This window comes from Catharus ustulatus, chromosome 14 (genome assembly GCF_009819885.2).
Source record: "Catharus ustulatus isolate bCatUst1 chromosome 14, bCatUst1.pri.v2, whole genome shotgun sequence".
In the NCBI taxonomy this organism is placed as follows: domain Eukaryota; kingdom Metazoa; phylum Chordata; class Aves; order Passeriformes; family Turdidae; genus Catharus; species Catharus ustulatus.
Window position 1 is genome coordinate 6,175,291 of NC_046234.1, and position 144,179 is coordinate 6,319,469.

The 144,179-nt window shown below is 46.3% G+C and overlaps 1 protein-coding gene across 2 annotated transcripts; it reads right to left on the bottom strand.

Moving 5' to 3' along the window:
- Positions 1 to 2,811: 2,811 nt before the first annotated feature.
- TRPC5 (transient receptor potential cation channel subfamily C member 5) lies at positions 2,812 to 95,186 on the bottom strand. 2 transcript variants are annotated; one of them, XM_033072306.1, is made up of 11 exons: positions 95,103 to 95,186; positions 67,645 to 68,043; positions 51,944 to 52,465; positions 38,112 to 38,448; positions 34,635 to 34,774; positions 30,072 to 30,394; positions 25,445 to 25,640; positions 9,619 to 9,825; positions 9,430 to 9,471; positions 7,658 to 7,747; positions 2,812 to 7,063 (listed from the first exon to the last, which is right to left on the bottom strand). In XM_033072306.1, the coding sequence occupies exons 2-11, from the start codon at positions 68,020 to 68,022 to the stop codon at positions 6,329 to 6,331; spliced, it is 2,970 nt and encodes a 989-aa protein (XP_032928197.1). In that variant the 5' UTR covers positions 68,023 to 68,043; positions 95,103 to 95,186; the 3' UTR covers positions 2,812 to 6,328. The 2 variants fall into 2 exon arrangements, with proteins under 2 accessions (XP_032928197.1, XP_032928198.1); XM_033072307.2 differs by lacking the exon at positions 95,103 to 95,186 and adding an exon at positions 93,454 to 93,595.
- Positions 95,187 to 144,179: the final 48,993 nt, after the last annotated feature.

Genomic DNA, 144,179 nt, shown 5'->3' on the forward strand with positions numbered 1-144,179 from the left:
AGCCAGAAAAATAGCTAAAGACCCAAAAGTGCCCCCTTGCTGAAAAACAACTATTTATAATCAAAAGGCCTCTTGCTCTGTCAGTAAAGGTATCACAGTGTTCTGAAACTCCTGCATGGGGCACTCTGAGCCCTGGGCACAGCATCTGCTGCCTCAGGAGCTGCTGCTGATGTGGGAATGCTTTCAATGGGAGAGAAGAAGGAAAAAGAAATCCCCCCAAAACTCCCCCAAATGGGCCATGCTGAGCAGGGATGGGGACAGGCTGCACTGGTGTGTGTGGTGGGTGGGGATTGATGGAGAGGGGTCTGGAGGGTTGGGCTGGATCTCCAGAGGGCTCTTCCAACCCAAAGCACGATTCTGAATGGAAGGAATGAACTAAATCTAAAATTCTCTGTGGTTTGAGCTCTTCTGCTGATCTGGTTGGGGATTTCATTTTGCTTTGCACACCTTAAAAAAAAAACCAGAGCAGGTCAAAGAGTTTCCCTGAAGCACAAAATGCTATCAAAGGTTTGGAAGATAAGGATGAAATGCTTTTGCTTTTTAAGTGTACTTCAGATGGAACAGGTTTTCTTTTTAGAACAATGGATCTTCGTTGTGAATTGCCTCCAGAGCAGTTGTTGGTCTGGGTGGAGGCAGTTACATGAATAGTATAGAAATTACTGTTTTGTTAAAAGGGCCTGAAATGGGGGAAGACGTGTGAAAATTAAATTTAATCAAATTATAAATGGTTAGGAAATAAGCTGATCTGAGTATTCTCGATCTCCTCCCAAAAAATCCAGTGAGTGAGTGACTTTATAGCTGTTTAAAGTCACATATTTGCTGAAAACTGCAGATTCTGTTGGGGGACAGATTATTTTAGATGCTTCTCCAGAGAGTGGATTTATTACCCACCACAGTCTCACTGATTCAAATTAATTTTACCATGACATTTAATTAGAGTGCCTGATGTGTCCAGCACACCTGGGAAGGTGTGAGCAGCCCTGGCCCCTCCCTCAGCTGAGAGTGCCAGAGACCTGGAAGTCCCTCTTGGGAGGAAGAGATCCCAAAAACACCTCCAGGAGCTCTCAGTTAAAAAATAACTTTTATTAACTCTAGGCCGTCCTGGTGGTCGGGAAGTGTTTTATTATTTTTTGCGATTCTGTGTGTGGAATTGCAGCAGAGGAGGGAGGGGGATCCTGATGCATTGGGAATCATCCTCTGAGGCTGCACAAGCTTTCTCTGTCTGTGGGACAGGACTGGACACTGAGCCAGGAGTTCCCCCACCACTGAACCTCCTCCAGGTTAACAGAAATGTGCTTTCCTTTGGGATCTGGTCATTCAAAAAGGAAAGTGGTGACACCAAAGTGAAGGTGGGAAGGGAAGTGGGACAAACACATAATAATGTGAGAGCAGTGAGTGCTTGGGTGGTTTCCAGCTGCTGGAAAACCCAGAGGTGCCCCTGATCCTTGCCTGCACTGTTGCAAACTGTGAATCCAGAAATCCCTGACTATAACACCCAGGCCCCCAGTGCAGTTCCTGTCCTGGCTGGGAGCTCAGAGTGCCCTTACCCTGCCATCCCCTCTCAGAGCTCCTCTTGCTCAACCCAGACCTCCATCCAGAGCAAGCACTAGAGAATCCTGTACAGAGGAATCTGGGTGAGGAGCCCCTCCCAGGGGTGCAGGGCACAGTCCCCAGCTGTCCAGGCTCCTCCAGCAGCCACAGTGCTGGCCCCACTCTGCTGCCTGAGCTGCCTTTCCCTCTCCTGGGGCAGAGCAGGCTCCAGTCACAGGCTCCCTCTGCTCTCCTGTGACACCCAGCTGAGCTGTCCTTGCCAGTGATGGGGTGAAAAGTGATTATTGCCGAGGTGATGATGTGGAATTTTCCTATAGCCCTACCCCAGTACCTCGGTGTGCACCAGTGCTGAGCCCCCCATGCTCAGAACCCTGCTGGACCAACCAATTTTAACCTCTTTAAAAGGTAAGGGTTCACATTCAAACGTTAATATGTTTATTTAAATACTCTTAATATTTACAGTGGCTGTTTCTGCTAAAAATCATGTTAACATGGGCTGTCAGGAAAGGGATGGAACACAAATACAGGAAGGTGACATTTTGGGTGAGGCATAAATCACAAAAGCAAAGGTGTCAGAATTTAGGCTTCCAGGGTATGCTGCTCCTGCTTTCTGTCTACTGCAGAAGTCCCCTAAATTCCCTTCATGGGGAAACCATGCATGTTTCCTACATGGAAAATTATCATAACAGGCATACAGTTAAATCCTAACCTGAATTAGTTGTAAGAAAATAAAAGTACATACTACTGCTACCAATATCAACTACGTCCTGTATATAGCGCCTTTAAATTTGAAAGTGCTTATAAATAATGAACTAACCCCCCCTGCGAGGTAGGTAAGTATTATTATCCCTATTTTACAGATGGGGAAACTGAGGCATTCCAGAGGCTGAGTGACTTGCCCAAGGTCACAGGGGAGGCAGAGGCAGAGCAGGGAGTGGAGCTGAGCTCCCTCCTGGCTCTGACACTGCCCATGCTTCCTCTGAGGGGACACAGGTACAAACACAACAATATTTACATATTTACCAGCAAGTGAGCCATGTACAAATGCAGTTATCCAAATAACCTGCACAGATAATTCAGCTAATTTCTTGTTTCTGAAGCAATTTAGGTAATCTCTGACCTGAGTACAAACACCTCCCAGCTCTACTGAATTCTTAACCCTGGGTGTTATTTGTTAACTTTTTAATTGGCGATGATGCCCCATCCCTGGAAGTGTCCAAGGACAAAGCTTGGAGTAACCTGGCCAAGTGGAAAGTGTCCCTGCCCATGGCAGGAGGGTTGAAACAAGAACTTTAAGATCCCTTCCAACCCAAACCATTCCATAATTCCATCACCGTTTGCAGGTGTGCTGCTTTAAAAAGCCAGGTGAAAATGGCATTGGGATGGGAGGTGAGAAAAAAACCGCAACTTCAAGAGCAAGAAATCTAAGAAAGGGGAAATGGTTGAGAATTCTGTCCTTCCTAACTCCAAACTCCATGTACATATACAAGGATCCTTCTTGAAGCCCACAGAATAAAGGCCAGGTGTGAGCCAGCTGAGCCAAGGAAAAGTTTAACTCCTCACAGGAGAAACTCAGGTGTTCCATCAGCTCCTACCCTGGCCCTTGCAGAGACAGCACAGGGGTCATCACTGATTTCTCTGACAGAAAGAAGAACTTTCACTAAAACATGTTTTCTTTTTTGAGCAATTTAAAGCAGAAAAATACTGGTGAAGTCCCAAATACTGTGCTGCAAATGAATTATCAAAACCTGGGTTGGTTTGTTTTTCTTTTTTTTTAATCAAATGTATTTTTCAGAAGCTACTCCAATTTCACTCCCCTGAAGCTCCTGTTTCAGCATAATAATAATTCACCAGCTGCTCCAAAGTCTATTGCTATCAACAGGGATGCATAGATGCAATCAAAGAGAATTTTGCCTTTTGGGGGACCAATTTGAGTTCTGCAAACTCCCGGACACATGTATTAATCACAGCCAAATCAAATATTTGTGTTGAACTCCAAAGTCAGCTCGTAGCTGGGAGCAAGGAAGGATCTCAGTCATGAAACAAAGCCCAGGGGAGCCCCAGCCACGGAGCCACGTGAAGCATCTCCCCCCTCAGCACAGCACTGGGGATGTGCTAAATTTGCAGATCTGGATGTGGCAGCTCCTGGGACACAGCAGGAGAACGTAACTCATGGTGTCTGCAGGGAAGGGATTTTTGCAATTTTGGGGGCAGCACTGCAGAGTTAATTCAGTTTCTTTGTGTTGTTCATACCTGGTGACGCGTTGGAGTGACACCATGTGAGCGTCACCAGCGGCTGTGTGCTTGTTCTCACTGAACACTTCAGAGCCTTTTTGTTGTCCAAGGACATAAATACCAATTTCTGGCCCGGTTTCAAGCCCAGTTGATGTAATCTGCATAACTGTACTCAAATTGTTTTCATTCTTCCTCCTTACCCAGGAAATGCCACAAAGATTTGCTGGCCCCACGTCAAGTGGAGTTCACAGGCTGCAGTGTGGGTTAGGTGAGACATCCAAGGATTCAAATTCTCCCCCCTGTAGCAGCTCCTGCTGATGTTTATCCTTGCAGAAATGGGCAAGGTTTGGTTTGTTGACCTGTGGGGGTTTTATTGTGAGCACTGCCTCGGCGGGTTCTGGCTGTGGCTCTCCCCTCTCCATGGGTTTGCTCCTCCAGCCAGGGGTGCCTGATTTCCTCACGGAATGATCAGCAAGCTGCTCCCCACCCTCGGGTTTTGCCAGTCTCCTTGTGTACCACCAATGTCAGTTTGCTCAGCCTTCCACCAGGGAAGAGGAAATGCAGTTTTCAAAGACAACTCTAACCCTGCAATTAGCGTGAAAGCCTGAAATCTGTTGATACAAAAATGCCTTTCACTCTGCCCTAACACACACATCCAGAGGCTTAAATATTTGGGGTTTGACACTGCCTGCTGGTAACAAGACTGCTGTCATTACAAGCAAGGAATACAGAAGTGGTTTTGAGTCTCGGCTCCTTGCTGCTGATTTATCTCAACACCAGGGCTGCCCTGGGGCCACAGAGGTCTGCACTGAACATTTCCACGAGTTCAGGGTGTTGGCTGCTGCAGCACTCACATTCCTCTCTGTGCTCCACTTCCTGGGTGAATCTGCCCCAAGGAAAAGCCCCACAAGGGGAGTTTTCCCTCTCAAGAGGAGGGAGCCAGGTTTGAAACTGGGGCAGAGCATCCAGCTGCAGGTGTTCCAGCATCTCTCATCCCTCTGCTCCTGACCCTCCGTGCTGCCAGCAGAGCTGCTCGTGCCCCTCGCTGCTGAAACCTGGCCTGCTCCAGTAGCAGGAGTGGATTTTCCAGCATTACCTTTCTCCAGAGGCAATTCCCAGCCCAGTTCCCAGGTGAGGTGACTGCCGGCAGCCACCCTGGGGAAGCTGGAGCTCACAGAACCCCTCCTGGGAGCAGATCCCTGCGGGAATGAAACCATTCCCGCGCTCCTGGGCAGGACCTGCTCCCTCCAGAACAGCTCTGAGGTGCTGCTGAGTGCCAATCATTTGTGTTTCTTAGCATCACTGCTAAAAAATTACAATAAACTCCCCCTAAAAATCCCTGTTAAGAATTCAGCCACCTTGCCCTTGACAGGGTTTTCTTTTTTTCCCCCTCTGATGCTCCTTGGGTCAGCAGTGACAGTGCTAAACCCTGTCCAGACACTCCCACAGCTGGGGAAATAAAAGATAATAAAAGATGCCCCCTCCTGCCACACTCCTTTTTGCTGCAGCTCAGAGAAGGACCTGCAGAGCTGCTCCAGTAGCTGGCAGCTCTTGCTTAGGCTGCTTTTCAGACCTGCAGCTCAGGGGCCCAGGGAAGATGTTCTCCCCAGGAGATGGATTTCCTCCTGAAGCCTGACACCCATCAGAGAGGCAGCAAAAAGTGAGTGCAGCACTGGAAGTAAAATCAGGGACTGCAAAATAAGGGCAAGGCTTAGAGCTGGGTTTTGGTTCAGCCTATTAGAAACTAATCTGAGGTTTGTATTTCAAGCAGCCAGGGTTGGTTTGGGGTTGTTCTCTTTTCAGTTCATCTACACAGGAGTTGGAGGCAAGGCCAGGTGCTGGCTCCCACTGTCAGCCTAATTGGAAGGTCCTTCTGCTCCCCAAAAGGGAAATTAGGTAAATAAGCAAGTATGTTAGCAACAAAATCATGTTCCAGGTGGATGATCAAAGGGGTCTCATATTCAGTAATAATTTACAATATTAATATAATGACCTGAAAAAACAAGCACAACCAAAACAACCAGAAGTCATATTGCTTAAAGGAAACGAAAAAACCCCCAAACAACTCAGTTACAGGTCGAAACCCTTTTAAAAAATATTTTCAGTGTGGTTCTCAGCCTCCTGCTCAACAGCTGTTTGTGTTGATGAGGAAAACTGAGCAGGATCAGAGCCAATGGTGTTGGACAGCAGCACTGAAACCCAGCTGGGGTGGGATGATGATGGGAGACTGGAGAAATCCTCTCCTCAGCCACCTGCATGCCTGGAGTCTGTGGGGTTTGGAGACTAAGACTGCATCCAAAGGGATTCCTGTGGTTTATGGCAACCTTATAAATGGTGAAACCATTAGCTTAGTATTAGCGAGTGTAAAAAAAATGTAAATTAAAAAAGGTGCAGAAGGCTATAAAATAGGCTGTAACATAAGGAGGTTTACACTTTTTTTTCACCTGTGGACAGAAAAGGAAACAGTGATGCTGAACCAGATGAGAACAAACAATTACCCATACTTGGCTGAGTTTTCCAGTGAGAGTTAAGGGAGCTTTGCTCAGAGCCGAGTGGTAACGTGATCCTCCTGCCCCTCTTTCCACTGGTTTATAAACAAGTCACAGGCCTCTCCCCATGAATCAAACACATCCTCTGACGAGTCTATAAGTTTGGAGTTAGAGGAACAAATACTGGAAGCACAGTGAAGGGAGCTGGTACAAACCACAGGGCACTCCTTGCTCTGTCCCGTAAGTCTCGTGTTCCCACTGTAGGCCACCTCATTGAGGTTAATTTCACTTTTGGAACAATTCTCTTCTCTCTCTCTGTCCATGGGAGAATATTTAATGTCTTTCCACATGTAGTGGGGCTGGATGATGCCATCTGAGATGGTGTACATGGGCTCTGAGCTGGGCTCGGGGACGTGGCCGTTCATCTTGGAGAAGAGCAGCCCCAGCCTCTTGAAGGATTCCTTCTTGGAGCTGGACAGTCTCTGCACTCTGTTCCCGTTCCTCACAAAGGAGCGCTTGCTGATCCCGTTGCTTTTTGGCTTCTCTTCCACCATGTTGATCCCAGACATGGTTTTAATCAGAGCAGACACGTTGAAGTCCTTTTTTTTGTTGGCTACATTGAAAGACACGCTCTTGGCTCTGGATTTTTCTCCAGCACCGTCCTCATTTGTTTCATCCTTTTGGGACACCTCTGTGCTGCTGGTGGAGTAACTTCTCCTCTGGGGCTTCCTGTTGCCTAAGAGGTCAAGCACTTCATAGCGGAAGCTCGAGATGTCCTGTTTTAATTCCTGGGGCAAGAGGAGACAGGAGTTACTCCCAGCAGCCTTATCTGACATGAAGGAAGGACAACGTTCAGAGACTGATACCAAACCACGCAGGAACGTCACATCCGTGGCCAGTGTCACTCAGAAATGATGTGTTGGTGTGCTGAGAACTGGCAAATGTGGGCACTGGCCTTGTTGATCCACCCCCTCTGCCCACCCCCAAAAAGTCAGATAAAAAGAGTTACAGAGAGGGGAAACTGCTGCAATACAGCAAGAATCCTGTCTAGCTGACAGGCCCACCCTTAAATTTGTTGGTGAGTGTTCTTAATAGCCATCAACCCCAACTCATTCTTTGTCTCTGTCTGCATTAGGATTGGGAATGTTAATCACATATTTCATTCCTACTCCTTTCCAATGCTTTTGTCTGCATTTGTATATTAAAAAATGGGAGGTGGTCATATAGGAAGACACTCAGTAATAACTCACTCTGCCCACAAAACCCCATTCCCAGCATCCTATTTCCACACATCACAAAATAACCTTAACAAGTTAGTGCAAACTCTGCAAGTGGCTGTTTGAATTAATAAAACAAAATATTATTGAGGAATAATAAATTACCTTGAAGTTTTCTTCAGTTAAACCTTCGTTGGTTTTGGAAGTTCTTATCATTGCAGCAACGTATCTTTTCACAAGATTTCTTATCACTTCCTGGAATAGGAAACAATCCAAGTGATTCAATTGCTAGCTCAGCCCAAACTCTGTTCTTGCTGTGTTTCCCTGAGCTCTTGCCAACAGCAGCTGTCCTGACTCTGCTGGTTAAAAACCACTCACCACTAGAAACAAAATGCTTCCTTTTAAGCACAGCAAACCTTGGGAAGGGGTGATACAGCTTCCATCTTATGGATACACAGTTTTCAACTAAAGGCAAAGCAGTTATTTTGTACTGGGGTTTGTAGATGTACAAGCCATGGAGAAAAAAAAATTCTTGGAGTGCAGTTCTCCAAGCAGTTCTTAGATGTGCTCTTCAGTCTCAGCTGCTGAAAGGTTTTACAATTACCAATCTCTGTGTGCACACTGCGTATCCTGATGGGCTAAATTTGGCAGTTGAAGATGGTTTATCAAGTATTTGAAGCCAGGGAGGCTATCTTAGCAATAAATAATGTGAAGAACAGCCAGGACCCCCATGGGTCAATGGGCACTCACCTCAAACCACATCTGCAGCTGCCTGGGTGTTCCCTAAGGGCAGACACTCCTTTAAGGGTGGCTGCACCATCCATGGGCAGCACTGGAGGGTCCAAATCACACTCTCAGTGACCTCTCCAGGGACTCTCACTGCTCTGGGTTACCTGTCTGCCACACTCCACGTCTTTGGTTGGATGAGCTCCATTTTGCTCTGCTCAGGTCCCTCCCTGATGGCTTCACAGAAGCAAACTGGTGCCTCCAGCTTGCACATTTATCTGTGCCAGCCAAAACACACCCAGGCTGTTTGTGCCTGTTGTGAGCAGGGCAGAGACTGCTCCAAACCTGCCCTGCATTCCCCCCCTCCATAATCAAGTCTGAGCAACACCAGGCTGAAGATGGTGACTGCACTGAGGCTTTGCTGGGGGGTTTTAAAGAGATCCCAGTGTTGTGGCCATAAGCTGTGCTGTGAAGTCAGAAAGCACCATATGTCACTTGTCAAAGGTGACTAATTGTGTTATCCACCAACTTCTGATAAAAGTGCTCTTCAGAAAGCAGGAGATGTCTTAAGTAAGACAAATTAGTAATGGCTTTTGGCAGTGGAGCCTAACGTACCACCTAACATTCTGGAGAATTTTTTTCCTTCCAGCATGCTGGCATAATACATCCCACTGAATTCAAGGGCTGAAGCTGGTGTTTTTAATGAAGTTTCATCCTTTTGTAGGTTGAGTTTAATGAGTGCTTGATGACAGGCAGGCTGAGAATAAACAAACCAGCAAGATTCAACAAAGGAATCATTCCTCCTTCCTGAGCTGTCCCAAACAAAAGAATATCCCAACCACGGTCTGAGTTGGGGTGCTTCACAAAAAAGAGGAAGAGAGGAACAATTCAGAAATGCAAAAATGCTGCAGAAATAGTTTCAATCAGGATGTCCTGACAGCCTGATGGCAATGGGGATATGACCTTGACTTCAGCAGTCACACTGATGCCTGCAAGTTTTCCACTATTCCAGAGGGGCTGAAAGGCAAGGACAGATTTGCTGAACCATCCACCTCAAATGAGGAAATGCTTTAATCCATGATAAGCAAAATCCTCTTAGAGGCCCTACACTTATCAACCTATACTGTGGAAGCAAGCAGATATGGAAGTATTGGGAAATGAGGAGGAGAAAGAAACAGCAAGTAAAAAACTTTGTGTGCCCAAGAGCATACCTGGTAATGTTGATTCTGAATCAGGTTGTCAGCATGTCGTTCCTGGAAAGAGAAAAGCACAGGGGTGTCACCTGTCTGGTCCTGTCTTTAGGGTGGCTCTGAGCAAGTTATGACCCAGCTGATCCCTCAGGACCCTGAATATCCCCCAACACCCTCCAGAAATGAAGCACAAGCCTGTGAGCGCCTTACCGTGAACGTTTTGAGGTTTTCGTGCCTCTTCTGTTCATCATCAGAGTCATCACCTGGGCACAGCTGGTTGTGGATCCACTTGCAGAGGTACCACACCGACTTGGGGCTGGGGACAATGTTAAAAGGAGGGGGCAGAGTGGCTCCTTCATCAAAGTAACTCATCCAGAGCTTAGTCCGTGCGAATTTCCACTCGATGTCTGCGTGGTCCTGTGAGAGGAGGGCAGAGAGCATCAGCAGCTGCAGCAGGGACCCCAGAGCCAGGCTGAGGAGGGGAGGGCTGAGCAGCCAGGGGTCTCTCCAGCTGCAGCAGGGACCCCAGAGCCAGGCTGAGGAGGGGAGGGGTGAGCAGTCAGGGGTCTCTCCAGCTGCAGCAGGGACCCCAGAGCCAGGCTGAGGAGGGGAGGGGTGAGCAGCCAGGGGTCTCTCCAGCTGCAGGCAGGGCAGTGTCACTCCTGACATCTCCCTCGCTGGGGGTGGGCGTAAAAATATCGGTGTGAAATGCAGCTGGAATGAAAAAATACCAAATACTGAGAAATGAGAGGAGAGCAATACCCAGCCAGGAGAATTCCATGTGCTGGAGGCCAGCTTTGTCCATAAGAGGTTGTGCTTATTAGTTCATCAATGCAAGAAGCAAGAAAACACATTTCTTATTTTGCTTTTTGCTAGCCCTTTTATTATCACAAACCACTGTTCCTCATGTCTAAATCCAATGAATTCTCATATTCTTCCCTGGAAAAAAGGTCTTCCACGGTGGTTTTTGATTTGTTTTTTATAGCCTCCATTAATTCTGCTCTTATAAGGAAATGACACATTTTATGTGTGCCATATTTTACATCTTGCCTCTGCATTATCCTTACAGAAGCCAAGAGATTTTTTACTCTTAGGTTGGTGGGGTTTTTTTGCATTTATATTATCACCATGATGAAGCTGTGCCCTATTGTTTTTCATCCCAACAAAGTGGAGGTGGGAAGTTGACACCATCATTTTACAGCTGCACAGGCAGACACAGGGTCCACACAGGATAGGAATGCTGAGTTATGGAAGAGTCTGACCTCCCAGACTTCAGAATAGCTGGGTTTGGGGAGCTCCCTCTGCAATTCAGTCCATTTTTAATGATGATGGAGCCAGCCCAGTAACACAGTGCACATTCCCTCCAACATCAGGACAGAGATGCTGCAGAGATCCAGAACAGATCTCGTGCTGCTTTGTGCTAGTTTTAAAGTTGAAAAAAATGCCACTGTTCTGTACGTTCTGCAGAAATTCTGACATCAAGAAAAGAGAGGGAAAGAATTTGTGCTGAACACAGCTCAGAGCAGTACACTGAGCTGAACTGGTGTATCTGTGTGTTGTCACCACTGCAGAGGACAGTGCTGGGCTGATGCTTGTGACATTTCAGCCACTCAGCGTTTGCATGAACAATGCCTGACACAAGATTAAACCAAAGCCACGATGATTCAGGCTAAGGAACAGCACAAGGAGGGAGAAAAGGACAACGCAGGACTTTAATTTTCCAAGGAGATTTCGGCGAGGTTGGAACAAGCAGCTTATTGAGCAAGGGCTGCAGGCACTGAAGTGTAGGACAGGGAGTTTAATAAAATATGGCTGAACATCATGCCCAAAAAATTACTACACTGGCTCTCTGGCCATGCTCCAGTGCCCTGACATGGGTAAAATATGCTCACATTTTGACAGTGAGGTGCAGCTGAACTCCATTTTGGTAATGTATTCAAATTATGTGCAGGCCTGGATTTAGAACGACTGCCTCAGTGGCCCAGGAGCACATTAATCTCTGCAGATGGTCTGAATCAGCCCAGAACATCATTGTCCCCTGCCAGTTTACCACAGGGGCTCTTTGCAAGCCACAGAGAAACTCAGAGGTACAGCCTGTCATGCCCCTTTTTCCTCATACACCACCAGACCCCATAAACAGGTGAACTGCAGCATTGCTGTGAAGTATCTCAAGTTGATGATGCTGGAAATGAAGACCTGGGTAGTAAAAAAAAAAGCAGTTTGTAGCAGTAGGAATAACTGCCACCATAAATAAAAAAAAAAATAAAAACAAACAAACAAAACCTCAAACAAACAAAGAAAAAATAACAACTCCTGCTCGTTTTTGGTTCATTTGTCCCTACCTGCCAGCCCACAGGACAGCTCCTGTGTGTCAGCTGCTCTCAGTCAGAGGCAGAGCTGCCTCAGCCCCTTCCAGAAGCAGGGCTGGCTGAAAGCTCCCCATGCCCATCTTTCCACCTGAGCCTCTCCAGATCTGGGCAGCTTGAGCAGAAACAATGGAATGATGGGCTCAGGTGAGCCTGGAGAGACCAGGGAGAGGGGAGAGCAAATCCCTCCCCAGAAAAGGAGCCTGAGCTGCACTTTCTGTGCTTCACTTGGATATAGAATGATTCATCATGGAAAAGCCCTTTAGGATCATCAACTCCAACCATTCCCCAAGGTTACCCCTGTCCCCAAGTGCCACATCCACCCACCCTTCAAATCCCTCCAGGGATGGGGGCTGCACCACTGCCCTGGGCAGCCTGTGCTGTGCCAGTGCTTGACAACTCTTCAGGAAAAGGAAGAGGTAAACCTCCCCTGCTCACTGCCAGGAAAAGCCCAGTGGCAGCTGCATGTTGCTGGTTTGAGCATCCACAGCATTGTGCAGAGGAAGAGCTGCATGGGGCCAGGGCTGAATCCTCAGCCCTGCTGGGGCTGAGCAGGAGCTACAAACACCGGACAGCACTGCCTGGGGCAGCTGGGGCATGGCAGGAACCCAGGCAGAGTGCAGAGACTTATTTTGGATAAAGACATATCTTTTAAGTTCTTTGTCAACACAGGAGTAGGTGTGAACGTGCCACCTTCCAACTCTGTGATATTCTGAGATGAATCCACCCCTCCCCTCTCCAAAAGCCCACCAAAAACCCAGTGTCAGTGTGGGGTCAGGAGTGGTGACCTGGCAGCAGTTTCCTTCAGCACACCATAGAAAGGCACGTCCTGGGAAGGTGCAGTTTGGCAGGGGATGCTGGATGCTGTTTGAAGAGGGAGGTAAGGCAAATCTCCACCTTGGGGACTGCAAATTTGTTTCTGCGAGAGGAAGGAAAGGGCTTAAAGAGCTTTTCTGTATAAAGCAGGGTTGGTTTTGTTTTTGTTTTTTTTTCACTTTTTGTTCTTTCATTTTACAACAGCTGGGTAGGACATTTCACCCCTGGAAGTGTCCCAGGCCAGGCTGGGCAGGGCTTGGAGCAACCTGGGCTCACGGAAGGTGTCCCTGCCCATGGCAGAGGGCTGGAAAAGGTGATCTCAACCCAAGCCATTCTGGATTCTGTGACTACAAGGGCTTTGCTAGGAGCTGAGTGCTGTGAAGCTTAGCAATACTTTTCCTCAGAAAGTTTTGAGGCTGGTCTGAACAAATCCCTGTTGGTCTGGGAGTGTCTGTGGGTGAGGCTGGGGATGCTGGCTTCAACCCACCTGTATTTCTTCAGTCAACAAGTGCACTACAACCTCTCTTAAAAGACAGACTGGACCCTCTGTATAAAGCTCTAAGTGTCTTTTCTTCCCTTCTCTGTTCTGCTGCTGCAAATTCCCCTGGGTTTACATTCTCAGCCTGTCTCAATTACTCACCTTGATGTTTTGCGAACCTGAGCAAATCAGATGAGAGCTCCTGGCAGCAGTTATGTTGGAAATATATAGCAAAGAGACACTTCAGTTTTACTGACAATGTCTTTGTGTGCCAGGAAACCACCATTTTCTTGCTCAGAGCTCTCCTTAGTGCTGTAAGCAATAAAATCCCCACACAAAGCTATGGCTCCCCGAACTCTCCTCCCTGTGCTGAGTACCAAAAAACCACTTCAGCATCTGTTCTGTGCCCAGCTCAGACCTGCAGCACCTGGGACTTACAGCCAGGACATCAGACTTTGCACTGGCTGGGAATATGGTCCCACCAGGTGTGCTCCAGGTTTGGGGTCTCCCCAGTGGCTGCTGGCCCCTGGGCAGGAAACACATTTTTGGGAGCTGCCTGAGTCTGAGCAGTGAGTAGAGGATGCTCCCAGACCTGTGCTGTCTCCTGCAGTGTTCTTAGATGACAGCTCTTGGTAACATTTATAATAAGCTAAAAACCCAACATTCACTAGCTTTGCCAGCATGACCTCGGTGCTTTAGGAATTTTAATTTAAGTTGGAATTTCAATGTCCTCTCTTTGAGAGCTTGTCTCACTCGCCCTTGTTCTTGTCACCATTTTCTTTCAAGCACTGTTCAGCGTTTCAGCTATCAAATACTCCACACTTAAGAGGGCCGAGCCCTCAAGCTCAAAGAATACATGAACTCAAAGAAACCAGCACTCAGCTTTGCTGTGAGGAAAAAAACCTGTCTCACTTCCTATCACAATGTGAATGTGTCATCCTGGCCACATAATCCTCTTGCAAATCTCTGCCATTTGAAGTGAGAATTAATCTCCCACAAAGATTTCCCTGTGGGATGGCTGAAGCCATTTCACTGCAGCAGTAGCAAATATTTTCTAGTTCAGTCAAAGTGATGTATTCACAGATGTGCCAGATTTTAAATGATTACCTGCTACACTAATTATCCAGGATAATTCAGGCGTTAATCTCTGTCCTTATCTCTGTGTAGAAAATGTGTTGTTTACAGTTTCTGAGATGTTTTCTATAAAGATTTCCATCACCCTCTCCTTGTCGGGCCATACAGGTTGGATCACACTTTGCCAAATGACAGCAGGGAGTCCTGACCCAGCCAGCACAGACCCAGCAGGGGAAGATGCTGTCAGCTTTGTGCATGAGGTGGTCACCACTGCACAGCCTCCAGGTTCCCCAACCCCTCCAGGAGCTCAGTATTCCAGCTCCCTCGTGGCTGGGAAGGGAATCACTCTGAACTTCCCTTGGCACACAGAGGGTGAGGCTCATCCCATGGACAGCCTGTGGGACAGGAGTCCCATCTCCTGCCTCTGAAGCTCTCAACACCCCTGGAAGCCCTGGGGGGTTCTGGCTGGCTCAGGGCTGAGGTGGATTCTGGCCATCCTGTGGATTTTGAGGTGTCCCTGCACTTGGAGGTTTGCTCTGATCAGGCTGGTGCAGAGCTGTGGTTCAAACTCTCAGCTCCCAGGGCAGGGTTGGATATCAGCACAGAGCCCTTTATTGTGGGGGGGGGCAGGCCCTGGCACAGGGTGCTCATAGAGAAACTGTGCCTGCCCCTGGATTCCTGGAAGTGTCCAAGCCCAGGCTGGATGGGATTTGGAGCCCCTGGGATAGGGGAAGGTGACCCTGCCCATGGCAGAGGGTGGAATAAGACAATCTTGAATGTCCCTTCCAACCCAAACCATTCTGTGATTCTATAAAACTGAATGCTGGGGTGATGGTGATGCTCAGCAGCCAGGCATGCTGAGACCCTCAAACTTCTCCACTCTCAAAAAATCCCAGGATAATCAGCTGTTCCAGCTTCTCTGTGCCTCACAGAGTGCCCAAGGGCTCCTGCCCCTTCCTCTGAGAAGTTCCTGGGATGCAAATCCTCCCACTTGGAAAGGAATGACCTGTAAAGATTTCCAGCATCACTCTGGCTGGCACGAAAAGGGCTGCGTGTGCCTTTCCTGTGTTTTATTACACAACAGGCACTGGGCTAAGCTGGAAATCAGGCTGCTGCCTGTCAGATGCAGATACAGATGGCTGTGACAATGCCCTGGGGACCAGGCTGGCTGGCTGGGGCTCAGTGCCTCTGAAGGAGGGATGGGAAGCTTTCTAGTTGTGCCAGGAGTGCTGGCAGGAGCTGGAGGGATCTCTGCAGCAGGAGCAGCTCTCCCACCCCAGAAAGAGCCACCAGCAGCCCCGCAGGATTAGGATGTGCCCAAGCTGTATTTTTCTCTAGGAAGGAAGGAGGAGATGTAACATTTACCTCGGAGGCTACTGACTAAGGGAGGCTGGTTGCCCGAGAGGCACAGGAACTTCAAAGGTGCCTTTTTGCTGTGTAATTAGCAGTGCTGCAAAGCCTAGGAGATGTCATTAGACTCTGTTTAATATATTTCTCTCTCCACGTGCCTCTTTATTGCTCTGTGCTAAACCCAGAGCAGGAAACAGCACAGAAAATACATCAGGGCTGGCTTTCAAGCACAAGAAAGATGCCCTTGTGTGTCCTGAACAGAAAGCACTGCAGAAAGAGGGTCAGGAGAAACTTAATCTTTACAGAACTCCACACAGGCAACTCTTGTGCTGTTTCAAAGGTGTTAATTTTGTAATATGTGTCAGGCAAACTGGAAATAAGATCAGCAGAGCTCGGGGGTTTGGTGACAAGCTCAGAGAAGCAAGCAGCAAAAATCCAAGCAGGCTATTTGACGTAAATGGTGCTTAACATTTTTCAAAGAAAAAGATGTCATAGAAAGAAAAAGTCTGTGAGAAAATCAGGAAGCTACAAAGTCAATTAATGCATAGGTAATTCAGCTGCAGCTGGCAACAAATGACTCTGCTTTCAAAGCTGGGGATGACATACTGAAGGGTAAGAACTTAATAGGATCAATCTCAAAAATAATACAAGGAAAATTACTAAAGGAGGACAATCTAGCATTAGGTAAAGCAATTAGAACAGTTAAGGGATGAGACAGCCAGAGAAGAGATGAAAGCACTGACTAGCACAAGGCAGCCCTGGGCAGCTGCAGTGGCTCTGAGGAGGAGCTGTGGCAGTGCCCTGGGACAGAGAAAAACGAGGAAAAGCAAACCTGGAGCATCCCCTGCAGCAGCAGGCAGGGCAGGGGTGGAAAGGGAGAGCAGCTCCCCAGGATGCAGCTCCAACAGGGACACAAGGGAATTTGGCTCCAGCACAGGAAAGGAGCATAGGCAGGTCCTAGGAAACGCTCATAAGTGAATACTCTAGCACTGGGAAACAAGGAAAGTGAGTTCTTGGACCTGGATGCAGGTAGGTGACTTCAGGCAAGAGCTATCCTTGTCTGGCAAAAGGCAGCAAGGCTCTTAGGTGAGGAAAGCAAATGGAGCACAAGGGAGAAAAAAATCTCAAATCAAAAGTTTTATATAGCAGGCAAGCCATCATTGGGACTGTGAGCACTAAAAACCTGACAGCTGGGGGAAGATCCCACAAGGCAGAGCTCGTGAAAGAACACACTGTGGTGGAGGAAATCTGGAAAAATTTCCTTCATTTTGCAGTGTCCAAGGCCCCCCACTTGGGAATGGCCAGTGCAATGCCAACAAGACACAGCACAGGACCTGCATTTTGTGATAAGTTGGATAAAGGACTCCATCTTTGGAGCACAGCCAAAGAGGCTCAGGAATTATGGAAATGGGGTTGGAAAAGAAAACCACAAGTGGGTTCTGAACATGCCAGAGCAGGGACATTCCCTCTTGGGTGACAGCACAGCAGAGCTGTCACAGGAGCTGTGGCACTGCCCAGAACCTTGGCTGCTTCTCCCAGCCCTGGGGGATCAGTTTGTTTGTACTTGGAAAATGCATGCTTTAGCATCTCTGCTATTTATAACTTCCATGTGCAGAAGATATTCATAATTAAAATTTTTATTATGGCCTGCAATGTGCTGCATTCCACAAGGTATTTAGGTTATATATACATATATAGATATATATCAAATACTTTTCATCTCCCACCAGCATCTTGGATGGAAATAACAGTACCTAATGAGAAGGCCAGGGAATATTATATTGGAGAAAACACAGAGAACTGGGGATTGTGCTGGTTTTAGTGCAGTTAAATTATGGGAACTGACACCTTTTTGTTTCTGCAGTCATATTGCAGTTAAGTTCAGTTTTTATTTTAATAGTCTAATAAATCGGAGCAGTGGGAAGGTCATGCAGAGAAACAGCTCTCTAAAAGCCTCAGCAGGAAGAAACAACGAGGAAGATATCACCAAGGCTTTGTTCTTCCTGCCATCCATTCTCTCTCCACCACCACTGACTGATAAGAGCCTCTTTTCATGCTGAAGGTCAGAGAGATAAGGGGCATCTGTGCTGATAATGTTAACTACCTCCAGCCAGGTCAAAATCAAGTAACTCACACGTGCCCTGGAGACCTGGAGGGCTCAGCAGGCACAGCCAACCCAAAGTGTTGGAGTGCTAATGGCTCTGTTAGAACTAAGGCAAAAAATAATCAAACTTAGCCTCATTTCTACTTGCCCTATTTCCAGAATACTGCCTTTGATTTTTTTTCTGCATAGCAAGTCAGGCTGGGATTTGATCTTCAAAACCAACCCAAGCCACTCTAAGAGTCCATAAAGTTATCACTGCTGAAGGTATCATATCTGCATTACACTTGGAATACTGCTGGGCTCAAGAAAGTGCCTGTTCCCCTCTGAATAACCACTCCTAATGCTTAGGAATCCAACTCAGTTCTCTCTCCTGCCTTTAGGGTGCTCCATCTGTCAGTCCAGGCCACCTACTGCATGGATTGGAAGCCTGGATTCTCTGCTGGACACAGCCAGGATGATCCCCTGGCACAAACTTGCCCTGGAAGGAAGGAGCACTGCAGAATTCATCACTTTCCACTCCATGTGCAAAGCACTTGGTTTGTCCTTGCCTCCTCAGGCTGAGTTGCTGCAGATGTATTTCAAAGGGAAGGACAAACCATGACACTCCCCCACCACGGGGAGAGCCCAAAAAGCAGCCTGTGAGTCACAGTGTCCTGCTGAGGAGAGGAGCAGAACACTGTGAAACTGGGCTGGAACAGCCTGTGGGGTTTGCAGGGGGTTCTGGACCCCCCCAGATCTCAGAATTCCCTTCTCTCCTCCGGTTCAAAGTTAGCTGGGAGCAAGGCTGCTGCTCCTCACAGGAACACGACTCTGTGCATGTATTCAGGCACCAAATGCTCCAGTGTTCTGCTCTTTTATGACTGGCCATAAATTGCTTTTCCTCAGCAGAGCAGTGGAGCAGGATTATGTGTTTTACTGAGCCTGTAAAGGTCACAGCACCAGAGGGAGCAGCAGGTGCCCCAACACCTCTGGAAGGCAGCCTGCTTGCACAGCCACTTACATGCAGTGCCTGAGCTTAGCTGCCAGAAATTGAGTAATTGCTCAAAAATCAAAAAATCCTGTGTGCTGACCATTTAAATACATCCTTGAGCTGAAGGGAAGGGACAGATTATAAATGTAGGAGATTGCTCAAATCTGTAAGTGAACCTTGAGCTGTGCAGATAGCACTGACTCAGTCCCTGCTTTCTCCCCCAAAAAACAGAGGTTGTAGCTGAGAGGCTACAGGGAACAGGATCAGCAAACAGACGAGGAGCTAAAGCATCCAGGTTGTTAATCACATCCCCATTTAATTAGGAGTGCTTGTGTGTATCCTTTTTTCACCTCTGTGATCAGCATCAACTTATTTGCAAGACTGCAGTGTGTTGAAAAGGAAATCTCTGAAGCACTGGTGTCTAAAAAGTCGTATTTCAGAGAATTCTTAGTAATATAGCTGTTTCCATTGTTCAGCACCAGGGGAAAGCTCTTCCCAGATAAATCCCTTTTAGTATTTCACTGCTTTTTCCTCAGTAATATTCTTCCTTTATCTTTCACTTTTCCTCTTTTCTCCTGCCTTTCTAACAAGAGTCCCCTCGATGCAGAGGCACAAGATAATGCTAATTGAGCTTGTCAGGCCTAAATAAAAGATGGGATAATGCAGGGGGCTGCAACCTATGTGGCTCCATCTGGATACTTCAACTTGCATCATGCAGCAAGAGCAAACCTTGCTGTGCTGCTCACACGTAATGGGCAGAGAGTTATTGACCTGTCAGGCAGGGCACTGGGGTGTTAACTACACCAAAAAAACCCCAGAGCCCAGCCCTGAACATTCCAGAAATAAATGCCAGGAAACTCTCTGGAATATTTTAATCAGCCAGGGCTCATCTAGAGATTGCAAGCTCATCTTTTTTTATTTAAGTGTAACGTTTCTGTCCTGAATAAACCCCAAAATGGCTTGGCCATGGTGGTTCCCAGGGACACATAAACACCCATGGTTTCAAAGATTAAAAGCACCAGAAAGGCTGAAGCTCTTGATAGTGCTAACAGGAGTGGCAGGACTGGATCCTAGGATGGAGAAGGAGCTTTGTCTGCTCTAAGAACAGAAGATGCAGCCTGTGAAGCTGGAGCACATCGAGTGCCTCTATTTAGAGGCTCTGCAAACAGCAGATGAATATTAACAATGTGATTCAAGTCCATGGGTTATATGTAATTAGGCCAAAGCCAGCAAAAAGACAAACAGTTCTACACCTTCAAATGAATCCTTTAGCTTGCTAACAAAAAGCAATTAAGCTGCTGCCAGTCTGGAGCGAGGCTCCAGGGCTAATTTCGCACACAGGCCTCTGGCTGGATGGAAGCATCCCAACACACCACTGCTGCAACAAATTTCTCTTCACTTTCCAATAAAAACCTGCTGGGAGTGCCCCCACATCCAGTCATAAGGTGCAGAGAGGGCACTGAGCCTTGGGAGTCAATCTCACTGCTCTAGGGGTGGGCTACAGCTCCTCAGGAGGGAGCAGGAGTGGGGATGGATTGCATTCCGTGGGGAAGTGGAACAGAAATCATGGAATCATGGCAGGGCTTGGTTGGGAGGGACCTTAAAGCTCATTCCATTGCACCCCCTGCCATGGCAGGGACACCTTCCACCACCCCAGGCTGCTCCAAGCCCCATCCAGCCTGGCCTTGGACACTCCCAGGGATCCAGGGGCAGCCACAGCTGCTCTGGGCACCCTGTGCCAGGGCCTCACCACCCTCCCAGGGAAGGATTTGTTCCTTATCTCTGATCGAAATCCACCCTCCTTTAGCTCAAGCCAGTCCCCCTTGTCCTCTCTGCCTGTTCCATTGCCACTGAAGGCACTGATTAAGTGCAGGAGAATTTCCCTTCTCAATTAATTATTGCTGATACCATGGATGAGTTTTGGGAGTGCAGTAATTGAGATCTGGCTAATTACAGTTGTGCTGTAGAATAAAGAAAAGGTGTGAGTGTGTCACCTGGGCAGTGACCAGCAGATGTGTGTGCTGGTCAGCAGGAGGCTCTGAGGGCCACAAAACTCAGGGACAAACAGGGGAATTTCACCCAGCTGGCAAATCAAGGAAGAGTCATTTCATCCTCTTTCCAGAACCTCCTTGTTTCACTGCACCACAAAAAGCTTCAAGAAATATTAATCCCAGCTTGTATTGGCAGCACAACAAGAGCATAATTTCATTTCCTGCTGTATTATAGAGTTAAAAACCACCAATGGCTTAATTTCTGAGAAATTCAAATTAATGGTACTGAAATGGGCCTGGTGAGATGAACATTTCCTGAGGCTTTACAAGAGCTTAGTTCTGAGTCCCGATTTAGGAGCTGGCCTTACCTCTGTAGGGGAATACCCACCACCCCAAAATCTGCCACAGGCAGGGACTGGGCAGCTGCTGTATTTCAAACTAAGTTTATTGATTCATAAAATCCCTCCTTAGTAAAACCTCCAGGTAATAACTGTGCAGGTCGTGCAAGCAGAGGAACATTTTCTGACAGTCCTAAGGGTCACAAATCACAGTGGGGAAGAGAATTTCTGCTGGTGTTGTGAATTAAACTGGGTAGCAATTACTGCCACAGTGCTGAGGGAGTTCAGCTGCTGCAGAAAAGTGGAGGAATCCTTGAGCTTTGCAGATGAAGAAAAGTTTGAAACTGCTACCTGGGGGAAATCCAAAGTTATGTTGGAAACAGCGTAATAGAGAGCTGAAAAATCTTTGTTTCTCTGCACCTTAATTTTTAAGCTCTCCAGTTTGCAAAAATTGAGGACATTACATGTTTAATATCCCTATACTTACAGTCTAAGTTTTATTTCTTTATTAGCTGCACATGCCATTTCTGTTTAGAGTACAGCTTTTGTTTTGCTATGCAAAATATTTCTTTTCTTCATTCTTGTGCTTAACTACTTGTGTTGTTCATCCACTCCATTTAATTTCATCATATAAAACTGCATCCCACGTTCGATGCCCAGTGCCCTGATTGCTCCAACCCAAACACTGGCAGCTAAGTTCCAATTTAGACATACACTTCTCTCAGAGACACACTTTAATTTTTTTTTTTTAATTTTAAAGACTGCAATCTTTTGCAGGAACAGCTGAGATGAGCTAGCTTGAAATAACAGATATCCCTACCAACAGGAGGACACAAAATACAATATGCAGAACAATTTTGTAACTTTATACTTGCTGCTGAGTCATAATTCCAGCATCACACACGGACACGCTCGAGGCTGCAACACCTTCACACATGGGAGAGTTACAGAGAATTTTTTTGTACTTTGGTGTTAGTAATCCCCGAGGTATTAAGCATCTTGGTACTTTTATCCTAGAACATCTGCAAGCTGCGAGGGCTCACATCTCTCGTTAATGTGCTGGTGGAGGGTGCTGCAGAGCTATTGTGCACCGTTTATCACCCTGGCTCACCTGCAGCTCTGACACCAGCTCACAGCCCTTGGCTGCTGTTCTTTCACTGGTATTGCTCTTGCTGCTGCAAAGGCAGAGCTGCTGGTGCAGTTCCAGTGACGAATTCTTGCCTGACTCCCCAGAACATCACGGGTGTGGCCACAAGGACAGGCTTTCAGAAAATAGACATTAATTCCCTGCAAGGTGTACCTGCACCCCAGGGCACCCCCAGGGCCAAAATGCACCTGCACCCAAGGGAACACCAACTAGCCCACTTACTTTGGAAAAATTAGCAACTGGCAGGAGGATTGAATGACTTCAGGTGCAGTGAGTGGCTCTGATGACAAACAGCCCATCACATAAAGTGTCCTCATCACCCACTCAGTTACTTTCTGTCACTTACAAATGATGGAGCCACCTGGCCACTCTCACATCAGTCCCTCGTCCTTCCTCTAGTGACTGTGACAAATTCCTGCTCCCATCCTCTGGTGATGGTATTTCTGTCACATCTGGGAAGGTATTGAGATGAGGGAGCTGGCAGTGCATAATATCCCACTGTATCCTGTTGTTTAAAACATTCTGATCATCCCAAATTGAAACAGCATGGAAGGTATGGAAATCTGGGGGATTGCATTTGGATTTTGTTTGCTTTCTTGGTGAAAGATAGTGTCTGCCATAACCAAACTATGGTTTGGCAAAAGAGAAAAATGGGCTGTCTGAAAATAATCGATATTGAAACTGCTTCAGGGCACTCCTGGAAGTATGTATTTATTGAAGTCTGTACTTACTGATGTCTGAAATAGCTGAGGAAAAAAACAATAAAGTTATGGCAGGAAAGTTCTTCCTTCTTTGAGTCAAGAAGCGCTTGAGGTTTAACTCTTTGCTTGCCTTGCTCTGCCTTCCACAGACACGGTGCTTTGGTGCTGTGTGCCTGCAGTGCCCAATTAAGCACCAAGCTCTAATTCCCAGACTGGGCAGACACAAGGAATGGCCAAGGAAGAGCAGCTCAGATTCTCCTTTCTCAAACCTCACAGCAGAAACTCAGTGTGAGCACAGGAGAAAAGCTGGCCTGAAGAATAACTGCTACAAATGCATATTTGTCCCTGCAAGAGAGGAGGGGAGAAATGCTGTTTGCACTGCAGCAGTGCCTGGGGCTCATTAACAAACGGGATTAATGACGATGTCCTCACCACTCCACTGCAGGGAGTCAGCAGGCAGAGATGCTCTCTCATCTCATCCCCACATCTGTTTTATTGCTGGTGGCAATATTTCCTGATGCACTGGAGAAGAAGACCCCCAGCCCACCCCAAGGACTCCTCTCCCCCTGGAATTCTGTAATTCCACGTGCATCCCATGCCATATAAACCCCAGGAGGAAGAAATGCCCAGTCTAGCACCCAGCGTGCCGTGATTCAGCAGGGGGTGAGCCTGATTACTGGAGGTTAATTAACGACCCACATCTGCAACTCAACGTTTATTAACGACTTGTTTCCTTCGGGGGAGAGATTAATTGATGTCTGCCCTTAGAAGACACATGAAGGAAATTTGTCCCTGTAAGAAAGCATTGCAGGAATGAAGCTGCATGCACGGGAAGGGATTGGAAGTGACTGCCAGGAAATGTCACTGCTCTCGGTATCACTGCAGTGACACAGTTTAAGTGACAACAAAATCTCCTGCAGCATTTCCAGTGTCATTTTCCCAAGCAGGGGCTCGTGCTGCTGGCTGGACTCTGTGCTTTGCCTCGTTTATCTGGAGAGTTCAGTTCCCTACCCCTGGGCAGCCTTTCTGATGGGGCCAGTCCAGCTCCCAGCTGCTCCAGACACAAAACCATGAACACAACAGCCCTCTCTGGACCCTTCACTTCAGTTAATTGTTATGATGGGTCCCTCTAATTCATGTGGGATTGTGTGTAATGTGTCATTGCATCACTGGAATTATTCAGGGGAAAGAATGATGAGTGGTTTGTGGCCCAGTGAATAGCAAATACTGCTATTCTTATCCCAGTCTTAGGCTTGGGCTTTGTCTTAGTGACAAGCCTGTTCGATGACAACAAAGGAAAGGGAATTGGAGAAAATGGCCAAGGAGAGAATCTTTGTTTTCTGTCCCTCATTCCAGTCTCCCTGGAATGTGAGGAGTACCAGTGAACAAAGAGAAGGCATTGAAACAGACTGATAAAGCAGCAATGCCTTTGTGATAAACTGCTTTTCTGCTCATCTGGAAGGTCAGTGGTCCAGCTTTTCTCATACTTTTTACCACGATAAAGATCAGATGTCCAAAACAATCAGCAATTTGAGGGTCTGCACTCAGTTTGACCAAGTGAATTTAGGAGCCACTTATATCAGCAGATAATCAACAAGAGTTGTGGAACCTGTTCAAGAAAACAACTCAATACTCCCCTCTGTGCTTTAGCCAGGAAAGGAGCTCACCCACACATTTCCCTGGAGGCTTGTCCAGGAATTTGGAAATGGAAATAGCAGAATTGCTGCTGGTTCTGTTTTTGCTCTGGTTTATCTTCTAGAATAAACCAGGAGTCACCCCAAGCAGAGGAAGAAGCCTCTACTCTGTACCAAGTGACCTGCCAAGGACACAAACAACTCCCCCCTCTCCTGTTTTGTCCCCAAATGATGCAACAGCTCCTCACCTCACTGTCTCCAAACCTATCATGTTAATGGTCAGAACTGCACAGTAAGTGCCCACTGGTTTATCTGAAGTACTGTGCACACAAGATTTTGCTTCCTTCCATACTGTTCCTAACCTTAAGAGCTTTAAAATGCAGAGCCATGCTGCTTTAGCTTTCAGTCTGTTGACAAATTTAATCATCAAGGTACAGATTGGCTTTTGGGTACACAGAATGAGATTACAGTGGAGAAACCAGTTTTGAACATTCAAATGAAAGTTCAGTTTGATAAGGGCTCTGCAGCCCCGAGCTGCCTCAGCTCAGATCCATCCTGCACTGGGATTACTCAGGAATCTCAGATTATGGTTTTACAGCCAAGGAGACTGTGGTATTACAGACGGACATGATCTAACTTCAAGTGGGAAGACTGTGGAAAAAGAAATTGCAGGACTGGGTTCCTGACACACACAGTTCCACATGAGAATACAGAAATAGGATAAAAAAAATATCCCACAACATCCACCCCCCCAAGTTAAAACCAAACATCAGGAAGCAGTGGGAAGGTTTCCCTTTTTACACCCAAGGTGGTCAGCAAGGTTACTCCACAGAGCAGACAGGGGCAGATCACAGCCTGTGAGCCTTTTCCAGCTAAGCAACATTTACAAACAGAGCAAAAACTCCTCTGCAGGCATGATTCAGGCTGGTGAGCAGAAATCCCAACTACCTGCTGGCAGAAACTGGGGGCAGCAGTCTCCAGCATCCCAGAAGGGACTCATTGCTGCAAGTCAGACACATGAGGCACATGGGGAGAAATAACAGCAAAAAGAGCATGGGGTCACTCACAGCAATGAGCTGGTAGGAGTTGTTCATCATGGCTATGAGCATGTTCAGCAGCACAACCAGGGAGATCACGTTGTAGGTCCCAAACATCGTGGCCCCAACAAATTCTGTGAACTCGTGTCTGGCTTTCACGTTGGTGACGTAGAGATTCAGCAGCCCAAACACTGACCAGAAGAGTGACTGGAGGGTCTCGAAAAGTCTGCAAAGAAAGACAGATTTTTAGCTGGGGAGCTGGAAAATTATCTTCAGGTAGAGAACACACAGATATTGGGAGAGCAGCCAGTCAGCACAGCCACTTATCCCTCCCTGGGGACAGCCTTGTTCAGCCACAGTGACCCAGTGCATGTGAGAGCTGTCCCATCAACAGCATTCACTGGCTGTCCAAGAGCCCAGTCCACATCCTTGTGAGATGCAGTGAGCATAACTGCCCTGAGGAACCCAAGGCTCTCTTTCCCACTCTGCACACATGCAAAGAACAGCCACAATATATTCCATTTAATTAAAATTGCCATGCTGTGATGCTGCTGCTATCTATAAACTCTCCTGTTTAATCAGTGCCTGCATCATTAACGTGTCTGCAGGATAAATGCTCAGGGAGCCCATGCCCCAGTACAGAATGTCAGTGCACAACAACAAAGCACCACGAGGTGGGAGATGGCAGAAATCACAGCCAGCTGCACCTTTTGCTCTAATACAGGCTGAGAGCTTGCAATTGCTTCAGCTGCTGTGACCCTTTGCAGTGCACCAGCCCAAAATGCTGTTCTGTTTGCCATGCACCTGCCCAAAACTGCTGTGTGTAGAATACACCTGTCCAAAATGCTGCTCTCTTTGGAATACATCTGCCCAAAACTCTGCTCTGTTTGGAATACACCTGCCCCAAACTCTGCTGTGTGTGCAGTGCCCCTGCCCAAACCCCTGGTGGCTCTGAATGTTGGTGCAGCAGCTCCCACCCACCACGGGCAGAGTCCCTGGAAGAGCCCTGCAACCACTGCTCAGTAATGACTCAGATGAAAGAGTCATCACATTAATTCAGCTCAAGAGTCTCTCTTCTTCTGCAGGCTTCCTTCCATAGATGAACTGGACCTGACCCCACTGAGCTGATGAGATCATCCCAGGTCTCTCTTTGCTTCAGCCACAGACAAGTGACCTTTCACAGTCACGTCAGATGCGTAATCAGCAATCTAAATAATTGCTCTATTTGGGCATCTTTGTTTTGGCTTTCCAAAATATGGCATTTATATCATCCAAAAATGACATTTATATGCCTGTTTAAGACTTTCCATTTTGGCCTGAGGTCAGCAGATGTTTTCAAATGCAACTACTAGACAAATCAATATGAATAATTCAGATGCTTTACTTGACACACCAGAAGTCTGTTCCTCCATCATCTCCAGGCATTTGTTCACATGTATCTCCATGCCTTATATGAGGATTTAGTTTATACTTTGTGTATGTATCTTATGTTTTTCACTGGCCAAAATCATAAAGATGTTTTTAAAACAAAACAAAAAAAAACCTTTCTCCCAAAGCTCAGGCTGTTAGGCTTATTAAACAACCAAAGTAGTAAAATGAGAATTAACCAAAGAATGCCAATCATTTCTTTACTAGAAGTGGTGGAGTGCTATCTGTCTTTAAAAGTATTTATAATATTTTTCCTATTAACAGTAGAAATACTGCTTGGGCTGAGACAGAGGTTCTCATCACTAAACTGAAATCAGTTCTAGATTCTGTTCTGGATGCACAGTATTACCCAGATGTGCAATTTGGGCCCAGCCTAAGGCCAACACATTGACATGTGGGCATGTGGTGCCCTTGACAAAGACTCTGAGTGGTTGCTGCAGCTCTGCACAGCAGTGAGGCTCAGTGCTGTGTCCTCAGTGTTTAATGACAGGACAGGTCCAGCCTCTTCTCACAGCCCACGTTGCAGGGGGAGCTCACACTACTTTGGAGAAGCAGCTATAAAGAAATAGAATTTTGGAGATTGTGATTGAGAGGCTCTCATGTCCTGCTGGGTGTATTTTGAATCCTAATCAAACAGAGGAATTCTCAAAGCTGCACCACTCTCCATGGTGGCTTAGAGAGAGCAAGTGTGCCACAGGAACCTGTACCCAGGGGAATGGCAGAGCAGGCAGGGAGGTGTGACTTCCTCCACCCCTTCCTCCTCTTCCTCACTGTCACCTCCCTCCTTCAGTTGCCAGCATCACAGCTACAAACATATTTTCCAATCATCTGCCTAAGCAGCAGGCACTCTGCTTTCTGAGGGATGGCAAGGCCAAAGCAGAAAACCCTAAATTATTCATGACTTCCCCTCGCTGCTGTCACAAAGGAATATTACTTTCCATGATCTGTGTGTGCAATGCAGAAAGTTTCCTCGCCATGAAAATGTTAAAGCCACCCTTTGAGAGTAATAGGGAATAATGTGCCAGTAAATAGGTGTCACACTTGACACAAGCTGCACACACACGAGGAGCGTCCTCTCTGCTCCCCTTGCAGAATCAGAGCTCATTGTGTGAGCCCAGGAATGCTGGTGGGAATCAAAGTGCACTATTCAAAGCTTTGCAGATGTATTCCTTCAGAAGGAATGAACCATGAGCAGAGTCAGGGTATCCAGCTCTGGCTGGGCTGGCTCCAGGTTGCTCACCCCCAAACCAATATTTGGATCTGCAGCTGCTCCTTCCCCAGCCACTGCCCCATGCTGTGCATCTGCTCCCCAGCCAAATGTCAGCTTGTGCTGGGGGTGTTAATAACGACCATTTAAACTTTTAAGAACACGTTAAATAAATTTCTTATGCGAGCCTCAAACAAAAAGTACCTGCAGAGTGTTCTGTCCCCTGCCAGGAGACCTCACTCCTAATGGATCCCCTCCAACTGTGATTTTGTTTCATACAAACCTCTTCCACAAAGGCTGAGCCCCCTCAATTTCCTTTCTGTGCTACATTCCCTTGGCAGGGGGTTTAAATGAATGGTAGGGTGGCAGAAATTGTGGTTTGTATTTAAGCTGATCTACACACTCTCTGCTAAGTGTTCCTTGTATAATTTTTAGCTCCCAAGACATTACATCTTCTTACAGACTTCAGCATGGTCGGTTTGTTGCTTTGGTTTTTTTTTCCTGCTGGCCCAATACTTGTTTCCTTTAGTCAAATCTTGCTATTGCTTTCTCCACTTACCTGACACAATGAAATCTGTAAAAAAAACCATTTTGCAAGGTGGCAGACCCAACCCAGAATGCAGAACTGAACACATCTGTTCACCACAGCTCCAGAGGAAGGCAGGATTTGGGACTAGATTTTTTTAGGTTTGTCCCTTCCTGAGGTAGAATTTACCTCTTAAATACTGTGCTTGCCAAACTTTCCTCCCTCTGGCTGCTGCATCAACATGGACACAGATCAAGGAATAGTGTTTGTTATTGAATTCCTTTGCAAGGGCAGCATGACACATTTCTGGGGCATGTGAGGCAACTGAAACAGAAAAAGTCTGAAATCTCTTAATTCTGTTTCTCATTTGCACAGTGCAGGTCCATCCACTTCCCCCAGACAGAGATGGGTTTCAGGAGAAAATTCATCAAGCCTGCGGTGTTCCTGCTCTGCAGTGGGGAATGGCACATGTCTGGTCTACCAGGTCATGCTGCTCTTGAAGGATGGGCTCTATCCCATGAAAATTCTGCATTTCTTTTAGGGGAGAGCCCACAGTACAATGCTGGAACCTCTCCTCTCCCAACCAAGCCACGTGGCCTCAGCCATCATCTGGTTTTGATAATGGTGCAAACACGTCCCAAATCCTTTCTTAACCCCGAGCCTTCAGCTGACAGAGGGTGGAGAATTATTGGGCATCATGACAAGTTTTATTTAATTTAGCATAAAGTGGTGGACAACAGTTTTGTTTTGCTTGTTTGCAGGGCGTGGGCCTTTTTCTAGACCGTGCTTTATTTATTTCTCCTGCCATTGTGAGTTAAGTACTGTGCAAGCAGCAAGAACAATCGGGTGGGGGCTGATTATTATAATTACTTCTACTATTAGTAATTAAAACAAATACATCAGCAGGACAATTCATGTCATTTTTCAGCATGTGCTCTCTCTTTCAGCTCTGCCAGCTGTCCTCACAGCGATTTCCATGCCAGCATCTCAGTAAAGTAACAGCATTCCCAGCAAAAAAAGGTTCTGCTGGGATTTTATTCTGCAAGGAAGTCAATCAGAGAAGCCTGCAGCATCATGTATCTATTAAAATGATCTAGGTGAGATTGTTGTTGTTGCTGTGTCACATTATTTAATAAAACCTGGTTTTAATAGGTTTATCCCTTATTTTCTTCATTTTATTCAGGTTCCCCCCTTTCTTCAGTAATTAGGCAAAACAATTATTGTGGCAAAAGGACACTTCCTTTCTCAGCTATACTGAGATTGTGCACAGACATTATCATAAGATTTAAGTTGCAGGAGCATGTAGGGAAAATCCTTGGTCCAGAACTAAAAGGTCTCCCTAAGTAAGAGTTTGTGACAGCAGGATGAGCAGTTTGAGCTCAGCAGAATGTCTGCCCCACTTAACTCCCACCTTAACCACCTCACCTGGTATTTGAATAAACAAAGCAGGGGAGACAGGGGAACAGCTCAGGAGCAGAAAGGAGAGGGTGTCTTACGTGGAGAAGGCATTGTTCTGTTTCTCACATCGGATCCCCTTGCAGTTGTTGGGTTCCTCCGAGGCACTGGTCTCATAATAAAAATAAAGCTGGTTCAGTCCATTGGCAAAAGCCAGAAGCACCAGGCAGTAGATAAAAAGGAACTTGAGGATGTCTAGCAGCATGCGTCCCAGAGAAATCTGCAGGGGTCCCAGGTGTGAGTTGGCTGTAAACAGGGAGATGAGGCGCAGGGAGCTCAGGATGTTGGATATTGCAAAAAGGGCTTCTGCAATCAGGGTCGGGTGCCACATCTCCCACTCCTCCCTCGGCCGAGATCCATTGTACTGCAAGGGACAGAGAGCAAGGGTGTAAGAGTGAGCTTGTTCCAGCGGCCCGGAGGGAACTCAGCCTGGAGAAAAGAGGCTCAGGGGTGAGCTTATCACTCTCTAAATTCCCTGAAAGGTGGCTGTGCTCAGCTGGGGTTGGCCTCTCTCTCCAGGCAGCACTGACACAACCAGAGGACACAGGCTGTGCCAAGGGAAATTTAGATGGGTATTAGGAAAAAGTGAAAGAGTGATGAAGTACTGGAATGGTCTGCCTGGGAGGTGATGGAGTCACCATCCCTGGGTGTGTTTAAAAAAGACTGGATGTGGCTCTGAATGCCATGGTTTAGTTGAGGTGTTAGGCCTGGGTTGGACTTGATGATCTTGGAGGTCTCTTCCAACCCAGTGATTCTGTGAATTTTGTTAACTCTGAAGGTCACACCCACTGATTCCAGCCCTTCACAGGTAAATCCTAACCAGGCACAAAAAGGACTTTTAACCCCTTACACCTCAGCTGCTGTCACAGCTGGCATTCAGGACTGAAGCTGATTAGGGCAGAGATGAAGGTTTAATGATGCTTTTTTATGAATTCTGCCCACTACATTATGACCCCCTGATGGTGAGAGATGTTGGACCAGGTTTTCTTTAGAGGCTTTGGGTATGTTTGAGGCTGTTCTTAGCCTAAACTGAAAAACTAGAATTTTTAAAAATCTGTTTTACTTTTGAGTTCACAGTCTGTGGGTTCCTCATGTCCATGAGTTCATACACAACCTCCTTCTCTTTCAGCATTTAAAGGGGTTCAGATTTTTCAGATTTTAGCAGGTTCCAGATGTAAATTTCAAATTACTTTTATTCTTTTTTCCTCCTAAATATGACTGCACATTATAAACACTGCACATTCCAGGAACAGTGAGAGGGAGGGAAAAGGAAGGAAAGAAGAAAAGCAGTGAACTATTGGATGCTTCCCTTCCCATGTAATCTCAAAAAAAAAAACCAAGAGCCAGCAGCCCAGAACCAAAAGTCTTTCTTCATATTAATTTTCCTATTAGTTAATTTGTCATGGCAATTTGAGGAGAGTTGCTAAAGCAGAGGTCTTAATTACAGCTGAAACACTGGGTACATTTGAGTGCATCAATTACAACATTAACTGGGTTTGTAATGTAACTGTAAAAGCAGAAGCATTTTCTGAGCAAAGTGCAGCCAGATGCAAGCAGGTAACACAAAAGAGCTGGTTCTGTAAAATGCTCTGGTTCTGTAAAATGTAACTGCTCTGGCTTAACAACAGTGGCACAGAGAATGGAGTCAAAGACATTTAACATCAAGGAATAATTGTCCTTTTAACATTCGTCTCTGCTCATTTAGCATGCATAAAAAGGCAAAACTGCACTCAGAATAACACAGCTAACACTGTTTAGGGCTCCTAAAATAATTCTGGTACCTTTGAAAAGGAAATGGCACCAATATCACACTGACAGACAAGACTGCAGAGCCTTTCTATTTAAATCAGAAGGCCCAGCACACAAGCTCCTCATTTTTTCAAGGGCTCAGCAAAATGCAGGTTGATATTTCAAACTATCCCTCTGCATGAAGGAGATGAGACATGATACAAAGGCATTTCAGCATGACCTCAGATTGCTTCTGACATTTTCAAACTGTTCTTTATTACATGAACATCATGGCCTGAGCCTGTTAGCTTGATTTGAAGATGGATCTTAAAATGCCTACAGACACACAGAGAGGTTAACTTATTTTGGATTTCCAGCAGTGGGGGAGTGTGGGTGGGATTGGGAAGCTTGGGCAGCAGATTTGCACAGCTATTCCCAATTTTCTTCTGCAGGCTGGCTGGACACAGCAGCCCAGGGCTCTCTGCTAAGGTTTAGCACAGATTGCACATAAAGGTATGGGAAAAGGTCTTCTGTGTCCCACACCTCTTTTTAAAACAATATTTAGGTCGTTAAGGTCATACTTTGGTCCTTTATGAACTGATGGTATCTCCTTGCTTGGCAAATAGAATCTTCAGAGCAGGTAACAGAAACAGCAGAGTTATCTGATGAAGCTGGGTGTCCGGGAAGGCTGGAGTAGTTTGGTTTGGTGTCTCTTCAAATGATGAAACACAGCAGAGATGTACACAGAATAGTACAAATAAATTACACCATGCTGTCGCATTTACCCTTCCTCATTACATGATAATTCAATGCAGCAAATGAAAACTGATTAAGAAAGTATTTCTACCCTATAATTAGCCTGAAGATTCCATTGGTGTCAGACAATATTAGAGCCAGGTCTTGGAACCAGTCAAATCAAGGAGGGAAAAAAAAAGTCTTCACGTAAAAACAAGGATGGAAAACATTTAGTGTCAGCATGCAACTTATTTGTTCTGATATTTGGCAGAAACTTAAATGTCCATGTAATCCTTTGAAGTTCTAAGAAGTGTTAGAATATGGTATATTGGCATATATCCCAGCCTCTTCCAGCTCAGGGCTGTTCTATAAATAACAATTCATGGTTGCAAAATGTTTTGAAGCCATTATCAACCTTACAAACCCTCAGATTTCAGAGCACCCTGCACCCCCTGACTGACACAGGGCAGAAGGAACTGCTGTGGCCCCGTGCTTCAGAACTGCTCCCACAGAAGATTTCCTGCACCTCTAGAATGTCTGACACTGGCCCAGATCAGGAGTTGAACTCAGATCTATTCCTGCAAACCCTCCTCTGTGTGCTGGCCCATGGGGTTTTGTGGTTAACCTGCACTTTTCTGTGGCTCTTGCAGGCAACACAAACAGAGCTGCACCTCCTTTGGACCTGTGCTTTGGCTGGGAGTTTAAATCCCAGTGTGTGACTGCACAAACCCATGGATGCACAGCTCCTCTAGCAATTTGTGTGTGAGAAAGAACCAGATTGTTAACATTTTAAGATTTGTCCATGCATTTTACCATCTCTAGCTTTTTTTTTTTTTTTTTTTTTTGTTTTGTATTGCTTGTGGTTTAAAGACCAACCTTTCAAGTCTGTAATTTCCTCCCTGGTTGTGAATGTTGGGAGAATAAAAGACATAATCTGTTCCTGCTTTGATGCTGTTACAGAGCTGCCTCTTCAGGGAGCAGCAACCAGCTTAAAAGCCTTTCCCTTTGAAAATCTGACTCACCAGGACTGCAGCCTTCAGGATTTAACAAAGGCCCCATAGCAGGGCTGTTTGCATTTTGGAGTCAATGGGTTTGGTGAAATTTTCTCCTGTTTCCCCCTCTGCCTGCTGGGCAGGACTGAGCAGGGTTGCTCTGGGGAAGTGTTTGTCCTGGGTATTGGGAGCTGGGCTGCCAGAAGCAGAGACCTTGCAAAAGGGGGAAGAGCAGGAGTGGCCAAGGAGCAGATCCCAGTGCCTTGATTTACACCTGAGTAATTGCACTGACTGCAGGGAAGCTGCTGCTGATTCATACCACGGGGAGAAATAGGCCAAGCACGAAGCTCCAGCTGAAGCCAGAGCTGTTGCATAAGGAATTTTACAGGATGCCTTTTGTGTCTTGTCTTTGAAAAAGGGAGACAGAAGGAAAGTGCTTCAGGCCATCCCCTGGCTTCAAACCCAGTGCATATGCTAATTTGGAGCATCAGAAGTTTATAAATGTGAAGGTGCTTTTGAGGATGAGCTCTGATAGCTCTCACCACAAATGGAACATGACAGGCAAGAGCCTACAGGGTGTTAAAGCCCCAGCTTGCTCCTTTGTCATTTCCCTGCCCACAGGTTGCATATTGAAGAGTAAACTGACCCCTTTATATCACATTATCAGGTAAAACCCTCCTAATAACTGTCTTGCTCTCCTCAGTAGACCTGTCACAAACTTCTGATCACTAATCTCCAGATCTGTAGGACTACAGATTATAAAGCTTGGCTCTAGAAGTTTTCAGGTTAGCTATTCTTGTTTACCATTTCATTTAAAAGCCATGTCTTCCCTGTGCACTGTTGAAGGAGGTCCAGTGCCAGCACAGAAAACAAAGTGCTTTGGCAACTGAGTACCTACAAAAGTAAAAAGTGGAGAAATTTCTCCCCAGTGCCCAAACAATCTACTTAACTTTTAATCAAAGAGTCAGAATGAGCAGGATGTTCATTCTCCAAACAAAATAATAAGCTTTCCAGGTGAATTTTCAAAATTGGACTGCTTGAAAAAGCTGCTATTTTCTTTGCTCTGTGATTTTCATTTGAACAGTTTGTACCCTGTGTACTACAGCTCTCACCAGCACATTACAAATTCCCCCTCCCAAGTTACTGTACCTTGACATAGGCAACAATTTTAAGGGAGATAGTTGCAAGATAGAGGGAGTTCATTGCAAAATCCATCAGATTCCACCAGTCATGTACATACTCATTGAATCCACCATCCCACATTTCCTTGATTTCTCCCCAGATGAAACCTGTGGAAAGAAAGGGAGTTCATTGCCATGACAAGGCATTATTTACCATTAAAGCTCTGTGTTGTATATATATATGATGTAATACCAGACAAATGGAAATTAACAGCTAAGAAAAAATGCCTCTTCCCTCTTGCCTTCTAAAAGTACAATGCTGCTGATTATGAGACATTTTACAAGTCTGTGGGGAATGCAGTCTGGAGAGAGCTGAAAAAGACCTTGGTTTCCTACCCAGGGCTCCAGATCTGCACATGAGGAGACTGCCTGAAACACATGTTATTTATAACCAGTATGAGTGAATTGGCTCCGCTGAAATTTGCTCTACGTGAACAAACTCTTCAAGCAGCTGTATTTGGTATGGTTTCTAACAGACTGTCTGCTCTCACAGACAACTCTGAGCAATTCATTGCTCTGCTGGACACCCCTGATTTTCCCTGACTTTTCTCTAGCAGCACCAGACCCAGCTCCTGCATGCCAGCACAGCTCCTCCGTGACCTGGAAATATCACACCAAAGCAGGAAGAAGAGGATCCATTCTCTGTCTCAGCCATTGTATTGATGCATCTTGCTGTACAAAAAGCCCACAGGGATTGTCTGTGAGGAAAGGTGAGCTCAGCATGCAGCAGGGCACTGCAGCCTGGCACTGACTCACCTGTGTCAGATATGGCTGCGGGGTTGGTGAGGTGTGTGTTCCCAAGGATATGGCCAGAGCCCATCGTGTCAGCTCTGAAATGCCTTCTGGTGACCATTCTGGGCACTTGCTAATGCTCACTCTACCTCCTTGCAGCTCAAAGGGTGAAGGGCAGCTTCTGAAATTCATCACCAGACTGCTAAACCTGCCTGACACAGCTCTGGTTGTAACTTCTGTGTCCTTTCTTGTAGAACTGTTTAAGGATTTTTGAAAGCCTAAGTCCCCGGCAGCTCCCTCATGCCCTAGACGCTTCTGAAAATGTCTTTAGAGCCCCAGGTATTTTGAATTACCCACTTGACATTATCCTCGAATGAAAACTGGAAACGTGTGAAGAGGAGACAAAACCAAACAAAGACCAAATCAAAATACACCTCCAGATGCATTACCAATGCAATTCCCAAACTGCTGCCCCTGCCTAACCACAGGATTTTGCAGTGGTCACTGATGTGCTGCTTGCATCTCAGCTTTAAGGACCTGCAGGTTCAGTCTGAAGAGCAGACAAAGTTGCAATGAACTCCTGCACGTCCCCAAGTATCAATCTGAGCTGCTCAGCTGCCAGCCAGCAGGTCAGTGGCCACACAAACAAAATGTCAGGGCCAGCCAGGTAATCTTATTACAGCTGCCTCCACGTCTTTGCATGCACGCAGACCCATAAAATAAAATAAATCAATGGAGAGGAGCCTGCTGAAGAACTCATGCACTGTATTTATAGTGAGTTATCGTTGCTGGTTACTATAGCTACAGCAATGCTGTGTGTGCCTGCTCCCTCTCCTTCTATAGTGGAAAATATTTCGTAAGTAATAACCTTTAATCTGGTGAAACTGTTCTAATTTCTCTATTTAATAAACAGTCATACAATATCTCTATTTATCTGAAACAAAGGAACTTGAGAACAGACAGCTGCAAGAGGTGTTTTTGAAAGGTTTTTTTAAATGGATTATCCTTCTTTCATCTGCAAATCAATTTTACTGAAATGCCTACCATTTCCCTCAATTTTAACATGAATTTAAAGATGAAGTGAAGACATCACCTAAGCTTAGAAAAGATATTTAACCTCCCGAGCTTACTCTGAAGTTTCTACCAACACCTGCATTTCAGTGCATAAATTTCAGCTTCATCAGACATTGAGGCTGGTGGTGGAGCTGTGCAAGGAGCACAGTGCCCTGGATCACCATCCAAAGTGAATTGTGAGCATGTTTGCAACTCTTACTTTCCTTCCTCATTTTTCCATCAGCAGTTTTGGAACAGCTGGGTTGGTTCAGCACAGAGCCAGCAAGGAGCAGTGTCCTGGTGTCACCAGGACAGGGGAGCCAGCAGTGTGGGAAAGCAGGAGAGCCAGGGAGGTGTGGCAGCCACTGCCCATGAGCAAAGTGCCTGGGGACATCCCCAGCTCCCAGGGGTGCCACATGCTGGTGGCACAGCAAGGGATGAGGGAGCTGGACCACAGGAGGGGTCAGCATCCTGGTGGAGCTCACAGGTTTGCAGTGCTGCTGTGCTGGAGCTCAGTTTGGAAGGGTAAATAGCCCTCTCTCATTAAAAATACATCCAGCTGGCTTCTCTGTTCTTCTCCCACCTCCTCCCATGTCACTGCTCACCTGAGCATCCTGCCCTCAGCACACACACACCTCCTTCTCTCCCCAGCTCTGGCTGCCCAAGCCAGACTGGAATAAGAGCCTCACATTGAACTTCCAGACAATCAACACTCCTGCTGATACCAGAGCACTTGCTGCTGATGTGGTCAGTGATTATCAGCAGAGTGAGGCTTATCTTCCCTCTGCTGCATTCCTGCAGCTTATCTGGGAGGAATAAGCCAGGCTGGTTTTGCTGCCTGCAGGGAGCAGGGAGAGCAGAGCCAGGCTCTGGGCACTGCCTGTCCTTGTGCCAGCCAGCAGGACAGAGCCAGCAGCAGCAGTGACACCGTGGGTGACCCAGGAGCTCATCCCAACCTGCTGCTCTCACCCAGCCTGGGGGAAGCAGGGAGGGAGCCACGTCTGCCAGGGGCTGCTGGGGTCATGTCTGAAGGCACATCAGATGGCACAGAACAGCAGAGCAGCCCTGGGCCAGCAGGAGCTGCTGTTCCAGAAGGAGCCCAGCTGTTCTGTGCAGTTTCTGGAGCTGGCTGCCAAATCTCTTCACATGCTGGGCTCGGGGAGGAGTCCCCACACAGCTGCCATGGGTGCGAGTCAGGGCCTGCAGCTCAGTGTTCCTGGGTGTGGGATTTGTGGGATTTACCTAGAACCCAGGGCAGGAGGGGTGTGGGATTTACCTAGAACCCAGGGCAGGATGGGGTGTGGGATTTACCTAGAACCCAGGGCAGTATGGGGTGTGGGATTTACCTAGAACCCAGGGCAGGATTGCAGCATTGGAGTGTGGGATTTACCTAGAACCCAGGGCAGGATGGGGTGGGGGATGTACCTAGAACCCATGGTAGGATTGCAGGATTGGGGTGTGGGATTTACCTAGAACCCAGGGCAGAATTGTGTGTAGTATTTACCTAGAACCCAGGGCAGGATGGGGTGTGGGATTTACCTAGAACCCAGAGCAGGATTGGGTGTGGGATGTACCTAGAACCCAGGGCAGGATTGCAGGATTGTGTGTAGGATTTACCTAGAACCCAGGGCAGGATTGCAGGATTGTGTGTAGGATTTACCTAGAACCCAGGGCAGGATCATCCACTCCACGATGGTGGGAGGTGGCCCCTGCATGTGGAGGTCAGTCCTGACGATGTGCTGCGACGCCAGCAGGAGCATGAACAGGAAGGTCAGGTAAGAGCCAGTGTGGCAGATAAACTTGATAAATGGCTTTTTAATGAACAGTCCCAGCCTGCTCTTGGGTGCAATCAGGTATGCCACGGATAGCACAGGGAAAAGCAGTCCAATGGTGACACAGGTCAGGAGTTTCACTGCCCAGTGTTTCCTCCTCCAGCCTGGGAAGCCGTCGTACCAAAGCGTTGCTAGTAGCTGCTGGCAGTTTGGCTGAGCAACAAACTGGGGGGGAAAAACAGAAAGAAAGATTATTCCTGACTGTACTCCACGTGCACGCCCCCTCACTTATGTGTTACAGCCCACACAGACCCTCAGATTACATTGGGGGCTGGCAATGGGCTGGAAAAGCGTATTTTGGAGATAAAGGGGGAAAAGGAGGGAAGTTCCACCCTTTCTATGTAGGATTTAAGGTTCCTTCTCGTGGAAGAAATTTTCTTCTACTTGCAGCATCCTTGTGCAGATCAGCCACTCACCACACACGCAGCCTCGTGCAAAAACAACACCAATTACTACGAGCTGCCTCTCCCCCCATGTGCTGGAGCACATTCCTTTCCAGAATGTCTCAGGTTCCGACCGCCCCGAACGAGTCACTGCCAGCATCTTAAAAAAAAAGTGACTAAAAGATGAGGCAGGAGGGAAAAGGTGCAAAGCTCTGAGAGTGTGTGTGAGAGGGAGAACGTCTCCCAGTGTGTGTGTGGGGAGCTGCAGTGTGAGTGTGTGGGCTGGGCTGGCATGAGACAGCAAACAGAGCGAGGTGTGGCCAGGTGACATCTGCTGGGAAGCAGGACAGCACATGGGGAACCTGCCTGGCTGCTCAGCTGGGAAACCAAGGGGTTAAGCAGAGTTCAGAAGGAATCTTTGAAGCAACAATTGACAGTGCACTTTCACTCTGTAAAAAATACCATTTTGGTGGGGATTTGGTGTATCTCAGCCAGGCCACACCACTCATGCTCAGGGTGCAGCTCCTTCAGGCTGCTCCCATACCAGTACTTGGGATTTCCAGCCAAGCCATGATCTTTCTGCTCAGTTCCAGAAAACTTCACATTCCTGATCACACCTGCACAGCCCCATGGCTTTCATGGCTTTCCAGACCCAGAACTAACCAGAGATGGCTGCAAGACCAAGACAACTCTGTTTTTCTCCAAAAATCTTTAGCCCACACCCAAATCTTTTAAATGTTCATTCACCACAAAACCTGCCTGGTACTGGGAGGACTTTTAAGCACAATTCTCTAAACCAGCCAAACACTGTCATTGCCATGTTCAAAATGACTAAACCTAGGTCCAACAAAAGGACAAATTAGTTGCTCATTCTGATGAAGTCATTCACTTTTCCAAGTATTTTTAGATTTTTGGTAATATATTTTATATGTCTTAACAGGCTGTTTATATCAGAATCAGACCATTTTTGGACTGGGTAGTTCAAATGTATGGAATGACCCAAAGTAGCACTGAAAATAAGCTCTCCAAGGGAATTATGTGGCATTTATGAAGCTGGATTTTGATGTGTTATTACAACAATAAGCTTCTGATGACTTCTGCATTGGCACATAACTGATGACACTGCTCCAGAGGGAAATAATATCAGAAGAGTGTGTGATTTGGAATCAACCAGCACATGCAGGCAGCTGAAAATGGACAGCAGCTCATGGGGTGATCCTCTCCAGAAAGAGCCAAGACCTGTTGCTTGTAGTGATGAGAAAATATTATTGTAAAATTCCATATATGGAGAGAGTGATCATAAAATCACAGGATCCCAGAATGGTTTGGGTTGGGAGGGACCTTAAAGCTCATCTTATTTCCACCCCCTGCCATGGGCAGGGACACCTTCCACCATTCCAGGCTGCTCCAAGCTCCATCCAACCTGGCCTTGGACACTTCCAGGGATCCAGGGGCAGCCACAGCTGCTCTGGGCAGGTAAGAGAAACAATTCCACAGAAACTGGAGAACCCCCAAGCATCAACTGTTGTTTGGCTGTGTTTTAACTCTGATTTCAGAAGGGTCAGCTCTGTTCTCTCAAGATCCACATCAGGAGCTGTTACTGGATATGATCTGCACTGACTCACAGGGCAAGATGCTGCTGCTTCTCTGAGATGAGGCACAACTTCTTTTTTTTTTTTTTTGAGAGAGAAAATGTTATAAACACATTTTCTCTTTATCACATATGATAGAAAGCTCTGAGGGGAGAATAAAACTGTTTTTCCCCTGAGTCAAAGTCAAAGTCATTTGAAAAATCAAATGACTATATGTTCCTCTGGTTGCTGTGCAACTTGCAAGCATCTTAAAAGTGCCTCTTCTCTGCCTAATAGCTCATTTCTAAAATCTGCTTTCTCAGTTGTATCTGATGTTAGTTCTTCAAATGGAGACAAATTCACACATCATGAAAGAGCAGCTTTAAAGAGCAGATTGGCAAAAGGGAATGGAAATGGAAAAAGCCATTAAATTTTCCAATCAAGCTGGTCCCAACCTCAATGAAAATTGCCCAAGGGAAATTTAAGCACACCACACAAAGAGACTCCCTAATGTCATAAACCACCAAATGCTGTGTTTATTAAAGGTAAGGCCAAGCACTTACCAAAGCAGACTTTTACTAACTTGTATCAGTCCAACTTATTAATCACAGATTTAAAATCAGTAAACACTGATGCTTTTATCTCCAGTAGTGCAGTTGGCTGAAAAACAAAATTTCCAGAAACACTGGAATTCTGAATTATAATGAAAAAGCAAACCAAGCCACTGGTGTGCTGCCTAAAGAATTTATTGTTTTTTGGTGAGTTTGCTTCTAGGAGCTGTTAACTAAACTAAACCCCCAAATTCATTGACCAGACTAAACCATGGAATGCTCAACTTATGAAAGATTGCTAGGAGTCATAGTGCTAAATAAATGCACACTAAATACAAAAATATATTCTTTTAGGTGTGAAATACCCTGAAACTCTGATAATATTGTAGAACTTTTGTTATCCTCCATATTTTCAAATTTCTCCATGAGTTGAGGGAATTTTTACTTTGCAAATAGCAGAGCAGAGAACTGGAAAAGCAACTTGACATCTTCAACACAACTTACACCAAGGCTTTTCCTGAGTGAAGGTTAATTTTCCATGTAAGTAACCCCAAATGATTTTTTCACATTTTTGCAAAGCCTTTCATATGCCACAGACTGAAATAGTGCCTGTGTATATCAGAGCCTTTTATCATTTCACATGAATGTACCGTGTGTGACAGGAGTTGGCATCAGTGAAAGTTCCTGCACAACAAAAAGCAGGAAAAAACCTGCATTTTGTCCCAGTTTTGTGGATGGGCCAGAGGCAGAGGCAGATGCAGTGCACCAGAAGCTGTGCTAAGAGAACATACGACCATCAAACACTATTTCTCCAACACTTGACAAGTATTTTACCCAAGGGCTGCTGCATTACAGGAGCCTCCAGTCTCTACCACAAACAGCAGCACAAGACATCACCCCACAGACAGGGTGGAGAATGTCCTGACAGCTGCATTAGTGAAAAGAAATGTCACCAAGAAGTGCCATTTGTGCTCAGCTCAGTGAGTGCAGGAACTAAACATCTGATCCTGTGCAGGGCTTGGCTGGGGTAGAGTTAATTTTCTTCACAGCAGCTGGGGTTTGGCTCTGTGCTGGAACAGGGTTGATAACACAGAAATGTCTGAGCTGTCACTGAGCAGGGATTGCACACAGCCACGGCTTTGGGTGTAGGATGTGAGGAGGCACAAGGATTTGGGGGGCACAGCCAGGATCCCAGCTGGCCCCAGGGTGTCCCAGAGCTGTGGCATCACCCTCAGCACATAAAGCTGGGGGAGGAGGAGGAAATGGGGCATGTTTGTGTTCCCAAGGCACTGTGACACCTGATGGAGCCCTGGGCATCCTGAGCTCCTGCCTGCCCATGGGAAGCAGTGAATGAATTCCTTGTTTTGCTTTGCTTGCCCACATGGCTTTTGCTGCACCTGTTCAAACTGTCTTTATCTCAGCCCACGGGTTTTCTCACTTTCCTCTTGCAGTTCTCTCCCTCATCCCACGGGCAGGAGTGGGCTGAGCTGCTGGCTGGGGTTAAATCACCACAGAAGCACTGAAGCCTGTGGTTGTACAAAACATTGTCCAGGCTGCTCCCCACCTGCAGAAGCATTCCTGGAGGAGCTAATCCCAAAAACAATCTCCTGTTGAGCAGAGCCTGTCCCTAGCTGAAGATACAGTTCACAGGGAGAAAAGATGCAGCTCAGAGCCCCTCCTTGTGAGCACAACACCCCTGTGATCCCTGTGAGCAAGGTGCTGTCCCCCCCTCAGAAAATGGGGATAAACATCTTTGCCTTTCCAAGAAATGAGATCAGCAACTCCAGTCATAGTTGGGAAGCACTCTAGAGATTACTGCAGTACAAAGTCTTTTATGTTCTCTTTTTCTTCTCTCAGCCTTGCCAGGATCTTTGTGTAACATTTGGCTTGCAGGTGGATTGTGCTATTAGAGAATTTCATTTTCAATGTTCATCATGCTCATTGCCACCTAATCCTATACCAAGGGGGATATTTTTAAGGGGAAAAAAAGCAGCTGCTGGATGGAGTGTCTTTTCCTTAATAACTAATCTTTACTGATATTTTTAAGTCACCTAAATTCCATTTCTCGGGAATTAAACGCTTTCTGCATGCTGTCAAACACAGAAATGATGTTCCACGCCCCTCCCCTCATCTATGGGGAAATCCCTGATCTCCCACAGTCATAAGTAATTTAGGATCAGACACAGATGGGTTGAGATGTGAATGCCTCAGGGAGCAACTGAAATAGCTCCCTGATAGACATCACAGGGGCTGAGCACAGCATCCCTCTGCCTTTATTCTGATTATCGTGACTGCTGCCAGCAGCCTCTTGTTTGGAGTTTGTTGCAGTTCTTGTCTCTACTCTTGCTGTGGATGGTGAGGGAGAATGCTCTTCATAGATGAATAACCACTAATTTGGAACTGCAGAGCTCTGTCTTAATAAGCAGGACCGAGTTCCTCTATCAGTCAGCTCCCAGGGAGGTCACCAGTGAGAGCCAAGCACGGCATGGGAGCCAGGAATCACCTTCAGCTCCTGCCTGGCACTGCCTTCAGTGGGTCAGACCTCACCAGCATCACTGCAGCCCAGAGCACCTCAAACCTGCAGGGCTGCTGGATAATGCTGTTTGTGCTGCCCTCTGCAATTAGAGTGAATTAGGCTTTGGAGAGGCAGATTTTCTGGGAACAGAGCTGGGTTTTGCAGCCTGTGTGCCGTGTCTGATGCAGCAGTGTACCTGAGAGGTCTGTGAGGAATGCAGATTTCCTGTGAATCTCCATGAAAAGCAGAAATGCCATTGCTGTTCTCCACTCAAGCAGCACCACAACACTTCCAGGGCCACACCAACCCCTCTGCCTCTTTTTACCAAGAACAAGATCTTCTGAGCAAGAATGGAAATGTGGTGCTTGCATCAGGCTGATTGCTCTTAAGGGAAATTCCAGTGTGCAGCAAAGAGCCTCATTTCTAAATTAGCCCAGGACAGGAGAGAAAACTCTGTGTGTCCTAATTTGATGCCTGCAGCAGAGAGCCAGTGAGCCCTGAGAGACCACATATTCTAGAGAAGAAATGCCAGCCTCCCCAAGTTTGCAGTGTTGCAAACAGTGAGGTGAATAAGAAAACCCTCTTTTGTGGCACATTTCTTTTTAAAGTTCAACCTTGTTAATGACTGCAAAGTTATTTACATTCTGCTGCCGAAGTGTGAGCTGCAGAGGGTAAACACCTAATGGCTGTTCATCCTGTTAATTAAGTACTTTCTGCAAGAGGAATGGGAAAAAACGAGAAATGAGACAAAGTAGTTGGAGGGGGGGTTGTATAATGTGGGGGAAAGGGATTACACAACTCAACATTCCTCATCAGACACTTCCAAGACATAATAGCTTTTTTTGCAGGAAGAATAGCCTATCAAAAACAGGATATCAAAAATCAAAAAAAGAATCAAAACTATCTGTGAGTAGCAGCAGTGAAGCACTGATGAAAATCCAGGTGGCAGAATTCCTGCCACGAAGGAGAGCACATGGCTGAGCTGGACCAGCCCTTCAGGAAAACCAGGTGCTGCCCAAACTGCTCAAACCCTCAGCTGGCGAATAAAACAAACTCCAGATCCTCCACAGATGAACATATGGCCTCAAATTAGGCAGGAATTCAGTTTAATCTGTTCTTAAAATATTTTAAATTATGATGACACATGAATCTTAACTAAAGGTCTCCTATCCATAACAGATCTCTCTGGTGGTAGCATGAACTCAGTTTAAGTGGCAGCAGTTGGAAATTCAGCAGTGAGGTGAACACTGACAAAGGGAAAGAGTGAATAACCTCTAAAATCCTGCCACTGTTCCATCAAAATCCATGGGTTTAACACCTTCAAGTTGGATTGGCTTAAATATTTAAATTTATAGGTCCCACATATCCTAAGACAAAGACAGATGCTTGTAAATCCTGGACACCTACCCATGGAAGAAGCAATTATAAAGTCTTTAAGCTTAAAATTAAATCCTTCTCTACCCAGAGTGCTTAAATGTGTGTTTAGCTGTAGGTTTGTATTTATGGCTTGTGTCAGCAGGATTTAGGTGCATTAAATTCTGCACTGAACCAAGGGCAAGGTGCTGAGTGCTGCTCCTGGAGCAGAACAGGTTCCTCTGGGCCAGACCCTGAGCAAGAGCCCAACAGGGGCACAACTTTTCAGGATTTATTTAAGCAGACTACATTTGAATTTTGATTCAAATTGATTTTGAATTTGATAAATAAATTCCTGAGGGATGTATCCCAGCAAACATCCCAGGATACAGTTCTCTTACAAAGATGCAGGAGGTCTGGGCTGGGTTTTCCAAAGGCAGAGTGCTGAAGTGCTGAATATTTGCAATACACCCCACAGGGAGTTAATTCCCAACATACCTGGGTCCCAAGAGCTGAACAGGGGATATTGGACACAGAAGCACTGGAAAAACACTGAAAACTGTTTAGAGACAAATCTATCAGCATTTCCTGAGTGCCCTTTCAGGCAGCACTTCAGGAGTTACAGATTTTGGAAGTTAATACTGGGAGCTCTCAGGGGCGTTAGCAGAAGTGGTATTGACTTTTAAGTAAAAGGCTGGGCTCATTCCCTCTAGTGAATTACTAACATTTACATTAAATAAGTGCTAAGAAAAGCAAACATGAAAATTTGAAAAGCCATTTACGAGTATTTTTAAATACATACCTACTTTACCGATAAGTGTTAAAAAAAAGTCCCAAAATGAGTTTTCCTTTGCTTCCTTTCTGACCTGAGACATATTTACACTGAAACTGTAATTCTGGATTCCTGTGCCTTTCTGCCTTCTCCTGAATGAGTAAATTTACTCCAATATCCACAAAAGAGCAGACTAGCACACTACAAACACTTCTCACCTCCTCGGGAACCTCCAAAGGCTGCCCCTGCTCCTGGGTTTGTATCACCCTGGCAGAACATAGCATTGCTGAGGGAAGTTTGCTCTGCCAGCTGGGCTTTGGAGAGAACAAAAACTGAAGTGACAGCTTTGAAATGTCAGTCTGCACCAGAGCTCAGTTTGGGGGGTGTCATGACAAACCCATGCATTCATCTCACTTCTCCTGGAGCCACCTGTGAGCTGGTGACTGCTCTCTTGGAGATGGTGAGGGACCTGATTTACACATGAGCTGAGGGGAGTGTGCAACCTCAGCTCTTTTCTGAATGGAGCTTCATAACTCACTTCTCTAGGCCACAGGAGTGAAGCTGAAATTCCCAGAAATCAGGTAAGTAACAATGACCACTTCTACATCCAAACAAGAGGATCCATGCCCGCAGTTTTCCTTAGAGTTTATTTCTTCACAGTGTCATTCGAAGTATGAAATAACATGATTTACCCTTCTCCACTGACATAAAGCTGACTCTAAGTACACTTCAGCCCTTCAGATGTGGGAACACTGAACACTTGGCTGTTACAACACACAAGGCATCACTTCTCTCCAGTCCCTGCTGTCTGTAGAGAGCCCATCAATCACATCCTGTACTTTGGTTTTGGCTTCCCAAGCCTCTTCTGTGGCTGGCTGATGGGAAATATGAAGTTAAGGGAACTGTCAAACTCACTAAATCACTCCTGAACACTGTTAAAACAGTGGCACCCTCTTCAGCTTTCAACATATTTCCCATCTTTGTCAGGAGATCATTAAGAAAGCGGCACAAGACACCAAAAACGACTTAAAGAATGATCCTGGCATTTTCTGCCCACTACACATCACCATAACTCAATGCAAGCCCTTGTCCTTGACCTACATACCAGTCTTAGGGTGCTTTTTCAAATTGGTGCATGACAAGATTAGTCAGAGATGATTTTGCTGTCAAAAGACAGTGTTCTGCAGTTCTGTTCCGTGACAGCTGCAATATGTGGCTAACCTTCATCAAGTGAGAACATTTCGGCGCTACGTGAACGATGTACCAAATAATGCTGCTCCCTCAAATAAACATTCCAGTCCACTTTGTCAAACCAGTGAGCCATCAGCCTTCTGAATATTATTTCTTCTTCCAAGTTCGGAGAGGAGTTAAGATTTAAGTGCCACTTGTCCTACTTTTTGTAACACGATGCTGCAGCTGTACAGGTTGAATTTCTGTGACAATTTCCCAAACTGAACAAAGAGATCTGGCAACTGCACAAGCCCGTAGAGGAGGGGCTCTGAGTCATGCACCACCAGTGATCAGCAGGGATGGCTCTTTTAAGGCTGCAAATAGAGACAAATCTCCCCACCTGCCACCCCAAATTCTGCCTCTGAGGCTGCTGATAACAGCTCAGTCCGTGCCACGTTCACAGAAGATTTTCTAAGGTGGTCAAGTGCTGCTGGGATGGAGTTTGAGAAAACAGCTTCATTTAGCACAGGCCACTGCTCACACACCAGATGGGAACACTGCTGCAGACAGCAATGAACAAGTGAAAGGATGGCTGTTGGGAAAGGGAAGGTCACATTTGGACACTCAGTGCTTTTGAAATCCCTAAATTTACGTTCAGGTTTGTGGCACAGGACAGACCACGCCATTCTCACCATGGAACACACTCAGAAATACAAGAAAAGAAACCAAGAAAAGCTTCCACATGCATCAGCTCTGCCTCCCTCACCTAGTCCTAATAAAGATCTTTCCACGACCTGATTTCCTTCTAGAAATCTGGAAGTAAAAGCTTCTTTATAACTCTTCTGAGCTGTGCAGGCTCAAGCAAGACTTTTCATTGTGCCTTTAAAGAGCACAATACAAATATTCAGCCCTGTATCATTATTCCTCCAGGCAGTATGGCAAGAAAACAGACAAACCCACAGGAGAATAACTGAGCTTTGCCTGTGAGCAAAGAAAGATCTGTGGCCATCCATCAAGATACCTGAATGGCTTTCAAAACGGGTAAACAAGGTGCAGGCGAAGAGCTTTGATTTTCACAGACCTCACACTTCATTTTTCATGCATCTCTGATATTTTTATAAGCTCTTTTTAGACACTAAGTGGAGTGCCCTCAGAAATTTCCCAGGTTTATGCATGCTCCCTGGAGAGGGATGCTGTGCTTCTGACTGCAGCCACACAGTTGACACGAGTCAAGACACAGCGGAAAAATATGAGGCATGGCAGGAATGATTATTCATTTGCTTCAGAACTGCATCTCAGGAGGTGCTTGTCTATGTAAATGTCCTGGAAAAAAAAAGTAAAAAAAAAAAAGGACTGAAGCTGTTGAAGCCTCATCCTGAAGAGAAAAACAGCAAAGAGCACTGTTTTTAAATTAGAAAAGCAAACAATTCTGCTTCTGTCCTTTCCTGCCATTTGATTAGAGCCCAGTGAGGAAGAGAGATGGAGGTTAAGGGTTCTGACCAGGAATTTCTCTGTGCACTCCTTTGATCTAATTCTGAGGAAGTGCTAAGCAATAGAGCCATAGATAAAATAATGTTTTTTTCCTGAGTACCTTGCATTATGTAGACTTCTTACAGACACATAAACTAAACCTGCCCAGCTATTTGCCAGCACCAGAAACATCACCACTACTGTGATGTTTCACTTCATTTTGGAGATGTGAATGACCTGTGATGGAGAGCAGGAAAGCAGGAATAAGCTGAATGTGTATTGCTGCTCTTGTGGCTCAGCAGAATGTTAAATGCCAGCAGAAATCTGCCCTCTTAGACCTGACTCACTGCTACACTGTGGTTGTTTTACATTATTGGCTAAGTAAAAAAACAACTTAAAGGACATCAAAATTCTCTTTGCATGCTGCTTCTGTTCTGATTCCCTGACCCAGCCACACACCCTGCACACACAACTGTGCTTTACTAGATTGGCAAGACCCTAACAGATGACTTTTCCCTATCTTTTCTTACAAATGCAAACAAATTAACAAATGCAGAGCTAATTTGGTGCCAGGGGAGCACAGTGAAGGCTGATCCTCAACAGCTGAGCTGTGCCTTTTCCTATTAGGCCCTCAGAACCCTTTCTCCTTCCAAAATTAGTCATGAATAAAAGAACTAGAAAAGTAATAATATGAAGACATGCCCCACACTACAGAGTGTTTATGAAAATGTCTCTTAGACCTTAATTACTGTGATCCTTGGAAAATAATTTCTTTAACAGTGAACTGAGAGAACTGATGTGGTGTTCCCCCATGTTTAAAGCTGTCCTCATTTTTTCCTCAGATTTTGTGACTATCACAACCATGAAATCCTTCCCATCTTCTAGAGAAATGACCACAGTAAGGTGAAACTGAGGACACAACCATTCTACACTTCACATGAGAAGGGAGAGGCAGCTTGAGAACATTGCACAGCATGTTTTACCATTTACTGCCATAAAATATACTACAAAGCTACCTTGGGGCACATTTTAATCTTTCCTGTGTAATTGATTTTTTTTTTCCCCTTCTATGTAAGCAGTAATTTACCTTCTAGGATTTACAGGCTTATAAAAAACAAACAGGAAAAGCAACAAATGTATTCTCCATTGTTTTGGCCCTCCTCCAAAGAGGAATGGTCTTCTTCCTCATGAGCAACACGTTTCTCAGTTTATAAAATATTTAGCATGGGTCATGTTTGGGAGTAATCAAAACTTGTACCTCCCAAGGGGATTTTATGGGGAAAAAAAACCAAGAAAACCACCAAAACATAATGGGAGATCTTTCTAGCCTTCATAAAGACAAACCCCAAAATCTCTTCACCCATCTCCCCTTAACAGGGAAAGAATCTTGAAGTTCACCTTATCTTCCTGATTAAGCTGAAATGGAATTGTTTCATATTTTGGGGAGAAATTTTCAGGTTTATTTCACTGAAAAAGAAAAAAGCTGCAGGAAATTTGTCTGAAATCAATATGAAATTACACATCCTTTGTGCTGAATATAAAGAACTAACAACTGCAGTAACAATTGACACACCAGAAAATAACCAAAGTCCATGCTGAATTCTTCTCTTAGGCTACCAGAGATTTGACTTTTTTATCTTTGTCAATGTTAAGGTGTAAAAAGCTTCTCCATCCAATCCAATCCTATTTAATGTTAAGACATAAAAAGCTTCAGCAGAACAAGATGATCTACTTTTATAAGTCTGCTGTTTTTCTCTGCAGAAGTGTCTTTCATGAGAACCAAACTCTCTTCTATTTTCCTTCCTGTCCCCACAAAAATCCTCTCAGTCTGATACTCTTCAGTCAGGATTAAAAAACATTTCTCAGTGTCTCCCTGGCAAAGGTTCCTACTCATATTTTTTCAGAAGCTGGCAAGGATGTTTGTATCTTGCTTGATGTTTTGTGTTGTGCTAATTGCCATGATAAGATGGCCTAATTATTATGATAAGAAAACCCCAGCCACCCTGCAGGATGCTTCAGGGTTTTTGTGAATAAGCAGGTGGGATGCTGGGGCTCAGGAGCTGCTTTCCCAGCCTCATTCATCCTGCCCCTGCCCACCAGTATTCCACCTGAAAACAGCACTGACTTTAGCTGGCAACACAAAGCGTATTTTGCTATCATTTTTAGGCTGCAACTGTCATGAATATGTCAGAAAACATGGAATTTGTCCATATGCTTGGAATTCAGTCAAATACGCCTAAAAAAAATATAAAAACTGTCAAGAAAGCAGGCAACGATTAAAAAATTTAAAATTAAAAAAGCTTTGGGACTGTTCAGCACCACAGTGAGCTGCTTCAGATTTGCAGTTTTTGAGTGTGAACACAAGAGCAGCCACAGATTTCCACCTGGATGTCACCAGTGGGACCAGCAGTGACCTGCACACAGCAGTGCTGGGGTAACCTGGACCTTGTGGCTGCACAGCCTGGGCTTGCCAAGCCAGAAAAACAGAATTACAACCTCTGCTCCTCCTCAGAGTCAATAAACATTGACCTGATTACCTGGCTTGCCCTTCTCTAGAGTAGCTCTTCACTACTTGCCTGTGTCCCTGAAGCACTTGTGGTGTTACCCAACCCTGCCACAGAGCAAAAACCACAGCCTGACACGACACCAGCCAGCTGACATCCCCCTCCAGGAGCCTGCCAAGTGCTGGATCCCAGGAATTCTGAGGCATGGAGGGGCTGGCACAACAGCCCAAAGGGATGAAAGGAAATCTGCATCTTTCCTTGGCATCCTGCATCCTCCCAAATCCTTGGCTGTTTGTACCTCAGATGACACCTGCAGCCCTTCAGGGAGGTAAAATGGATCATACCATGATGGGATGTGGGCAAAACAGTGGAAAGAGGAATGGGACAGGATCTTCTGCCACTCAGGTGACCCTCCAGACACAGAGGAATGTAATACACATTGAAATTCAGCTCCTCAACCAAGCACAACTGAATTCCTCCTTCAGATAACCTGGAACATCACCGGCCAGCAGCAATAAATCATCTCCTAAATTCTGCCTGGATTTGGAAAGAGAAAGGAAATCCAGAGCCAACTAATGAAACTGTTGTCAGCATTCTCCTGGGGTTCATGGCCTTTATTGAATCAACTTATAAATCTGTGGATTTGCAGGGCTTCTGAAAGGCTCTGTGCCCTTTAACTGAAGTATGGCTTCCCTCTCTGGAACTATGGGCAGGAGATTGAATTTCTGGGAATTGCTTCTCAGTTCCTAAAACAGAGATGGGTCAAGAACTGAGGATCAAGAGGTGTCACAGGTGTGAAGAAATATTTGCACCACATGAGTGTTTTCACAAGACTGCTGGCAACTTGGAGACCTGGGACTCTGGGAGTGCTCCCAAGCTCTCCTGCTCTCTTTAGCTGCTGCCACATCTCTGAGTTAGTGCTGAGTGGGTGCTTGGAAGTGCTTGGTGGCTGCAGGAAGGGAACTGTGTGCTCTGTTATTTCCTGCACTCCATGAGGGAGCTGGTCCTCAGGAGCCAGGCAACCCCTTCTAGCTTTGGGTTCCTGTACAAAAGCAGCCACTGGGAAAAGCTTTCAGAGCAAGCAGACCTGGAAATGTCTGAAATGTTCTTTGCAGGGGTATGGGTTACCATGAGCTTTGAGACAGAAATTATTGGTGCTGTAGAAGGCACAGCCCACTGCAGCAAGTCCCAGTCCTGCTGCCCTCCACTGTCATCAGATCCACACTGTCACCAGGCACCCTGAGCCTCAGGGCTTGTGACTAATCCATGAGCACATCCAAAATTCCCACCTGAGAGCCAGCCCTGCACAAACCCACAGCAACTCCAGAAATGAATTGTTTTACCCAACACCTTCCAGTTCAGGTGACTTACCTCCTTCTGGTGATACTTTATTGCTACCTTCAGCTTTGCCAAATCATGACATTTTTGGGGATCCAGCTCCTCGCTTTGATCATCCCTGTGATTGAGAATGATCTCCAGCTCCCGGGAACTCCGTGCTTGATCCAACAGGTCCTTAGCAAAACGCTTGCACTGCTGGGAGAGCTCTTCATATTCAGCCTTGAACTCATTTTCCACCTTGCTCAGCTCCTTCAGCTCCCAGCCCAGCCGGAAGGCGGTCAGGATGGGATCCTCGCTCGATAAGGCAATCAAAGAAGGGCTGGCTAAGGCTTTGTAGATGTTCAGCCTTGACCTGGAATGCCTCAGGCTGTCCACCTCGGAGCTGGAGACACATTCCACACAGTTGCACCTGATCTGGTGTGGCCGTGGGATTGTCACCCTCCTCTGGACCAGCAGTTTGATGATCTCGTAGTTGTTGGTGTGAGCGGCCAGCATGATCGGGGTGATGTCCGGAGTGAACTCCGAGAACTGGGTGTCCATCATCAACGTTGGAACCTGCATAGAGGGATACACCACAAGGGGAAAATGTCAAATCTCACCTGGAGAAGCAGAATTCAGAAGTCCCTCCTTTGTAATGGGTTAGCTTCACCACTTAATTAATGGCTTGTCTTTATTTTCTTCTGCCCTTACTTAGAGTCAGGATTAAAAACATGAAGGAGATGAATTTCTTGTGTTCAGGCTTGGTTGTTTGTTAAATCTTATCTAAAGTACAGAGAGTTCTGCAACACTTTTAGCTACCAGCTAGAACTGAGCAAAATGGAGGTGAATTTAGCTACTTACAAGGTCTCTTAAAGTTAAACAGTCCAACAGAGAATTAACACCTATATTATTTGTAGTTCTGACCCAATAACCAAACTCCTGTGACCCTCAGTGCAGCACTAACTGTCCAACCAGAAACTACCTGAAAACATGAAGAAAGAAGAAGATGAACACTGAAAGAGACACCACCTAAAATCCTCCATCTTGTCCCATACCTATTACAACATTCTCCAAAACTCCACATTCAAAACCCTTCACCATGTGAAAGCATACACTTCTATTTAACTACACACCTATTTAACTCCATCACTCAAACGTCCCAGGCCTCAAGTCAAAAGCACTGTTCTCCAGGATGTCAGTGCCAAAAAGCACAGAAAGTTCAAAACTCCCAGGCTTCTGGGTTCCAACACTTCCTTCATACTTTGGGAGTGATTTTTATGACACCATCAGTGCTTTAAATGCTGTTATAGGCAGGCTTATCCACACACTGCTATTGTGGATAAATCCTGCAAATCTGCCTCCTGACCACTCATGCCCAGTCTGGTGTAAAAGTCAGTCCCATGCCCATCCAAATGCTTTATGTGTGAATCTGGTCTGAAATGGGCATTGGCTCACACACCAGATGAAAAAAAAAAAGGAATCAAAAAGGCTCAGGTAATTACACAAAAAGAAAGAAAAGTCTAGAAAAGAGTGAGCACTGAGTAGATTTCCACAAGTACCATTAATTGCAGTATATATCTGCATCAGCAGGCCCAGAACCTGCTCTTAGCACACACCAACCCTGGTCTGCAGCAGGGCAAAACTCCTCTTCACTTTTGCCTACTGTTTTTATTTGAAAATATTTTTCAGTGTAAGGATACATTACATAACTGCCCTCAGAATAGACTTGTGGGTTTTTTCAAAAAACGGATTTGAAAAAAATTAAATGTGAAATTAATGAGCCATAGTCCACTACAAATAAGCCACTCCAGGGTGTGCATTATCCAGCTACTGCTGCACTTCTCAAAAGATGAGCTTAATGCACACCCTGTTGTGTCTTATTACTATATGCAGAGTGTAAAATTAGATGGGAATGCTGCTCCATCGCAAGCACCCGGTGGTTTCCATTGGCAGGCAGGCAGCTCTCTTTGTTGTGTTAATCACCACTCAAACACTCTGTTCTGCCCTGCCCACCGCTCCTGCCCTGCACATCCTGCGGCTGGGGGAACAGAGGCTCTGCTTCCCTTTGCAAATATCAAAAATGTCTTGGAGAAACTGCTGCCAAAGGGTCCTGATGGCAGGAAACTGCCTCAGTCTGCCCAAAGCCAAAAGCACAGCAGTGATGGAGGAGCACAAGGTAAGAAATGCTTGTGCAGGATACACCTAGGGCTGGTGGTGAGACCTCCAGTCTTGGAATCTCAAGTTTCCTGGGACTTCAGAGCACTGAGGAGGCAAAGCTGATCAAAAAATCCTTACACAGCATGACAGGGACTGTCCATGAACACAGCACCCAAAGGTGCTCCCCACGCTGAGGTGCAGCACTCACTGGGTGGCATTTGGGGAATGAATGTGCACCCCTGGATGTGGCACATGAGGATTAAATCCCTGGCAACCTGCAGACACTCAGGGGTGGAGAGGCTTTGCTCAGGTCCCCAGGGAGGAGGGAGGGAAAGAAAACAGTCCTGAGGATTTGCTGTGGGTCATGGAGGGCTCGGTGGCTCTGAGCAAGGTTGGATAAATGTATTGTAACATATCCAGGAACAAATGGCTGAAAGCAGCTCTCTGTGTAAGGTCTTGCACTCTCTTTCTTTCCCTTTGCTTACCTTGTTTAGGTAGTTTGTTAAATGTCAAGAGAAAAGTGTGGGTTTTTCTTTTTTCTCTTTCTTAGAAGCTTTTTTTTTTTTTTTTTTTTAAGACCTGATGCTTGAATATAACTGCATTTGTCTTTCTTCCTGCCCTTTTTCAGGCACTGACTGGCTGCTGTATTCAGAGCCTGTGCCTCAAAGGAAGAACGCTTTTCCTCCTCTATCACTTCTATTACTGTCAAGTTTAATCTTGTTTTTCTACATGGTAGTTGCTGTACCCAGGGCTGCAAAAAGGATTTTCAGCTTTACACAGATGAGAAACTCATGTTGCTTGGCATATGAAATGGGAACTGGAGGAGAAGGTAGTGATGTTACAGGTGGGGATAGTGCTAATCCTGTCTGCTCCAGAGGCTGTCTAAATATGGATCTGGGGCACTCAAAATGCCTCTCCCAAGGTTTGGGATCCAATGAAGTGATCTCTCATCCTTATTCTGGCTCGTATCACAAACCCCAGCACAGAGCTGTGCCTCCTGAGGACTCCAGCAGTGCTGGGGAAGCTGTGTATTCCTGGGCAGCTCACTCACACTACTTTTAATTAAGGAATAAAGAGGAAGACGGTGGTGCAGAGACACAGAGGCTCTTGAGGAGCAGATCAGTGCAAGCCCTCCAGTCTCAGGAGCTGGAGTTGTTATTTCTGAGCAGCAGAGCAAACCAGCACATCACAGAACAGGGACAGTGTGACCAGGGGCTGCTGCAGCCTCTTTTCTGTGTCTGCCCGACCCAAGGGCCATGAATTGGCCCAAAATTGCCTGTCTTGTGGTAAATATTTTTGTCATCTCACACAGTGTTTTTTGATAACCTGCAGCCTGAACTGTCTGTTTTAAAGCTGTGGCTCTGCAAAGCCTTTGGTCAAGGGCTGTGTTCTCCCACTGGAGGGGCAGCAGAGATTACAGCAGCACTGATGTTCCTCCTGTGATGCTCTGCCCAGCTGAGTTCATGTTTAGATCAGCTTCTCCTGTGTCTTGGGTTAACTTGCAGTGATGGAAGCAGAAGAGGGATAATTTATTACACCCCAAGGGCTCTGCTGAGCTCTTCCAAGGTTACTTTTATTAAGTGACCTGAAAAACAAAATTCTTTTCCATTAACCTCATCACCTGACTCCAGCTGTTAACCAGAGTCCTTCAGAACCTTACTGCCACTACCTACAGGAGCAAACACCTTGTCTGCATTTCATCTTGGTGCTTTTCATTTGAGAAATTAATGCTACCATTAACAACAAGTGACTGAATGCTTGCTATCATCTGCCTGGATTTAAGCCTCATAAGGTGGCCTGCTTACCCCTGTACCAGTGCTGCTCTGAAAGATGCTGCAGTGAGAGAAAAATCCCCTTTATTTGAAAAGCAGGGTGAAGAAACAAGCTTAATTCATTAAAGGAGAAAGATTAACTCACATAAAAGCGCTGTTCAGTACAGCTAAGCTCTCCTCTGAATGGAAAAACAAGTTTTCCAGCAAAATAGTGCACTGCTGGAAAGGAGCTCTGGATAGAAAGAGAGCAGGAATCTCTGCTGGAGTAAGAGGAATTAAACTACAGAAGGGGAAAAATAAGGAAAAAAGCTGGCACTGAAGATCTGGGGGCCTGGTTGTAGGTCTTTCAGGAGTTTTACTTTGAATTTAATCTAGTTTGGGATCTGTCCCTGGAGCACCTCCTCTGGTTTAGTGCTGTGTAAAAGCAACCCAGCCCAAGTGCTCCAAGACTGCTCAGCAATGTGAACCAAGCTGCAATAAATGGGAAAAGGAAGGAGATTCAGCTCAAAAACATTCACCTCAGCCAAACTAACAGATGAATGGAAAAGCACCTTTTGCTTTTATGGATAATAACATTTTGCCTGTAAATAGCTCATAATGCTTTTACCTGTAACATTTGGAATTGCTCTGTTTTCAAGCCATCTGCATTTCATAAACTATCATCTCCCCTGGATCAGTGCAATAAACTATAACCATGATAAACTGTAAATACATTAATCTGCCTTATTTTCAGCTTGTGTAACTTTTTGACTCAGCTGTGTGCTACAGAAGATTTTCTGATTGCCAACACAAACTTGTGCATGCCTCACTGGAAGGCTACAAATATAATACAGCTTTCTTGTAAGCTCCCTTTAGCAACCTGGGAAAATGGTACATGGCTTTATAAAATTTCAGCATTTATTTTAGGTGATACAGTGGTGTAGGCTTCACTAACTCAGCACCTTAACCAGAGATGTCTGCTATCAGTGATGCCAGTATTTATATCAACAGGAAGTTTGTGGTTTTTCTCTCAAGAGCAATTCATTGACTGAAATGATGTAATTTGGTTAATGAAATATAATGAACAACACAAACTGCTATCTCAAAAAGTCAGGTAGTTTAAGGGCTTTTGTACAGGTTATTCACAATCTTTGTAACTTTGGCATGAGGCACACACTGTTGTAGATGTATTTATGGGCAAACTGCTGTTATTGAAGTGTTCCTCTGATTCCAATACAGCTGTCCCAGAATACCCAGCTGAAGAAAAGGCTCTTTCTGGTCTAAAATCTCCTCAGTGATTTACAAATGTGCCTGTAAAGTTTAATAAAATCTCTGTTCCTTAGACTGATACTGCAAAACAGTGAAAATTAGAACCTTTTAGTTCCTTGTAGCAAGCCAAATGCTGATAGGAGGTTACCAGATGGTGCACATTAACACTAAAATAGGTACATTTGAATTTTTAAAAAAGCATGCTAAAGAATCACAGAACTACTAATAATTGTTAATTAATGTAATGCATTGCTACTGAAAGAACGTGAAAAAGTACATCTGTGACATCTGTATAACCAAATATCCTGCCCTACAGGCAGTAAACAAAAGTAAAACACGGATAGACCTGCTCTGGATTATTCCAGTTTTAATTTGGCTTCATATCCATGTGTTTAGAATTGGAGGCCCAAGGGATTCGTTCTCAGAGCTGAACTGAAACCCAGTGCACTTGACAGTGCAGAGCTGCATCAGAGCTTGTGCTCAGCCATGTGTTTAGGAGATGCAGCACAGCCAGAGAGATTGTCAAAAGATGTCACCATTTGTGGCTGATGCTAGATAACAACTGCTGGGGATTAAAAATAAAATAATAAAAAAAAAGGGATAAAGGGATTCAGAGAAGAGGAAAGGAGTTTGCAAATATGCATTTTAGTGGCCTGTGGCAAGTTCCTGCAGTCAGAGCTCTCTGTGTGTGTCTGTGCCTCTCTCTCCTGAGCCCTCTGCCTCCCCTGTGTGTGGAGGAGATGAGATGAGGCACTTGATGATGAAATGAAGAAGGAGTGCAGTCCCTGTGGCTGATTCTGCGAGTCACAGAGGGAGGCTGCCAGAGTTACCTCGTGTTTGAACCTCTTGGGCTGAGCTGCAGAGCAACCTGAGCTCACTCTGCCCTGAATTCCTGTGCCCTGATGCACTTCAGAGCCCCTGAATCCAGCAGGGACATGGGCTGCTGAGTCCCACCCCTCTCCAGAGCTGCAGCCTCTCCTGGCTCTGCCTTCTCCTCTCTGCAGGAGAGTTTTGCAAGCCTGTTGTAGCCTAATTTATCACATATTAAGTGATGTTATCTCCAGGGAACCTTGGCTCCATCACCTGCACAGTCTGGGGCTCGCTGAACACTGCACTTTTCCAGGCAGAACAAACACAGCACAAAAGTTCAGGACTGTCACAAATGCAGACGCTGATCAAGTTGCTGAAGTGGCCTAAGTGACATGGGGACCTGGCTCACAGCCTCCTATGGGTCCACCAATATTCTGGATCTTCCCAAAACGCAGAGATTCCCTGGCTGCCTCCTGGAGCTTTTCCTGAGACTGTGACACCAGCACAAGTGTAAGTCCAGAATTACTGACATGGGAGTGAGCTGAATTATCTCCTCAAGACTGGAGAGGCAGACTAGTTGACATATTCCTGGTGGTTGGGTTTTTTTGCCCTCCTTTGGAAACACAAAATGCTGTTTGTTTGGGTTTTTTCACCTTTCTTCATTGCCATTTTAAGAGTTACTCTGTGATAGGAGCAGCTGTTCTGAGTAAAAGTTATTAGGGTTTATTCCTTATTTTAATGCTGTTTTTAAGCTTTGAAATAAATTTTATTAAAGAGCTTGCTTAATACAGTCCTATAAAATTCTTAACTACTTCAAGGACCTTGGAATGTTGCTGCATCTGAGATAATTTTTCATTTAATGGATAAGTTTTCCCCTGACCCCAAACACAACTGAAACAAAGACAGCCCCTGGTTATCTGGAAATTTTCAGGCCCTGTCTTCAAGGTAATATTTATTTGATTATGGCTGCTATTCTTCTAGTATTTTTCAGGCTTTATTCTGGGAGGGAGAACTGTCCAGCATTTTGATTCATTTTTCTTGGTCTCTGTATTATCTATTCTTAGTGGTAACAAGGACAAGGTGTGCTAATATAAGTTAATAATCATGCTATCTCCAGCCTTTTATATCATCTTTGTACATAAAACATCCCTTTTTCCTGTAATTCATCACCTTGTGCAGATGAGAGATGTTTCATTAAGTTTAGGTGAGGTAATGTGTTGCTAACAGGGCTTGAAGAGGGAGGGCTTTTTCCTTGGGTTGAGTTCATATTCAATCACATTCCTTTAGAAAAAAAATTAAATCAGATTGGATCCTGAGACACTGTCAGGGAGAGGAGTGAGTTACTGCATCTGGCACCAGTCCAAAACAAAACACATCCTGATGCTCACAAACCAGGAGCTTCATTATTCCCCATTTTGACTACTAAGCTGTGCTTTTGGCACTGTTGTTTTACCAACCAAGAAGAAGCTGTGCCTTCTGAAAAGAGCCCAGTGTTTGCAACAGCAAAGAAATGATAACTAGACAGGTGGCAGGGGTTTGCATGAGAAAAAAAAAATCTGTGTGGTTGTGATCTCCCTTTATTCCCACTCAGGCAGTGACTCTGATGTTCTCAGTGCTAGGAAAGCCTCTGGGCAATGCTGTGCCCCTGCTGCTGCAGAGCCTGCCACTGCCTCATCATCCCCTGCCTGAGGAGGGCTTGGAGCTCACCAGCCCTCTCTCACTGCCATCAACTGAGCACCAACAATTCTCAAGGCCCTGAGCCTCTCCAGCAGTTTTCCAGCATCCTCCCGAGGCAATGACAGAGCAAAGACCTTGGATCACAGCATTTCCTCACTGCAGCAATTCAGAGACAATAAACACTGCTGTTTTCTGATATTCCACCACCACTGGCACCAAAGTGCTGCCCCACCAGACAGTATTTGCCATGGGATGGCAAAACAGTGCTCACAAAGGGATAAACAAGCCATAAATGTGACTCTGCCAAGCCAGCACAGCTCCATTAAACAGCCAGGTAAGGGCTGAGGGACTCCTGCTAAGCTGCCCTGCAGTTCCTCACAGATCTTTACAGATCCCAGAGCTTTGTTTTGGAGAAGCTTGTAATTTGTTACATTCACTTTTCCCACAGAGAGAAGCTTCCCTTGGAAAAAATGTGTTGTAACTATTGTACCAGAAGAATCTCCCACAAATCTGTAAGAGGGAATCTGAACAGCCATGACAAACTTCTGGGTTTGGGGTTTCAGGCAGCCAAGAGGCAAACACGTGTTGGGTGGTGTCAGGGGATGCTGTAACTGGGGCTTAGCAGCAAAGGGAGGTGGGCACATTCATAGATACTAAACTAAACTAAACTAAACTCCTTAATCAACAGATCTACAAAGAGCCCAGGAGTTTACTTGTGCAGCAGCACAAACAGGACTTTTTTCCCCCTACAATAATTCATCCACCCAGCTGAATCCTGAGAACCCATCACATCTGGCAGAAAATTCACTGTACAGTGTGCCCAGAGCAGGCAAGGGCTAAGAACACTCCTACAGATCAATAAAGACAATTCTCTTGGAAAATTCCTGTCTTCTCACCTGTCTGCATGTTCAATTACAAGCATGGCATGTTTGTGCATGCTGTGATGCAGTTCTTGGCTTGACCCCCACCAGCACCCTAGGAAATTATAACAGACTTTATGTTGACCCAGGAGAAGGAGCCAGTGCCTTATTGCCACTGTCAGAAATCTGGAATCTGTCACTGCCTTAATCTTGATGCTACTTACTGAGTCCAGGAGATGTTTCCCCCCTGTTTTTTTAAATCTAGATTTAAGTTTCTTTGGGGACCAAGGCAATGGGGAGGGAGGAAAGAATTTCACAGTTAAATGTAATCATTAGCTGAAGTGATCTTTGATTTCTCTGTTGTTTAGTTTAATTAGATGGAATTCATTTTGAAGGCAGCCACCAGTGTCAAAAGCATGTTAACTATAACTGTGAATTATTACTGCATCAATAAAAATAATGAAAAGCTTGGGTGCTAATGGAGCCATTAGGCTTTGAAGCTGCTTCTCTGTTTTCAGACATGATCCTTCTTCCTTATTGTGCCTTTCAAATATTTCCACACTGAGAACTTGTGGCCATGTTTTTCTTAACTGGTTCTGTTCTTCAGAACCTCCTTTTGCTCAGGAGTGTTTCTAACCAGGTTCAGCCTTTCCTTTTCACTCTGGACCCCTCCTATTAATGTGGAAATGACTGCTTGAGTCCCACCCAGCAGCCTGTTCCCCTCTGTGTTACAGAGCTCCACAGCCACAATTCAGAGCTGCCACAGAATTCCTTGATACAGGTGCCTACTCCTAAACCTCTCCTCTTTCCAATTGCCTGCATAATCTAGATTTTATATTGTGAGATTTTTTACAACTGAACTGTTTCTTTTGACTTAACCAGTCCCACCAGTGGTAGCACAGGGCTGGCAATGAGCTTGTACCAGCAAATCCAGAATGAAGGGTTGTCAGTGCTAAGGGCTAAACTTTACACTGACTTCTGCACATAGGACAAAGACCCTGTGTGAGCAGGGAAATTAAGCTAAATCACATTGTCTCAAGAAAGTGACTGGATTTGGGCAAGAATAAAATGGTTTAATGCAATCTTTCTTTTCTGTTTCACAAAAGGCTGTCTCTCTACGCTGCTGATCCGTGGGATCTGAACAGAGATTAAGGTGGATTTTCACTCATCAGCTCACCTAAAAGAGGATTTTTGAGGTCAAATTTTAGGATCACTAACACTATCCACTGCAGCAATCTTCTACCAATCTGATAATTAGCAACTAAGACTGAAAACTTGCCTTTTATTCTCTTTAGCTGCCTCTTCACAACCATACTCTTCCAGAGGCTGTACCTGCAAACTCCTTTTGGAACACATAGGGATCACACAGATTCAGCTTTGGACCACCAGAACAAATCAAATCACAGGCATAAACCCTAAGATCCCTTTCCTTTTTTATTCTCATTATTGAGGAATTGCATTTGTAGTCCCATCTGTGAACCAGCTTAATTTGGAGCCATCTGCCACGAGAGAGAGAATTGCTAAGTTTGCCAGATACCAGAGAGATGCTCGTACCCTCCTTATGTAAACAGCTGATGTCAGCTCTGATTGTTGTGAAGAAAACAGCCACGGTGGAGGTGCTGGAGTAATTCAGATGACTGATTACAGCTCCTCAACGAAGGAAGGAGGGCTCAGCAGGCAGCACAGACCGTGGCTGGTGTGCTGGAAGCACAGCCCAGGCAGGAGGGCAGGGAAGCAGGAGAGATCTGAGAGCTGTGACACAGCTTCAGGGGGCTGCTGCCACCACTCCAGCACAATTCACCCAGGAAGATCAGAAAAATGGGCCCCTGAATGCCTCCTCTGGAAAATCTGTACTGATTTCAACAGGTTTCAGAGTGTCAGGAAATACAGCTATTGCTGGTAAATTAAGGGTGAATCAAATACAGGGGAAATAGAGTTTTCAGACATGAATTTCCTGCTCTTTGCTGGTGAATGTTAGGTGCAGTCTCCAGCTTGGCTGAAAACATAACCCACTGTATTGATGTTTGTATAGAAAAAAAAGCATGTGATAGCACTTTTAGGAAAAAAAAAAACCCAACAAAAACAGCAAAACTGAAAGATCAAATAGATTGAGAGACAAGATTTTACAGGGAAGAAGAATTCATTCAACAGGCTTCATATATACATTCCCTTGCTCATACAGTAGCTCTGAATTAAGATAAAAACAATAGTTTGAAGCTCCCTATTAATTTCAACCCCATAAAACCCCAGCCAGATCTCTGTTTTTGCTGCATGCCCACTGCCTTGTTTTGCCATTGCATGTACTGGGCAAAGACAACTTTGCATTTTAACATTTCTACCCCCAAAGAGAAAAGCCTGGGCCAAAGCTCATACTGCAGGTGCTAATTTTTGCTATTTCAAACCTATCCCTGCTCCTTCTGATGGTTATTCAGTGGTTTGTTACTTAAATTTCAGTGGTTTTCTTATTTAAATGGCATGACACTCATCACTTAGGATGGATTGCCATGTACACCTACATTACTCCTCTGCCACTATGCAGTAACATCAGCCCCTGCACTGCCCAGAAAATCAAACAATAACTATCACAGCACCAGATTAGACTCACTTTTATTTCCTGGAAAATGCACATTTGCTGACTACAGACCTCTGCAGGGAATGTGACACTTGCACACCCTCCAGGTTCCACGAATATTAGTTTGTTTTGTTGTTCCTCTTAATATTCATGAATAGGTTGTTTGATTTCCAAACACCTGGCGTGAGTTTGGGAAAAAACAAGCTGGTTTAAGGGACCAGCAGTATGAGTGTCAAAGACAGCCATGGTTTATAAAAAGCTTCGAGGAGTAATTGGAGTTAATTATGTAACACTTGGAAATTACAAGTTAACCTATAAAAATCACAAAATTAGGAAAGCTCTTGGGTTACTGAAGAGGAGGATGGGTCATCCAAGCCTGGGCTTTACTCCCTGAAGAACATCTCTATGCTGAACATCTCTATGCTCTTCCCACGCTTGCACCATGATGAGTTTCTCACTGACCCCAAAATCTCCCATAGCCAGCAGCATCTTTCAAAGCAGCTGTAAGTTTATCAGCATTATCCTGCCTGCAAGTGGTGCAGCCTCCTCCCCAGCTTCACCAGCAGCCTCACAGCTCAGCACCCAAAACCACAGCTCTAAGGTGCCCAGACTGGGCAGCACAGATGTGGGGAGAAATGCTAAGACCTTAAAATAGCCCACAAACCTCCCCTGGAGATTGTCATGAATACATATTGTATTATTGGCTTGTTGCAGATATTAAAATGAATGCTATATGAGTAATGTTGGAAAACTTTGCTGTATGAATATAGCTTCTTTTAGTTCTGTTATTAACAAAACTTAGAAATAGTAGCATGATAAATATATTCTTCCTGGACTACAACGTGGTGATGTAAAAAACTTTTGTTGATGTAACTAACTCAAAGAATGGTAAAAAGATAATCAGGAAATTCTTCACATTCTTGGATTATCCTATGTGGATGAAGATAACCAGAACTCCAGGGAAGGAATTTATTGATCAGGGAGTAGGATGGCACCACAAAAAAGTTGATTTACAGGTTGGGGGGCATAAAGATCTGTGAATAACCAACAGGTTGATGTATTTAAAGAAGTGTTTTCTGAGTCAGTGTGTGCTCTTGGCTGGAGGCCAAGCACCTGGCTGCATATACTTTTTGCTTTATTATTTGTCTCTTACTGTCTTTTATTTAACCTTTTAAAACTGACCAGGGAAGTGAACCTCGTTTTTCACAGAGCTAAACCCAACAAGAAGCACATCTAGTGGAGCACATCCCTGCTGCTCTCTGCTGTGCTGTGCAGTGAGGTGGTTCCTGCTCCTGGCTCTCCACATGCCATCAGCACAGTTTGCTCCTGTGCCAGCCCTGGCTGCAGTGAGGGTTGTTATAGTTACTGCTGTCACCTACCCCTGCCATTGTCACTGCATTCGCTGTAAATGCTGCTTAAACAGCAGTCTAGCACAGGTTTGCAGGATAATGACTCATAAAAATTCACTTAATAACAGGATCTGAGGCTCTGAGCCGCCCCAGCCCCAACCCACCTCCCCCTTACATCATCACTGAGACCCTGCTGCTCTCACAGCAAAGGTCACTCCGTGTGCTTGGAAGGGTTTGAACTCCTGCTCCCTGGAAAGGTCATGGGGCAGGTGGGGAAGCAGAGCTCTTCCCCTGGGGCAGCTCTCAGAGCTCTCTGCAGCTCTGAGAACCTTTGCAGGTCCAGTCTGAGAAGGACCACAGGTGTCTGCCTTGTTTTGGGTGTCTCTTCTAAACCCACAAGAGGCTGGAATGAGGCACCATGTTAGAGCTGCTGCCAGGATTGTGGCACGGTGATAAGGCTGAAGATGCACACCCATGAAATGGATTATGCTGCATGATGCTGCTCAGCTGCTTTTGAGATGCAAAGACAACAATTAACCGAGCTGACGTGAGCAGACACAAATAGGAACAGCTCTCCAGGCCCAGCAGCCAGAGAGACACACCAGGCTTGGGCAGAGGCACAAAACCTGCTCAGAGCAGGAAATTGGAACCAACAGGTTCTCCCAGAGCCCAGGGTCAGGTGAATGAACATTTAATCTGGAGCAGGCAGAGGATGCTGCTCTGCACCTCTGCCCTGAGTGCAGCCAGTCCCTGATGGCAGCCAGGCTGCCACACACGAGCCAAGGAGCTGTCCCCACACAGGCTTGTGCAGGCAAACCCTCTGTACATTTAATTAATAGATTATACTCAACCTAATATATAAGAAATGCAGTGACACCATCTCATAAATTTCACAGCCAGACAGAAACCTGCCTATGAGGTGCGATTTTTTTGTTACTACCAGTACAAAAAGCAGGGTTTCTACATGTTTTAGAACATCTAAGTAGCTGATGAGGACAAAGCTGTGCTAATCTGCTTTATCAGGTGCTTTTTGTGAAAGCAATTAGGTGTGGGGTTCCCAAAGGACCTTCTGTGAAAGGGTGCAGCAAGGACAATTAATGAATGTATATTGATACTGTTGTGGAATTAGCATCAGGAGCTCGTGTTCAGAAACCCCTCCTGTAACAGCTTTGTGATTTGACAAAATAACCAACTTTGAGCCAGCTTGTCCTATCATTACATATGAAACAAATGTTCATCACCATCACTGCATGGCAGGCAGTGGGACAGCTGAAAGGGAAGTCCAGTCCTGCAGCCCTCTACCAGCAAACACCTCCTGCAGCCTCCAGAAGAGCCTGAACCCAGCCAGAAAAGTTAATCTGAGCTTGTTCATAGAACCTTGCACCAAGCCAGTGCTACTTTAAAATACACTGACGAAATCTGGTCTTGCAACAAACCTTGTACATAAAGCTGAAACTGGCAGTGCATCTTTTCTCCCCCACACACGCTCTCCTCCAACCTGTAAACCCTGCAGCAGATACAATTCTAGCTACAGAAGAAGAGCTGGCACAGAGATAACAAAAAATGGAACAGGCCACTATGAAATGGATCACTGAACTGGAGACACTGGAGCTGAATTTCAGCTGCAAAATATCAGCTTCATTTCACAGACCTCTGTCTCTGTCCAGTTAAGCCAGCAGGGCTATGGATTTGAGTGGACACAAGTTTTGGTATTCAAGGGATGCTACAGAAATCCACATGAATCCCATCACTTGCTTTCCATGACATTTCAGGAGAAGCTTGTCATTAGCCTGCTGTAATAAGTGGCAATTCCTCATGCTACTGAGAAGAACTTTTCTATTCTGCTTTCTGTCCTGTTGACCTGCAGGATGCTCAGATTCCTAGAAGACCAATTTTAAAATGGCTCATTCTTAATGGATGGTCTGTATTTTGCTACTTATATTTTGTCAGACTAAAAATCAGTACTAACATTTCCATTTTTAGGTCAGATAGAGGAGTTTCATTATCTCTCTAGTTTTTAAACCACACATTAAAATCACATTGCTACAGCATGCACAGTGCTGCCATTTCTAAATAATAAGCTGAGCACTCTGGAATTCTGTCAGGGTTGATCCTTATTGTTTGCTTTGGCTACATAAAATCACTATTGAAAAACTATGTGCTAAGGGACCTATGCTTTGAAAACATTTTCTTCTGTGATCGACTGGTATTAATTTTTCACACACAGGGGGATGTGTTCCCTTCAAAAGGAGGTTCAATATATAAGGATTATCCAAGTTTTGGATGTTCCTTTCTAAGCAGTGAATATGCAAAAATTATCAGTGGTCAGCAAGGGATATAAATTATTCTAGTTATTGGCAGTAGTGCTTAAAAATGAGAAGAAGAAAACCAGAAAAAACAGTTGGGGTAGTGCAATAGGTGACAAAGTGATGGGATTCAGACTGGGTGGTTTTTCCACAAGGATCCTTATGTAACTTAGCTTTGCAGCTAAAGATCCTTCCTGCAAGTCAGAGCTGTGAGTTATGTCCTGCCTCAGCATTTCTGCCCTGGAGCTCTCTGGAGAGGGAGACCAAGATGATCTGTCTGCACTACAGCAAAGGACTGAAACCCAGCAGACTGTTTGCTTGCTTGCAGTTGTAAATAAGCTTGTGTGCTTTCAGGATTTACTTATGAAAAGCAATTCCACTTAATATCAGCACAACAGCGTGGCAATAGTTCATATTTACAGATTGTAATATAATTTCAGAGAGCCACAAATTCCTTTAGAAAGTGCTTGTCTATAAATCAACCTATAAATCAGTGTGTCCACAAATACTGTGGGCATGGAAAAAACACTGAGTGAAAGAGAAAAAACTGAGTGTTTAAGTCAGGCAGAACATGTTTGCTCAGGCTGGAGAATTACCATCCAAACAGGTCTGCTCTGGGCATTTAAAGCATCAAGGGCTTTGCTCTGAGCAGCAGCACTTTGCTAAGGCAGGGTAACATCTCAGAACTGTTGGTCTCTCTCTCCAGGCAGCACTGACAGAACCAGAGGACACAGTCTCAAGCTGCAGCAAGGGAAAATCAGGTTGGGTATTACAAAAAAGTGTTTCACAGAAAGAGTGATAAAGTACTGGAATTACTGCCCAGGGAGGTGGTGGAGTCACCATCGCTGGATGTGTTTAAAAAAGACTGGATGTGGCACTTGGTGCCATGGTCTAGTTGAGGTGTTAGGGCTGGGTTGGACTCGATGATCTTGAAGGTCTCTTCCAACCCAGTGATTCAGTGAATTCTGTGAATTCTGTGAACTGAACAGGAACACTCAACCAACCTGTTTTTCACCACTGGGCTTCCTGTAATTGAGCAGCAGCTCCACAGCTCCCACCACCTCCTTCCGGATGGCGTAGAGCAGAGCATCCCCCACGTAGACGCTGTGGCTCAGCAGCAGCTCCATGATCTCCAGATTCTCATTCTCTATGGCTATGAGGAGGGCACTGCGACCCAGAGGATCCATGCAGTTGATGTTGATGTTGTAGTAGATCTCTGCCTCCTGCAGGGCATGTTTCACACTGGCATAGTCTCCTTTCTCCACGGCACTGAGGTAAGCTTTCTCCTCCGACGAGAGCTCTGCCTCCGCCCGCACGATCTGCAGTGGGATCCGGTCTCGGTACGGGGAGAAGTTGACTTTTTTGTAGTATAGCTGGGCCATGGTTCATAGTGACCAGGCAAGCTGTGAGGGAGGAGAACCAGGCATCAGTGACAGCACAGCCTCACAGGAAAATTCCCAAAGGGCCATCACAGCAGAAGCTCCCCATCCCTTTTAAAGATGTTGTATTCTTAACCACCCCTGAGCAAACCCACCTTAGAGCATAAAGGTGGCACCACTACTCACAAGGACAGAAACTCAGTATAATTTTTTGTCTTGTTTAAACACTACACCATTGATGTCTTTTGTCTGGTCAGAAGTGTGATCTTGATGTTTATGGGTAATCTATCACATGCAAATAGGTGGATTTCTCATCTTTGCTTTATTTCCCACTCATAGTTCTTTTTATTTCCTCTTTTTCCACTGCTAAGCCAGCATCTCTGAACTGTCAGTGATGGAAGCTGCTGATTTACACCTTCCTCTTTACGGTAATAGATTAACTTTGAACATTTTTGCTGCTGCTTCTCTGCTTCCGTCTCCTAAAACAGTCTTTTATTTTTCTCTAGTGTTTACTCTTTGACTAGGTCACGGTTTTATTTTTAAAGCTTGCATGTTTTTAAACATTTTTTCTCACTCTCCTCATTTATAAATAGGAGCTAAAGACAGGCGGATGTAGAAAGCTCCCACCCTTGCTCTCCAAAGGCAGTGATGTTGTTTTGTGGTCTAGGAAAATGAGAAGTAAATCCTGCCCTGGAACAAATGCAGCAAACTGAGTGAATTGAGGTTCCTTCCCACGCCTCAAAGATGCCAGCAGGTGACTGGAATCACAGGAAACATGGGCTGGATATTCACAGGTAAGGAAAAAAGGAATCCAGCTTGTCTACCTCTGCTCAGCTTTCACAAATGACACCAGGTCAGCACCAGGGGCCACCAGCAGCTCTAACTAATTGGGTGACTTATCCCATCTTCTTGCCCAAAACTTAGCAGCTTCCTGCAGCAAATTAGCCAGAGTTTTGGTCCATTGTAGTGCCCTGTCCTGGGGAAAAGGAGGTGCTGGTAATGAGGAGGAGGCTGTGCTGGCTGCAGAGCAGACCTGGGGCTCTGCAGGCACCAGCCCTGGTGCTCACAGAGCCCGGCTGCATTTCTGCCTTCCCAGAGTGGGTGGATCTGAGCTCCAGCCCAGCTGACACTGCAGAGCAGTGGGTGGCTGTAGCAGACAGCAAAGCTGCATCTGTGAACTTCCTGGGGAGCCAGGGAGCTGCACCAGCCCGTTTGGCACCTCGGGGAATGTGCTCGCCCAGGATCCCGCTCTCCTCCAAGAGAGGAGAAGTCTGTGGTTGGTACCTAGCCAGAGATGCTGTCACACTGCTCACACGTGCCTCTCTGCACAGGCAGAACCACAGTGATTCAACCTCAGCACACACACAGAGGCACTGGAGGCAAAAGGACCCATAATCTGAATAGAAACCATAAATACATTGGCTTATTTTCTACAGGAACATTATGCTACTAAAGCTTTTAGAACTAAGGAAGAATCTCAGTGACTCAGAAGCTTCAAGTGTCAATAAACTGCATGTAGAACCAAATACTCTGATTTTCCAAAGCACCAAGAATCACAGGTGAACCTCAAATTTTGGTTTTGCAAACAGCATTCCTCTGGGATCCAGCTAATTCCCACTGAAACACTGACAGGAGACAGAAGGATGCAGCACAGGTCTGGTAACAACTAAGAAGACCAAAGAGATCTTTGGGAAAGTGAGGACAAACCCAAATGGGAAGGGAAATGTTGTCCTTGTGTGACAGTCTGGCTGATGGGAGCAGGGAACACCAACCAGTGGGACTGGTGCCAGAGGACAGCAGTCACTGTGCAGAGGTCTCCTGGGGGAATCTGCTGGCTCCAAAAAAACCTGAGGGATTCTGGCAACAAGTGCAGCTGCTAAAGTGGAATTGGATATTTTTCACTGCTCTTTAGTTTAATTGGACGTTTTGTAGATGGTGAGTAACATTTGCAATGAGTTATAACAAATGTCACCTTATGAAACATCACGCCAGTGTTGGATCCCTTTCCTTCCCAACAGTTTAGTAGAAAGAAAAGAAAGCTTCAAGTATCTTAACTCCTCAGTGAGATCTCATCTCCCACTACAACCCCAGTCCAAAGAAAGCTAATAATGTTAATACCTCAAGCATATAGGAAGCTGCAATAAAACCAAACAGGAAAGACTCACAAAATTATTGATCTTCCTGAATTCCTCTCATGCCAACACCTGCACAACCTTACAAACACGTGCTGCTGACTGGGTTTGGAAATAATAGCAGGCAGGATTTAAAGAAAATAATAAAAACATCTGCCTGCAGTTCATGGAGGATTTCAGCAGAACCTTTATTTGTGGAGCTGCCCCTCAGCCAGGGATCCAGCACAATTTACAGACAGACCCTCCAAACCTGATGTCTTTGTCAGACAAAATTATTTAACAAAGCATCAGTCAAAGCTGTGGATGGAATGAATGAGCACAAGATCCCTGCTCCAGCTGTCACCACTCAGCACCACCAGTCTCCCAGGGACAGCACCTCTTGGTGAAGCAGACAATCCTGATGTGCCCTAAACACCTGTGTTTACCAGACTGGTCCTGTCTCCTGCTTAACAATTAAAAATTACAAAAACATTGATGAAATCCAGGTAAGAGAAAGGGAAGGTGATGCACAGATGCTGCCTAGAGAGAAACAGCAGAACATTCCTGGAAGGTAGCAAAAATAGAAACACAGCCACACTAAAATCTTGGAATTGGTGCAGAGAGCCTGAAAACACGTGTTTTCCATATGAATTCCCTTCACAGAGAGGCATTTTCTGCTACTTGGGTTACTATTTGGGGCAAGGAAAATTCTTCCCAGCCTATGCCTGACTGCAGATGCCTCAGACAATATCCAGTGGCTGGCTAATGCAGTGGTGACACCTGCACCACAAACAGGTGGAGAAAACAAGAGAACCACAACAAGAGAAATAGAGCAACTACTCAAGATACAGGCAGGAGGACTTAGCACTCAGTTTGGGCTCTATCACCTCTCTCTCCCTGAATTATCAGTCCCAATCTCCAAGCCTTTTCTTTCCTGCCACAAGAAATCAGAGTTTTTAGCCCCTGAAAAGCAGCCCTACCTGGCAGGAACAGCTAGCCTGGATTGGGGAAGGAAAGTTTCTGCCTTTTTTGCCATGAGTTGTCGCTACAAGGAGTTTTTAGGGTCTGTTAGGAGCTGAGCCATCCCTCAGCTCCCACTTCACACACTCCCACACTCCCCTGTCTCAGTGGGGAGTCAGAGTGACCTGGATGAAATGAGATGAGCAGAACTGAAGGGGAGGCAGCCACAGCCAGTTTACAGCCATGTATCACCCATTATAAAACAGGACCTTCCTGCATTTTATTTGCTTTCATCACCCTCATAAGCTGATTGAGAGGTGGAAAAGCTCAGCTCCTGGTGGCTGAGCTCCCTCTGTAACAGATGCAGGAGACTCTGGGGTATTGAATTTAGCTCCAGCTGACTTGAGCATCTGACAGCCTGAGGAGCTAATCCATCAGGGATCTTGGACACAGGACCAGCAGCAGAGTTACCTTTCCCCCTTGCTGGGACTCTGTCACACCTGAGAGCAGCCAACAAAGCCCCTCCAGCTGCCAGAGCAGAGCTGGGTGTTCCCTCACACCAGCAGAACTCAGCAAAACTCCCTGGGTGGCTTTAAATGCCACTACACCTTCTCTCTCACACTGGGAAGGGTTTATGTGCTGGAAAAGCCACCTGAATTTTCCAGTTGTATCAGCTCCATCAAAGAACTGATCCCTTGCAACACACCTTGCTTCATTGCTTCCCCCCATCCCTCTTGCCAAGGCTGTTTCTTCTTTTTAGTGTTTCAGGGAGAGCATTTTCCTCCTTCTGCAATTCTAATCTGGACTCCAGGTCTGGAAATCATGGCCCATAACTGCAAAAATGGCCTGACTTTCAACGTGCTCACACTGCCTGCTCAGGACTATTGATCTTTTAAAAAAAGGTTATAAACCTGAGCTATGAAATAGTCCAGAAGGGCCACTTAGGTAAATAATATTACATGTAGTTAATGGACCAGTTGGATTTGTGATTGGATCCCTCTTTTAAGTGCTCTAGATCTTATTTACTAACAATGCCTGGCTGAGCACAGTATGAGGAAATAAAACTGACTTTGTAACGTTCTGCAGTTCCCTTCCTTCTGCAAAGATACCCTCTTGTTCCAGAAAATTGCTTTTTCCATGGACTTCAGTGGGAACCAGATTACAACCCTAAGTCTCACTGCCTCTCATGATGCCTCTCATCACCAGAAGCAGAAGATTTTCCTGATGCCTTTAAATGCAAAGAGAGCCATGACTGAGACTGAATAAATGTATGACCTCAGACGTGTTTTAAAATTATAAAATTGCAGCGACCTTCTGGTTCTATGGCTGTGTAAATTCCTTTTAGCTAAAGCCCCACAATCTCAGAAAGTTTATATCCACCTCATAAGTTATATAAAAAATATCACTGACTGGAATAAGTGCTGTCCAAAATTTGCAGGGCAGCAGTACAACACAAAAATGAGAAACCGACAGCTAATAAAATTGGGGATGAGTAATCCATTTTCACTGCCCAACATGAGAGAAAGGAAGAGCACTAATAGCATATGTGATAAAAATGCAAGGCTGCAGTTGTCCGTGATTCACAGTGGGGATGTCCTTAGAAGACGCAGAGAAAAATTCCCTATAAATTGTTTTTTCGCTCATCATCACTCCAGGCCTAGTGAAGAACCCATAAATTCCCTGGGGTACAGAACAGAACCTTCCAACCCAGAAGTGTTCGTCAAGGAAGACAACCTCAAACTTCAGATTACAAAGTTTACAGACGCCAGAAGAAAATTCTTCGCCAGCAACGCAAAATGTCACAATTTGAGTCAAGTCCCAACTGCAAATCTTAACTTCCTGGGGAGGGTGACAATTATCAAAGATGTATATGTTTGATTTGGAAAGGACAGCTCTTTGGTAGAAGTCTCTTCCGCTGCATATCGATTGATGAGTCATGGCCAACTGCATATGGGGATATATATACGTGGTTTTATACGTCTCTATGTGCTTTATATATATTTTTAATATTTTTATATATTTTTTTATATATATATATATACGCTCCTTGCTGGAAGCTTCAGCTTGTGTCCTCTTGCAAAGCACGGAGCATTCACCTGGCTCGTTCTGTTCAAAGATAAGCAAGCTCCCTTTGCAACAGGATGTTCTCTACATCTCCTTTCCAGGCAGAGCATAACTCATGGGTGGAGAATTTGGGCTGCAGACAGCCAGGCCTGAGCAGAAGTCTCAAATGCTTCGGGCTCCCTCAAGCCTCCTGCATGTTCAGGGATGGGTTCTTGTGCTTTGATGCACCCCAGGGATGGGCTGCAGGTGGACATTTGCCCAGGAGACTTTCACATGGCATGAATGGGGTGATAACAATGCTAAAATTTCAGCCCAGCTCCTCAGCCTGGGCTGGGAATGTGGAGAGCAGCTCTGCAATAAAAAAACAACCAGAGGAGTTATCCCTGCACCTGCAAGAAGGAAGCAGAGGTGCAGGAGCTGCAAAGCAAGACACAACTTTGGGAAGGATGGCAGAAAAAGCCTCTGGTGAAGAGCCAAACACAAAGCTCCCCTTTGGGAGGCAGCAGGAGGGGGAAGTACTGACCCAGCCATGGAATATTTCATATTACCTCAACAGAAATCAGTCTGGGCTACTAAAATGATTAAAATGAGTTCCTAGTGATGGAATGGCTGCAGAACATGCTTTTAGCTACTATTATAATAAAGTATTTACAGTCTGCATTTCTCCCACTTCTTGCCACACAGCCATCATGCAGGTGGTAATAAATAAAAATGTACCATTGTGAGAAGATTAAAAAAAAATGCCCTAGAATATATTCACAGTACATATCTTTACAAATGCAGGCAGAACAGAAAGCTCATTTTGCCTGTCTGACGTCATTGCTCTGTCCCCTACTTGTTTGAGATGGGCTATGTATTCATTTTCCACAAAAAAGAGATGTCAACTGAACTGAGAAATACTGTCAAGCACGCTGCCCTGTTGTTTTATCTGCTAATGCAGCGCTAATGTAGCATGGCATCATTATCATCTCCAGCCTGTGTCCAGTGCTTCTGTGCCTGCTGCTTGTAATCTCTGCCTGCTGCAGCCACTGAACAAGAGAATTTGGGGTTTTTGGTTTTGTTTTTTGTTTTTTTGGTTTTTTTGGTTTTTTTTGCTTGTTCCCGCTCTGGCTCATCATTTCTTCAATCATTTCTTCAATCAGCAAGATAATCTGGGAGCATGGATTTGGGGAGAGCTGTGAGGACTGTCAGACCTGCCTCAGCCTGGCTGGAAGTGCAAGGGACCCACCCAGGTAGGAGGGAGAAGTCCAGATGATGGCACAGTGGCCATGGGAGGAAAAGGCAGTGGCAGCAAGCTCTGAACTACCAACAGAGACAGTTCAGGCTCTTTTTTCTCACCCAGTGGATTTATCAGTGGCTATCAGTTCCCATTTCTGAACAAGCTCTGCTGGGTGTTTTCATTGTCACCTGTGTAAAAATAGAGTCAGAGCCAGCACGTGGAGCATCCATCACCTGCAGCCCCTGCTCTGAGCCCCCAGGGTTACTGTGCTGCAGGAACTCCACCTCTGGCTCCCTTTTGGGCTTGTTCCCAATTCTGTCATTCAAATCTGACTGGAGGTTCTTGGGAGGAAGAGGCAAACTCATGTGTTCAATTCTCAAAAGTTTCCCAGTTGCAAAAAAAAGGGCTTTTTTAGACAATACTCTGTTCACCTGCAGCACCTTTTGGGTATGAAAAAGTGCAAAACCTGTGAATTCTCTTTCTCAAGTTAAATTCTGAGCCGTGGTAAATTCAGAAGATTAAAAGCCAAATTCATTGCATCTGTAGAACACTGGGGACAGGAAGACAAGGAATCTGTGCCCCATGAGGAGCAAGCACACCATTTATATTTCCCAAAATGGGGCCAAACAGGGAGTACTGGGTGAGCAAGGAGCAGCCCCCCTGCTCCCACGAGGGTGCCTGGCAGTCACTGGGTACCTGCACTCTGTGGAAAGGGAACAAACTTCCAGACATTTCCCCGTTCAAAAACCTTCACAAGAGAAAAAAAAAATAAAAATTGTGGGTTTTTTTTTTAGGGGCTTCCAGACAAGAGGAAGAAAAATCTGAAAAATCAAAATATCTGTAGTTAGAGCAGGTGACTGATTTAAATACAGCACAGGACTGGTTCAAATATAGGTGTGGGGAGATTGCATCTCCCTCAGCAGCTGCAGACAATGCAGCTCACAGTCCTCTTCCCATGCAGCTTCCTCACCACGTTGGATCCTGCCTAGTTCAGACACACCTCACCACCAAACCCTGCAGATGGCTGTAAAGCTGAGAAAGAGAAACATTTCCACAAGCAAAAGGTCTCTCTGAATGTGTTTTGGAAGGATGGAGAGCGAGCATGACAGATTGCAGGGCAGCCTCAGTTTGTCTCAGTCGCGGTTTTGCACAAGTCAGCCCTGGTCATCACATCCTTCACAGTCCCTGGACAAAACAACTGCCTCAGCTGGTGCTTTATGGGAAGGTGGAAATCCAGAACAGAGAAATCTTCATGGAAAGAAAGAGTGAGGAGCTCCTCCTGACAGTGATAATAAACAGAATAGTCTGCAGATAAAATAAAGAAGCAAAGCCAAATCCTGGTTCATTAAGGGAGCTCAGGAAAGAGCCTAGAAGTGCAGAAGTGCAGACTGGACAGTTTTTGAAGACCCACAGAAAGGCTGCAGGCAGTAAAAACACATTCATTTTAAGTGGAAAAATGTTGCTCTCAAGAGTACTAAGCAGGCAAATCCAAAAGACACCAAAAATGCTGCACAGACATAAAGCAGCTTGGGAGAGGAGTCACACTGCTATACTGCTTCCAAGTGAAGGAATGCATAGGATCAGGTTTTTGCTTCCACTAATGCCCTAAAAGGTTCCTGAATAACAACTGCAGTATAAAACTTGCTTATTCAACCTCCAGATCATTCCAGTAAAGTCAGAGATTTGGGTCAGAGATTTGTAGGAGTATCCACATTATTCCTTAATCTCTGCCATACTTACATTGTGCCCTTTGGCTACCAACAGCAGTAACATCCTGATCTTTTGAGCCACAGACCTAAAGTCCTTTTAAAAGGACAGACAGCATTCATCCTCATGCTGTATGGGCTGGAAATCTGCAGTTATAGAAGTTTTTTGTTTCATCCTTGTGACAGCAAGTGATAATGGGGCAGGATACCCCATAAATACAGACACACCTATATATTATATACCTATAATTTAATAGGTGTAACAGTTCTTTGGTGCCTGTTGAGACAAGCCCAGAGCCAGAGCCATCTGGAGTGCGGTAGTTTCATCCCATGAAAGTGATGATAAAAACTAGAAATGTCCCATATTAACAGGGAAATAACATATTTTTAAGTTTTTTGGTGGGGTTTTTTTTAGCCACAGGGCTACACTGTCACACATTGAAAAATCTGCAGGGCATTATCTTGGAAATCAGTTCTTGGTCTTCCTAAGGGGAATTTCTCACATGGGCATAGGATGCCTTTTTTCCCTCCCCAACCCTTGTCTGCACTATACCGTAATGTCACTGCTTTTTTCTGTTATCCTTCATCAAGATACTATTCTAAAATTTCCTTCCATTTTCTTCTGGATTTAATTTTGCAGTTTGCTTCCCTGTTCAGTTAAGTGTTGATTCAAGACACCTCAGCTTTCAAGAGACATCTGAGACGAGGCTCATCAGCTTCTCTTCAGAAGAATTTTATTTTGTGTGCTCTGGGGTTCAGGCTCAGCTACAGTAGAACTGCAGGGGGTTCATGTTTAAATTGAGCTGCATTCCTTTGGCTGCAGGAGTGGGCCTAGGCAGAGGAAATGCACAAATCCATAAATAAGGCTTGGCACGATTTCCCTGCTCTGCTTAATTCCGACATTTGCAAGCTCTGTTTTCCCAAACCTCTCGCTTCCAAATTCCTGCACCTGCTAATTTGTTAATTCTGTTTTCACTGAGTTTAGACTTATGTATTCTTAATTATGCTAATGAAGAATAAACTACTTAAAATATTAATGTTCTGCAAACCTTAAAAAGAAAACAGTTAACAAATACCTTGCCCCTGGGGTCTGTCTTAGCTTTTGGATTCACAGACCAGTCCAAGGCATTACTTTTTCTCTTGAGGAGGTTTCCTGTCCTCCCTTTCTCCTTTCTCCTCCCTCTCAGGTCTCTTCTGATACAGCCTCACTTTCTCCTTTTCTGTCTGACCTCTGTTGGGAGGAAGATCTCACAGTTAAATGAAAATCACCCCAAGGTGGTAATTACCTCAGATGTCTCCACCAGTTTTCTTTTCCTCTCCTGGAGCTGATGTCTCCCCTCCAAGGCTCTGTAAAGGCTCCTTGCCCTGCTCCCTTCCATCCATCCTCACCACCAGTGTCTGGAACCTGCTGGGAGATCCTGGGGTGCCACAGAGCTCTGTCCCCTCCTGTGCTCTGTGCATCCCTCAGACACCTCTGCCAGGCAGGAGAGATGCAGCTCTGGCACAGGAATGAGACAGGAGACAATGTGTGTCTCTGCTCCTCATGCAACCACAATTCACCAAATTCTCCTTTGCTCTCCCTGAGCATTGCTCTGCACACCTGGTTTATGCTTTCCTGCTTTCTACCTAAACCATAGGTCAGGTAATGCACCAAAATTGTGATTTACTGCACATAAAAGGGATGGTGAGCACTGAACCTGCAAAGAAGAAATCTGCTGTTTGCTTCATTTACCCAAACAACTACCTGCAGAACATCCCTGGCTCCTTGGGGTTCCTTCCTATCTCTGCACTCCTGATAAAAGCTGTGCTTTTTATGCTGCCAGTCGTTCCTGAATGTCTGTGTGGAGCTGCTAAATCGCAGATTACACCGTGTAGGATCTCGTTCTCACCCTCTCCCTGACAAGGCAGCATTGTTTCTTACAGGACAGATGGCTCACAAGATACTGATCTCTGCCAAGGGAGCAGCACCGCACTGTCTGCAAAGTGGCTCTAAAGTGACTCTGAAAGCAACTGTTTTGGCATTAAGATTGAGATGGAGGATAAAGCACACACGCCAAGGAGCAGCCCATGCAAGCAGCATCACTCTCAGCAGTACCAAGGAGCTGCTTCACCCCAGGAGAGCAGCTTTCCCCAGGCTTGAGTGCTCCCCTAACTGCTCACAGTCTGCACGACTAGACTACATTGCAGTCATGCCATGCTTGTCACTTCCCTGGGAGTCTAGCCACACTTGCTGGGGTTTATTTTCAGCCCTCAGCTTTGGGGAGTTCAATAATTATATGAGAATGTGTTCTCCTGGGGGAAAGGGAAAAAAAAAAGTTTCTAGCCTCTGGGGTGTGAAGTAAAGAGTGTGAGTCACAGAGTGAACTTCATTGATGCAGAAACCAGACAGAAAGTGTCCCAAATTCTCTGGGTTTAAAAATCTCCTAACTTTAAGTTTGCAGATTTGAGATGTGGGACAGAGAGGGGAGAAATGGGTCTTGGCAGTGCTAGAATCACAGAATCACAGAAACACAGAGTCATGGAACATCCTGAGTTGGAAGGGACCCACAAAGATCAACCATTCCAACCCCTGGTCCTGCACAGACATCCCAAAAATCCCACCCTGACAGCCTTATCCAAACACTCCCTGAGCTCTGTCAGGCTTGGGGCCATGGGCATCTCCTGGGAGCTGCTTCATTTGGGGATGCCAGATCTTCTCTGCAGGCCACTGCAGCTCCTCTGAAGTCCTTTCCTGGCTGGAAAAAGCCCCATTATGATCCTTGCAGCAAGGGATGTGTCTGTGCTCTGCTCTGGTAGCAGGTCTGGTAGACAGTGGCATTTTGTGCACTGACTCAAGCACACACACTTCAGGGATTGCCTGCTCTGCTATTTATAAAGTTAAAATAAAGGGTGGCATCACTCAGCCAGCACAGAGCAGAAGCATCACTGGTGTTCTCCATGAAGGCAGTTTTGGAAGTCCATTAAATTATTCCAGCTAGATATCATCCACCCTTGTTCACTTGGAGAGACAGAGGATCCCTTTGACTCAATCCAATAAAGCAGCCACCAATTTAACACCACTTTTGGCAGAGGAGAAATGCATTTCTCTACAGGCCTACTTAACAGCCAAGGCCTGCTGAAGCTTCTCTGCTGCAAGACACCTCCATTACTGCCACGCTGAGCTTAAAATCAGCTGAGAAAATGTGCTGCACACTCGAGAACTTCATTTAAGCACAGTCATAACTGTGGCTACAGGCAGAAATGCAGAGTGGATATCACCAGACAGGCACTATTTTCAAAGGGCCCTCCTCCTGCAAATCCCGGCCGAGGGAGCCCTGAAAAATAGGAAGTGTCATCACCCCCATTTTCTAAGGAAAGCAAAGCAGGAGACACTTCCAACTTCTGAGAGAATATCCAGGGCAGTAAAGAACCTCATTCCATCCACACCTCAACCAGTGAGTGACAGCTGAACCCCTCGTGGCAATCTGCAGTGCAGAGTGAGACCTCCTTGCTGATGTTTTCCCTGCTGATGTTTTCCCTGCTGATATTTTCCCTGCTGATGTTTTCCCTGCTGATGTTTTCCCTCAAACAAGAGAAGCACATGTACAGTGATGATGCACTGCTTGTCTCTTCTGACAAGCACTGTTCTTTCAAATCCTCATTTTCTTTTGGTTTCCTCTTGCTTTTTCATCTGAAAGCTTCTGTCCTCCATGGCTCTGAAGGGTCTGAAAATTCAGGTGTCTGATGCTTACACAGATACAGGAGTTAGCAGACAGCCTGGAAGGGAAGAAAGGGCTCAGAGAGGTTTGAACAGTCCCATCCATCTCAGTGAGGGGTTTAATCCTGGGGCACAATCACTGCTGGTGACAATTCTAATCCTTATACAGGAGAGGAGATGGAATATTACCAGATTGCATTATTTTCCTTTTTAGCATCCTTATTATCCTTTTCACTTCCACACCTGGGTGGTGCTTGAAGACATCATCAGCTGTTTTGCCCCACCTAAAAGGAGCTACATAAATAAAACTTGTACAAGAAGTGAGCTATGATTGAGGTGTTCACTGAAACACGGGGAACAGGCAGAATTTAAGGATCTCTGCAAACTGCTGGAGGGACCACTGCAGATGTCAGACATGGCAAAACAGCTGTGGGTGACACCCCTGAGGTGCCTGAGAGCTTCTCGGGGGTTGAAAAGTCATCAGGACTCTCACTGGGACTCTGAGCAGCAGCATTTGATCCACCCCACAACCTCATCCCAGTGACCTGGCAAACTGGGGATTTATTTCATTGCCTTTCTGGGCAAGCAGCTTTTCATACCTGCACTTCTGTTTGTTCCTCTCATCTGGTTTTTAGGCACTGCTCTTGGTTGCTGTGACAGGAACCTGTTCTGTTCCTAGAATTCATTTTTTGCTTCTTCCTATTTTCAATAAATTTCCCTGCACAGCTCTCCTCTTCAATGCCAGCACTCTACTTTCCAGATACAGAAAAGCAGATAAAGTGTCAGATTAAAAAACAAATACAAAGGGCTAAACCCAGCTTGTATAACAAGCAACTAGCAGAGATGTCAAATGAAGACCTAGGGATTTTTTCCCCTCACTCTGTCAATGGGCATTGGCATAATGACCATGTGCAGCTCCATCATTTCAAGCTCTACGGTTAGTTTTACACATTTCCTGGTTCATGTAATTAGCTGTTAGCATTCTTGAACGTTGTCCATTAAATTTTATTACCCACAATCTAGTTTTCACAGAAGAACAGCAAAAATTACTGCAGAAATAATATCCATGGAAGACATGTTACATGCATCATCACAAGGGAAAATTGGGACTTTCCTCAAATTTGGAGCGGTTCCTAGAGAGACTGCATGACTGATTAAAATACTGAGTCTGACCTTGCTTCTGTCACAAATCTAAAATTAATTCTTTGACTCTTTAGTTTACCCTGCATGCCTGCTAGTGTAATTACATGCAGGACTTAATTTGGATTCACCAAAAGTATTTGGCTTCACAATTTCCTCAAAACTTGGTTTTTCAGGTTTCTTTCTGAAACTATACTAAAGGAATGGGTTTGTATTTAATAGCTAGTTATCTCTATATGCATGAAAAAAACCAAACCAAAACTAGTTTTTTACTCTGATGAACTAAGGCTGAATTCTTCTCAACGCACTGAGGTTGTATTCCCTGGGTCCTGTGTTTGGAAGAAGGACCTGCTTTGTGTTTAGTGTTACAGTACTTGCAGCCTGTCTAAATTTCCTCAGCTTCTTCAGCCTGTTTCTCTGAGATTTCCATCCCCTGCTCATTAATTACCTTTGCCAGCACAGTTCTCCAGTGGGAAGCCAGATTCAGCACCAACTTTCCTGTCCTCTCCAGCACTCTAAGTTGCCCTTGCATTTTGTTTTCTTTGCTGGATCTTGCTGCCAATGACCTCTTTTCAATTCTCTCTTAAATGCATAGGGCTAAATTTTCTATTTGCTTTCTTCACCTACCTTTGGCCCAGGTCTGATTCTTTCCTCCTAGAACTGCAGCTCAGGTCCACCTTTCCTGATTGGTGATCAAACACCGTGGAGTTGTTTTTACCAGCACCAAGCACCTCTGACAAGCACAAGCTCTGCTCTCCTGCAGAACAGAGCCCAACAGCCCCATTCTCCCCAGCTTCCAACAGGCAAGCACAGAAAACTCCAGACATCAGCCATGCCCTGAGTTCAGGCAGTGCACAGCCAGCTGTTCACCTGTGTTTGTGAGCACAAGGACTTTCCTTCTCCCCACAGTGAGCCAGGGATGCTGCTGCCACTGCTCATCCCACAGATCCCAGGGCAAGGAGCTCATCTTTTGTCAGCCCTAGCGAGAGGGGGTGTTCTAGCTGGAGAGAGAACTGGTGCAGCTCTTAAATGTCTCAATTCAATCCTTGTGCACTGAGGAATTTCTCCTAAAGACACATCAGAGACTCCTGCAATTTACTCTTTCCATGATCCTTAGTAAGGCTCTCCTATGGACAATCCAAGCATTTTGTGTTTCTTAGTAAATTGTTGCTTGGATGGATAAATTTGCTTTTTTTCCCCCCACTGGTTTCCCTGGATTTTCACAATGAAGAGGAGGAAAGCTTAAGGCCACATGGGTTCTGCTCATATGATCATGGTGACAACAGCTCTTTCCTCTGTCCTGCTTTTTGTTCCAAGCTCCACAATTAATTTAATTTAATTTAATTTTAATTAATTTTATTTCATTTCAAATAATTTAATTATTTAAAATAATTAAAGGTGCTGCTTGCTGCTGACCCAACTGACCCTGGCAACTGCTGTGCATCCCACCCTGCAGCAGTCACTGCTGAATTTGCCCCCTCCCACACACTCCTGCCACAGGAGGATGGCACTGCAGTCCTTGTCCCAACCCCAAGCAGGCCTTGAGGCTCCAGGAGCCATTTATTCACAGTGTGCAATTTGGAGGGATTCCAAGTTGCAGATGCTTCTCTACCTCAAGTCTTTTATTTTTCCTCCTGGTACTCTGGATTTTATTTCATCCCTGAGGTGTCTCAGAACAGTCCACCCTCACCCAGTCATGGATGATTTATTTTCCTTAGCAAAACCAAAATATTTTGCTAAGGGTACATTCTGTGCCTCAGAACTGGTTTTGGTGGGATTTTTTAAAATATGAGGATTATTAGCCAGTTTCCCTTTATTTGTACTTTGAGTTTTCTGTGGTGCTTTTAATGACAGCAGCACTCAAACTCACCCTGGATGTGCTGGGTCAGGTGAAGCAAACAGTGTCCCACTTGTGAGATGCCCTCTGCAGCCAAAAAACCTGCTCAGCAATAATCCTGCTGACTTAGTCAGGAAACCACAGATCACCTTCCAGGGGAGCTACAGGAGTGAGGGGTCTGGCTGGAAGAATCTGGACTCTTCCAAGAGTTCCCCTGCATTTCAGGAGAGCTCCTGAGGCCCCTTGCAAACCCTTAGCAGGACACTCTGGACTGTCACACTGTGACTGACAACAAATGTCATTTGGCTGACATTTCAGGTGGGAAAAGAATCGAATTCTATCTGTATGTTTCCCAAATTTCTTTCTGGACTTCAGCTTTCTACAAAAGAATTCGAGGGGCAGAGACAGCTCTGGGAATGCTGCACTTGTGCCAAAGATGCCACAGTCTGATCTGCTCACAAACACCAGCACCCCTGTAATGGGGTGGTGTTTGCACCATTTAATTCATGGCTTGTCTGAAATCTCTTCGGTCTTCACTCAGAGCCAGGATTAAAAACATGAAGGAGATGAATTTTCTCATGTTCAGGCTTGGTTGTTTATTAAATCTTATCTAAAGTACAGAAAGTTCAGCAACACTTCCAGCCACCAGCTAAAAGTGAGCAAAATGGAGCTGAACTTAGCTAGTTACAAAGTCTCTTAAAGCTAAACAGTCCAATAGAGAAATAACACCTATATTAATTGTACTTTTAACTCAATAACCAAATTCCTCTGACCCTCAGTGTGACACTGACTGACCAACCAGAAACTGCTGCCTGAAACCATGAAGAAGGAAGATGAGCACAGAAAGAGACACCACCCAAATTCCTCCTTCTTGTCCCATACCCATTACTATATTACAAAAACCTCACATTTAAAACCCTTCACTATGTGAAATCACACACTTCTATTTAACTGCACACCTGTGATTTTAACTCCATCACTCAAATTTGGAGCCTTCTCCAAGGGCTCAGGTCCAAAGCAGTGTTCTGCAGGGGGTCAGAGCCAGAAAGCACAGAAAGGTCAATACTCCCAGGTTTGTGGGATCCAGCAGCACCCCCTCCCTGGGGCAAAAACCCCAGGCTGTCCACTCAGGTTAGTGCAGTGTTAGACACAGCACAACCACAGCTCCCAAACCTGCTCTGCCATGGCTCAGAGCAGCAGGGACATCTCTGTGGCAGTGCAGCAGCAGGTTGGCACTTGCATAACTCAAGGTGACTCCACTCCATGGACTGCATTAGCATCGGGCTGCAAATCCTCAGGGAAGCCTGAGCAGGCAGCATCAGCAGCTGCAGCCCTGCAACCAACAACATCCCGGGGAAAATCCTCCCTCCTCACACCTGGGATGCAGGACGGCACCTCAGGGGTGTTTGCTGCCTGCTGGGCTCAGGGCAGAGGCACAAGGCACAAGGAGGATGAATATTTGCCTGCCAGAGACACCTCCTACATGGTATTATTGCTTTCCATTAAATTGAACAAAAATACCCAGGTTCTGGAAACACTGTCTCATTGTAACACCTGCATGATTGGATGAATAAATCTGTTTTAATTAACTGCCTTTTTTATAGTAGGCTGTAACGAAATATTGTGAGAAAGTGAGAGGCTGATAGTTGGCTTTGAGATTTCAAATAACCATCTCCTAATTAAATCTGTATATATTTATGTGTCATCTTGGAGCACAAAAGCACTTAGACCAATCCATTCTTTTAACTTCCTTTCCTGTTTGCTTTTCCAGTGTTACTTATTAATTTGCTGTGCTCTTCCTTCACTTAGCTTCAGCCAGAGCAGAGCCAAATTGTTTCAAACGCATTTTGTGCACTCTGAATATCACTCTGCCTATGCAGATCCACTTGTCTCAGCCTCCAGTGACACAACTCCTAACTGCACAGCTAAAACTGAAAAGAGAACTCACTATCCTGGACTCCTTCCTGCTTCATTGCACTTGTGCTGCCATTGACTAGACTGTCCAAATTAAAACTCTGCTCCAGCTCAGCAGGGAAGGTATTGCAAAGCTTTGGGAGCACATCAAAGCATCTCTGTGCACTGCTGCCCATTTCATGTCCCACCAACGGGGTCTGTCACATGCTGCTGCTGAACTTCTCACTTCTCAGCCCCAAAGCCTGCTAAGCTTTGAGTTAAATCTATTGTCACTCTCATTTTTGGGCTCTATCTCCCCTCCTCAGCACCCCAAAAAACAGGAAAAGAGAACAATGAGGGGTATGTCTCTATCCATGCATCACCAGTGCTGTGCTGGGCTTGGGTGTGTGCTGTCTTAGGGGGAGCTTTAGAACCCAACAGAGCACAAATATGGACAAAACAGGGCCATCTCCTGGTGCCTCACACATCTCTGTGCAGAAATAGGCTGTGGGGAGCAGGAAACATCGAGGGGGCTCTGCAAACACTGTTTTGTCATTGCCTGGAGGGTGAAGATGCTCAGGTCGTGGAACATTCCTGGGCTGTGACAAACACAAACAGGATTCACTCTTGCCACAATCACACACTGCTGGCTTTGAGTATTTATTTCCTTCGAGCTAAAGCTGTGCTTTTCTGCCCCATAAAGTCTCCCCAGCTGTCCAGAGGTCAAAGGCGCTGTCAGCAGTGCTACCAACACATCCTGGCTGCTCCAATGCCAGCAGGGTTTCCTCCAGGAACAGCCCATTACTTTGTGGCATCCATCAGTTCTCAGGGATTCAAGCACCCATGCAAAGTGCAGTCATGCTCCAAACATCTACAGAAACAGAGATGCTCCAAATTAAAGAAAATGGAATTCAAGCACCCCTTGTGTCTCCAGCATCCCCACTGCACTGAGGAGATCCCTCTGGGAGGAAAATCCTGCAGTCTGAGGAGGGTGTTTCCAGAGCTCATTTTTCAGGTGCAGGACATTCTCTTCTGCAGCAGCTCTTGATAATGATAATTGATCCATATGGATTAAACAAGAGTGTTGGATGAAAAACATTAGATTGGGCCTCTGGTTCCAAACAAAGATTAAAAAATAATTGAAATGTGGCACGAGCAGGTCTACTTATGTGTTGGTTAATTTGGAAACAAACCAATACTTTTTGAGCAGCACAAGTTATCCATGATGCTTATAAATGATCTTCCCTATAAAAGACTTCACTTCCACTGAAGAACTGCCCATACTCTTCACTTTTCATATCTGAAGTCTCAATTCTTTGTGACTTGATTCCCCACTTAGTACTCACAAAGGCACATTCTGTGTGCTGAGATGACAAAAGATGAATAAAATGGGAATCCATGCATCACAAAATCCACACAGCAGGATGGTGCCCCTCACATATCCACATTTTTAGTAGCACACTGTTCGTTTGCTTCTGAGCTAATAAACTGAACTCAGTGACAGCTTTGTGTGGCACAGCCTCAAGGAAGGAAGAAACCTGGCTTGGACTTCTCAATCTTGCCTAATCAGGGGTGTGCTGCTGTGTTCCTCTTTCCATGCCTGTAAAATGGGTGGAAATGCTGCTAATCTATCCTTAACTCCACGCTAAGAGGCTCAATCCATAAAGCTGATTTAAGCTGCAGTATGGGCACAGTAATAATGCCATTAACATACTTCAGATTTTCCGGAAGTGAACAAGAACTGAAAGCCTAATTTGATTTCTTTTTTTTTTTTTTCAGCTCTGCCTTCTCTTCATAATGCTTCAATATTTAAGCACAGGAAGATGCTCTGGACCAGGATTCAGTGCTGTGTGGATGCTCTCTCTGCATGCCCCAGCTGTTCCCACTCAAGCCTGGTGATCCCTTGGAAAGGCAGGAAAACCCACCCTTAATGTGGCTCTCACCTTGCCAGGATGACCAGAGGGCCTTTGAAAAGGCTCCCAGGCTCGAGCATCAGTGTCTGGATCAAACAGAACCACATCCTGTGGCTGCCCAAAATCTCCTGCAGGCATCACAGAAAATGAGAGACCGTCCACAAGCTGGCAAAAGCATGTTTGGCCAAGCATCCAGAACATCAGAGCCATTTGTAGAACCTGGATCAAGGTCTGAAATGGCCATTAGCAAGAAAAAACCACATTCAACAGTGTTGTTGCTGTGAATAATCTGACAGCAGAGATTCCACAGGTGTTTGGGGCTTTATCCCGGTTTAAATATTAGAACAATCAGGCACAGGATCCTCTCACAGCCTCAGGGCTCCAAGTTGGGCAGTTAAAGGACTTCAACCAAGCAGAATAACCAGATTAAAGGAGTCTGAGAAGGGCTCTGCAGCAGGACTGCAGGAATCACACCTCTGTGACTTTGAGCAACTCTTTAGTTCCCTTCACCTCAGCCTGCCACAGCACAAAACAGCACAGGGCATTCACTCCCCATGTGTAACTCAGTGCCACCAGAGGGCTGAGCCTCAGCTCCTGCCCACACTGCTGGGCTGAGCCAGCCCCCATTCTAGGAGGGACAGAAGGATGCTTCTCAAGAGGTCACTGGCACAAGTCAGACGTGCCTGCTCCACACACACACTGAGGAGCTCTCTCTGAATGCAGAAGCAGCAAAAAAAAAGCTCTGATGCTAAAAAAGCCAACCCACAGAACAGTCCTGCTCTGCACAGGTCAGTGACACAGAGAGGAAGCCTTGTTTCCAGCTGCTTTTGCAGGAGAGAAAGACTGATCCCAAAATGTACGGGAAGGTCACGGCAGCAGCATCACTCTTTCATCACACCCCAAATGTTTCACCCTGAATTTTGGTCCTATCACACAGTGTGCCCTAAGAAAGAATGAAAATAAACTTTTCAGAGAACAGTGAGAACATCTGAAATAAAACACTGTGCTTCATGCCCAGATCTAAATCTCGCTAAAGTCAGTGGGAATTTTTTAATTTCCCACTGCTGCTCCTGTGCTCACAGAAGGGCCCTTCAGTTTTCACCAACAATCCAACCCATAGCCAGCCCCAGGACTGGTGAGAGAGAAGAGGCTGATTAGAGCCACAATTCCCTTCAGCCTGGCAAGCACTGGAAATTCTGAGAATTTAACTCAGCCTTGGACTGGAAATGTCCCTGAGCAGGGACCAGGCAGAGCTAATAACTCTGACAAATCTGATCTTTATTCCCCACAGAAAGACCAGTGTTGGTGGCCTAAATCCCAGCCTCTCCTTGTCTTTCCCCAGCTCTCTCCTGAGAGATTTAACTACCAGACTCTTGGATTCTCTAGATGCTCCTCTTTGCATAAATAATTTAAAACTTTGGGAGCTTGCTGACTGTTATCCTTGAAGACTGGAGTGACATACCAGGAATCTGTAAGATTTTGTATTTAAAGTTTTGTCCCATTCATGAATACATTCAAATCTTTGGCAAAATCAGAGGACAACCAGAAAGATCTGCTCATCTTTGTGTTCCCTGACTCACTCCATAGGTGTGTGGCCAGTTCAGATGAACTTTTTGACTGCCAGAACCCCTTGTATGCAAAACACTTCTAAAACATCTCTTCCTTCCATCCACTGCAGCATCCTGCATTTCTTCTCAGCCAAGCCACTCTTCATCCTTGCTTCTCCCAAACTATTTCAGTCAGCCAGGGGTTCATGTGGCTCCTGTGGACAGCAATGGGTTTATTTTTGGGAGGGGTGCCTACCCTTCCCGATTCCATTTTGTGCCAGTAGCTGAAGTGATGGCTTGTTGACTGCTGATATTCCTACTCCTGTCTTTGACAGGCAAGGCTCCCACTCACCAGCTGCTCAGCCTGTTTGATTAGGTTACAGACAGGGAGCAGGGAGAGCTGCAGGAGAGAAGTGGAAGTGGAGATGCTCCGGGTGTGCGCAGGCGCGGCTTTGCAGGACCACAGCAAACCTCTCCCAGCTCCCAGGGTGATCCCAGCACTGAGCTCCTGGGCACCCTGCAGGTGGGGAAGAAGTCAGGAGAGCTGGGAGGGTGCCACTTCCAACCTGGCATCAGCTCAAGATCCACAGAAACCCACAGACAAATGTCAGAACATCTGCCCTAACACCCCGTAAACACAGAGCTGCAGGCTTAAACAAAGATGTGCATTTTAAGGCAGATCTTAAATCTGAGAAACCTGGAGCCCTTTTCCCAGCTACAGAGCATCTCCCTGCTCTGGTCTGGGGTCAGCTTGTGCCCCTTAAATCCATGGCACAGAGGAAGGACTCGGGATCTGTGTGGAACAGGGAGCTGGCACCAGCACCCAAGCTGGCCATGGGGGATCAGCCAGGAGCTCAGGGGAGCTGCTCTCCCTGCTGAGGATGCAGGAGGCTGCTGGAGCTGGGTCTGGGCAGCCCTGTTCCCTTCAGCAGCCTGGGCCAGAGAGCTCCAGCATGGCCCTCAGGGACTCTCCCAGGAGGAAAGTTAGTCCTTGTTTTCTTGCTGAAGAAATGAGATACTGCAGCAGAAGCAAACTTTTAAGATTCTTCAGAGGCTCAGTCTGCTCTTCCCAGATGAGGATCCCCTGATGGCATTACACAGGACAGAAAGATCTGGGGAAAGGATTTTCACTATAGCCCCTGCAGGGACTTTGTATCTTTTTCTACAAACATTTTCTGTGCTCTCCTGCCCTCTTCCACAGATCACATCTTACTTCCTTTGTCCACATAACCTCTTCTTTTCAGTTAGAAAATCCCTTTCTTGCAGCAGATGCTTCTCTTTGAATCAGCCTTCCCATCCCTCACAGCCCCTTGTCCACTCAGTCCCTGACCACAGCTCTGCCTCCAGCTCAGCCTCACAGGAGAAATGGGTGACAAGGCACTGCCATCCTAGCAATCCTTACTATTCCCCTTGCTCCTATTATGAACAATTTTAGGGCATTAGGACAATTTTATAAACCTGGAGGTCTTTCCACCTGGAAACTTTCAAATACCCCAATACACATAATACAGAGATTTCCATTAACTGCAGCTCCAGGCTAAGTAAGAGATCAGCACCTCCATTTCGTAATGCAGCACAAACCAGAATGAACAGGACACAAAGCCTGAATGAGAGAGAGGAATTATTTCATCTTGTTGTCCCAGTCAGAGCCCTGAGCCCCAAATGGCTTCATCCTCTCACTGCTTTTGTCAGTAAGGCTTCACACAATGAAATTCTTGCAGCTTCCTATGTTAATCCATTAATACCTGTGAGAGCAGGCTGAAATCTCTACCCTGGTTATCATTCTGGTACCAAAATGCCCAATAAACACTATTCCATAAGCTCTAGCCTTCCCTCTCTATTTTACTGAGCAGAAAGTGAGTTGCTGTTGTAGCAAGCTGTGCATGTCAGAGCTGGGAGCACACAGGAATGGATTAAATCTATGCTCCTTCTATCCCAGGATGCCATCTCTGTGATGGGCAGCAGTCTGGGTGTCCTTCTGCACTCTCCCTGCATCTGGCAATTCCAGGGAGGCAGAGGTTACACCCAGACCTTCATCTTCCCTGTCCTCTCTCCATGCATTGTGAACTTGCCTCATGTTTTTCAACCTGCTTATGCTTTTGCCCTCCACAGTATCCTGTGGTAATGAGCATTACAATTTAATTAGCAGACATGATAGGGAACCTATCTGACTCTATTCAGGTGCTTAAGCCAGCCTTTCCCAAACAGTGAATCAGATTGCTCTCTAAGGATGGAAAAAGGGATGCAGGACACGTGAGAGGGGCCAGGAAATTGCTTCAGTTCTCACTGGAACATGTTCACTGCACGTGAAGAGGGAGAGAGAGGGAGAGAAGGGAGAAGGGAATAAGGACAAAGCAGCTTCCTGGCTTGAATCCAGAGACTGAGCTGAGAATAAATAATAATACGTGTCTAACGAGCTACCAGAAACACCCATCATTCCCATTAGCAGAAACCATCCTGCTGCCTAAATCAAGCTCCCATCATGGGCACTGTGACCAACACTGTGAACACAGTGCCCATGACACATATCTGTGACCAACACAGATATAAAATCTGATGTGCTCTAAAGAAAATTAAAAATGGAGAAAATGAGGACCCAAGTCTACCTGCTACTCACACACAGAGAGAAATACTCTTTGTGTCCACACAGAGAAATACTCCTTGTGTCTCCAGTTCCTCTCCTTCCCAGCCAAGACCTGACAGAAAACACTGCAAGGATGCCATACCTACAGCCACACTTCACTTAGGGACTACTCACTGCTTTCCAAGGCAGGAAATCTCAGGAAGAGCACAACTTTTGTGTTAAAGAACTCCACACAACAACACAGCAGCCTCTCTACCATGATGACAAAACTGGCCAGAACACGAGGCAGGTTATCCAGCAGGGAGGCAGAGCTGCAGGGAACTGATCCTCATGCAGCAGCAGGAGGGGACCAGCCCCAGCTCTCCTCATTTCAACTCTGGATGCCAGCACATTTCTTCCTTCCCCAAGAGGGAACTTAACTTAACTTAGCCTGAAAACACACTGAAGCGGAATCACTGTGAAAGGAATAACAGCCCTGGCCCAGCTTCCCAGCCTCTGCAGGTCCCTCACACAGGGACAGCTCCATCCTCCCTGGAGCTCTGACTGCACTGGGCCTGGGCATCCAAGAGGAGCTGGCTGGCAAGGTGCTGTGCTGCAGTGATTTGTGCTTACTGGCCATCTCCCTTGGCAGGAAAACCAACTGAGAGCAGCCTTGCCTCACTCTGATTTAGTGTTTGTCTAGCTAAGAAACCCACAGCTGTTCAAAAGCCACTGACCTGCTCTGGTACTTCTTAATCTGACCCACACCCTGGGTCTGGACCTTTCTGCAGTTATTCATACCAGCTCCACATTGCTCACCAGGATTTCAGGTTCAGAAACTTTCAGGAATCATTTGCTAGCTTGTGCTATTTTTTTTTCCCCCCGAATTGGATGTTGTAGAGACACATCCATCCCTGGCAGCACAGGGATCTCTCTGGGACAGGCAGCACGCTGGGTTCCCACCCTCTGAAATGTGCCAAGGGCAGGTGCTGAGATGAACCTGCCCACCTTTGTACCATGCAGTGCAGAACTCTGTGTGCAATACCTGCATTTAGGCACTCACTCCATGCAGGTGCCTCTCATTTCCAGAGATAAAAGACTGGCAAATCCAGCCCCCAGTTTTTGATGGCTGCACCCTGTGCTGAACTTGGTGATCCTTGCTAAACGAGACTTTACCAATGTCTCATCCTGCAGGTTGGCTTTTTTCTGTTCTTCTCATGTTTTCCTTTCTCTGTCTCTAGCCAGAAATGATTTACATGTTTGTTTACTCTGAGCTACATTCATCTGAGTCATTCAGCAACCCTCTACCCACAATCATATTACAGCAAATTTGGAACTGGAGTCTCAGGGAGTGAATATTATGCTGTTGTCAAGATGAGAGAGTGGGGGGCCATTGGGTTTCAGGAAAAACTGACTTTTGCAAACATGTCAAAATCCAACAGCCTCATAATCCCCTGTGCTCTGCATTTCTTCATAAAGAAGGAGAAAATCCAGGCAAATAAATTACTCTATATTTACACCAGTTACAGTGTAACAATTAGTAGGATTTGGCTCATTTTGCACAAATTATACTACTGTACTTGTAGGAATAATCTATTCTGTTTCAAACTAATTTTAGCCACCCTTGACTGCTCTTCCATCTGTTGTAGAAAAAAAAAAATATTTGCACATAGCTATTGTGAATTTTCTTCTCCAAGGTATGTTTTCAAGAACTACATCTCTCAAAAAACAACGTAATCATATTCTTAGCAAGACTCATAGCTCAGCTGACAGTACCTTGTCTATTAAATCCACAACATGAAAAGACCTCAGAATTGACATCCTAAGGATTTTTTTTAAGGTTGCCTGAAATAAATCTTTGCAGAAAGCAAGCTGATCAAAGAATTTTGAGCTTTGCATTACCTTTAACGCAATTCTAGAAGCTATTCAGAGATCCTACCAAAGCAGGAAGAGGTTATGAAAAGTAACAACACCTTTTAAAAAACATATTACAAAACCAATGAGATTTCAATACACTACAGTGAAAGCCATGCACATTAAAATAGAAATCATTCTCTCAGAAGCCCAGTAATAAAAATAAGGAATTTTGTTCATGTTCTATGCACTTGCAAGATATATTAAGACTGACCAGAGGCTAGTTTCAAGCTCAAGTCCTTTTCCATCTAGTTTCTCTCCATCGCTTTACAAGAAAAAAAAAAAAAAGCAACAAACTAAACCAAAAACCAGCACCTCGACCTTTTTCTTTACTTTTAATTCGAGAAATGTACTCTGTAGCAGTATCTGAGGTATAGTTCTTGCCTAGGAAGACTTGCACCTAGCTGACAGTGTATTGATCCCTGCTGCAGCTGAGAATAAAAGTACAAGCAGAGGGAACAGCAGAGCCCCACCACAGAGAGCAGGGGGCTCACAGGGGGTGCCGTGGTCAGGGGAAGCACCTTCATGTCTTCACCCACTGAAGGCTCTGGGGCTGAAGCATTTCTTCAGCTGGTAATTGCTGCCAAGTTACACGCAGGGAAAGTGGGAACAAATACTCATGGCCCGAACAGAGTGACACATCTGATAACACCCAAATGGGGCTGCTTTTCTGCCTTTCCTCGAGAAACAACACTAGATTTCTTTAGAGGCAGTATTAGTCAAAATCTCAGCTCCTTCAGTCTGCTTTGGAGCTGCCTTTGTAGCCAAACAGGCATTTGGCTACAAGTTCCAATCTGCCTATAGATACCGCTTTAACTTCTGAAAAGCATTTTTAAAGCAGCAATGCAGTAATTTGCATTTTCACAGTACCTGCCTGGCTGAAAAGTGTTCTCAAGGGCTTCTGAGCAGCTTCACGGAGCCCTGGGAAGCAGTGACACAGGATATGCCGTCATTAAGGAGAAGGCAATCAACTCCGAAGAAGACTGAGAGCCTTGCCCAGGATGTCCTCAGAACAGAGAAACCCAGCTCAGCTCTCCCGTGGGGACAGGCACACACACACAGAGGCACCGTGACCACAAAGACAATCCTCTTCCCAAAAATCCTTCCTTCCAGCTTTGATGCCGGTGGGTCCCTTCACACTCGGGATATTCTGTGCTCCCCGATCCCCTCTTGCACAGGGCACTGCGTTACATAAGCTTGCTTGCACAGAGATGCACCGGGCACAAAACTTAGGGTTTACATCTGACCGCCAGAAGGATCAAGTATTTTTTTTACAATACAGTGGGAAAGTTAAGAAGAAGTGATCAAACAGACTGGGAATTCAAAGTGATGCTGCTCGAGAATGCAAGACTCGGTACACGACTGTTCAACCATGTTACCTTAGAGCATGGAGAATTTAATGGGAGACTCGCACATTACCATATTCATAACCATGACTAACAAATCTGTTGTCAATGCCACCAAAAATATCACACAAGCAGAATGTTTTTATACCAAAGAGACCACTGAAGTCACGGCTCCATAGTAAACAAATGAACTTATGAAGAGTCTTGAAAATCAGCCCTTTTTTCTTTTTTTTTTTTCCCCTGCGGAATTTGATACACTATAAACTGAGAGATGCCTGGCAGTTCAAAGAGGGGTCGATAAAAAAGGCGTTTTTCTTCTGCAAGCATCACAGCAGAGAACACCCCTCCGGTATCAGTGTCACCTCTCCCATGCTGAGGGCACGTGGGTCACTCACAGCCAGACCAAGGGCTGCCCGAATGGACAACAATTTTAACAACAATTTAAATCTGCATTTAACCCGTTAAATCCGCATTTAACCCGCCCTGCGAGGGTGCAGGTGGTCAGTGGTGCTGTCATTTAGGGCAAGGGCAGACAAAATCCAGCAACATCCCTCGGGATGCGAGTCCCGGTGTTGCCGGCAACTCCCGTAGGGGAGCGCGGCCACGCATCCCATCGAGCCCCGCATCCCATCCATCCCGCATCCCATCCATCCCCGCATCCCATCCATCCCGCATCCCATCGAACCCCGCATCCCACCCAGCTCCGCATCCCATCCAGCTCCGCATCCCATCCAGCCCCGCATCCCATCCAGCTCCGCATCCCATCCAGCCCCGCATCCCATCCTGTCCCGCATCCCGTCTAGTCCCGCATCTCTCCCAGTCCTGCATCCCATCCAGCCCCGCATCCCACCCAGCCCCGCATCCCGTCTAGTCCCGCATCTCTCCCGGTCCCGCATCCCTCCCAGTCCTGCATCCCTCCCGTCAGGCTCCCCATCCCTCCCAGTCCTGCATCCCTCCCGTCAGGCTCCCCATCCCTCCCAGTCCCGCATCCCTCCCGGCCCCGCCGCCGGCAACTTCATGGGGCGCAGCGCTGCCCTCCGGCCAGGCGGGTGCCGGTGGCTCCGGGGGATGCGGGCACGGAGCGGCCCCGACCACCCGCGCCTGGCGCTCGAGGGCTCGGGGCTCCAAGTTCCGAGAGTGTCCGTCCCCCCGCCCGGTGCCGTCCCCGCTCACCTCCGCGCCGCTCCGTCAGGCGGAACCCGCCGGGATGCCCGCGGGCCCGGGGCTCATCCGCGATCCGCCGGCCGCCCCCATGCCGCCCGCCCGCTGCCCGGCCGGTCCCTACGCCGCTGCCCGCGGCCCCGCGGCTCCGCAACGCCGGCGGCCAGGGCAGCGCGGCCGCAGCATCGCGCTCCGAGCCCCGGCGGCAGCGGCGGCGGCGGGCAGGGCTGCGACCCGCCTCCCCAAAAACCCCGCCGGGAGCTCCCGCACTGCCCACGCCGCCTCCGCCCGTCCCTTGGAGGCAGCCGGGCCCGAGGAGAGCCGAGCCGAGCTGAGCCGAGCGGAGCGGCCGGGCACACGCCGCGCCCCCCGCACCCGCTCACGGGCACACACCGCCCCTCGCGCGGAGACACCCGCCCCGCACACGCACACAGACACACACCCTATACACAGACACACACCCTATACACAGCGACACACACCCTATACACACACACAGACACACACCCCGCACACGCACACAGACACACCACCGCACAGACACACACCCTATACACACACACCCGCACACAGACACATACCGCACAGACACACACCACACAGAGAGACACACACCCCGCACACAGACACACACCCCGCACACAGACACACACCCTATACACAGCGACACACACCCCGCACACAGACACACACCCTATACACACAGACACCCACCCCACACACGCACACAGACACACCACCGCACAGACACACACCCTATACACACACACCCGCACACACACACCCGCCCCGCACACGCACAGAGCAACACACACACCCCACACACTGACACCGCACAGAGACACACACGCTATACACAGAGAAACACACCCCCTATGCACAGACACACACCTGCACAAAGACACACACACAGCGACACACACTCCGCACACAGAAACACACACACCCTACACACCAACACACACCCGATACACAGCGACACACACCCTACACAGACACCCTGCACAGAGAGAGACACACACCCCGCACTGACACACACCCTACACACAGAGAGACACCCTGCATGCACTGTCACACACCCCACACACGGACACACACCCCACGCAGTGACATACACCCTGTACCCAGAGACACACCCTGTACCCAGAGACACACACCCTACACACAGAGACACACACACCTTACACACAGAGACACACATACCTTACACACAGACACACACCCCACACATGGATATACACCACACACACATACTGACACACCCTACACACACCCCGCACAGACACACACTACCCACAGCTCAAGACACCCCTGCACACACATACAGCCCCCTAACACACACCCCACTCAAGTGCAGGTACAGCCACACCTCACATTCACCCACATCCCTCCATTCACACCCTCACATGGGTACAGCTACACACACACACACACACACTGCCATGCACAAACACTCCTTCACACCCACACTGGTTTGGGCTGGGGACACAGTTAATTCTCTCCCCAGTGTGAGCTGGGTTCGGGGTGAGGACAGTGATGCTCACACCCCAGAGTTGTAGCTGCTGCTGAGCAGGGCTCATCCCAAGCCAAGGCTATCCCATGCTGTGCCAGTGAGCAGGTGCACAGGGACAGAGCAGAGCCAGGACAGCCAGCCTGAACTGGCCGAGGGGATACCGCAGTGTCCTGCCCAGCACAGGAGCTGGGGGAGCTGGCCAGGGTCATTGATCACTGCTGGAGGACAGGCTGGACATCTGGCAGCAAGTGGTCTGTGTCAGTGTTGTGTGTGCATCACTTGTCCTTAGAGTTTGTTCCTGTCTCTCTTTCGTTACCTCCCTTTTCATTACAGTTGGGTGATGATGATGATAATATTTTATTTCAGTTATTAAGCTGTTTTTATTTCAACCCACAGGTTTTGCCTTCTTTCCAATCTTCCACCCCATCCATTTGTGGAGTGTGTATAAGTGAATGGTCTGCATTCTACTTTGTTGCTGGCTGGGTTTAAACCTCAACACTCACAACTCACACCTACAGTTCCCTCACACCCTCAGAGCCTGGCCTGGCCCCCCACCAGCCTGGTCCTGCCACAGGGAGGTTGAAACATGAGTGTCCCAGAGCCATCAGAACATGCCAGCACAGTGCCAGCTGACACCTGGTCCAGGGACCAGCTCTGGAGCTGAACCCTGCAACCATCTCAGGGCTCTGAGTCCTTCTCCCCTCCTCATTTCCACTTTGTCTCATGGATGTCAAAGTCTGTCAGACAACTGATCAAGGCTCCTAACTCCTTTAAAGCCAGACTGAATCCAGTGAATCCAGCTTTCACCTTTTCTGTGGCTGGGATAGCTTGCTATGGCCAGATTAAGGAACTTTTCCTCCTTCCCTTCCCCTCCAGGTTATACTGGGGTTACTTCTCCCCTTTCTGCACCTCAGGCTGAATGCAGGACTTCCCTTAGACCAGGAGAGAGGAGCTGACCTCTGGAAGGAGCTAGTCAGGAGAGAGTCACACTGATCCTGCCTCCACTGTCCCACTGCGACATTCCCACAGCCAGATCCTTTCTGGGCAGGACCCACCCACAGGGGAGTTCTGTCCCCTGGGTGCTGTTGTGGACACAACATCACAGCATTAAATCCTTTTCCCTTTGTGAGCACCGTAACTGTTACAATGAGCCTTTCTTGCACTTCATGCTCTGAGTCTGGATGCTGAAGAGCCTGTAATTGGTCTATAGTCACATCAAACCTGTAAAAGGGTGTCCTGCCCTTTTAGTGATCAAAATCATTACCAAACTCCCCTAAATTTGCTGTGATGTTGTTAAAAGATGACTAATACATGCTCACTCTAAATTTGCTGTACTTCACTCATGATTCCCTTGAGGAAGGAGTTTACTTGCTACAGCCTGTGCACAGGGATCTGTCTGTGTTGAGAGAGATGCAGCACCTGTAAGGAGAAAGGCAACCACAGCTTTAATGGGGCACAAAAACATGACACAGACAATGCCAGGCTCCATGGCTCAGAGTGCCAGAGCCCACCAGCAGCCCTGCCAGGGAGGCACCACCTAAATCAGTCACAACATTGGGACAAACTCTTCTACCCCTGCCAACAGCACTGGAGTCCACTCAATATTTTATGGGGCAAATGTTGAGCTGCCCTCCCCGTCCTCTGAGGTTCTGAGCAGCGCTGAGTAAATAATTCACAGCAAATCATTTATTCAAAACTTCTGCCTGTGTTTTGTGTCAGTCCAAGAACACAAAATTATGTTCTGCCTGTTCAGGTTCAGCCAACCTGTGTTTGAGGGTTTGGGTTTGAGTTCCAAGGGCTGGGATGCATGAGGGGCTGCTGCAGGGGTTTCTGTGTGCTGTCCCACGTGTACGTGCTGAGTGGGAGCAGTTGGCTTTGTAAATGACATCCATTTGTCCCTGTTCCAGTGGGATGAGCTGAATTTACTGCCAGGGAACAGCCTTGAGCCCAAGGAGAGAGTTCATTTAGCAGCCAAGATTAGGTTCAGGTTACAGACAGAAGATCGTTCCAGTGAGACAAAAAATTAAAGCAAAAGCCTCTGGTTATTGTGTGGAGAAAACATAGGAGGGGGCTTTTCCTTCCTGTCTGAGTGGTGTTAGCAGGGGAACAGGGCAAAGCTGCAGCAGGGAAACTTCACCCAAAAAGCAATGCAAAAGACCCTCAAAAATACCTCAAATACAGGTGGATTAAAAAGCAGTGTCATTTTTGAAACACCATACCAACCCAAACTCCATTTTAAAAGTCTGTGTATGTCTATCCCATTTGGGAATTCATTCCTCTGAGTTCCTCCTGAGCTCAATTTACCATCAAGGACCAGATTTCCATGTACACCAAGCTCTGGCAGTGCCTGGTGGCACTGGTGTCAATCAGAACCAGGCCCAGTGGGGCTCTGAAAACCCATTTTGTCTCACAAAAGATGTTTGGTGCCAGTGATCTCAAGAGCAGTAATAAGCAAAATGGACAAAATTATTCATTTCCCATTTCTTTACCAGAAAGTGGACAGTTGCTGAGCCCTGAAAATGGAAAAGGGAGCAGTTAGTTATCCTCAGAAATAAAGCCTCTGGAAAAATGTCTTTTATCTCACTGAAAAAAAAGTGTTTTCCTTCATTGTGCAGAAAGGCAGATTTTGCATATTTTAATTAGATCAGTTGAAAACTTGGGAAAAGAGAAAAAAGAGAACCTGCTTTGCTGTCAAGCTCCTTAGCGAAGAAAAGTTCTGAAAGTTCAGGAACTTGGAGAGAACTTTAAATCTCCATGGCTAAAAATAATCCATCCCTTAAGAAAATGCCATAGATTTTTTTTTTTCTTTTTTTTAATCACTACTGCCTCAGATGACTTCAGGTCATCCGAACATGGAAATTAAAGTAGGAAACTGGAAATCTTCTTCTTTTCAACTTTCTGGTTCTTTTCAGAACCTTTTTGCTGCTAGCTGGGCAGCGGGTAATCCCTGCAGGGTTGCCATTCCACTTGGATTTGCAAGAAGTGCTGCAGCTTGATGAAATCCAGCTTGACATGATGTTTGGAGCTACAGCTGGTGGTGCAGACATGAGCAGGAGGTTTCTACATCTCCTCTTCAGTAGTTTTAATTTTTCTCTGGATTACCTTTATTAACATTATTTTATTTCTGTCTTTTTTTGCTCCACTGAGCACACACTGAGCAAACACCTCAGGCTCTGCTGGTGGCAGAAGGGACAGCTCAGCCCACGACAGTGGCAGAGCCTCCATTCAGGCTCCAGGACTTACACCTGCTGCCCCCACTGAACTGAACAGGAAATCAGTTTAATTCCTGTTGTCACAATATTCCTTCCATCCTGCAGTGGATCACAGAGTCAGTCCAGCAAGGCTGGAGAAGATCTCTGAGGTCATCGAGTCCAACCTTTAAATCAGCACCATGTTCACCACTAAACTGTGTCCCCAAGTGCCACATACACACACCCTGTGAGCTCTTCCAGGAATGGTGATTCCAGAACTTGTTCCATGCTTGACCACCCTTTTGATGAAGGAATTTTTCATAATATCCAATCCAAACCTCCCCATATGCAACTTGAGGCTGTTTCCTCTTGTCCTGTTGGTTGTCCCCTGGGAGCAGAGCCCGATCCCCTCTGGCTGTCCCTTTCTGTCAGAGAGTTGTGCACAACCAGAAGATCCCCCTGAGCCTCCTTTTCTCCATCTGAGCCCCTTCCCCAGCTCCATCAGCTGCTCGTGCCCAAGGGTTTTGTCTCTATTTCCTTTTAGCTCCTTTTTCCCTTTTGCTGATGGAGCATCCACATCTCTGCCTCCCTCCTGCAGATGGACACCCCGGGCTGTTTGGCTGCTGTTTTCTGGCACTGAGCTGCACCATCTCACAAGTGCTGGTTCCTGCAGGAGCCAGGAGGGGACAGGTGACCTCGAGCAGCTCGTTCACAGACCCCTGCTCATTTCTGCCATTTGCTCCTCCTCTCCCCCTGTGCACACACGGAGGGTGATGTATCTGCTCCTGTGGCCCTGCATGCAGCTCTGCAGGACACACTGATCCCAGGGATGCCTGCACCCAGTGGGAGTCCTCAGAAATGTCCCAGCAATTTCCCCCACAGACACACACGTGGGTTTGGTACACGTTGGAATTGTCAGAAAAGGAAGCCAAGACCTCGACCTGGCAGTGAATGTCCTGGGAAGGGCATGGTGTAATGGCACACAGTGCCAGGGAACTGTGCTGGGCTTGGCAGCCAGGAGCACTCAGGAATGTGAGAGTATTTGTAAGAGACTAAAAGAGTTTAATTCCTCTCTTCCCACAATTCACCTCTAATTTTAGCCTTTAGGACAAACACCTTTGAAGTGTCACCTTTATGCTCTCTTGCCCTGGATATCTGTCTTCAAACCTGGCCTCTTCCTTAGTGTGCAAATATGAATTCTTTTTAAAAGGGAATTTTGGGTATTAGAAAGGAATTATTTAACTGTGAGGGTGGTAAGGCACTGGCAGAGATTTCCCAAAGCAGTTGTGGCTGCCCTGGATCCCTGGAAATGTCCAAGGCCAGGTTGGACAGGGCTTGGAGCAGCCTGGGACAGTGGAAGTGTCCCTGCCATGGCAGGGGTGGGGGGATGGACTTTAAGGTCCCTGCCAACCCAAACCATTCCATGATTCTGTGATTCTATCTATAATTACTCCAGATCTGGACATGGTTACTTTGTATTAAGTGACTGGAACTATTTTGCATTCCATCACTGCCTCATATTATTTTTGCTATGTTTAGTGCTTGGTTCACAGACTTCCTTTCCCCAGCAGCTCTGAGCCACCCTGCATTTCAAGAAAACCACTGAAATCTCTAGCTAGAACTGGAAACTTAGTGGCAGAGTCATTGCTTTCCCCCCATGCCAGCTGGGCAAAAGCAACTGCTGTCAGAGAGGGGAACAAGGAGGGTTTGCTCTCAGCTCTACCTGCAGAGCTGCAGAGTGTTTGTTTCCCCCAGCATCTTATTCCCCATCCACAGCCCCAGGGAGAACCCAGGGGAGACACCAGAGACACCACAGGAGTGGGGATTTGGGTGCAAACTGCTCGAAATGGCAAGAAGGAAGGAGATCCCTTCTGTACTGGATGGTCTGTGCCCAGGGCTTTAGAATTAGGGGGTCACTGCAAAATCCAGTTGGCTTCAGATGCTCAGCACTGCCAAAGGAAAAGTGTTTTTGAAGGGGATCTGCTGTGGGGCGTGGCTGGCAGGTGATGTGCATTGGAAAGTTCAAGCAGAACTTCCCAAACAGTATCTGAAATGCTGTGGAACCACATAGCTCTATACTGTACCTGTCTCAATATAATTTATATTTATGCAACAAATAGATGCAGCCTACACTCATCTATATTCAATTAGGATTTACATGTTGGGGACATCAAATCCAGTGCCCTATCCTTCTCAGGGCTCTGTTCTGGCTGAACTAGAAAAAAAAAAAAAGGTAGAAAACCACATTGTGGATGCAAGGGGAATAAACATCCTGGAGAAAATCTTGCAATCTCTGCTGGCAATCAGCTTCTGTGCTGGAGCAGAAGGGATTAGACCCCTCAGAGAAAGATAAACTTCTTCTATCTGACTTGGTGGAGAGAAAACTCTCACTTTACAGATAAATCTCCCTGTGTGCCATCTTCAGGGCTGTTTATCCTCTATGCATCTCCCAGGCTAATTACAGGCAGTGGCTTTCTTTGTGTGCAGTGTCCTGCTGTTTTGAGTGTTGTGCTCTTGGTTTTTTATGTGCCACAAAAATCAGAGACTCAGGAGAAGTCTGCAAATGCAGAATGTGCAATAAATCCTCATGAGTGCCCATCCTGCTTTCTGTGAGTCTGTCTCACCTCCCCAAATGGAATCATTCCCGTCTCTCTCTCCCCCTCAGCAAGGACATCTTTTTTAATCCAGGATTTTGTCTTTTCATCTCTTCAACCCTCAGGTCTCTCATACTGAAGCACCATCGTGGTTGTTCAGGTCCCACCAGTAAACCTGGTATGCCCCTGCAGTCTCACCTGCAGCCAGACTCTGATATCATTTATCATTGAACCTAAGCAAAATATCGATTTCAGTGGTGTTCTGTGTGATTTACATTTGTATAACAAAATTGTTTCTGCTACAAATATCCATTTTCTCTCCAATTTATTGGAAATATGATTCTTCACGTGGGAATAATTCTTCTTGGCTTTTAAAGCTGGCTGCACTGGGGACTGAGTTTACCAAGTGAAAAAACTCATGACTTTGCATAGTCCAGACTGCAAATCGTTCTTTGGGAATAGGAACCTCTTACTTTCCAAAAGGAGTCCATTCAGTCATGTTGTCACACCTTACACAGTTATTAATGAGCTCAGGGATGGAGACACAGGAGAGGGGTAATACACTAATGATCCTTTATTGATTTAATTGCAAACCTGCAGGTGCCATGGGATCTAAAATTGCATTTGAGGACAAAAAGAACTATTTTTGTAAGGAATCAGCATCTATCTGCAATTGCAAACCATGGTATCAAAACAGGTCCTTTAGTAGGAGCATTTAAAGTAAGTTCCTTTGCTTGTGCAAAGCCTCTACTACTTTGCTCTCCATATTTCTACCCATTATATTTTACTGCCTTCTTTCTTTTTTATGACCCCATTTTTATTTACAGTACAGCCCTTAATTTAGTAGTGCTGACACAGTTACATTTGCAGCAATAGCTTAATTACCATATATTCATGAATAGGGTGGTTAGGGATAGTAGCTACAAAACATGACAGATTCATTTGCATTATTATCATTAGCATGCTGCACAAACGAGTTTGTGTTTGGGAAGGAACTGTTTAATGGGGCTATATTGGTTCCATAAGAACCCAAGTCTGGAGGAGAAGAGTGAGCTGCCACTAGCACCATACTGGCCTGAAACTTCTGCAAATTGCACTGTGATCATGCTGACAGATGGTATGCAATGCCATTTTCCTACTCAGCAGAAAATGGAAAAAAATATAATAAAGACACGACAGAGATTAGAGTCTTTATCAATGAGACTTGAAATCTAGTGCACCATATGCTTGGTATAAAAAAAAACATTCATCTGAAAAAATTAAAGCAGAACATAGGCTGAATTTATCTGTTACTCTTTGTAGACTCTGTGGTTAGGTTTTAATCCAGAATTTTAAACATGAGTGTAACTGCAGTGAGTGATAACGTGCTGCTCCAACGTCTTCCTTGCTCTCTAGTAGCAAGCCCTTCCCTCACTGCTCTAAAATTGAGACTCTCTCTGTGCTGAGGTGATTTTCAGGAATTTTCAGCTCAGCAGGAAATGGGCTGGTGCTCCCAGACCTGCTCCCTGCCCCATTTGTTGGTGGCAGATCTGACCCAATGCCTGGGCAGAGGGATCAGAGCCAGCAGAGCCTTTGGCAAAGGCCAAGAGCTGCACATCCTTCAAACATCCCCAGCCAAGGCTGGTGTTCCTGCCAGGACTGTGGTGGCTGCTCTCTACTGGGTGTTCCTTAGTGGCAACAGATGAGGTTTGCTGTGTGCTTGAGGCTCCCAAACCCGTTGATAAATACATTCCCCTTCAGTGCCATGCAGGGATGGCCATCACTCATTTCTGGGAAAATGCCAATTCAAGGGTATGGAAATTCTGGACCACCACTGCCTGCACATGGTCCATCCCTGGGCACAAATTCACTGCACAAAGACTGAGTTGCAGAGCTGGAATCACTGGGATACTCAGGTGAGTGCCTGGTGCTTGGTACAGGAATCCCACTGGAGTTCCTGTGCATGCTGAAAATCAGGTTTTTACTGAAGTGCATCCCCTAATCTGGAGCAGGGATCAGATCTGAGGGAGCAGGGAAGCCAAAATGCTGCTGTGGGTGTCTCTGGGGGATGTGAACTCTGTTTATGCCATGAGATAAAAGTGCCTGGGAAGGCTAATGGCACAGAAAGGAGTGATGACTCTGCTCCCACTGGGGCAAGGGGAGATTTCCCAGCCTTAGTGATGAATTTGCAACACACAAAACTGGTGATTTGGAAATGTCACCATTTCCCCCCTCTTAACCCTACCTGTGAGCTTGTTCTCTGGGGTAGGCACTAGTCTGAACAGCAGCTTCTTTCAGCCACACTGACATGAGAGAACAGGAATTTGTTTGGAGCAGGGAGAGGCCATTCAGCCCATTTTCATTCTCTTCTGACATTCCAGAGTAAGATAGGAGAAGAGAGAGATGTTCAGTTTTTTTATTCATCAGATGAGATTGCTGAGACAGCAGGGCCATAAACCCCAAAAATTTTACCTGGCTGAGCCCTAGGAAAGCATCATCACACACAATGAACATAAAGACACTTACAGTAAAGCTTGTGTGGAAAACTGGTGTGGGGGGAGGATTTTTTGGTTAAGAATTGGGCTCATCTCTGTTAAGAAACACTGAGGTGCTGGGTCTGCAGCTTTTGTAAGATCACTCATCAGTCACTGCTCAAGAGGGGCACCTCCAAAGCCTCAGTGCCTGCAGTCAAATCCTGCTCACACCTGGTTTCTGTGCCATCATACTAAGGATATTAGTGCCTTATCTACATCAGGGGTCTGATCAGTTTAACCCAAATTCCCTTGTTCTTGTTTCCCCTGAATCAGAAATACCTAATTTGGAGACCATAAATCCCATAATTTCTTGCTGGCTTAGGTCCACACTGGTTATGTACAGCACTAGTGAGAGAGGCTGTGGATAAACCCAACTCAGAACTGGCAATGTCCACGCTGGATCATGCTGGAGGTCACTCCAGCAGCCAGGAGAGGCTGCAAAGGGGCAAACACACAGCAGCACTTCCCTAGGAAATGCTCCCACGCTCTCACATGCAGCCCTGGCACTTCCCAGCCCAGAGATTCCATCCCTGAGATCCCTCAAGGATGTTTTTCCTCTGTAACTTTCCACCACTTGTTTTTGAGCTTTGTAATCTCCTAGCACCCACAGCATCCTGTGGCAAAGAGTTCCAACACTCATTCACATATTCTCTTAAAAACTCTTTTTTAAACTGATGTTCTGCTTGTTGTCTTCCATTCCTGGAGTCTTGATTGACTCCCCACAGGCAACCCCATGACCCTGGATGTTCCTGGCTTTAGGATGTGTCAGCAGGATGTGCCTGTCAGGGTTGCAAAAGAGTTCCATTGGAACAAGGCTTGGTCTCTGTGTTCCCAAGCAGCAAAACCCCACTATATTACTCAGCAGTATATTCATGCTATAAATACACATTTTTTTTCGCATTAATTCATCCTTATTTACCACAGCAGATAACAGAACTCCGGGCTCAGATCCATGCAGCAATAAAAAACGACAGAAATTTCTCCCAGATTATAAAGATTTGTCATGTTGTCACTACGTTTATTTTCTCCATCTATTTCTCTCCTTTCTGTGCATTGCTTTATGCTCTGCAGGGCCCTCAGGGGAGGCAAAGAGGTATTGTTTTGAAAAATATAAGGGTTTTTTGATTAAAGGATACAAAATTAATTTGCTTCACAGAGCCTGGAAGCATATTATTTGACAACTGTACTTCACTGAACAAACACAGCACACATGGCCAAATTCATCATGTTGATCACCAGACCCTGGCCATTTGTTCTCCAGACTGGGGTGTCTCTTTTGCAATTAGAGAACGTGAATTTGGTAAAACACATGGAAACACGGGGTTTTTTCTTTCACTAGCTTGCACAAGGTTGGAGGAATGCTGTGGTTTCAACTCCCACTGAGCTGGGAAGAGCGTTGGAGCACAGCACTGGTCATACTGGGGACACTGGACACCACAAAGAGCAGTGCTGGAGACTGAACCACCCCCACTGGTGACCCCAAATTCGGTTTATTAGCAGGGTTTAGTTTAGGGCTAGGTCCTAACTAACCAGCAGAGATAGAAGAGTCACAGTGGTTCTCTCTGAAGGGTAGACTTTTCCCTTTTAAAGGATTGGGGACTGAGGTTCAGAGTCACATCTGCATGAACAGCAGAGCATCATCACTGCCCTCATGCTGGTGCCAGTTACCAGGCACTGCACTCTGAGCTTATTTTGGATAAGTGATGCTCTCAAAACAGAGCACAGCCAGTCCTTGGGCAGGCACCCTTACCAACTGGGAAACAAAGCTGAAGACAATTTGCTTTTTTGGGTATTTACACATCAGAAAATGGGAGAGAGAAATCTGTGTGGCTGCCCTGCCCTGGGCAGGCACATCTGCACTGTGCTGGCCCCGTGGGTGCAGCTCATTGGGACATGCCCCTAATGCACAAGAGTCACATTGCCTGCTGAGCCTCTGTTTTGCTTTGTGTTTTTGAGTGCAACAAGGAAGAGCCCAAAATTACTCACACAGGCAGAAATGTCACTATGGAAACAAGGAGACAGTTTAGCCTAGTTTGGCCAGTATTGACAGAGCTGCTCTAATAACCCAGAAGATGGTGAGACCCTGGCTGTCTGCAGAGAGCTCCCAAGGAGCACAAATCCTTAAATCTCCCAAAATATCCCTATATTGGACCTAACAGACATTATCAACTCTTTCCTATTCTCACAGTGCCTTCCCATATCTGAAGGACTTTGGGAGTGCCCAGATGGGATGGGACCTGAGCAAACCTTGTGAAGACAGCCTTGTTTTCCCATCCCAGCCCTTCCACTGGGTCAGAGCTCTCCAGCAGCTTGTGTTTAGAAATCATGTGATGTTTGCATGCACAGAGCAGTCCAGGTCTGTTTTCTGCAGCCCCAGCCTGGGCTCAGGATGGAGAGTGTCCCATGGCACCTGTAAGCACAAAACACACTCCTGCCACAGCAAACACACCTCGTGTGCACAGCACATCCAGTTCTGTCAAACCAAGTGAAAATAATGTTATAAAAACAAGTTGGATGAAATCCTGCTGCTTGTGAGCCCTGGAGAGAGTGCAGGTCCCCATCTCCCTTCTCCCCATGATTTATTTGCCTCCATTTGCCTCAGTCCATGCAGAGAGCTTTCAGGAAGCTGCTGCTGTAACCATTTTTCTCTGCAGATGTGTTCTCTGCGGGGTCTTACCCTGTAGCCACTTGTCTGAAAGATGAACATGAGGAATACATGGAGATGAGACCCTTCCTGCAGATCAGCACCAGCTCTCCCTGCCAGCACAGACTCTCACACCTCCTGTGCTATGAAACTAATTTAAGTTGAAAATACAATTAGAAGCAGTGATTCTGTAATGCCAGTGTTTTAAATACCTTCCAGACAGCTCTGTACCCAGAGAGAAACTCAATGTCACATCCAAATGGATGGTCCCCAAATAAGGCTGAGTGAGAAAAAGCTCCTAAGGACCTTCCCCCAGGGAAATTTTGGATCTTTTTTCCTGCCAAAGGTGGGGAACATGCTTGGGGCTCCCACCAATCTCAGAAATCCTCAGCTTAAGCCAGTTTCCCTGTGGCAAACAAAGTAATGAGTCTGGTTGGGATGGTTTGGCTGGTTTTATTGTTTTTGGGGGCAAATTATTGGTGAAGAAGGAAAAGAGAAGGAAAAGAAAAGGAAAAGAGAGCTTTTAACCATCCTGGGCACATCAAACCTTCTCTACCCTAGAATAGCAGAAGTGCTTGGTGGCCTTGGAGCTCCTGCAGGGAACCAGGAGCAGACCTGCTGCCTGGGAAGTGTTTCCAGCCATGCTGGGAGCTTCAGAGGAGGTGTTCTCACCTTAATCCACGAGCCACACTCGGCTCTAGCTTAGCCTTTGGGCACAGAACTTCCTCCAGTCACCATCCACCCAGGGACAACAAGAAAAAGCAAAACCCTTCTGCCTTTTCAAGTCTTCCCCCATCTCAGGTCAAAGCTAACTCGCAGTGATGATTTTTGTCACTCTTTCCATGGGTGCAGCTAAGCCAGTGCTGGGGTGGGAGCTGAATTTGGGGAGAGGAGTAAGAGAGACACAGACACACTCCCACCTGAATTTCCTTAGCATTGGAGAATGCTTTCAGTACAGCCAGGGAGCTGTGACCAAAGGTTGGTACCATTTCAGAAAGGCATTATTTCCTAAAAAAAATCTATAGTTTTTAAAGATAATTAATTGACCCATTTCAGCTTTTTTCCTTTATCTGCTATTTCCTCAGCCCATCATTCCTAATCTGTAACTGTATCATCTTTTACACAATCACATTTCTTACAATAGGCAGCTTAAAAGAAAATTAATCCTAAAGGGTCAAATCTATCCTGGTCCTTTCTAGGCTTGTGTTTCTGATCTGATCCATTTTTTTTCCATGCTGCTCAAAAGCAGTGCAAACAAATCTCCCTGCAAATCACTGCCTGCTTCAGCCTGTGATTCCTCTTACATGATTCATTTAGTTCTGTACAGAAGATAAAATGAGGCAAGATGATAGTTTTTTTCCCACTGAGGCAAGTTTATATTGAGACTTCCTGGAGTCCAGCACTTCTTACTCTCCTTACTCTCACTGTGGTACTACTAAAAACACTCAGGAAAGTGTGTTGGTGAAGAAGAGCTGTGAAAAATGCGAGGCATCTGCCAGGTTTCTCCATGTTAGGAGACACAAGGGTTTTGTCTCAGGCTGCTCTAGTAAACAGAATGTAAAATTGCAGAGTGAGAGATAGAATATAATATAATTCACAATATAATTTCTGTGGGAGGGAGACGTCTGCACCATTAGTTATAGTGAACATGTTCTCCTTTGCCTGCATTGTGCTTTCGAGTCTTGAGTCTCAGAAAGATTCCCCTTGGAGAACACTGAAATGAAAGACTGAATCAAGAATGAATTAATTGTACTCAGTAATTGTAATGCTCACTTTACCTGGTCCTTCAGAGCAGTGGGAAGAGCATCTGCTGCTCTGCCCTGGCAGGTTCTGCTCCCTGCAGCCAGGCAAGAGCTGAATTTGGATTTTAATGCTTCTTTCAGTCCCAGCATCTCGGGGAGCACGTGCAATGTGTGCTGATGCCAAAGTGGTCCCAGCCCTGGGATGAGCCTGGGCAAGATGCAAGGTCCTGAGCTTGGCCAAGGTCTTCTACTGCAGAGGCACTTACAATTAACCAGGAAAGCTCTGGTGAAGGAGCATCACATACAGACTGGAATTTCAGCATTGGCATGTCAGCTTTCAGCCCTTTCAGCTCTCCCAGTCCCTTTACAGACTGGAGCTCACCCTGGCAGGCAGTGACCTGACCAACCCGGTGACCCCTCCCATGCCAGCCTACCATGGCAGTGAAAGTTGGTGGCTTTAATTTAAGCCCCAAATAGTGCTGTGACAGCCCCACTGCCCCACTAACCACCATCCTTCCCAAGCCACTTGCTAGCAGCTGGGGAAATTATTCACCTTTGATGTGAGGCAGGGATGATGTGGCATCCCTTGTCACCACATGTGGCAGGGAGCACTCTGTAAAACTGCATGTGGAAATAAGAACAGTCCCAAAAGGCATGTGTCAGTGTATTGCCCACTGAACCAACCTAGTTTTAATTTTGGAAGTGTTTCTGCTGTGCTGCTCTGAGCTTATCAGATCTTTCATTCAGCACAGGCTGTCTTTGAGTAGTCCAGAGGTTACTGAACACTCAGGATGTGCAGTGGGGGAGAAGGAGGGAGAAAAGACATCTGGAACTTGAATATTCCCTGAAATGAGTTACTGTGTCTCACCCACAAGTCAAGTGCTCTTTGAATTTCCAAGGCTCACCTCCTCTTCCAAAGTGGCACAAAGAAATCCCCCCACCCCTCAGAAGAATCTTATGCCCATTGACTTTACAGTGAATTGGAGAACAATCCATAATGAACATAGATTATCAAACAAGTCACAGAGATCAGCCTGAGTGAACATTTTGGCTCTGGATGCAGCAGTGCCAAGGCAGAAGACAAGCAGACACACACAGCTCAACTTTTTTTCATGAGAGCAGACTTTAAATGGATGTCATCCCTATATATTTTTAGCTTTTAATGTGAAGTTTCACTACTTTAAAATTAACTTCCCTTTTGACATATAATGATGTGATTGTTCATCACATCTTTGATTCTGCATTAGCTGTTGGAATTCAAGACTCTTTTTCCCACTTTTTTTTTTAATGTGTCTTAATAACGAAGTTCAGTTAAAAAAAACAAAAGGTTTGTCCTCATATGCATTTCCCATGTGTGTGTAAAACTCACAGGCAGCTTCAGAGCTGCCTCCTGATCTGCAAGCCCTCCATGAGCTTTTATAATCTCTACAATACATTGCTGTCATTTCCTATCTAACAGCAGGTGCTATTAAAGGACATAAAATATGTCAACGTAACCCTGGAGGAAATGGGAGAGGAGCATCGTGGCTGCAGAGCTTTGTGTGCAGCAGGAGAGTGACAAGTGGTGGGAGTTTGGTTCTGGCACGTTCCCCTGGCAGGCTCCTTGCCTTGAGGGGTGCAGAGTTAGGCACCAGCTCTTTACAATAAGAATTGCAAATTTAGATCCTCCTTTTTTGGGGGAAGGGGAGTTTTTATGGAGGAAAAAGGCAGGGCACTACTTCTTGTTTGGCAAACAGATCTCCTGATGTTCCCAAAGGGGGAGGGAAGGAAATCCCTAATGATACAGGAGTCATCAGTCATTGTCACACGGGTGCAAAGGCATCATTATCACAGCAGTGCCATCCCTGGGCTCTGGGGACAGGGTGCTGACAGGCACTGGGACAAAGTCAGAGAATCCCAGAATGGTTTTTTGGGTTGGAAGGGACCCCAAATCTCACCTCACTCCAACCCAACAGGCTCCCCTTCCACTAGACCAGGTGGAAGAGCTTGGAAGTCAGACCAATGATTTTTACTGCAACCTGGAAAACTTCTTCCCAAGTAATAAACTGGGAACAGAAAGAAGCAGGAAAAATTCTGAATTTAGATCCCATCTCCAATTTCACTGAGGCTCTGGGTTTGGCAGAGCAGAGGGTGCTGATATTACCTGCACTTCCTAAGTGTGGGCTCTCTCCTCTGAATTTCAGTTGCTTTTCAGACATTCAACAAAATTAAAAAATTCTCAGTGGTTCTCAACACATGTATGTGTGTTTATACAGATATATATAGATATCTAGATAGATATATAGATATATGGATATATTTAAATATATATTTATATGTGTATATTCATCCCTACTATGAATGTAGAGCACAATGTTCCTCTAGCCCAAATTTAGATAAAGGACAAAAACCTGGTTTTCATAGAATGGTTTGAGTTGGAAGAGACCTGAAAGATCTTGTACTTCCAAACCCCTGCCACAACAGGGACACCTTCCACTACACCAGGTTGCTCAGAACTCCATCCAACCTGGCTTGAAAACTTCCAGGGATGAGGAAGTGTTCAAGTGTTCATTTCATCCTGGCAGCATCCAACAATTGAGGTTTTGTGCCTTTAGGAATTTTCTGCTACAGCTGGGCTCTTGCTTGTACAGCACATGGAATGCAAGCTACAACCTAAAATACTCAGAGGAATTAAAAGCATAAAGGCTGTGGAGTTGTAAAGTGAAGGAAAACATTGGTTCACTGGTAAAAAGAAAGAAGGATTTATTTCATATTTTGTTCTTATTTCGTTCTGGATAATGTCAGTGAAGGCAAAATGCAAATGGCACCAGGAAGAACAGAAACTTCCCCTAAATCAGGGTTTCTAACTGAAACCTGTCATGGTTTTGGTATGAGAACAAGAAAGTGCAAAGGATGGAGATATCAGAGTAGGTGAGGCATGGGGTGTTCTGAAGCCCAGGAGAGGATGCGTGCTCTCAAAGGCTTCTCAGGAGACAGGGATGGGGCTGGAGACTGCTCAGGACTGGCACAGAACACTCTCCTGCCTGCTGTGAGTTCTGTCTCCTGTGCACAGTTTGAAGTAACACAAAGTAGGCTCTGGGGAAGATAAATTACATTATTAGCTTTTTCTGACTTACTACCTCACTCTGCTCTCTTCCAAGGACAGGGATTGGGAAGCTTCACCCTAAAGATGTTGGGACCACAAAGGGTCTGTGGGGTGTGGCCGGCAAAACCCACCCAACCTCAATGTGACAACAGTATAAATGTACACAAACACACAGAGAGGTGTGGATGTGCACTTGGGCCTGTTAAAATCCAAAAAGTAAATGCTGTTACAGAGCCATGCTTTTGTGTTGGCCTATGTTCTCAGTATTATGTAGAGGACAACAACAAAAACAGGGAAGAAATTTGCTCCAAGCAGAGTAACTGCAGCTTTTGACATACATTTAGCTGGGGAAAGGCAGAATGATATTAAAAAAAAATAAGAACAGAGAAGCAAAAGCCCATTTTTCAAGTGAATTAAACAACCATAGCAGCCCAACTTTTGGTAGACTCCTTTGAAATGCACAGTTATCACTCTTGCTTTAAAGCTGACTGTAAAGCACATCCTTTATCTTTACTCTCCCAGCCGCCTGCTCCCTGTAGATGAGTCCAGCTGCAGTCCAAGGAATTGCAATAAAACCCTGCAGGTGGAGCGAGGCAGAGGAAAGAGGATGACTCCATCACATGTCCAAGGATGTCCTGGCACAACACAAGGAGTCAGTCACGGGGTGCCCTGGGTGTTGGGTGCAGCTGTGTGCTCTGAAAGCCCCAAATATCTCCCCAGGTGAATGTGGCCCTCAAATAAAAGTTGCCCCAATGTGCTGGGATGGGTCCAGAGCCTGCTGGGCTGTTCACAAGGGGAAAATAAAGTGGCATTTTCACTGTCATCTACCAAAGTGATCCATTTACTGCAGTCTGCTTCATCTGAGGCTTTCCAGATGCTCCTGCTGTGCATTAATCACTGACACAAGCCCTGAGGGTGGCTGGAGGAGCTGCTGCTCACGACTGGAAGGGTTTTGCAGCATGGCTTGACTGCAGTGCTGCAATTTTTAATGTGCCTGTGATTTAAGTCTGCAGAATTACAGAATGGTTTGAGTTGGAAGGGATCTTAAAGATCATCTGTTTTCACTCCTTGGGCAGGGACACCTCCCACTGTCCCAGGCTGTTCCAACCCTGTCCAACTTGGGCATTTCCAGGATCCAGGGGCAGCCACAGCTACTCTGGGCACCTGTGCCAGGGCCTGCCCACCCTCACAGGGAAAAATCTCTTCCTATTATCCAATCTGAACCTACTGTTGGGTTTTCCTGGGATATATTTTTTCTCTTACCTTGTATTTACACATGTCTATATACACAAACAACAGGACAGGAGTGCTGGAGCAGCTCTCTCAAAGCTTTATTCCATCACAATCATCAGTGTCATTTTACAGAACCAAGCAAGGGAGATGGAACAGCTTCAGCTGCTGGCACAGCAGAGGAAATTCTCTTTTTTACAAAGTCTTTTAACAACTTTCCAGCCAATAAAATACATTAATATATTAAAACTATAATTAAATATTAATTATAATTATATAATATCTATAATTATATGTAATTATAATTAATTAAAATAATATTTAAAGCTGATATGAATTTGCTCAGGCCAATTAATAAAGCTGCATGTACATCTTGCTTTGAACAATGCTTGCTTGTAACAGCTTAAAACAATGAATAAAGCTTCATTATTAAGCTTACATATTTCTGCTATCTTGTTTAACATATTTTCCTGAGGCCTATCTGTACACAGCTCACAGCTTTATTGCTTCTTGTCCTTGCATCTTCAGAATTCTTGCATTTCTCCATCCTGAGTGTAGTGGTTTTGGTTTGCTAATTCGAATTTTTTTTGTTATGAGATAGGATTAGGAGGAAGGTAAAACAGGCTTAATTTTAAATGGTACAAAGAAAAACTATAAGCAAAAAAAATTAATAAAAGAATAAAATTTTAGACTTTTTTTTTCACTGACAGCTCAGTCAATTTTCTATTTTTAAAATAGTTTTTTATTAACTTATTTGGGAGAGGAGACTTGTGAACCTTCACAAACACTGAGATTTGCTTTCCCACAGCTTTCTGGGAGTCCCATACCTTCTCTATTTCCCTGTTTGGTTTGTGTGCAGCAGTTTCCCTCAGAGAGCAGTGGGTGATGCTGAGCTCAGGGTGGTGCTGGGTGCCCAGCAGAGCAGCATTTGGGACAGATTTTGGGGTCCCAAAGGGAGCAGGGCAGCACAGGAGGAGCTCCCTCCTCCCCACTGGAAAACAAGAGATCAGGAAAACAGAGTTTTATTTGCTTTACTCACAACTTGCAACAGCACTGGCAGCCAGGGAGGGGGCTGGAAGCAGGGAAATCATTTGGGAGCTGGAGGAGACCCAGGAAAGGCTGGCAAGGTCAGGGGGTGAGGATGCTGTGACATCCTTGCAAACCCTGCCCTTTATCCAGGTGGCTGAAACTGCAGCTTGGCAAGACAAATTCTGCATCATCCAACTGCAGCCAGCTCCATGGAAGGAGGCCAGAGGTTTTCTGGCTCAGTGGATGCACATTCCTGGCCCACAAAATATTTTGGGGGAATATGGGCTGGCAAGTGGTTTTTATGCATGCTGGCAACAGGTTTTTTAATAGGGTCACTACCCAGAATGGCTGGGATGGTATTTATATTGTAATGTATATTCTGAAGGTATAATTTGCTGGAATTGTCACATTTATGGGAAAATCAATAACGTTTTGAAACTTCTTTAATGTTTTATGTCACATGTACTGCTTAAGTAAAATAATGGGCTTCATCTTCATTTACCAAGAATGATAGCTTCGTGTTGGGAACCAGTGTTTTAAAAAATTCATTTCCACATCAAGATTTGAAGCTGGGTATTTAACATATAGATGTTAGGGGTTTTGATTAATATCTTGGTTCCCCTGTTCATAGAGCACTGTCATTACTAATGACAAGTAAAATGGAGGCATTTTTCATGCAGGTTTTTAATGGAAAATTTAATTTGAAAGTTTATCTTGGAACAACAGGCATTTCATACAAGAAAAAAAAATATTGGTTAGTTTGCAGCCAGTTACCCTACCAAAAATCTCTTGCTCAGAAAGGTTTTGCTGAGCTAAGGGCTATTTCCTTTATCATTTCTCCAAGGAGGCAAGGGCATCTCAGCAAATTCTGCTGAATAGAGCATTGACAAGAGATGCAGATTGACATTACAGCCCAGAAAACGTCTACAAGCAGCTGTCACAGCATGTTCTTATTATCAAATCTCACATTTTATTGTCACCAAATCCAAGATGAAATCTTTATGGTCCTCCCTGACAGCATTTCTGTATCAAATGGGAGGTTCCTATCCCCAGACCTAATGAGCCCTGCCAGTGGCCCCAGGCAGAACATGCCCAAGCTGGGTTTGAACAACACGGAATTTTGATAGACATTTTGCTTTTTAGGTGGGAAGAAGAGCACATTTCTATGAGAAAGCTGGGCAGGGAGCTGGGAGTGCTGGGCTACGTGCTGCTCTGGTGGTCAGAGGTGCATCAGCTGAGCACATGGCTCTTTAATTGCCTGCATAAATAACAGTACAGGAGGATCTGAGAGTGCAAACAGCCCAGCTGTGATTTGTGTCTCCCACAGAGCCCATCCCTGCCAATCCACCCCTCCCCAATGCCTCTTTTCAAGGTGGCAGAGCCTTAAACCCTCACTTGCCAAAAAAGTTTGAAACTGGCAGCAGCCTCTCTCAAATCCCTTCCCCACAGCTGAATTCCCATATCCTCCAGCAAGTGCCTCATGTGCTGTGAACATTTTATTGGCTCATTCCCTGGAGCAACCTACACACAGCTCCTGCCCATCCCTGCTGGCTCCTGTGCCCTGGGGAAATGAGCCTGGGAACTCAGGAAAACCCATACAAGCTCTCAGTCCAGCCACAACAGCATGTCCTGTCCAGTGAAGCAGAGGAAGATGAACTTTCATGTGAGCAGAATGGGAAAATAACAGAAAATTGCAAGAAAATCCTATTTTTTTTTTCTTAAAATATATTTCCAGTGATACTGGTTTCTTAAAATGTTTCTCTCTCAGATTGTCTCTTGCTGGACCATCCTGGCTTGCTGGATGCTGGACATGCTGCTTGAGCAGCTTCTTCCCAGGGCTGATACAAGCCCAAATCCCCCCAGCCCATCCTGTCCCTCCCTGGGGAGGGAGGCAGCCTCAGCAGCAGGATTCAGCAAAATGAGGATTTTCAGGCACACCAAGGTGATTGCAGCCAGCAAGACCAGAGCACAAATTTAATCAGGGCAATGTGCTTTTAATTTGCTTTTTTTTTTTTCCCTCTCTGTAACAGGCCCACTGAACAGCCTGAGAAGAGGAATAATTAATACATGAGGCCTGAGAGCAGCCTGAGTAGCAACTGCAAAAATTTCATTGAAAGCCAGGTTTGATTGTGCCTGCCAGCTCCCTCCCAGCAAACTGCTGCCACACCAAGTGCTTTGGAGGAAGAAGGGCACCATTTGCTGAACAGCTTTGAAGTTCTGGGCTTGCTCAGGCTGCCCTGGAGGGCATTTCATAGAATCACAGAATAGTTTGGGTTGGGAGAGACCTTCAAGATCATCTCAGTCCACCCCTGCCATGGCACTTCCACCACCCCAGGCTGCTCCAAACCCCAATGTCCAGCCTGGCCTTGGACACTTCCAGGGATCCAGGGGCAGCCACAGCTGCTCTGGGCACCCTGTGCCAGGACCTGCCCATCCCCACAGGGAGGAATTTCTTGCTGATATCTGATTTTATCTGATTTAATTGATGGGTTTCTCTCTGTTGGGGGTCCACAGACCTTCTCTGCCCAGTGTCTGAGATGAAAACTGGGATGAGATGCTGGGGAAGCATCCCTGTGTCCTGAACCCAGAGCAGCACAGAGCTCTAAAGCACAAAGAAAATAATGACCCAAGGTCTTGCCACAGGAAGGAAAAAGCTGATGTTGTTCTCTTCAGTCTTCTCAAAAACTAAACAGAGTCATTTTTCTGTAGAGCAGTGGGTGGTTTTTTTGTTGTTGATGAAACTCTAGAAGGTTTTGAACTCCTTCAAAAAATATAAAATTCTCCTTCTCCCTTTTTGCAAGCCAAAGTTACTGCATGTGCTGAAATGAGATTTACCCACATCAGTCCTCTGATCTGCATTTTATGAAGAATAAACTCACCTTCAAAACCCTCCAGGCTATAGGCAAACCTGTAGGAAGCAAACAAGTGAGAAATCTTTACCTTCTGATAGTTATGCCATAATTGACACGACATTTTATTAAAATGATGACCTGCCATAGCTACAGACTGCCCTCCACCTGCCCCAAAAGTCCCTTTCCCATGTTGTCAGAACCCTTAGGAAGGGATCTCCCATTGCCCTCCCCACTCTGCATTTGCCCTGCAAAGTCTGTAAATCTCTGGAGCATTTAAATAATGAAAAAGAAGAAGGAGGCCAGGAGCTTGTTGTGCTGCACAGAGAATATTGTTTTCCTCAGCACTACTTTCCTCAGACGCCAGGTTTTGCTCCCCCTTCAATCCTTGTGTTTCATAAACTCGCTGCAGCTCTGCTGGAACAGAAACCAGCTCCCAGAAGACATTTTAAGAGTAAATGGTCCCAAATTTCCTGTTACCAGCAACAGAGCAGCTTTCAAGGCCACAGTGCAGGGCTGCAGCTCCAAGCCAGGATGAGGTTGTGGCTGTGTGTGAGGAAATGCAGCAGCTCCACAGCTGTGTGAGCCCTGGCAGGAGGCACTGCAGGAGCTGCACTTCCTCTGATCCCAGGGGAAAAGCACAAGTTCCCCCCAAAGTCTTTAATTAACACCTGGATAATGAGAAATCTCAGTGTGGAAACGTTCCAGCAGCACAGGGCAGAGTTAACACTCATCTCCCAGCCTTGGGTCCTGCCAGTGCTGGATCCTCCCAGCTGCACGAGCCCCACCACTGCCTGCTCCCAAAACAAAGCAAGGATTGGCACTTTGGAATTCCCAGGGCATCCCCACCGTGCTGGGGCTTGGCTCAGCCTCCAAAACTCAAACTGGGAGGGGAAGACCAGGACAGAGAGCACCAACTGTGCTGGCAACCTGGAGGCAGATGCATCATCCAGGGAGGAAATAACATTCAGTGGTTAGTCTGGGGACGTGGTTCCAAATTTCTCTGTGCTGCCTGAGCTCAGTAACTTAACTGACTGTGATAAATATTCCTGGGTGGCACCAGTTTTTCCTGACATCCTCATGCCACTTTGTGAAGCATTCACATGGGCATCAAAAGCAAGGCTGTTTGAGGATTCTTGTCTGGAGAACTGGGAAATTATAACAGCAAAGGAAATTACAGCAGAGCCCAAAAAATGCAATTTTTGAGCAATGTTCTTACCTGCAAAATCCAGGTGGGCCCTTCCCTCCCCCAGCACTCCCACTGCAGTGTCCTGCTGTAGCAGCAATATGATTCTTGTTCAAACAGGCCTTTTCAAAGGAGGAAATAGCTACTTTCCACCTTCAGGAGGAAATGGAGGTCAATTGTCCAAGGTGACCTGGTGAGGCTTGGCAGGGACAGCAGCAGATGGGGGACATGGGCTGCCAGTCCCCAGCCAGCCTCTTGTCTCTCCCAGCCAAATTGCTGGTGACTCAGTGATTTTTTCCATTTCCTTCTGAACCTCCAGCAGTTGTGAGCTGTGGGGCTGAGGGCAGCATGATCCCCAGACCCAGAGTCTACGCAGGTTTTCCAGTTCCTGAATTGTCTGGTAGACTAGAAAGCCATTTTTGTTGTCATATTTAGGTTCATTAGTAGCCTGTCAGATAAATTATCTCTGTTCTCACTGATGACACTTGGTTGGGCTCCAGCTCCAAGCAAACACAGCACTGCTGGTGGCTGACTGTGTTATTCCCAGCCAGTTGTCAGCAGGAGAAGAAAAATCATTACCAATGTTGTCACCTTTATTTGGTCCAGACTGGACAAACTAGGATGGAAACATTATTGTCTCATGAAAACAGAGTCATTGACTGTGAGTGGCATTTGCTGGCTTTTCCTCCTGTGCTCTTTAGAGCCATCTCTGAGCTGTTTCTGAGCAGCAAGGGGTGGAGTTGGAAGAGCTGGCAAACATGATCACCCTTCACCTGGATGTGGGGGCTCCTGTGAGAGCTGGATTTAAATTAAAATAGAAGACATTTAGATTGGATATGGGGAAGGAATTGCGAGGCTGGGGAGGTCCTGGGACAGCTGTGGCTGCCCCTGGATCCCTGGGAGTGTCCAAGGCCAGGTTGGACAGGGCTTGGAGCAGCCTGGGATAGTGGGAAGTGAAATGAGATGAATTTTAGAGTCCCTGCCAACCCACACTATTTCATGATTCTATAATTTAAACATCAATGTGTCGTTGCAGGGAGACGAAATGAGAATCAGAAATTATCAGCCCCAAAGTCTCCTGCCTTTTAATTTATTTGTGACCAATGAGTGACTCGTTGTTACAACCCTCTCCCATTTTAAAGAGTGTTTTGGCAGGTTTCCACACCCTAATACCATATAGATAATTCTCTCACAATGTACCATAGATAATGCAATTAGCCTAGAGTTTCCATAGACATGTTTTATATTATCTACTTAAAATAATCCTGTTTCCTTGCTGTAATCTAATCTAGCTGTGACTTGGTGTGCCCCAAACAAGATGCATGGTTGAAGGCAAGATAGAAATGCTAAACAAGGGGAGGACAGGTGCTGTACTCTTGTTTTCCAATTGAGACCCTATGGATCCAGAGGAGGTTCAGTGCTACATCTGTGGTACATTTCTGTGACAGTGAATATATTAAAGGCACTGCTGATCACAGAATCACAGAAATATTAAGGTTGGAAAAGCCCTCTGTGATCACTGAGTCCAACCATTCTGCCCAGCACTAAAGCATCTTCCTAAGCACCACATCCACACCTTGTTTGAACTCTTCCAGTGACTCAGCCACCTCCCTGAGCACCCTGTTCCAACACCTGACCACCCACTCAGCTGAAGAAATTTTTCTTCTCCAAACTGGAAAAGATCAAAGCACTCTGCTGGAAGAGTGTCACCGAGCCCTTTGGTCAGTGCAGCAGCTCATGGCTTTGGGAAGAGAGCAGTGCAGTCTGTGGATCTGAAGGGTTATTGCTGCTTCAGGGGCATGCAGGGCCTGCCAAAATCTGTGAGAAAAGGTGGTGAACCAACGTTCATGGCCTCAACCATCACTTCTGCCTTCCCCTGGCACCCAGCTGATCCTGCTGGTGTCCAGGGAGCGCAGAGCGATGAGCGCGGTGAGGAGCACCCTTCAGCAGCTCCTTGGCACTGCCAAAACACAACTGCCCCTTCAGCTCAGCTGGCACCACCATAAACACAGCTCCACCACCCCCAAAGCACCCCCAAAGCAAAGCAAAGCAAAGCAAAGCAAAGCATTAGCAGTTATTAGTATTGGAATAAGGTTTGATTATATGTTAGCAGGTTAAATAAGGATTGATGGGGTTTAGCTGCCAAGCTGGATGTGTGTGCTGTGAGAAACACACATTCCCCACATTTCATGTGCTGGGAATCTGAGTGATTGTGGGAAATGTCCTGGGCCATACCCAGCAGCTCCAAAGTAATGTGAAAAATTCCCCCATCTGCACCTCAAAATAGGTTTGAGGGGCTTTCTTGCTATATCATCCTCTAATGACCTGCAAAATTAATTTATATTTGGCTGAAAACCTAGATGGGCCTTCAGTCTCTATCAAAACTTGCCAGTCCAACATCTGCCCTCCACAACCATAGGCATCCATCTCTTCTTTTTCCCCTTGTCTTCAAAGCATCTTGTCATGGATGGGAAGGAAGTTTGGAAATTCAGATGGTTTATATGGGAAGGAAGAAAGAGAGAGGAAGGGAGGGAGGGAGGGAGAGAGGGAGAGAGGGAGGAAGGAAGGAAGGAAGGAAGGAAGGAAGGAAGGAAGGAAGGAAGGAAGGAAGGAAGGAAGGAAGGAAGGAAGGAAGGAAGGAAGGAAGGAAGGAAGGAAGGAAGGAAGGAAGGAAGGAAGGAAGGAAGGAAGGAAGGAAGGAAGGAAGGAAGGAAGGAAGGAAGGAAGGAAGGAAGGAAGGGAAAGAATCTCTTGTTTTCATATCAGACCAGATTCTGCCTTGCATTTTCATGCACCCTCTGTACCCCCTGGGTTCCACACCTGGTGAGATCTCAGCTCAAATCCCTCAGGTGGGATCAATGCCACAGCTCCTGTCCCCAAGGCAGGGACTCCTTTTTGTGCCCAGGGCACTGAGCCCTGTCAGTCCAAACCCTGGGAATGGGCACTGATTCCTGCTGCCCTGAGCCAGGCAACCCACAAATGAGCTTTCCTTGTAGACATGTATATTTTATAGGCAAACATTCAGCCTGCAAACTCCAAACATCCTTTAGAGCTGTTGTTACAGCTGAAAAACCTGATGGATGCAGGAGGGCTCGCAGGTATAACACAAGCAGAGGTTTTGCCAGAGTTTAAAGTCAGATTAGTCAATACAAATGGAGGGCCTGGTTGTGCTTGTAGCATCAGGGATGCATCATCTGCTCAAGCTTCTGAGGGCCCTGAGCAGCAAAGCACTGGAGCATGTGCTTAGCTGCAGGAGCATGAATCCCATCCTGCACCTGGGGGATTCCTGGCTGTGCTCAGGGATAAAAACACCTCCAAGGTGGCTCAAATACTCCATGAGCAGGGATGGACTGGCTCTTCAAACAGGTTTGAGTTTCAAGATGTTGGTGTTTGTGTGGGCTGAGTGCCCCACCCTGTGTCACCTCGCTGTCCCTATGCCACATTTATCCCCATCTGTCTGAACAGGCTGGTACCTGCCTTGGACCACGATTTCCATGAATCCATTCATTGCTTTGGCTTCCCTAGGCTTTGGTGTCCCAGTCCAATACACAATTTGTTCAACTCCCCTCCATTAGAAAGCTGGTTTTCCCCGTTTATCTATCTCATGGAGATAAAAGAATACATAACATAAAACTCCTGTATTTATAGTCCTTCCCATATGTCTTTTTTTCTTTTTTTTTTCTTTTTTCTTTCTTTAAAATTGCTCCATCACCACTGAACTGCAGTGTCTCTAATCCGTGTGTGGATGAGGATGCAAGAAATCCAAATCACCTTATTAATATACAGTAATTTCCAAAGCATTAAAAGCAGACACGAATTATGGCAGACGCTGTAAAGCAGCAGAAAAAAATCTAATAACATGTAAAGGAAGAGAAAACCGTGCTCCGGAAAGCTTTTTACAAGTTGAAGAAGGATGATGTAAAATCCAGTGGGCAGGAGCATCTGGAGATAAAGTGAATGGGAGCATGGAAATGCTCGTCAGAAATGCTGAGTGCATCCCTCGCCGGGCTCAATCACAGTTAATTACCACGGCTCAATCACAGTTAATTACCACGGCTCAGTCACCAGTTAATTACTGGGGAAGGGGTCGCTTTGTTCTGTGGCTGTGAGAGGGTCCCAGCCTGTTATTGGCTCCACATATTGATGGTTAGTTTCTTTTTTTCTTTTGCTTTTACGTAGGACTGGAGCACAAGGGATGGATCTTTGTGTTCGGACTCAGTTGTTCATTAATTCTTATTTATAGTACAGAGAGTTTTGCAGCACTTCTGGCTAACAAGCTAAAAGTGAGAAAATGTTGGTAGATTTAGTTTGTTACAAAGTCTTTTAAAGGTAAACCATCCTATTAAAAACTAACATCTATGTTATTTATACTTTTAACCCAATAACCAAACACCTGTGACCCACACTGTGGGATTTTCTATCCAACTAAATACCTGAAACTAAGAAGAAGTAACAACAGGAAGAAGAGACAACACCCAAGAACCTCCATCTTGTTACTTATTATTGTATTCCATATACTAGACATATATTCATACTTACATATATAAGATTATATATATTTTTATATATTATAGATATTATATATTATGTACTATATACTATATATAATGTAGTGTATTATATATATAATATATAATTATAGATAGATTATAGATTATATATAAAATATATATTACTATGCATACTTATATAGTATATATATACTTATATATTACAATATTCTATATATTATCATATTCTATATCTATATATCTATAGCTATCTCTCTATATATATCTCTATAGATATATATTATTATATTCTACATATTAGACTTATTACTATATTCTAAACCCCCAAATTCCAAACCCTTTACCATGTGCTATTACACACTGCTATTGAAACTACACACAGTGATTTTAACTCCATCGCTCAATTTTGGAAGCCTTCTCCAAGGCTTCGAGTGAAAAGCAGTCTCTTTTGGGGGTCAATATCAGCAAGCACACAAAGTTCAGAACTCGCAGGCTTCAGGGCTCCAACAGCAGCCCCGGTCCGCGTCCCTGGCAGCAGTGGTGTCCCGAAGGCAGGCGCTAATGGCAGGATTTATCACTGCCATCACACTTCATTACCGCGGTTTAGTGTTTAATGGAGCGAGCACAGGCTCCTCTGCCTTGCCCCCGGCTGCTGCGGCTGGGCGCTCGGCATGGGCGATTTAAGGGTTAATTTAGTGAGCCCGGCAGTGGGACAGCGCTGCTTGGTGTCACTCAGAGGGAAATCAGAGCTGGGGCAGCCCCGAGGGGATCTGCAGAGCCCCAGGGTGGTGACAGAACCCACCTGGGTGAGATGTGCAGAGCCCCGGTGGGATGTGCAGAGCCCCGGTGGGATGTGCAGAACCCGGGTGGGATGTGCAGAACCCGGGTGGGATGTGCAGAACCCCAGATGGGATGTACAGAACTCAGGTGGGATGTGCAGAACCCCGGGTGGAATGTGCAGAACCCGGGTGGGAGGGACAGAACCCAGGTGGGATGTGCAGAACTCAGGTGGGATGTGCAGAGCCCCAGGTGGGATGTGCAGAACCCAGGTGGGATGTGCAGAACTCAGGTGGGATGTGCAGAACTCAGGTGGGATGTGCAGAGCCCCAGGTGGGATGTGCAGAACTCAGGTGGGATGTGCAGAACCCCAGGTGGGATGTGCAGAACTCAGGTGGGATGTGCAGAACCCCGGGTGGGATGTGCAGAACCCGGGTGGGATGTGCAGAACTCAGGTGGGATGTGCAGAACCCAAGTGGGATGTGCAGAACCCGGGTGGGATGTGCAGAACCCAGGTGGGATGTGCAGAACTCAGGTGGGATGTGCAGAGCCCAGGTGGGATGTGCAGAACCCGGGTGGGATGTGCAGAACTCAGGTGGGATGTGCAGAACTCAGGTGGGATGTGCAGAACCCAGGTGGAAGCTGTAGCAGCCCCGGGTGGGATGTGCAGAACCGAGGTGGGATGTGCAGAACCCGGGTGGGATGTGCAGAACCGAGGTGGGATGTGCAGAACCGAGGTGGGATGTGCAGAACCCCAGGTGGGATGTGCAGAACTCAGGTGGGATGTGCAGAACTCAGGTGGGATGTGCAGAACCCAGGTGGAAGCTGTAGCAGCCCCGGGTGGGATGTGCAGAGCCCCATTGTGACGTCTCATGGCACAAAGGAGGTGAAATCTGGCCCCAAAAAAGGGAGCAGCAGCCAGATACGGCGCCCACAACCCCAAGGGACCAGCACAGAGCTCATCCTGCAGGTCTATCCCTGCCCCAGCATGAGGGATTGGAGGATTTATGGCTTTTGCAAGTCCCCCCTGATCAGGGCAGGTTTGTAAGTGTGTATATAAACATGAACACTCTGTGATGAGCAAATAATGAAAGCACCTCCGTGAAAAAGGAGAAGAAGGTACAAATGGTTGAGCAAGCAATGAGCAGTTTGAAAATATAGAGGCAGCAGCCAAAAATTCTGCTGCATGATGGTGTTTTGGATGCTGGTTGTCACACACAGCAACCCAGCCAGGTAATTTGCTGCCTTTAGAACTGAAACAACTTCATTTTTCTTGCTTGAAGTGTTAGCTTGGTGCCAGCTGCTCTTGTACTGCCTCTGTTGTGCCTTGCCTCCCATCAAGCATGCTGCTCTGCTGTGGGGAAATGTCAGTTTGAGAGATCCCACAATCTATTACTGCCCCAATTCATCCAAATTCTTCCAGCTACTTCAGTTATAGGGTCAGAAAGGGCATAGAGAGCCTCAAATTTAGTATCCAAGTCACATAACACATGTTAAAGAGCTTGGAGAGCTAAGCCAGCTTCAGCTGCCCTGCTTTAATTTTTTAAACACCAAAGCTCCCTAGAAAGCATCTTTCAGAGGAGGATAGCTACTTAAATCCTAAACACTCTGATAAAAATGCTATTTAAAACATTGGGATATATTAAAAAGAGGTACTTGAAAGTGAATAAAACATTCAGCAAAGTAATTGCGCACACACATAAAACACTCACCCCGTGGTTCTGCATTCTAAGCTTCAAATGATGGCCTATGAATTAATGCTGAATATAATGTGAAGGTTGTGGAATGGAATAAAATACAGTAGCAAAAAAACCCCCAAACTCTACAAATAAACCCTGCCTGCTGTCCTGAGCTGTCCCCCAAACACAAGTTCTTGTTCCACCCATGAATTGTAGTGCCTGGTATACCGTACATCTGGGATTTAATTTCATTATTTCATCAAGGGAAGATCATAAAACTTGATTTTACAGCTACTGTAGAGAGGCTGGAAAGTGCCCAGAGAAGAGATGGAGTACACTGTTATACCTGATTGACTCGAGCCAGTTAGATTGATTTCATCACGAGGGGAGTATTTATTAAAGTCTTCTCAGCCACTAAACAACCAGAATGATTTAGAGCCCGTGCCTGTGGTACAGGAAGTCACTCCCACCCTCACCAGCATCACCTGGACAGGCTGGTGAGCCCGAGGATCCCTCTGCAAGGGCGAGATTTTCATTTGTAGCACATTTAGCACAAAATGTCATTGTATTTCCTGCCCCATCTTTACACTCAGCCTCTTTTAGAGGCCACCTTGTGTATAAAATTAACTTCCACCCCATCTGCACCTTCAAACTTAGTGGAAGAGGCTGGGTGAGTCACTTGGATGGCCCCAGATCTCATTTCAAAGGCATCTTCATAAAGACACTGAAATAAATGATGAAGATGAGCCAGCCCAAACCAGCTCTAAATCCAGCTGCTGTTGAAATGTAACTTAAGAACCTTTATTTTAAAATAAAATCAGGCATTTGATTTTTCTCAATTTAAACTTCATGGCCATCCCTTGTGCCTTCCTGCAGGTGCCCAGAGGTGATGGATTGTCTGTCCCTGCTGTGAAGGGCAGCTCTGCTCTAAACTAGAACTGTCCAGCAGGTTTAGGCTGAAGCTTTTGTCCTTTCACCTTTGAAAATATGAAGTCTAATATTAATACAAGGTCTAATTTTTAGGCTTCTTGTTTCCTCCTTCCCAGATGCAAACTGGACTGGACCACAGCAGGGGTCAGAGGGGCAGAGCTCAGCTTTCTCTCTTCTTTCAGTCTCCATAACTTCTTGTAACGGTTCTGAAAGCAAAACCAATGTAAGACTCCAAGTGACAAATACAATTTAATAGGAAAAAAGAGAAAAATAAAATACATGCAATAGTACAAAAGAGGAACCACTGACAGAGTCAGAATCCAACCTGACACCCGTCAGGCAGGGTGTTGGCAGCAGTCCCATTCAATGGTGGCTGCATCCTCCTGCAGTGACAGATGTGATTCAGTTGGAGCAGTGCTCCTGTACAAGGTGCAGTTTTCCTCTGAAGGCCCAGTGATGATATGGAAGGGTCTGGTTTTCCTCTGGGATCCAGTGGAAAAGGCTGCTCTGATGTTCCCAATCTCAGATTTTATCCAGGTAGGAAATGTTTGGCCCCTCCCCCTGGCTGGAGCATCTCGCAATGGGATGATGGAATTTCATCAGCCATGCAGTGGGACTCAATGGCCATTAACAGGAGAGATCTCCTGGAGGGAGGGTGGGTTGTGAAAAGATAAAGAACACTGCCCCAGCTGGTTTAACAGCTGGCCCATTAGCAGAGGATATCTCCACAGAGATAAGAATCACTGCCCCACCTGGTTTCAGCAGACGGTGACAGAATACAAACTTTTGGGCACGTCTTTACATTGTAACCTAGGACACTTCTCCATCTTTCCAGTCTGGATTTTATTCCATGCCCACTGGCACATGGCAGCCTGGCTCCTGCAGGGAAGCAGTGAGGGAGTGTTTTCCTCAGGCACACAGGGGATTTTGGCCTGCCCAGAACCTGTCAGTGCCTCAGCATTGTCCTCCGCTCGCTGGGAAGGGCAGGGTCACCTGCCTGCAAATCCTGTGCTCCTATTCCTGAACTGCAGGGGTTGGATTTCCTTAAGGACCTCTTTAGGGTGACACTGAGAAGGCAGCAGGGCCACCCCAAGTCCTTGGGCTCCAAGCCAAGCCCAGGCACTGCCAGTCCCAGGGATCTCTGGGATGGTTTGCTTGACTCACAGACAGAAACTCTGCCAGAAATCCTATGAAAAACACGACTTTTGTGCTGAGAATTGGAGGCTCAGGGCACTGTTACCAACCCAATTTTAATTTAGAACCTCCTGATAAGCTGGTACCACTTAGGTGACAAAGTTGGACCCGTGCTCCAACAAGGTTCCATTGCTGTCTGCCCCTGCACTTAATGTTTCCAAATATTTCTATATTTCCATCAATCATTGCAAGATTTCTTGTTTCTCTCAGCATGCCACATGCTGGAAGCATCCCCTCAAAGGGCTGCCAGGGCAAATTCAGAACCTAATCTTGTATGGAAAAAGCTTCAAAATGGCCTCAGGTTTGAATATATTAAAAATGAAGATAAAATTCCCATTGGCATTTGAACATGCCGAGTTGATTCCTGAACCACACTGTGCCCACAGCTTGTCCTGGAACTTCTCCTTTACTTATGGAATCACAGAATGGTTTGAGTTGGAAGGGACCTTCAAGATCATCCTATTTCTTCCCCCCTGCAATGGGCAGGGACACCTTCCACCACCCCAGGCTGCTTCAAGCCCTGTCCAACCGGGCTTTGGACACTTCCAGGGGTCCAGGGGCAGTCACAGCTGCTCTGGGCACCCTGTGCCAGAGCCTGCCCACCCTCACAAGGAAGGATTTATTCTTAAAATCGAATAGAAATCTGTCCTTTTTAATTCCCCCTTGTCCTGTCCCTCCATCCCTTGTCCCTCTCCAGCTCTCCTGGAGCCTCTTCAGTCCCTGGCAGGAGCTCTGAGCTCTCCCTGGAGCCTTCTCTTCTCCAGGTGAGCACCCCAACTCCCCCAAGCTGGCTCCAGAGCAGAGGGGCTCCAGCCCTAAGCACAGCTCTGTGGAGGTACAGATTTTGGGGTGTAACACTCAAACAAACCCTGAGCTCTAAACATGTGTCAGGACCCCCAAATCAAAGTTTCTTATTTGCCTTTGGTGGTTGGCAGCCCAAACTGCCTCTGCTCTGAAGAGACCAAAGCTGAAACTAAGCTGTCAGATCTCTAAACCAGATCAGGCTTTGATTCAGTTTTCCAGCCCATCCAGCCCTGTGCATCCCAGCTCTGCTGTGGATTCACTCTCCTGGTGGAGGAGATGTCTCTTTTTCAGGAAAGAACAGTACTTTGGTATTGATATCTGGCACAGCCCTTCCCTCCAAGGGATGTGCTTCCCTTAGCAGCAGCCCTACAGAAAGAGAGATCTCTGAGCAGAACTATCAAAACCAAGAGGTCAGAAGGGAAGCAGAAGAGCTCAGGTACCCCAAAGCAGCCCAGGGCACAGCTTGCACTGTGACAGCTGGTAAGATTAAATTGCTCAGAGAAGAGCAGCAAAAGAAGCTTTTTCTTGTCTTTTTGTTGTTCTCCCCCTGTACTATTTTAATCAGTTCAGCAGAAGAAATCCCTGCAAGGCATCTCTCCCCAGTTTATTTCTTTTACTGGTAAACATGTATGAAATGACAGATATTCCTATGGAAACTTGAATCCTGTGGCAATTTGACAAGTAGAAAATGAGGCCAGGGGCTTGTAGCAAGTGATATGTTCATTACCTTGCCCGTGATGAGAGAGCAGGAAATACCCACCTGGCTTTGTGAGAGAATTTCTGAGGACAGATGTGTTGATTTCTGCAAAGCACGTGGAGACCCAGCCTGGAGCAGCAGTGCCTGTGTGTTGTTGTGAGCTGGGCCCTGCTCCCCATGAGGACAGCAGCAAAGCTGGGCCCCAAAGCTGCTTCTGAAGATTTCCCAGTGCCTGACCCTTCTATTTCAGCAATACTTAACATTGCACTCACATACACACACATACATACAACAACCAATAAATAAGATTTAATTGTTTTTTCCTGGTACTCATACAGCTGCACTATTCTGGGAATCATTTTATTGCAGCATTCAGGGGCAAATTAGTCTTGCCAGTAATTGCTGAGTGACAAGTGTGTTGTGTTTTCTCCTCCTGGATGTTTCCATCTCTCCCTCCCCTGTACTTAAGCACAGACTTTTCACTTGCTGTTCCTCTGCACTGAGGAGCAGAGCTGTGACTCTTGTCTGACACTGTCAGGGGAGATGGACTCCCAGGCTTCCTTCCCAAATAGGTTTGTGCCAGATTAAAGGACTCCATGGTTTGGGATTTGGTTGCTCTGAGATGAGGCTGGGGATGGTTAACCCAGAAATGGGATGTTTATGTCATCAAAATTGGCTCTCCCAGTCCCCAGAGTTCAACCAGCCACTTTTCTCCCTGTGTAAATCCCGAGGCATCCATCCATCCTGGAGCTGCTGCTCTCTTTCCTGGTCACTCCACTCCTCCCATACCATGTGGAAGTCAGCTCTGCACTGTGGAGTTTTCATCCTCCTGTGCCTCTGACAGGCTCAGGGTGCTGTGATGCCTCAGGGTTGGGTGTCTGGCCATGCCTGGGATGGGAGATGCACAAAGTTCACAGAATCATAGAATGTCCTGAGCTGGAGGGATCCACAAGGATGCTCAAAGTACACAACTCCTAAGTTCTGTTATTCCTCCAAAATCTGAGCCATGAAAATTGGGTGATAAGGGAAAAAACTTCAGCCTGTGAGCAGGAGTGTGTTTGATACCTGTGGGATTAATAAATTGATGGTTTTCTGATCCTGAAGGTGGACCCCCTGTGCCTGCCTGGGGCAGCTGGGTCAGGGTGCAGAGCCTTTCTCCCCTCTTTTTATTCCCTCTCTAATGAAGTCAGAGCAAGCTTTTCCCTTCATTCCCCCTCTCTTCCCCACCAGGCAGGGCTGCAGAGTTTCAGGCTTTACTTCTAGGCACAGGCAAGTGGTTTATACCAGAATATTCCCTGCAGTCTCATCCCTCCAAATCAAATTTTGCTCCTCACCAAGTTCTCTCTCCACTCCCTGTGTGCTGTCCTGCATTGCAGGCAATCCCATCAGTGCTCTTGTTCAGACCTGAAGCTGAAATAAAATATTTCTTTGTACAGAAAACACTTTTCCCAGAACTGGCCATGGCACCCATGGTAGAAGCAGTGGATATGGATGGATATGGATGGATATGGATGGACCAGGGCCACCCTCCCTCAGCCTTCAGCCCCTGCAGTGCTGGATGGGGACCAAACCCTCTGCTAGAACTGCTGGAAAACGCCTTTTTTCAATGTCAGGGCTCAATCTGTTGGAGATAAAAGCTCTTTGATCCATTTTTCTGGCATTTGCAACAGAAATGCAGCACAAACCTATTTCTGTGGGAATTTTCTACTTGAGATACCAGGCTGTTTAAGATGAGCTGGAGATCAGCACGACAGACACAGCTCTAAGGTACAACTCTGAGTCAGGAAAAGGTGTGGCGGAGCAGCAAGAGCCTCCAGCCTCTCTGTCCTGCTTGGAGGGGTCACAGGATGCTCTGTACTGGAGGTATTACAAAACACCCCAAAAAACCCTATTGAAGTCCACAGTATTTTGGCTGCAGCTCTCACAGGAGTGGCTGGCACTCCTCACCCCTCACCCATCCTTTCCAGCAGCCCCTGCCTGCCATAGGAACAGCACAGATTTGATCCCATTGCTCTTTAGTCTCTTGACCATTATTCCCAAATTTTAGCTCTGGAAAAGATTTTGACATCCTCAGCAGGAGTGGTGGGGAACGAGGAGGAGGTTGTGAGCCCAGCCCCACAGAGCTGTAAATAATTAATGAGGGAACTGCTAACCATGAGGTTAAACCTGGGTGAGTTACTCTGACCATTGAATTCTGGGGTCTGGGAAAGATCACTTTTGGGCTTCATGGATTGTTTTCTCTGAAAACAAGTTTAGTAGTGTCTGAAAGCCCAAGTATTATCAGCAAGTGTATGAAACGACCATGTCTGTTTATCAAACACAGGAAACTGTCACCCTTTAGGAGAAATTCACCCTCCCAGTGGCACACACTGCCATGCCAGCATCCCCAGGGCCCCTGCCTTTGTTGAGGTGAAAGATTGTGTGCAGCCACCTCTGAGAAAACAGCCAATGTCCCCTCTGAGTCCCCAGCAGAGGCAGCCCAGGTGAGGCTCTGAGGCTGTGGGGTGTCCCCCAAGGGATGCAGCCCACAGGGAAGGTGAGTCCATGGAGGGAGCAGTGATGGATGTGTGTCTTAGGCTGGAATGCAGGATGTGCCCAGCAGTGTGGATTCTATCACCAGCTGTTAAACCAGCTGGGGCAGTGTTCTTTATCTTTCCACAACCCACCCTCCCTCCAGGAGATACCTCCTGTTAATGGCCATTGAGTCCCAGTGCATGACTCATAAAATTCCATCATCCCACTGGGAGATGCTCCACCGAGGGGGAGGAGCCAAGCATTTCCTGCCTGGATAAAATCTGAGATTGGGAACATCAGAACAGCCTTTTTCCACTGGATTCCAGAGGAAAACCAGACCCTTCCACATCATCACTGGGCCTTCAGAGGGAAACTGCACCTTGTACAGGAGCACTGCTCCAACTGAGCCACATCTGTCACTGCAGGAGGATGCAGCCACCATGGAATGGGTTTGCTGCCAACACCCTGCCTGACTGATGGGTGTCAGTTTGGACTCTGACTCTGTCAGTGCTTAGGAGTTGTTCTTCGTAATACTGTATTTCTATTTTAATTTTTTCCTAGTAAAGAACTGTTATTCCTATTCCTATATCTTTGCCTGAGAGCCCCGTAATTTTATAATTGTAATAATTTTGAGGGAGGTGGTTTTCATTTTTTATTTCAAGGGAGGCTCCTGTCTTTCTTAACAGACACTTGTCTTTCAAACCAAGACAACGTGGGAAAACAAACCCCACCCCCATCGTTTATTGTAAAGATGGGTTTCATCTGCCCTAAGAGGTGTGAGGTGCCACTGGCTCCTCTGGGTGTTCTTCTCCCCTGGAGGACACAGCCAAGGGTGACTCAGTCCCTTTCCACCTTCCTCTCACACCTGAAATCCTTCCTCTAGCCCAACCAGGTTAACATTCCCTAGCTTCTCTCTCAGTTCCTGGATAATTTATACAGTTTGAAAATACAAGTTGTAGGTGTTTGATTTCCTTCTGGGGGGAATGTTGTTGTTCCATGTCATGGCTTTTCCCCCCTAAGCTCTTTGTAAGTGCCCTCCCTGCACATCCCTGAGGGACTGCTGAGGTGCTTCATTAGGGGCTTAATTGCCTTGAACTGAAATCTTGCCTCCTATTCTATTTGTAACAGTAGTCCAAAAGTAAGGCATGACTTAAGGAAAACACCAAAAAAACCCCATTTTCGTATCCTGCTTGAAACTGGAGGGAGATCGTCTGAAACAAGCTGAAGTGGGGGCTCAAAATTAGGGAAAACTCATCTGCAGTGTCTCTTCCTGACACATGAAGACAGCACACATCCATCAGCCCCATCCTGCTCCAGCATGGGGATCAGGCAGGAGAGTGCACCTCACAGTGAGGCAGGTCTGGAGAACAAGGATCACTGCTCCACGGGGAGTGGAACCTCCCTAAATGTGGGAAATGGATTTGTAAGGAGTTTTTAATAGAAGGTTTATATAGTATGTATTTGTATGTAAATTTGGAAATAAGAAATGTTAGCTTAAAAATACCATGGAATAGGACAGATATTGTTAAGAGAGAAATGAAGCTAGAAAAAAGTTTCCAAGGGTGGCCTTGCAAATAAGACTAAATGCTTTTAAAGAATTAGAACCATGACAAATGCATTGTAATAGAACCCACGAGGGGTGGTTTTAAATGATTGGCTTTAAGGCATCTTACAATATGTTGTGACAAAAGTTGATAGGCCAAGAAACGCTTATAGTATATTGTAATTAAGAAATTGTTGGCTTCTGATTGTGATAGCGTGAATTACAACATCTGTATTGTCTTGCCCATCATAAGAGACTAAAAATAAAATAAAATATTTTTTAAACACCTCTCAGTTGCCCCCTCTCTAGGTCAAAAAAGAGCAAAACCCAACACCAATCACTCCTAACAGCCAAATAACTTCTAAAAAGAATTTGGTGCTTCCTGAAGCAGAGCTGGAGCTGTATTTCTGTGTCATCTTCTCTGGTAATTGTCACTTGTTTGGGCCTGTGGCAGCTTGGCAGCAAGGATGGGTAGGCAATAATGTAGCAAGTTATTAATTATGCTGCTTTATAAACTCTGCATCTTATCTACAAGCGGATATTTACTCTGACAAGGAGCCTGTGCACGCAGGCACAGCCAGCTACACGGTGTTATTAATTGTAGCACATGGCTGTTTACAGAGATACAACCCCTCTTCCACCTCAAAAGGGATTTTAAAACCAGACCTCTCCCAGAAACGTGTGTGAAAAATGGCCCTAGAATGAAATCCTTCACCACGATGCTATTTTTAAGCCAGAATTGCATTTTCGCTCTGCAGGCACATCAGCCCCGCAGCAGGGGCGTTAGATTAAACTGCAAAATTTAAATAAATGACACTTTAAAAATGCCCTGGAGTCAGGCAGCTCCGGAGATGAGATGTCTGCAGGGAGAGAGCAGCAGTGTGGTGGTGTGGGCATCTCTCCTGCCTGGGCAAGCTGCTCACAAAGCCCCACCTGACCCTGGGCAAAGCCTCTTCTTGCCCTGTGCGCTGCTCAGGAAATCCTTGCACGTCAGAGCAGCTGGGAGAGCTGGAAATTTGTTTTTAAGGTGACTGTGGTGTCTCTGGTCAGCAGTGAACCAGCACAAGAGCTGGCACAGCTCCCTCTGCCCCGTTCCATCCTGGGAGCCCAGTGCCATCCTTTCCCCAGCATAAATCCACAGGGCTGTTACTCCTGCTCTCTTCCATCTGCTGGGTTTTGCACAGGCTCAGAAACTTGGATGAAATATGGGGAGGTCCTCAAGATGCAGAGAATATAACACTGATAAACTTCTTATTAGCCTTTTCCCAAGAAATGCTTTGTCCTCTCTGGTAGGCAGAGAGTTCCTGTTCCCTGAAACACCCAGGCTGCCCTCACCTGTGACAACACAGACACCCATTTCTGCAGAACAACTCACCCTTACTGATGTCAAATGTTGTTAAAATAATCTTCTTAGAAAGCTGCGTGATTTATGGTTACTTTTTACTGCTGGGTTGTGTTTTTTTTAAAGAAAATCAATCCTTTTGTACTTTCCCTTTGAAAAATTCCTCCAGTAAATTTCCTCCTCTGAACTGCTGTGACAGAAATCACTTCCCTGCCCTTTCTGCTTTTTAAGAAATGGGAAAATCGGAGGCAATAAATGACAAACCTCTGAGCCTCATTGACAGAAATGGGATGGTTCTGGAAAACAAATATTATTTATAGTTATCACTGTTTTCCTAGTTTGTTCATGTTTTTCAGCCATGTCTCCTGAGCTGTGCTACATCTCTGGGATGGCATTTGGGGCTTTTTTTCTCATGTTATTGGTGTCCCATGTCCCTGTGATGGTGTGGCAGCTCAAATCCCTGTTTGCTGGAGTGCACCAGGGGATGCTCAGGAATTTCCCTGCATGCTGGGAGGTGGTGAAGTGGCATCCCCAGCTGCTCCAGAGGCTGGAGGATGACTCAGTGCTTGCACCAGGCTGTGAGAGTTCAATTGCTTTTGTCCTTGTAGGGAACTGCAGTTATCAGCACATGACAAGCAGTTCCTCAATCATTTTATGCAAAAGTTCACAGTAGGACAGTTCTATTTTTGGATATGGCAATGAGTGAAAGTTTGGCAGAAGGAGGCACGATTTGGATGGAGGAAATCAGACAGGGCTCCACCCCACGTTTCTCCAGCTCGGGGAATTTTGGATTTGAGCACTGACGCCTGTTTTCTGTGCACACAGCAGAGCTTTGGGAGTGAAGCCCCAAAGAAGACATCAATAAAAACAACACTTAGGAGGCTTTTGGGAGAGCCATATTGTCCAAAGCCTCCCTGGGTGTCACTGGGGAGGGACACCAAGGACCCCGCCCAGTCCCTCCCAGCTCACTCCAAATCCCACCAACAAAACACCCCTGCAGGATGATAATTGCAAACCCTCAGTCCAGCCAGCAGCTCTGCTGTCATCTCTACATCCATCAGATGCACCTTGTAGGAGGAGAGAAGGCCTGAGATTAGATTGCACTGCAATCTTCAAGAAAAACTGTTTTTTGATGACAAAAGTGATGAATTGCTGTCCGTTCTGGGAAGATCATATCTGTGTGTGGCAGTCAGAGCTGCTCAGTGCTCTGAGGCTGAGGGTGATGAATCAGTAAAGTATGGCCTGGAACTCATCCAAGGGAGGAAAAAATCTCTATTATATATATACACACACATACCTCCACACATGGGTATCTTGAGTCTGAAACCCATTTTCTGCTGCCCAAGGAGCAGCACTTTTCCATTAAATAACCCAAGATTTCACCCACTCCTGCTCACAGCTCTGTTTGCACCCAGGACAGGAAGTTATGAGGATGAGGAGGAAAGTTAATGATGCTCCATATAATGAGGTTTCATTAATAAACTGTTTATCTCAGTGACACATTTTTCCCCAGACAGGGCTTGGAGCAGCCTGGTCTGGAGGGATGTGCCATGGCAGGGAACAACATGGGCTTTAAGGCCCCTTACAATTCTGTGATTCTATCATTCTGTAATTGTGTGATTTTACAAAAGCAGGTATAAAACACACAACCCCTTCCCCAGGCAGCGCTGTGGTTGAGACATTAATGGAGAAGAAATTGCCAATCTATTAAAAGACATCTGCTTTTAAAGATAAACCCAGCTCTGGTTGCAATTTCCAAGGTGACTCTTTTATTTTATTCTGAAAACAGCCTGGAGGGAGGCTGGGGGGAAGCAGGGGAGATCATTCCTCCCCTGCCCCAGCCCTGTGTAGCTGCTCACCTGGTCTGGGAGGAAAAGCTGCTGCTCTGGCACCTGCTAAAACCCAGGCAGGTTTTAGTGCTGCTCCTCATTTATGGTGACAACTCCAGGAGTGGCTCTGGCCACGTTGTCTGGGCAAGGGGTCAGGATATGCAAAATCTCCTCCAGCATCACCACAACAGGTTGTAAAATACTCACAGCACCTTGCAAGCCGTGCAAGCCTGGGATCTGACACAACCCTGGCTTTTCTCTTCCCCTAACAGGGGGAAAAACAGCATTTAAAACACTCAGAGCCTGCTGAGGTCTGCTCTCAGGGCCAAATGTCAGGTTTCTAAACATCTTTACAATGGCCTTAAGTGTTGCCTGGAGGTTTTGAGGTTTTTTAAGCCTGTTTTGGATCCCTTGGGCAGAGTGATCAGGAGGTTCTCCTGGAGGCACAGCAGCCTGTGGCAGTGGGCTGGGGCACCCTGCAGCACAAATGATGGAGGAGCCTCCTTCTCTGAATAGGATCCCAGCATGGAGGGACCTTAAAAATCATCCCTGCCACGGGCAGAGACACCTTTCACTGTCCAGGCTGCTCCAAACCCCTTCCAACCTGGCCTGGGACACTTGCAGGGTGGGACAGCCACTCCCTTCAGTGCACCAGGAAATTCACTGTCTTGGAATGCAGTAAATCTGCATAGGGGCTGTCTTTGTAAGACAGAGGTTTGGGTGGATAATTTATAAGGGATGGTAATAAAACAGACTGCACAGTTTAGATCTTAATAAAACTGTGATGCCTTTTGTCTGATTTTATGGACAAATTTTATTAACTTAGTGCCTTTGTATTAGAGGGGTCTGACAGGTTTCTTATGGCTGAGAGCTCTCCTGAGCAGCAGCAGAAGATCAGAAACATTTAGTGCCCGACAGCAGATCACAAACCCCTTGCAGATCCATCCTCAGGTGGGTCAGGGCTGGGATGGAGCTGCAGGAGAGGGAGAATCACAGAATTATGGAATATTTTGGGTTGGGAGGGACCTTCAAGACCATCCTGTTCCACCTCCTGCCATGGGCAGGGACACCTTCCACTACCCCAGGTTGTTCCAAGCCCCATCCAGCCTGGCCTTGGACACTTCCAGGGATCCAGGGGCAGCCACAGCTTCTCTGGAGGAGCTGCTGGCCTGGAGCCACCCAGCTGGCAGCCAGGGCTGGCAGCACTCGGGGACAGCTGGTGCCTGGGAGCACAGGGAATTAGGGATGGTTTGCTAACAAACCTCATTCCAAGCCATAATCAGCAGGGCTCGAGCACCCATCCCCAGCCCCGCTGTGTCCCACACCTCACATGGCAGAGCTCCCCAGAGATGTGGGGCTGGTCCTGGCTGTGTGGCTGGGACAGAGGGATGTCCCTGCTGGGGGATGAGGGCAGCCCTGGGTGGGACACCCCAAAACCAGCTCAAACACCCCAAAATCCAGGTGAGAGCCCCAGGTCCCAGTGCACTGCCCTGCCCCATCCCAGTTGGTTCATGGATGGTTTATCTGCTGCTAATTCTCTATATTATTTCATCTTCTCTGGGATTAGGCCCAGCTCCCTCCTGAGTGACCCACCACCCATTTGTGCCTGCCTCATTAAGTTAATTTAGGTGAATTTCTGAGGTGCTGATCCTGACACTCGTGTGCAAGGCTTTGCCTTCTCCACCATGACCATGGGATGGGGGAAATGGCCTTGGGGATCTTCTCCACCAGGAGCAGCCATGGGATTTATGGTGTTTTCCTTGGACAGCTTCATCCCCATGCATGACACAGCCTGTACAGAGATGATCTGTGGGTTTTTCTCTGCTCTCTGCTGCAGGCAGGACAGTGCCAGCAGACATGGGAGGGTGCTGGGGCTTGGCTGGGACCCAAACCCCATCCCAGGGCATCCACACTGCTGAAAGACACAGCCAACATCCTCCTCCCTTGTACTCCAGGGTTAAAAAAAGGGGGGAGAAAAGGGAAGAGAGAGCAGCAACATTTTCGTTTTGTTGCCATAGCAGCCTTCTGGATTATTTAGACTGATAGCATTTGTAAAAATTCAACAAAGGGTAAAGGATCACTTGGAAATGGGAGCAGATGTAACAGTGCGTGCCATATGCCACTGGGAAAAAATCTATTGGCAAAGGCAGCAGCATCAGAACGAGAGCCTAACCCACATTGTGGCACAGAAAATGTCACTGTCTCGAGATTGCAGGGTAGAGCTATGGAGCAGAGAGAATTCTGCTCACATGTAGAATTGCTGGAAGCACAGAGCCACGAGGAGGTGGGCTCGACTCCCCTCCAGGACTCTGCCATGTGACACAAAGGAAAGGTTGTTAACATTAAAAATTAATTAACCCTCGCACGCAGCTTAATGGAAGTCACTCCTGAGAAATCCTGCCGGCACAGTGGATGAATTATAAGGGGAAAGCTGCTGGCTTTACACCCTGGGCTGCTGCTGCTGCAGGGCTGCAATAATGGCAGATCAGAGCACCAGATCAAACCAAAGAGCTGCTGAAGGCTCCAGAACCCCTGGTGGTGCTCAGGGGACTCATCCAGAGGACAGAGGTTGGTGAGCAGTGGGGATGCTGAGGGTGCCCAGCATCATCCCCTTGCTCTGGAAAGCACAGCCCAGTGCTCCCCACGAACCCAGCCAAGACCAGAGCCCTGCCAGAAGGGCACCTGAGGGATGAGCAGAGGCCAGCACGTCCATCATGGGGGTGGATGAGGCTGGGCAGGGCTTGGAGCAAGATGGGACGGTGCAAAGTGTCCTTACCCCTGCAGGGGGCTGAAATAAGATGAGTTTTAAGGTTCTTTCCAACCCAAACTACTCTGTGATTCTCTGACATTACTTGGGAGGATGAAGGCTGGCTGGGGAAAGCTCAGATCTCACCTCCAGAGCCCTTCCCTTGAGCTCCCCATAATGGGAGGCAGATAAGCAAGAGCTCCCATTGCCTCTCACCCAAGACTGCATGGGGTTTAAAACACTCTCTTGTTTATCAGATCCTCATTGTGGAAGGGGTTATTAAATGCCCAGACCTTCCTACAGCAGCCTGGGCATCAATCCTGGCTGTGCCCCCTTGCTTGCTTCTGCTGCTGCAATTTTAAAATGAATAAATAAATAAACCAGAATGGGCACGTAATTGTAGGAAATGAGGACACACATTAGGCTGGAGCAGCAGGGAATAATCATTTGCTGTCCTTCAGCACCCCAAAGCAAACAGAGTGGAGGGGAGGCTTGCTGTGGGCAGGAGCTTCGTGTTCCCCACCCTGGCACTGGCACAGCCCTGGCAGCCAGGGATGGGGAGCAGACATCAGGGATGGATGGTTTGGCACAACCATGAGAGCCAAAACCACGTGCAGAAGGGAGGGAAGGACAGGGCTGGAGGCACAGCAGAGGTGGAGATGGGAATGGAGCAGAAATATCCCAAACTGGAGCACACACTGAGTCATGCTGAGCAGGGAGCTCTCAGACACAAGGGCTGGCCCCTGCACCCCATGGGGGTGGGACATCACCACAGCCAGCCTTGAGGCCAGCAAAAACCACCTCATCTGCAATTTCCAGGGAAAAAAGTTGCTTTATTAAATTGCCAGCCTGTGGAAAATCTATATCCTGTTCCTCTCGAGAGGAGAGAGACACATAAAATTTGGGCTCGTTTTGACAAGATACCTTCAGTGAGTGTAAATCACTCATGGGTTGATTAACTCCTCTTCTTAGGCAATTCTGCAAGTTAAATGACAAAGCTTCCTCTCCTCCTGGAGGCTTTTACTGAACTTGTAATGGATCCAGCTATACTAATGTCTTTCTTTTTTATTACTATTATGATCACAGAGCCAAGGCAGCCTTACTGCCTGGGAGCTGTTTGTCATTGTACAGGACACCACTCGCTGTTTACCTTGTTTTCTCCTCAAATACCAGCAAATTAAAAAAAAAAATGCAAAGAGAATTTCATCAACCATGACAAACGATGCCATTTTTTGATGCATATGCAAAACAGCAAATTAGGCATTTGCTGATGCTCTTCCATTTAAGACACAAAAGGGATGGGATGCTGGATATGGCCTCTGGGAGCAGCACAGGAGGGAGGGGTGGATGGGGTTGCCAGAACCAAAATATGATTTAAAAAATAATGCAAAACTCAGAAATTCCCGAAAATGGCCACAGACAGTTTATATCAGTCATAACAGAGGCAGAACAATCCCACAGGGCTGGGAGCCAGGCATCCCCCTGCCCATGGGATACCCATCCCTGGCCCTCCCTTGGCTCCAACCCCCACTGCTTCTCCCTGCTGAGATGCTGAGGCACTGAAGATGAAAATTTCAGGCTGCTCAGGAATTATTTTAATTCAAGGCATAATTATCTGAAACAGCACTTATGTGCCTGGTGAAACTCAGAGACCCCTCCCACGGTGTGTGAAGGCAGCACTGAGCACCCTGGGTTGTCACCTGTGGCATTTGTGACCACCCCAGGGGCTGGGGGAGCTTTGTCCCCTCTGTGGCTGAAGGAGGAGGATGAGCATCCCTGTTCTGGCTCTGCACACCTTCATCCCACTGCTAAACCAGTGTTTTCCTCTGGGAAGCTGCCTGCAGGGTGGAGGAACTCATTTCATCTCAGCTTCACCTGCAGCATTTTGCCCCCATGGCACAACAAAAAAAAATCTTTATGTGTGTGTTCTACTCATGTCTGGAAGTCTGCAATGTAGAATATAATCATTTTTAAGCCCACTTGCAGCAACGTTTCTCTCATGCAGGGCAAAGAGCTGGGGCTGGGGCTGCTCCCCCTCCCTGCAGAAATTCAGATAAAAGTGGGGGGGAAAAATCCTGCAGCTTCCTACACCAGGGTCAGGGAAAGCAGGGATGTGCTGTTACCACAGGAGTGATCCTGTGGGCTGCTGGAATGTTTTCTTGGATGGACAAATAATAAATGCTGATTTCTCTGGGCTCTAACAAGAGCAAGGACTGCAGAGGAGGGACCTGACACCTGACAAGGACAGCTCCTCAGCAAGGCTGGAAAAGCTTCTCCAAGTCCAAGGCAAGTCCAAGTATCTCCGTGATTAGTTTGATAAATGATGGAATACGTCCTCAAAAATAAACTCTGTCAAGGAAAGCTGATAGCAATAAAGGAGTTATGAGAGGAGAGGAAATTAGCCATTCAGAGAGAGATAACCTTGCAAATACTCTGTATTCTGTATTCCTGCCACAGAAGGAGCAGAACCGACACGCTCCCTGCTCTCCCGCCTATTCCAAAGAATCCGAGCTTTTCCACAAGCTGTGAAAAGGATCGTGCTTTATCTGCTCCTTCCCAGGTTCAGCTGAGGTTTCAGCAGGAGCTTGCTGAACCATCAGTGCCTGCAATTAACACTTGCAACTATTTTTACAGCGGGATCTGGGCTGGGTGTTGGAGAGCCCCCGGAGAGATGCTCAGGCACGCACCGCAGCTTCTGGGGGAACATCACCCTGGCTCCAGAGGCTGCTCCCTCCCTCCCATCCCCACCATGGAACCCTGAGAACCTCTGATCTCAGCCTAACCCTTAGGGGGGCCCTACTGGGGACCCTAAACCCAGGGCTCAGTGCTGAGAGCACGGCCAAGCCCTGCTGCCCTCTGAACAGCATCACAAACAGAGCTTGGGAACACCAAAACCCTGAAATTAGTCAAGAATTAGTTAGAAATTTGTCAAAAAGAGCTTCCAGGTGTTATTTGGGCTGCATGGAGCCAGCCTAGAAAGAAGGGGCTGGAGCCTGAGGGCTCTGCTGGGAGCTGGGGCTGGGGGAAGCTTTGGGCTGTGCAGAGCTGAGCTCCCCGAGCAGGGAGTTTGGGAGCAGGAGGAGATGGTGTGCAGGATTGCTGGGGGAGAAACTGTCCCAAGGATGAGATACTGGTTTATTTAGTAGCAGAGTAAACCCAGTGTGGCTTCATGGAGCTCTCCAGCCAGGACATGCTGCCCACTGCAGGTACAAATGTGTTCTCTCAGACGTGTCAGACGCTTTCCACAAGCAGAAACCACAGTCTGGACCTGGAAGCTGTGGATTGTCTGGAATTGAATTCACACCCATGTCTGGGGTGCCCCAAGTCTCTGGTGCCATGGGGGTGATGTGAACACAGAACCAGAGGTGATGTCCAGGGCTGTTACCCAGGCTGAGGATGTGAAGAACATTTTATTATTCAGTTCCTGGAGTGACCCAGGTGTAGATGGCAGGTCATGCTGTGGCTCACTCACAGCCACAACAATGACATTTTTTGCCTCTTTCCCTTTTGCAGGCTCTGCAGAGCCAGTGACCACTCACCCTGCCACAAAGGGCACCTGCTGGAAAGCCACAGCAGGAATAAATAAAAAGCTTTCAATACAGTTTTCTTTTTGGGAAGCTCCACTGTGAGTGACGGAGGCAGGATGGGAGGCATGGAATGGGAGGAAGGTCTCAGGGCTGCCATGGGCATCACTGTCCCACAGAAAAGCTGCAGGCACCAGCTCCAACTAATTTAATTTGGGGAGGGAAGGGGCTATATTTGTATTTGTGGCAGTATTTCCCACCCCTTTGGTGGCAAGAAGGGGCTCCCTCTCCTCCCTGAGCAGCCTCATTCCCTGGCAGCCACAATACAATGATTCTGCTTTTTAATCTGCCTGGGAGAAGGGGGATAATTAGTAACGAAGCACACGTGCTAAGAACATGCAATTATAACCATTGGGTTATAATTTATGTCTTATCCTTCTGTGCAAAGTAATTAATATAGTAAAAGATTATTTATACCTAAGTGAGTAGAAGGCAAAGTTAGCTCTGCTCAACCATGGGACCAGCTGAACAAACGTGCCCAGAAGTGGCTGGAGGCTGGAAAAAAAAAGCAGGGAGAGGCAGAGAAATTCCTGAAGGAACAGGAGCTGGTGTTTGGGAAAACCTCCTCTTCTGGGCACCTGACAGAGGAGGAAAAGAGAGACCTGGCTGGTCCTGCTCTGCCTTTCCTCCTCTATGGGGCAGGGGCTGCTCCGTGGGGAGGGTCTGACCCTGCTGAGATTCTGGGCTTTATTTTGGATTTGAGATTTATTAAAGAATAATTTAGAGTTTTTGCTTCCCACCCAGTAGCCAGTTTTCCTTGTTTTCTGGCCAGGAGCCTGGAGCAAGCAAGGCAAGGGCTGGCCCATCCACGGCCAGCAGCAGGGAGGGCAGGGCAGAGTGTGGGGCAGAAGGGACAGGGACAGCCACCAGTGCCACTGGGAAAGGAAACTGGGACCAGGAACCCGCCCTAAATACAGCCATGCCCGTGCAACAGTCTGAGCAAATTAGCAGGGACTAATTTTTATTTTCTGACGATGCAGAAGCAGTCAGGACCTCACAGTTTAATGAGTTATTTCCCCTCAGCTTTGGCCTGCAGCTGGTCCCCACCAGCATCAGTTCAGCATGTACATTTTTATTAAATACATTTTATTAAATACATTTTATTAAAAATCACTACAGACCCCTGCCATGTCACAGAAATAGGGAACTATTAACCCTCAGTGTCCCAGGGAAAGTTGGAGCATGCCCAGGGAGCCCTGGGGTGAGGTTTCCTTGCCCTGTCCCTGCTGTTTCTGGAGCTGTAAGCCCCAGGGGCAGAGGATGGAGGCAGCAGGGATGAACAGAGCCCCTCCCCTGGCAGGACCCCCTCAATCCAGGCTCATTTTGTGTGCCTTGGCTCTGTTTCTGTGGCAATTTGCAGAGG

Coding starts and splice junctions, on each gene's coding strand:
- TRPC5 (XM_033072306.1), bottom strand. CDS start 68,022: ATGGCCCAGCTATACTACAAAAAAGTCAACTTCTCCCCGTACCGAGAC. Junction 52,466..67,644: donor AGCCCAGTGGTGAAAAACAG/GTTGGTTGAGTG, acceptor CCCTCTATGCAG/GTTCCAACGTTGATGATGGA. Junction 30,395..34,634: donor AAATTGTTGCCTATGTCAAG/GTACAGTAACTT, acceptor TGTCCCTTGCAG/TACAATGGATCTCGGCCGAG.